This window comes from Parambassis ranga, chromosome 14, assembly GCF_900634625.1.
Source record: "Parambassis ranga chromosome 14, fParRan2.1, whole genome shotgun sequence".
Taxonomy (NCBI): domain Eukaryota; kingdom Metazoa; phylum Chordata; class Actinopteri; family Ambassidae; genus Parambassis; species Parambassis ranga.
In genome coordinates this window covers 18,275,116-18,402,713 of record NC_041034.1, presented here as the reverse complement: position 1 = coordinate 18,402,713, position 127,598 = coordinate 18,275,116, and the positions used below count along the sequence as shown (strand labels likewise).

General features: G+C 42.2%; 8 protein-coding genes across 11 annotated transcripts; 6 read left to right on the top strand and 2 right to left on the bottom strand.

Moving 5' to 3' along the window:
- The first annotated feature begins 24,368 nt into the window (after positions 1 to 24,368).
- On the top strand, positions 24,369 to 44,921 carry b3gat1b (beta-1,3-glucuronyltransferase 1 (glucuronosyltransferase P) b). Its single transcript, XM_028421359.1, has 8 exons — positions 24,369 to 24,572; positions 32,521 to 32,765; positions 38,693 to 38,791; positions 40,025 to 40,162; positions 40,381 to 40,892; positions 40,970 to 41,266; positions 41,485 to 41,590; positions 43,607 to 44,921. The coding sequence occupies exons 3-7, from the start codon at positions 38,773 to 38,775 to the stop codon at positions 41,569 to 41,571; spliced, it is 1,053 nt and encodes a 350-aa protein (XP_028277160.1). The 5' UTR covers positions 24,369 to 24,572; positions 32,521 to 32,765; positions 38,693 to 38,772; the 3' UTR covers positions 41,572 to 41,590; positions 43,607 to 44,921.
- A 166-nt stretch (positions 44,922 to 45,087) lies between these two features.
- LOC114446087 (beta-galactosidase-1-like protein 2) lies at positions 45,088 to 51,865 on the bottom strand. Its single transcript, XM_028421508.1, has 20 exons — positions 51,348 to 51,865; positions 50,963 to 51,241; positions 50,382 to 50,567; positions 50,241 to 50,309; positions 49,731 to 49,826; positions 49,317 to 49,425; positions 49,136 to 49,228; positions 48,955 to 49,036; positions 48,823 to 48,887; positions 48,657 to 48,741; positions 48,228 to 48,365; positions 47,979 to 48,059; positions 47,790 to 47,899; positions 47,562 to 47,708; positions 46,761 to 46,832; positions 46,576 to 46,654; positions 46,385 to 46,472; positions 46,193 to 46,304; positions 45,486 to 45,602; positions 45,088 to 45,229 (listed from the first exon to the last, which is right to left on the bottom strand). Exons 2-20 carry the CDS (start codon positions 51,052 to 51,054, stop codon positions 45,143 to 45,145), a joined length of 1,908 nt encoding a protein of 635 aa, XP_028277309.1. The 5' UTR covers positions 51,055 to 51,241; positions 51,348 to 51,865; the 3' UTR covers positions 45,088 to 45,142.
- On the top strand, positions 51,420 to 57,150 carry ei24 (EI24 autophagy associated transmembrane protein). Its single transcript, XM_028421510.1, has 11 exons — positions 51,420 to 51,550; positions 52,524 to 52,660; positions 52,992 to 53,137; positions 53,862 to 53,922; positions 54,487 to 54,553; positions 54,639 to 54,763; positions 54,954 to 55,073; positions 55,209 to 55,320; positions 55,397 to 55,508; positions 55,848 to 55,922; positions 56,015 to 57,150. The coding sequence occupies exons 2-11, from the start codon at positions 52,619 to 52,621 to the stop codon at positions 56,175 to 56,177; spliced, it is 1,023 nt and encodes a 340-aa protein (XP_028277311.1). The 5' UTR covers positions 51,420 to 51,550; positions 52,524 to 52,618; the 3' UTR covers positions 56,178 to 57,150.
- Positions 57,151 to 57,865: 715 nt separating this feature from the next.
- On the top strand, positions 57,866 to 63,669 carry stt3a (STT3 oligosaccharyltransferase complex catalytic subunit A). 3 transcript variants are annotated; one of them, XM_028421886.1, is made up of 19 exons: positions 57,909 to 57,929; positions 58,035 to 58,091; positions 58,651 to 58,771; positions 58,871 to 58,931; positions 59,022 to 59,143; positions 59,242 to 59,387; positions 59,625 to 59,715; positions 59,802 to 59,908; positions 59,991 to 60,155; positions 60,247 to 60,427; positions 60,628 to 60,783; positions 60,871 to 60,962; positions 61,068 to 61,223; positions 61,436 to 61,624; positions 61,700 to 61,816; positions 61,893 to 61,995; positions 62,083 to 62,271; positions 62,890 to 63,005; positions 63,284 to 63,669. In XM_028421886.1, the coding sequence occupies exons 3-19, from the start codon at positions 58,684 to 58,686 to the stop codon at positions 63,320 to 63,322; spliced, it is 2,118 nt and encodes a 705-aa protein (XP_028277687.1). In that variant the 5' UTR covers positions 57,909 to 57,929; positions 58,035 to 58,091; positions 58,651 to 58,683; the 3' UTR covers positions 63,323 to 63,669. The 3 variants fall into 3 exon arrangements, with proteins under 3 accessions (XP_028277685.1, XP_028277686.1, XP_028277687.1); XM_028421884.1 differs by lacking the exon at positions 58,035 to 58,091 and having other exon boundaries at positions 57,866 to 57,929; XM_028421885.1 differs by lacking the exon at positions 58,035 to 58,091 and having other exon boundaries at positions 57,871 to 57,929; positions 58,629 to 58,771.
- Positions 63,670 to 64,051: 382 nt separating this feature from the next.
- Positions 64,052 to 66,650, bottom strand: LOC114446200 (cytoskeleton-associated protein 2). Its single transcript, XM_028421684.1, has 7 exons — positions 66,540 to 66,650; positions 66,174 to 66,240; positions 65,351 to 66,069; positions 64,941 to 65,274; positions 64,801 to 64,861; positions 64,461 to 64,713; positions 64,052 to 64,350 (listed from the first exon to the last, which is right to left on the bottom strand). Exons 2-7 carry the CDS (start codon positions 66,216 to 66,218, stop codon positions 64,086 to 64,088), a joined length of 1,677 nt encoding a protein of 558 aa, XP_028277485.1. The 5' UTR covers positions 66,219 to 66,240; positions 66,540 to 66,650; the 3' UTR covers positions 64,052 to 64,085.
- A 768-nt stretch (positions 66,651 to 67,418) lies between these two features.
- LOC114446073 (52 kDa repressor of the inhibitor of the protein kinase-like) lies at positions 67,419 to 70,928 on the top strand. Its single transcript, XM_028421488.1, has 5 exons — positions 67,419 to 67,574; positions 68,084 to 68,201; positions 68,377 to 68,466; positions 68,681 to 68,717; positions 68,812 to 70,928. Exons 1-5 carry the CDS (start codon positions 67,489 to 67,491, stop codon positions 70,617 to 70,619), a joined length of 2,139 nt encoding a protein of 712 aa, XP_028277289.1. The 5' UTR covers positions 67,419 to 67,488; the 3' UTR covers positions 70,620 to 70,928.
- An 816-nt stretch (positions 70,929 to 71,744) lies between these two features.
- Positions 71,745 to 83,894, top strand: LOC114445871 (uncharacterized). Its single transcript, XM_028421164.1, has 11 exons — positions 71,745 to 72,096; positions 74,077 to 74,197; positions 74,492 to 74,596; positions 74,688 to 74,724; positions 74,883 to 76,678; positions 76,775 to 76,805; positions 77,527 to 79,292; positions 79,372 to 79,420; positions 79,511 to 81,309; positions 81,671 to 81,707; positions 81,800 to 83,894. Exons 1-11 carry the CDS (start codon positions 72,002 to 72,004, stop codon positions 83,314 to 83,316), a joined length of 7,353 nt encoding a protein of 2,450 aa, XP_028276965.1. The 5' UTR covers positions 71,745 to 72,001; the 3' UTR covers positions 83,317 to 83,894.
- A 6,018-nt stretch (positions 83,895 to 89,912) lies between these two features.
- On the top strand, positions 89,913 to 98,143 carry wnt11 (wingless-type MMTV integration site family, member 11). 2 transcript variants are annotated; one of them, XM_028421463.1, is made up of 6 exons: positions 89,913 to 90,175; positions 91,685 to 91,877; positions 93,429 to 93,673; positions 94,845 to 95,122; positions 95,205 to 95,497; positions 97,281 to 98,143. In XM_028421463.1, the coding sequence occupies exons 2-6, from the start codon at positions 91,795 to 91,797 to the stop codon at positions 97,453 to 97,455; spliced, it is 1,074 nt and encodes a 357-aa protein (XP_028277264.1). In that variant the 5' UTR covers positions 89,913 to 90,175; positions 91,685 to 91,794; the 3' UTR covers positions 97,456 to 98,143. The 2 variants fall into 2 exon arrangements, with proteins under 2 accessions (XP_028277264.1, XP_028277265.1); XM_028421464.1 differs by lacking the exon at positions 89,913 to 90,175 and adding an exon at positions 90,193 to 90,328.
- The last annotated feature ends 29,455 nt before the right edge of the window (positions 98,144 to 127,598 follow it).

Below are 127,598 nucleotides of genomic sequence, written 5' to 3'. Positions count from 1 at the left end.
CACACACCAGTACTGACAGATTGAAGACAGTGAGGTTCAACGATTCCCACACAGGCTGTGTGCTGGGGATGTGTGTGGTTCTTTCAGATTCATTAATCTACATTATTAAAATTAAAACTAAACAAAAACTACATTTGAAATAAATTAGACATATACGCAACAAGGTCAACACAACAAGGGGGATACATGCATGAGCAAATGCTGGGATGTCATAATGTGTTGTTTTTTTGGGGCTGTAAAAATGTACAACTGCATTTGGAGTAATGAGATGAGGACCTTGAATCTCACTTGAATATTTAAACTCAGCCTGGTCTGTCTGACTGGCTGCAGCAATATGGATCAGTGCAGTCCACAGGGTGTCGATCACCTGCCTTAGTTTCCTACACGAGCGCCTCCTCTTTTGGAAAGTTGTACTCAGTCCTCCCTCCTCTCGATCCTACATAATGCAGATTAAAAGTATTTTAAAAATCATAAACTGTGGTGGAGTTCTTCTGGCTCTGACATGCTGAGAACCAGGAAAAGTGCATATAGCTCCTTAGTGTTGTTGGCATGGATGCATACATTATCCTCTTTGATTACATTAGTGCTGTAAACTCATTGTAGTAGACATAGGACATACATTATTCACATGCTGGTCCACAGGGGGCAGACAGTGTTTGACACAACAACACAACCTGCACACATACCTCAACCTGCTGTTAAATTATTCAGGCTCATGTTCATCACAACTGTATTGTGGAATGAATGAAGATTCATTTGCTCCCGAGTTACAGAAAGTGCACATATTTTATTTGTACCAGGTCTGTGAGGGGGGCAATGTGTGGACATTTGTATTTCAGTCTAATGGAGCTGTTTGGAGCAAGTACTCTCTCTCTCTCTCTCTCTCTCTATCTATCTATCTATCTATCTATCTATCTATCTATCTATCTATCTATCTATCTATCTATCTATCTATCTATCTATCTATCTATCTATCTATCTATCTATCTATCTATCTATCTATCTATCTATCTATCCCATCATTGCTTTTGTGTGCTGCATGTTGTGACGCTGCATGGGGACTGCAGGTGTATCTAATAAATCTACTTTGTGTCTGAGTTGTCAGGAATTTTGTTATTTTCCACAGATGAATACATCGTACTCAGAGACAAGACATGTCAAGGCAGACTGAAGGCGAGTGGCACCTGTGACGAGTCACAGCCTCCAGAAGAGACTGGTTTTTGGAGACTGATTAAACCTTGAATTGATTCAGGTCCAGTTATCGTTCTTGTGCCTCCGACTTTGTAAAATAGTTTTTTCTTTGTTGTCGTACTTTCCAAAATTTTGAAAAGCTGCTTCTTTTCTAAAACACCATGTTTTGTTAATTGTGATTTTTAAGAAATGTATTGTGTTACAATATCAGTTTTGTGTGATTTGTTTTTTGGGTTTTTGTGTCTTATCTTGTGTCTTGTACCTCAGCTCCCCTAGGCTCCTGGTTTTCCACTATGGGAGGACAAGAGAGATGTTTAATTCTTCTCTTTCTATTCCATCCATTATCTAAACCACATCGTTCTGTATAGGCTGCTGAAGCTGATCGCAGCTATCAGTGGGTCAGAGGTGGGGTTTACCCTGGGCAGCTTGTGGCTTATTAAGAGTCATTCAAGTCTGTAGTATGTGGGAGGAACCTGGAGTACCCAGAGAAAACCTACACAACTGAAACATGTAACTAAGAGAGTACAAAGCAGAAGAACACAAAGCAACAATTGATGCTAAAGATGATAAACTAGTGACTTTTGCTCATGGACATGACAGCATCACTGGGGGGAATAACTTACATTTAGCTGATTACAAACCTGTTATTGCAAAACTGATTGGCTTCATGAATAAAAAGCTTAAATACATAAATAAATACCTGCCTGTGTCTGTCTCTGACTCCTGTCAGCAGCACTGAAACTTTAAATTACACATCCTAATGAAAGAAGAGAGAAATAATGAGGCTAAGACCACTGCACCCATCCACAGGAACTACAAACAGCGAAGAAGAAGCTACACAGTGTCAGTGACACAAACAGCAATCATAGGTTCCCAGCAGGAGGCACACGGGCCACGGGGCAAGAATCAGCTTCACATCTCAATTAATGCATCAAACCCAGCCCCTGCTGCTTGGCGGTGCTGTTACAAATCCCCATTCTTCTCTCCCCCCCCCCCCTCTCTCTGTGTTTTGGGACGACAAGCCCTGTGGTTGTAACCCCTGTGGTTACATGTTCTTTCTGTTCATCCAATTTCACCTGTGTGCTGCACCGCGTCAGTCACGCTGCCTGGGAAATGTCACTTGTTCTCACATCTCTCAAGATCATTGTATTTAATCATGTTTCCGGGGAAGGGTGAATTTAAAAATATGTAGAAATGCACTTGATGCATATGCAAATAGGCAGCTGTGGGAGTTAGGAGGCATGTGTCCATATGCAAATGTTTTTGGAGGGTTCATTTAATTGGGAAAAAATACAAAAACAGTATCTGCATCCATAAAATAAATATATATATTTTTTAAAAATATACAGCTGTGCATCAACAGCCTCGCCATGCAATCTGCATGACGTGCATCCCTCAAAGGCAGCTCACTCCATTGTACCTGAGGCTACAGGGGAGGTGGGGATGTAGAGGACAGGTACAAAAACATGGGGTCAAGATAGAAAATGTAAATCTATCTGTAGTTTAAGGATCTGCAGAGCACCCTTTAGAGACCTGCATGGTGTCAGAGTCTTGGTGGGAGCAAAAAGGCGTCTGCTTCCTCAGCTATTAAACCCTGCTGTGTGGCTGTAAGATGTAACAGCAGAGGCACTGATGACCATCATATAAATGTAGCACTGACCTATATAGCTATAAGTCTGGATTGATTTCAACATGCTGTCGTACTGCACTCACTGTTACGCTGCACCATCGAACATTAGTGGAAGTTAGGCAGAAAAGAAAATCACAGGCAGGCCCAAGAAATTTTAACAGCACAAAAATAATGAGTGGACTCATCAGAGTGGGAGTGAAGAATGACAGGCAAGCTGGAGAGAGAAAGAGGATGGGTCACAATCACCTTCTCTAAAAATCTCACAAAGCTGCATTCATAATCAGCCTTCATGTCATTTCAGGCTGCCGAAGCGTACTCTGTGTTTTACCAGTTATGAAGCAGTCAGTCTCAGTGAAATGTATAAGAAGAGCACAGTCCCAGTTTAATAATCATACATAAGTGAATCACTGCATGCAGTTAGAACTTGAATGATATTCTCTCTGTAAAAGCAGAACGAGCCCCCATCACACTGATCAAACAAGTAGGTTAGTTTAAATGTCAGTGAGAGAGCGGCCCGCCGCACACTGCCTCCAACACGAGAGGGTGAGGGTCACAGGAACTCCACGCCTGTTATACCGACAAATTAAACCCATCAGTTTCTGTCCTGGGGCAGCAGGCTGACATTTACACCAGCCTCTGTCCATCGTGTCACTGTATGGAAGATGTAAGTTAGATGTAAAATGTATTTGCATTTCAACCTAACATGGAGTCCTTTTTAATAAGGCTTCATGCATGCTAAAATGTGCTCATAAGCACAGGTACAATACTCGAAACTACTAAAAAAAATAAACTCAAATCTTTTTTTTTTTTAGTCCACATTTCTTTGCCTGGCTGTAGTCCATCATTATCCTATATAATGGTTAATTCAACAGATTAACAAGAGAGAAAATAACCACTCTAATGTAATGTGAGAGAAGTTGTGCGTCACTCAGCCTAATTTGTTAACTCTCTCAAGGGAGCGCTAGAAACATATGTTGATGTGCCTCGGTCTGCATTCACAATTGCTAATTAATCACCAAGACCCCACATATACATTAACACATATGTGTATGGGAATAAAAATGACTCATAATCATAGATGATGCTGTCAGCACTGAGGAAATGTGTCCTACAGCTGTGTAAATGAGCTGTCCGTTCTGTTCCAGCAGCTCCTTCTTGTTATGCGAGAACTTGAGAATTAACAAGAATTTCACACCCACACAGAGAGCTGCTTGTTGAATATGTAAAAGTTACACAATGGAGTAAGTTAAAGGTTGACAAAATGTGTATGTATTCTAAGACTGACGTGTGTATTTTTTGGATACTCATGAGAAAAAAAGAAGATTTGGAAACTGATGTATTCACTGATGGGCACACAGACAGTCTGAAAATATTTGTCTTTCAGAATCCATCTTGTAAATATTTCAGGTCATTGTGATTGCTTCTCTGGTGATTCTGCTGACGACTGGAGAGAGCAGACTGGCACAGAGGCAGCTCACAACAACTCACCTCAACACGCAAACCTGAACATATAAATGTGCTTGTAGTCCCAGGTGTCAGTGTCAAATCACATCACATGCCCTACTGTCTTGTTGCACACTGTCCGTGATAACAGCGGCAACAACAGGCCAAGTAATCCTGGCTGTGCCTACGTTTAAAAAAGTAGAATTCGAAGGTCTGAGTGGATGACGTGTGAGCTAATGAGCACACTGTGTTTCTGAGAATGAACCATCACACCAGTGGCTTCAAACTGGACTGAACGAGAAAATGTCTGAATCTACAACTACAGCTGTTATGTGTCAGGATGTTAGCCTCACTCAGAGCTGCTCTTTCTTCTCCTCATGTTTATTGGAAGAGTTAGAGCAATGTGTTAATGAGCCCATTGTGGTGTCTGATCATAGTTTACGTTTAGCTGATCATACCTTTACTTGAATGCTGTATATTCAAAGATGTTCTCTTATGTTACTATTATTATTTTAACTGTAATAAACAATTTTCATCCCTCCACCTTTACATGTCAGCAATAGTTAGAAGTCACTCTCATGCCGTCATCTGTTCAACAGTAGTAGAACTCTCACTCTGATTTATCATTACTATTCTGACATGTTGTCTTTCTACAGAGGTTTTGGACATCGTCTTCAGGCTTCCCCCTGCAGAAGAGGACAATAACTCCATGGACACTGATTTGGAAGAGGAGGTTGATGCTGTCAATTTTTCTTCTTCTTTCAGTGACCTGGAGTTCCAGGAAGAGGATGACTGGTCTGACGACCTGGCCAGAGAGGGCACCATGGACAGGCCTGAGATGGAGGAGGAGGACTGGTGGGATGACACGCGCCCTGCATATTCTGAGGGTGAATTATTCTTCCTCTGTTAGTGACCTGGAGTTCGAGGAAGAGAGGAGCCACCCTCCAAGCAATCATGGTTGGATCTTCCTGAGGACTCCTCGCCCTCCACGCCGTCCTCGCCCTTGGACCTGGATGATGAGACCACAGCGACTCTGACTGACGATGACTGAGGCTCTCATTGTACAGTGTTTGCTGTGGTCATTCAAGGCAAGGTAAGGCAGAGGTAAGTTAATGGTAAATGACAGCAGTCATTCTAACTGAATAGTTCACTTTGTTCCCTTTGGCTGAGTAAAGGTGAGTGATGCAACATACATATTTCATCATACTCACTATGTTTAAGTTTTAATCTCTCTCTCTCTCTCTCTCTTTCTGTTTCTGTATTTGTGCGCAGGCTCCATGGACTGATGCTGTCCAGTGAAAGACGTGTGTTCCTGGGACAAAGTCAGCAGAAGATGCAGAAACAGGAGCACGTCTGGACAGCATCAAACTTGTGCTGGCGTGTGGTGCAGTGGTTAGCACTGTGCCTCTTCCTGTGTGGAGTTTACATGCTCTCAGGTGGTCAGGTATTACTTAATTTACACTAAAACATCATCTGTAGACTGCATGAATAAGAAATACAAGTGAAGAAACAAGGTATAAACTCTTGCTGTAGACGGATAAAAGAGGAAGCTTGTGACAGGGTGGCAAGGCCACAGTTAAGATTAAGATTACAATGGGGAAATTGCATTATTGCAACAGCACAGATACAGAGTGCAAAAAAACAAGATAAAAAGTATATAAATTATAAAATAAACTACCAATAAAAAAATACAATAGAGTTAGATAAGAGTCGGATAGGTTTGCACATTATTGCACAGATGAGTGGAGGTAGAAGTGGTTTTTAAAACTCTACATAGTGCATCAAAAGAAACTAAATAAATAATGTTTTGTATAATGCACCTATCAGGAGTGTTCATAGTCTCACAAACCGAGGGTGCAGCAGTCTGTTACTGAAGCTGCTGTGCAGTGCTGACAGGGTGTCCTGCAGGGGGTGGGACTCATCGTCCAGCATGGATGTCAGTTTTGCCAGGACCCTCCTGTCACCCACCTCCCGCACTGAGTCCAGAGAGCAGCCCCGAGCAGAGTGTCCTGTCAAATACTACAGAAAACATTTTACAGCCTTTACAAACAAGTCTTTAGCTCTAAGTGTTTATTAAGCAACATGTTTTTTTAATCATCTGTTCATGAACACAGGGGCAGCCATGAGTGTCCTCCCTCACATGCCACCCAGCTGGCATTTCACCAGCTCTGCCAATAGAAGGAGGGTTATTAGCTCAATTTGTATCAGTTTGTAAAATCTCAGATCACAGACAAATCATGGACATCACACATGTACACATCCAATTATAATAATGCAGATATATTACAGTGCCATGAGTAGTTTGAGTTTAATGTGGAGCAACAGTGAGCTTTTTACCTTGTGCAGAATTTTCATAATGTCCAGAAAACGTCTTTCTGTAGCATTTAAAGCAGCAGGCATGATTCATGACTCATCCAGGACCAGGATAAATCATATTGACAGTGAGACAGTGCCACTGTCATGAGGGAAGGAGACTCACACACCTGTTGCACAGCTATTCTGTGTTGCAGGATGTGTTTTCAAGTTCCTCCAGAGCCTTGTGCTTCTGCCGTTTTGATGGTGTTATTTGTCACATGGGTGTGGCTGACAGTCAGATGGAGACGAATACATCATGTGAGGCTGCAGATAATGTGTTGCCCTTGGAGACATAGAGATATGAGAGATGCTGACAGCAAATAGGGGCTACCTGGCCTTAACCCTTCATGAGACCTAGAAGAAGTGCTCAGGTTTCAGGTCTCAGGTCTCATTTAGTGAAATAAAAGCAAACAATAACTTTTAAATAAAATTTACTTCAAAGTAAATCTATAGAATTCTTAAATGTCTAATGGAGCAAATCCTGAACAAATCCTGAACAGAAGATCTCAGAAACTCTACATCATGCGTCTGATCATTGCCACAGTATGTTATTATATGTTAAAACATAGAATCCTAATGTGCTAACACATGATATTATGTATATGTGTAAACGAGAGGTAAAAGAGTTACCTCTTATTGTCCTGAAGATGCACCTTAACCAACGACCAAAACAAGAAGAAAAAGAAATACCCAAAAGTGTGTAAAAGACAAAGATATAAATGTATTTTACACAGGCTTTTATTTTATTGTATTTTTGTTGTTAATTTAAGGAGTAACTTCCTGTCACCTGTGGCGGGGGTGTGGCCTGTACACAGTAAATTCCACAGCAAAAATGGCGCATTGAAAAATTCAGATCGGTTTGAAAGGAGGAGGAGACGTGGGCGGAGCTACTCAGAGTATTTCTGACTCTACTGGCATTAACTCTGGTAATTTACCTGCACTCCACTAGATTATATAACAAAATATGATTAATAACTTAACTGGACAATAATCCTACGGAAACAGTAGAGGGCAGCAATACGCTACGAAAGCGTCTAGTCTGTCTCAAACCAAAGAAGAAGAACTCTGGTAATTTCCACCAACTCTAGGTGGCGGACTCACTATTTGTGGTAAGTTTGCTCTATCTATTCATTTAAACTGTTGTTTAACAATTCAACTCATGTTAAAAGCGTGTTATAGCAACTGTATGTTGTAGCTTCACCTTGTTTAAGCTATTTTTGTATCTTAATATACCGAGTAGCGAAGTGCTAATTTGCTAGCTAGTCAGCTTCAATGTAATCCGCAAATGATGCTCATTAAGGTTAACACAGTAATATTTGACATTTTAACAAACCCAGTGGTTTAGTATAAATTCATAGTGTTGGTTTATCGTTTATTTTATCAGATTGATCTCAACTACTTAGTGTTAGGTTGGTAGTGAGCTAACCTTGATCAAAGCAACTTAGTGGTAATTGACATTGACAGTTGTATCAGCAAATAACGTGTCGTCGTGACACTAACTAGTCATTGCTCAGACCAGTTCGTTGCTTTTGCAACCACACACAGTTAAATTCAGTAACATTAGCAACAATTAATATGAATAATATGATTACTGATGGAGTCTGGTCTCTCCAACTAGCATGTGTGCAGGTGTCTGTGTACATGCATCAGGTGGGCTGTGCGCTGGGGGAGGGTGGTTGGGGAGTCTGGTGGTTACCCTATTCTAATCAAACCGGTTTATTTTTATTTTGTGAATCTCACTTTGAGCTAGCTATTATTGTTATAGACTTGAAAAAATATGAGATAATGCTAAGTGAACCATCAACTGCTGGAGAGTTTTAAGTGTGTCCGACTAAACCTTCTCATCCCTGTTGCACTGTAGTGTAGAATTACAAAAAATGATTCTCCAATACAAATGAAAGTAAGCGTTCCGTCTTAACAGTGACCTTGATTAGAAGCCAGTTTGTTGCAGACCTTGGAGTCAGTAAGTGATGTTATGTAAAAGAGGACACAATTAACATTATGTGGTGTATTTTTTTTAAATAAGAAAAGATATACATTTCTGTGGTTATAATGTGATGACATTCTCTGCAGGAACTATGCTGGTTAAAGCAAAACTTGGGGATGATTCAGAGCCAAGTTTAACAGAGTTTTTTTTGTTTCCTAGCTTTTGTGAAGTTTGGTGTTCCAGCTGTTACTGTTATTGTTATTGACAGTACAGGAACTGAGTTGGATTGTGTTTGAGGACATCATAAAGGATTCATCAACTGGAGTTCTGACCATCAAATGATACAGGTATGCTAAATTTGTTATTTAAATGATGTATGAGTTGGTTAGTTGTTGTAAAGTTAAATTATTTCTTAAAGAAATTATTTGTGTGGTCTGCAAATTGTAATACCTCCCCTTGATTTGTCCATATTGTTTAGACTCTGTCTCCACACCAGCCTCTCCTCAACAGTCACAGCCATCTTCCATTGATTCATCAGATTCACAGGATACAGTCATTTCAGAAAGCCCTTCCAGAAAACGGCAAAGACTGGATGCAGAAGCCAAGCAAGTAAGAGCTGAAAAATTAACACATACTATCTTGTGACACACTGAAATCTAAGTTGTCAAAAGTTTGAGCATTGTCATTTATTTGTGTAGTATATAGTATATGATACATACAGTTTTACTTGTTGTCTGATAGTCCTTTCTAACAGACACTGCTGCTTCAAGCACAATCATCTTCATTCTTTTTGTGTGTTTTGATTTAGTGGTTGTAGGCAAACTTTTAAATTATTATTATTAATAGTTTCAATATTTCCTAATCTAATGAATTGTTCTTAATTTTATATGTAGAATGTATTCTGGTGGTGAACGCATAATAAATGAGTACAACAGAACAAAGACCTTGGTGGATGAAAGCAGAAGAAAAATGGTGAACATATTGGCAGCTGACAGAAAATAATGTGTAATTTACTAAATGTTTTCATTTGCTTGTATGCATAATTTAAAATCTATATTTAGTTTTGGGGATGTGACTGCTGAATCTGTTCTCATTAATCTTGCAGTACGTCACCACCTAAACAGGTCAAAGAAATGTATGCCAGAGGAATCGTGGCCTTATTCTCCTACCTCAGTGACCCTTACTCTGAAAATGGCTATGTTAGTGTAATACTACTAGAACATGTGGGGACCGCTATTATCTGTTATAATACAGCAAATATACAAGGAACCAAATGTGTTCTTTTTCACATGGTATTAGTATTTACAGGTTTTTTGCCTTTGTATAGATTCAGCCCAAAGACTGTCAGAGGAGGAGATGTCAAGAGGACCAACTATGAGCCGAGAGTATGAATTTGTTCCTGAGACTTGTCTGAGTGTAGATGGATTGATGTCAGTAATGCAACATACAACTGATGAGGACACAATCAAGAAGAAAATGAGCCTGACTTTTGCCGATCGCCGCAACATTGTCCTCGACCCCCAACAATCAAGCAACGTACTGTCTGACTTTCCATGTTTTATAGACATGAAAGGCTTGGTAATTCTAAGACTTTTTAGAGTGACATATTTGGATTGACACATTCTGAATTGTTCAGTGTGAAATGCAGATAAGTAATCCTATTATCCCACTCCAGATTGAACAGAAAATTGTCCTGATGTTTGGAGAGAGTGTCTCTTACAAGCTACTGGATAGATGGCCGGCCACATTCAAGAAGCAGATCATCCAACGGTGCAGAAAACTCCACTAGTGAGCTTGAAGAACATTTGATGGCAGCCGATCCTCCAGAGGATTCCACTGAAGAGTTATATTGAGTTTATTTGATTTATCAATAAATTCAATTTCATTTCTTCAGCATTTGTATAATTTGACAACCAATTTTTTTAGTTATGAATATTATAAACAACTGTGTGTCTGTCTTACGTGCAGTGCACTTTTGCAATGTTGATTCACATTAATTGTGTTAACATCATTCTGTGTTCTTAAAGGTTGGGACGGTGACCTTTCTTCTGTTTTACTGTTACTCGACCTGACTGCTCAGGGCTGAAAGAGACCAGGAAAGGTGTCGGCATTGCAAGCACAGAGGCGTCTTGTTGTTTTTCAGAAGGTATGTGGTTGTTTCTAATGAGAAAATAATGTATTTATATCAAAGTAAGAGAGTATTATAATTTCACTACTTCTGGTGGAAACCGACATGTAAACAATTGCTTCTAGATGCAGTAATTGGCAGTAAGTAATAATCAAAATACATAGTGTCTCTTGTGTGTTGATGTTCCCAGACAGGAACAAGCATCCAACAGCACCTTGATGCCATTACAAAGAGCACGCAGCCCTCTCTCCTGGCTGTGGGTCAAAGAAAGAATGTCATCCAGCAGTTCTTCATCATCCTTGACAAGAACGCCATACCTTGCAGGTCAGCTTCTTCTCTCAGTGCTTTAGAGCAGTGGTCCCCAACCACCGGGCCGGGGACCGGTACCGGTCCGTGGGTCATTTGGTACCGGGCCGCACAGAAAGACTGAGCAAAAAATATATTATTCATTATCTGAGTCTGAAAGCTGTTTCATTTATAAATCGATCAGATTCATCCGCCTGTGCCTTTAAGCACCTGCCCAGACGCTTGTCTCGGTCACGGGATACGGAACCCCAAAATTAAGCCCACAAGCAGCAAAAATAAATAAAAAACAAACGTCTTTGGAGAGCTTCTTCAGAAAGGGGAAAAGACCTAATGAGGAGACAGAAGAAGAGGAGCCTACCCCTTCAAAGAAAAAGAAACCTTTTAAAAGACTATATCAGGAGTCCTATTTAAAATACGGATTTATTGCAACAGGTGATTCTCACACACCAAGTCCGCTCTGAGTGATGTGTGGCGACAGACTCGCAAATGAAACGAAGCCTTCAAAACTGCGAGACCGAGCACCCTGCATTAAAAGACAAGCCATGGAAGAAAACGTGAACAAGAACGACTGAAGCAATTAATGACGGCCAAAACAAAATTACGGAGTGGACTGGACATAAGAAACACACTTCGGGTGTCATGTCTCCCATTATCCCCAGATGGGACCGCCTCATTGCTGAGAAAGCTCAAAGGCTCCCACTAATTAAGCATAAGAGTAAGTTGTCTCTTTATGCACTTTGTTTTCTGTGCCGGTCCGTGAAAGTATTGTTTTACATGATACCGGTCCGTGGTGCAAAAAAGGTTGGGGACCGCTGCTTTAGATGAACTGTTTAACACACATTTTGTTTGCAACATCATACCACACCCTGCTCCACCACATGTACACATTCATCCAAACCACTGTATAATATTGATGTTGGCAAAGTCAAGGAAAGTCCTTGTTTTGCTGAAGTCAGGGCAAGGTTGCTTCATTAGTGCTGAACTTTCACCTCCATCATGTGGAAGTGTTTTGTTTGTCAGGTCAAGTTCACTAGTTCCAGTCTGCCAGCTGGGCATTTACGGTTCATGCATGGTTTGTTGCCTGGAAAAAAATCTTCTCCTTGTATGTGTTCATTCTTGTTCTGCAGTACATTCAGGCAGATATGTTGAGTGCTGAACAACTTGCTGGTAGAATACATGCTTTTGACTATGGTTACACACAGCAGCAAAATCGCCCCCCTAGAGTTAAGCTGTTTGATGGCAGTGATGATTTGGGATTAAATGCCACAGTCTTGGTGCTTATTGTGCAATATGCCTTTGCTAGTTGGAGATCTGGTCCAGCCAGATGATAAGCGCTGGCATCTTTTGCCTTTGTTCTTACAGATTGTCAACATCATATTTTCACCAGTGCTGTCAGAAGGCATGACCATTTACCTCAAACATTTGATCATTGATGATTAACATTCTGCACTCGTTATGAAGCCAAGCATCATTTCTTTAAGAGACAGCAGACAACATTACACATCATTAGAGTCGTATGGCAATGCACCGGAGTGTTTCAGCAAGGATAGATTAACTTTAGGCCCAGGAAAGATGGTGACACTGACTGAACTCAAGGAAGGACCAGATATTGCTTCTGAATTTGGTTCCGCTTTATGTACAAGTGTGTTTTCTGCTAAGTGGTAAAACATTAGGGCACAGAGTACTGCTGTGACTTAATTGTATGTTCTGAGGTTGCATTTGAGATGGCTATATTTTGTGAGATCAAGACTATTGTGAAGGATGACGATGTATTGCTGTATGGAAAAAGGATGGAAACGATGTATTCAGATCATCATTACTATGATTATAAAGTCAGACTACATCCTGTCAAAACTGTAAAGGTGATGGACTTGAAGGAACTCTTTTACTTTAAACCATTTGATGCTCAAATTAAGTTTCCTCTTTGTATATGTCCCTTACTGTCATTTTATTTACGAGATGATCTTACAGTTTTCATGATGTATTGTATTGTGTGAAAGATGATTTTTTTTTTTTTTTTCGTGTTTAGAATAGCAATGTTGAAAAATGGATATATGTTTTTTAACATCACAGTATAGTAAATTGTTAATTAATATTAGATGGAATCAGAGTTAAATTTGACTCTTTAAGCGAGGACAATAAGTAATTCATTAACAGAAACAGCTATGACGGGCAGAAATGTTTTGGATGCCAGCTGCTAGATGAGCAAAACCTCAGCTGCTGTAACGGTTTGCGAGCATGTTTCTATGGTTAAAAACCGACAGTGAGACGAGCACCAGAGAAGAGCTCTGATCAGGTCAGAGAAGTGATCCCAGGGCAGTATCCAGTGAGTTTGTTCCATTTCGGCCCTCTGCCTTTGGTTTGGGATGTGTGGTGTTTTCTGTGATGTGCTTTTGTGTGTGTTTTGAAGGAATAACTTGAATCGTATTTTGTATTAGGACAAACCTGCCCTTGTATTTGGGCTTATTATTTTGTATTCTGTCTACCCAGTATAGTCAGCAGGACATACAATGTTTCTCTGGAGACTTTCTTAAATGATTACGCTGGGTAAGCTCTTATTGTGGTATGTTTTTCATTGCTACTGTTATTACTGTATTTGTCACTTCTTTTTTATTTGACTGACTCTTCAGTGTGAAGTTCATGTCAGGACGACTATTGCTGTCATCGTGTGAATTAGTCGAGCTTATGATGAGTGCATAGACAGTGGAGCTTGTTTGATGAACTGTTTCTTTCACATAAAGGCTTGTGAATATGAATAGCTGACAGCATGGGGGCCGCATTTAAAAAAAGCTCAACAAAAACACTGTAGATTCATGCAAATTGTTGAGTCAAAGCATGTTATTGAAAGGACAATTATAGTGCAACAACAATTTCCACAAAGTCCAATAACAGAGTGGCAGGGCGATAATAATGCAAAGTAGTAGATGATAAAGATTTGTTTTTAGCAGAAAGCTGTATGCAGTAGGAGGAAAATGTCAGGTTGAGTTCTGGACCTGTTTTCACCATCAATAGCGGAGCCATTTAGAAAACAGCAGGGGTCGTCCTCCCCGTCAAAAATATGCTGCTCCTCAACAGCAAATTTCAAACCGAGAATCTGAGAGAAGTATCTGAGGTTTCTCTGCTCTTTTGTCAATGATGTGTTCCTTGTAAGTGCTCTTTTGACATAGAAGCTGATACAAAACAATGAGTACTACCTCTTCATGATGATGTGCTGTTTATAGGGACACACAAAGCTGTGTCACATTGTGATGTCTTTCTACTAAGTGTTCTGTGTTATGAAGGCAAAAAGAGGCAAAGGCCCTGCAGCTGTGCACTGTAATTTGTCATAGCCAAAGGCCCAGATGAAGGTGTTAACCTGGCTGATCTAATATATGTGCTGAGGATAGTAGCTGCGTGAGCTGTCAAAGCGTAATGATCACACCTCCCTTTTTGTTCGTATTCATAAATTATCCAGGCGTGGTGATTTATTGCAGGCTGCCACGGCAGAACCGAGTAAGCTGCAGCAACCTCTGTAACAAATGCTCAGCTGGCATTGCACGAAGTTACAGCACTCAATGGACAGTGTGAGGCGATGGCTCCACAGAGATGACTGATTACCTTCCTTTCATAGTTAAAGCGCTCATAATTATTATTATTGTGTGGACACGCAGACAGTGAAGTAAATGAAAGGAAAATATCGACATGGGCTGCTGTGTTACAAGCTGTTTGTTCCCTGCTCTCTGCAATCAAACAGATCCCCGTCCACAGCCTGTTGTAAGCAAGCATGTCAAACTAGACAGCAGTGTCAATTTAGACCAAGGAGAGGGTGGCACAGTGAGGGCTGGAAGGACTGTGGGGGTTCTCAGGAGGTTTCACCGAGGAGCAACGCTCGGTTAATTACTGCCATTATATGCCTAGTCTTCTCCCGAGATAAAAAGTCTTCTTGCTCGGCCTCTCGTTATTAAACACCAGGTTGTTTGTCTCCTAATGTTGTGGGAGGACATGCAAATAAAAAGCTGAGGGTCTGATTTAATTTGGTGCTTCTTCATTTCGGGCATGTGCATAACTTAAAACAGTTAGGGAGCAAGATTACCGCAGAATTTCTGTTCTTTGGAGATGAAGTGCAACCGCTTTTAAAGATCCTCTGCAAACACAAGTGCACAACTGACAAACACGCCGAGCTTCTTCTGAGAAATTACAGCAATTATATGAGATTATGATGAAGACAAATGTTCCTCGAATTTGTTACACAACACAGCGAGTGTGTTTCCATGCACAGAACATAATTATGTAAAAACTCCATCACCTCTGAGTTACCTGTGCACACGTAAACACAATCAGTATGATATAAACTGCAGACCTGCAAAACAATGAATGAAGTAAGTGAATTATGGACATGGTGTATGTGTTAATTTTAGCATCTTCAAACATGTACTATATGTATTTTTCACACAGGAGGAAGCTGATTATGGATGATGGGATATTCAGTCACATGTAGGCCTATGGTGCGTCATCATCTGACCACAGAACTCATATACCTCTGAAGGTCCACATTAGAAGCACAGAGGTGTGCATGGATGCTGTAACTTTGCTGTAGACTCATGATCATCACACATCACTCCTGTTTCCTTTTCACTCGTTGGGTTTTGTTTTCTCTTGCTGGCATTGAAAACACCTGGTCCAGGTTAGGTGTTAAAACACTCACTGCGCTGTTTAGCTATGAGCAGAGGTCGGCAGCAGATATGTGCACATTGTCTGTTGCCAAACCCTGGAAATATTAAACTCTTCTGAAGTTATTGGAGTGATGGCGAACTAGGAGTCTGAGGAGTAAAGTACCACAGTGACACGAACATCATGTGTGGTACATCATAGTACATTTTAATGGTATCAAAGAGTTGATGTCAATATGGGAGTAAGGACAGCCTAGTAAGTAAGTAAAGGTGAAAAATCGAATACATTGTGTGACTATTTCAGATAAGACTGTGCTGTATGGGCCTTCAAGAAGACTGGTACAATAAGGTTATACTTCAGGAGTCCAACACTAAAACTAGCAGCATTAGATGTGTTTAACCCTCATGCATTGTTCGCAAACACTACCCTAATGTGTTGTTCGGGGACAAAAACGTCCTCTAACTTTAACGGTTTTAAAAATATATTAGATAAATATTTTTTTGAAATTTTTTTGCATAGACCTTTTAATTAACTTCAGTTCTAATCAACAGTAGTGAAAAAATCATTTTCCCCCAGGATTTTAACCCTTTAATCACCAATTTTATAAGGGGTGGTGCTGAAAATTGAAAAAAAAAAAACACAAAATGGCTCATTTTTAATAGAAAAGGTGAATGTGGACTGGATTCTTTTGAACCTTTATTACAGTCTTGGTCATGTCAAACATCAGTAAAAAAATTGACTTGATTGCATTATTAGTTTTTGCACAGCACTGGATTTTCTTTTTTTCTCCCTAATGTGTTGTTCGGGGACAAAAACGTCCCCTAACTTTAACGGTTTTAAAAATATATTAGATAAATATATTTTTGAATTTTTTTTGCATAGACCTTTTCATTAACTTCAGTTCTAATCAACAGTAGTGAATAAATCATTTTCCCCCAGGATTTTAACCCTTTAATCACCAATTTTATAAGGGGTGGTGCTGAAGATTGAAAAAAAAACACACAAAATGGCTCATTTTTAATAGAAAAGGTGAATGTGGACTGGATTCTTTTGAACCTTTATTACAGTCTTGGTCATGTCAAACATCAGTAAAAAAATTGACTTGATTGCATTATTAGTTTTTGCACAGCACTGGATTTTCTTTTTTTCTCCCTAATGTGTTGTTCGGGGACAAAAACGTCCCCTAACTTTAACGGTTTTAAAAATATATTAGATAAATATTTTTTTTAAATTTTTTTGCATAGACCTTTTAATTAACTTCAGTTCTAATCAACAGTAGTGAAAAAATCATTTTCCCCCAGGATTTTAACCCTTTAATCACCAATTTTATAAGGGGTGGTGCTGAAAATTGAAAAAAAAACACACAAAATGGCTCATTTTTAATAGAAAAGGTGAATGTGGACTGGATTCTTTTGAACCTTTATTACAGTCTTGGTCATGTCAAACATCAGTAAAAAAATTGACTTTATTGCATTATTAGTTTTTGCACAGCACTGGATTTTCTTTTTTTCTCCCATTTTGTCCCATAGACTTACATTATAAACACACTTTTTTTGACTGCACAGCCATGGCACTACATAATCATGCATTCTTGATTGTTGGTGGTTTACCCTGTTGGTAGGAGGTAACATTTGTGATTTTTACAGTTAACAACTTAATTACCATATTAACCCTTTACCTGCAGGCCTGTGCTCATGTACTGTAGTTTCTGGCTTGTATATGGAGTTATAGGGAGTATTTTAGCACATAATTGTGTGTCTACACACTGTGTGTGTATGTTAGAGAGGAAGAGAGCCATTTGCACACTGATCTTGTTGTCTGTGAGTACACACAACCACAGAGTCTTCATAGTAAACAAAAACAAAGAAAGTGTTGCTATGCACGTGTGGCCCTTTGATGTCTACAGGTGCAGACTAAACAAAACAAAAAAGGCAAGTGGTCTTACATGTGACCTTGTGGTCATTTGATGGTGAGAAGAGCAGAAAGCAACATGAAGAGAGGATTCACTTGTGCACAATCTCTGGAAATGATTGTGCAGCCTGGCTCTATGAAGGGCCAGGCTGTGAAGCTGTGAAGGCTGCACAAGTAGATCCGTCACTTGTTCACAAGCGAATCCTTCATTCGTTCACAAGTGAATCCTTCACTCATGCACAGGTGAATCCTCTCTTCATGCTGCTTGCTGCTCTTGTCACCATTAAATGACCAGGAGGATGCATGCAAGTCCACTAGTGTTTTTGTTTTGCTTATTCTGAACCTCTCAGCATCAAAGGGCCCGGCACTTACTTTTAGGGCTGCAACAAATTTACTTTACTTTACTTTACTAAACTACTTTTAATACTAATTTTAGTAGGGGACTAAACTGTAGATTAGATTTGGTTAGTCAATGATTATTTATTATGTTATCAAGTTATCTATCTATGATGTCTATTTAGTAACATGCACATGTACGTATGGTCGTGTGGAGCGCAACACACCATGGAAAAGGGGCACTTAGACCTCACTTAGACTAATTCAGTGATCTCAACTGAGACACTAACCTAAAAGTAAAGTCACTCTACTGGAGGACGTGTTTTCCGAAAGCTAAAAAAAAAAAAAAAAAACAGCTATTTTACCCATCCACAACTTCAGACGCCAGAACTCCTGGATGTTTTCATTTTACATGCTTATGCATTGCCGTTGTACGTCTGAATTAGGTACACTTCACTTACTTAGTAACTTTATTTTCCTGACTTTCCTTCCCTGACAGTGTGCAAATGGCTCTCTTCCTCTCTAACATACACACACAGTGTGTAGACACACAATTATGTGCTAAAATACTCCCTATAACTCCATATACTTAAGCCAGAAACTACAGTACATGAGCACAGGCCTGCAGGTAAAGGGTTAATATGGTAATTAAGTTGTTAACTGTAAAAATCACAAATGTTACCTCCTACCAACAGGGTAAACCACCAACAATCAAGAATGCATGATTATTTAGTGCCATGGCTGTGCAGTCAAAAAAAGTGTGTTTATAATGTAAGTCTATGGGACAAAATGGGAGACAAAAAGAAAATCCAGTGCTGTGCAAAAACTAATAATGCAATAAAGTCAATTTTTTTACTGATGTTTGACATGACCAAGACTGTAATAAAGGTTCAAAAGAATCCAGTCCACATTCACCTTTTCTATTAAAAATGAGCCATTTTGTGTGTTTTTTTTTCAATTTTCAGCACCACCCCTTATAAAATTGGTGATTAAAGGGTTAAAATCCTGGGGGAAAATGATTTTTTCACTACTGTTGATTAGAACTGAAGTTAATTAAAAGGTCTATGCAAAAAAAATTCAAAAATATATTTATCTAATATATTTTTAAAACCGTTAAAGTTAGGGGACGTTTTTGTCCCCGAACAACACATTAGGGAGAAAAAAAGAAAATCCAGTGCTGTGCAAAAACTAATAATGCAATCAAGTCAATTTTTTTACTGATGTTTGACATGACCAAGACTGTAATAAAGGTTCAAAAGAATCCAGTCCACATTCACCTTTTCTATTAAAAATGAGCCATTTTGTGTTTTTTTTTTTCAATTTTCAGCACCACCCCTTATAAAATTGGTGATTAAAGGGTTAAAATCCTGGGGGAAAATGATTTTTTCACTACTGTTGATTAGAACTGAAGTTAATTAAAAGGTCTATGCAAAAAAATTTCAAAAGAATATTTATCTAATATATTTTTAAAACCGTTAAAGTTAGGGGACGTTTTTGTCCCCGAACAACACATTAGGGGGTAAAATTTGCCCACAGTGTACCGTTGACCTATGAAAAATTTTAAAATCATATTAACAAAATTTATGTAAAATTAAGCTTATTGAGGAAAAATGATTCAATTTGTCCACATATTGACAAAGTTATGGCCAAAATAAACAGAAAAATTTCTCTCAGAGGACAAAAATGTCCCGAACAACGCATGAGGGTTAATTAATGACTGTAAAGTCTCCACTGTCCACAGGAAGAACAGGAAACGTGTGTTGGCCTCAGACACAAAATAGTATCACTCTGCAGAAACTGCAGTCTTATGCTTTACTCAAATTAATTATTCAAAGGCAGATCCAGTAGATGCAGTTTGCTGGGTCACTTGTCTTTCAGCGCAGTAAAATCCAATTTAAAACCTACACTGCAGGAACAGCAGCAGCTTTATTAACTGAAAATTCATCATCATTTCCCAGGACAGTAGCAGCACACAATCACAGCTTTTATTGATTTTATTTGTTTACAGCATCTGTGCATTTTGGTGAAACAAAACACAATCAAAGTGAGGTTTATCACAGCTTTGCTACAGAGGTTCACATGTGTGGCCAGAAGCAGGGATGTTAGAGGGAAAGAAGAGAAACAACACAGCACATCAAGTATTTATGACCTTTGAATGAAAGAGCGGCAACTTTATATTAAATATTCTTTACATTCAGTCTTGTACACTTTACGTTTATAATTAAAAGTAGGAGTATTTGACTACCGAAAGATGACGTAAATGGAGTTTGAAGTGTTTGCAATAGAGAAAGTGCAGATAAGGATAGTGTACACATTACTAGTTGTGAGTATGTGGGTGTAAATGTGTGTATTTGCAGCAGTGTCGATTTATAACATGTGTTTTTAATGTGCTGGTGTTTTGTTTGTTGTGTTGTGTGTTTTCTGAAGTCGCATTGCAGTGAACTCTCACCCACTGTGAGACTAGCAACAACCCATTCAGCCAGGGTAACATATACAGATACAAAAACAAACATACTAAATGAGAGCAGAGACAGCATGGAGTTTGAAATCCGTGTCTGACACCACTTTCTAAGTGAAGTTGTTCATTCAAGGTGTAGTATATTTCTGACTGCTTAAACAAATCCTTTGAGTTTAGAGCAGCTCATTAAACATTAGAGCGTTGATCACAGCTGCATAATCCACCACTCAGTATGGAAAATACAAACATACCATAAGTGGGATCTTAAGTGTGTGTGTGGGCATAATTATGGTACGGAAAGTGGAAACCGGAGTTTGCTGAAAGAAACAATCAGTCAGGATCACATTAATACCAGGACGCCTTAAAAATATTACTGTTCCCACATGCTCCTGAGTCAGAGCGCTAACTGAGACACACACAGCTGCAGACATGAATGATTCCATTAAGGATACATATAAACATATATTGTGCCTGTATTTTATAAGACGTGAGAAGCACCATGCACAGTTATTATTAGGAAGGCTGAAACAAACACACATCTTCAATCTCAATTCATTTTGCAGACAATCCTGAGTGTAAATAAGGGACTAACAGTGATGTGTCGGTGATACCTGAAAGATGAGTTCTAATATGCTTTGTGCAAATCATCGAAAATTCCACTGCACTGATGATGCTAAAAAAAATAAATTACAAGTACGAAAGGAGAGCGATGAAACATTCATTGTCAGTGGGGGCTGTGTGGTGTTCTTACAGGAGCATAACACCACAACACATCAACACGGACAGTCGTCTTATCCCACTTGTTATTGCATACTAAACAAGGCCATTCGGTTCATCAATAATTCATACTACAAATTAAAATAACCTTGGGCCAGGCCTTGGCTAAAAACGATGAAAGTAGGAAAACGTCAGAATGTCAGCTTGATGGTGGTTACACTGCGGTGAACACGAGAGGCACATCTCCCTGATAATCCTTTCACTTTGATTCAGTTGCACACTTTCCATTTTTTACACCAGCAGTTTTTGAATGTGTGTGTGTGTGTGTGTGTGTGTGTGTGTAATTACCCATCCAATTTAGTTTCATCACTTTTTGTACAGCTCTGCTTTAAAGTTAAGCACCATTTTCACTGCAGAGGAGCATTCGGAGGGCCAATAAACGGCTTCAGAGAAAAGAGCCGTTTGACTTCCTGCTCGTTTGAATGAGAAAAAATAAAGAACACTTACCGAGAACAGGACGTACAGATTGCTGCAGGTAACTGCAAAATAGCTTGTGTAATTTTTTTTGGTGTTTCTTCATCAGCGCTGTATGACAGGGGCAGATATACCACTCTGTGTATGCATGAAGAGTATTTCAAAGTCACCCCTCAGTAAGTGGTGCACCTATAAGTTGAATCAGTTTCTTCTTCCACCGTTCATTTACCAGCACAAAGACTGGAGCAACGTCCCCAGAATACCAATGGAGCTGTGGAAGTGATTTGTTTGCTGGTTTGGGAAAGCCTCGCTCCGAGGCTCTTTGTGAAGGATGAATTAACAGACATTGTGAGCTGCCCATTGAGACACACAGACACACAAAACACACAGCCATTCAACTGGGCTGAGCCATTTTCTTTCTTTTTTTTTTTTTGCAACTTCCTTTGCCTTGTTCTCTCTCCTTCACAGCTCCTTCTCACCACCATTTCTACAGTCCGTGGAGGCTGTTGTCTGGTAACAGTTGCAGTGACAAGGTGGATGATATTTTTTCCCATAAGGGACTATAGCTTTGGCTATGCAATAACTTTATTGTACTTTAAATAACCCAGCAGCCAAACAATGCATATTGAACACTCAATCATCTCTGGAAAGCAATACTGCAGCTGACTGCTTCAATCACAGAGCCATCTGTAAGTGTCACGCCTTCGTCAGGCTCCCCCAGCTTTATCATATTTATCTCTCTCATTTTTTTGTGTTCCTAGTTTTCTGCAGGAAGAAGATTATTATGCAGGGCTTTGCCCTAAATATCGCCTCCACCCCTCTGGAGACCAACTTCCAGGAGATCTGGAAGTCTGTCAAAATGCTTTCAGGGTCCCCAGGCGCTTTGACCTACTTGTTCCTTTTGCAAAGCAAACCAGAGACATACAGAAGAAGAAATGTTCACAAAAGCAGCCAAACCTCTATGCAATGAAGCAAAATTCATGCTGCTAATAATGAGGCTAGCCTGCTGCAGATTACAGACTCTCTGACCTGAATTCTGCTCTGCCTTCTTTGAGATTCAAATGTTTTTAAAAACATGTGAAAAAAAAACAAAAAAAAAGGTGGAACAGTGTCAGGATCAGCAAAAAGATCACTATGAAGACACACAATGATAAAGACAAAAAAGAAAACTGGAGGGACTGCAGGTGGTGATAATCTTAGTCCAGATTTGTAGGCTCAGACTGAGTGTGTCCTGCTTGGCTCATTGTTTTGGATTACCTGAGACAGTGTGATATCGTTATGCTGTTTTATTCTGAGAAGTCTTTTCAGACTTCTCAATAAAAGGTGGCTTCTCGGACAGCGTATGTGATGCTGAACACGTGTCTGACGTGATGAGATAAGCATAACCTTTAATAACATTAAAAAAGCAAAATTGTTACATTTGCCAGTTTCTTAGCTACTATGGTTACAAGCAGCAGGCAGATTTTATATGCTTTTATTCACACGACCACAGGAGGGCGCATAGCTACATATAGGTGGTTATTTCAATCCCATAAAAATTGCAGAGACTTTTTACCATCTTAACTTACCGGTATATTTTTTTCCACCAGATGTATTTACTAATGAATAATACTTTATTAATTAATGAATAAGTATTGATTATATGTTTTGAGATTTGTACGCTCCACTGTACATAAAGCACTGCAGCTTCTTGTATGTCCTTTCCTCCACTAAAGTTTGAGTCACTTCCAGGAAAATAAGAGAGCCCGCTAACACGCAGCCTTTCTTACAAATCCCTGTGATTGGGGACAAACTTTAAAGGTCAAAATTGAAACGTTGAAAGGCCACAGCTGCTGTACCCTCTGGGCTCATTTTGATGAAGCTGGAAGAGACGGAGCATCTTGTTACAGGTGAGCTGCAGAAAGGGCCTGTATTATAAAGAATAAAACACGCTAGTCTTTACCCAGCATGCAGCAGAATAGCTCCACAGATGATTGATTCTGTCCCTGTGGTTATTTCACTGCATCTTCTCTGAGCTGAGGAGCATTTCTTACTTAGAACACCGGTCTTATTGCTGTTAATCAATAGAGTCGCCTGTACTGTGCACACTGAGTTCCAGCTCTTATAGGGAGGCACCTGCATTTTCATATTGTTTTCCAATTACTGAGATGTCACATGATGCTCAGCCACAATCCATTATTTAGTAAAGGTTAGCCTCAACTTCGGTGGATCACCTTCAGTAGCTTTCTTCTAAATGTCACCCCTTTCAAAAGGAGGAAAAGTAGCACTTAAAGGTTCCTAAGGGGCCATCTTTCACTGTCAAAAAATGTAAGGGCGTCCCACTAGTTTGGAAGGCAATTTTGTGCATGTTCACACCAGTGGATTTCTTTATTGCACACATTACATGCAGGCTTTAGGATTTTCAGTATCACAAAGAGTATTTTTCATCCTGGACGGCTGCCCATCCCTCTGTGGCACATGCCAGGAGCTGCTTGTCTCAGAGGATGGGGGCTGGTCCTGCCCTCAAAGCAGAGACTCCTCCAGTCCCATATAAATTCACTGACTGCATGCTGTCTTGTTCCAAGTCGTGTCTGCCTCTCTCTCGCTCACAAACACACACACACACACACACACACACCCTCCTCCTGGAATAAGACAAATAGCAGCATTAATAATGACAGCAGGAGAAGAGGAAGAAGAGGATTTGCTGCGAGGATAGCAAAAAGGTGAATACAAGGGATGAAAGAGAGACAGAGAGGGAAGAGCAGCGGGAGGAGAGTAGAACAGAGAGAGAGAGAGAGGGAGGGACGGTTTAAATAAGCTGCTCTCTCTTCTCCCACATCTCAGTCTGTGAGCAGCAGAGCAGTGTGTGAGATCTGGCGGCACGTTCCCGAGGTGTACACCTGTAACTCTGTTCATTCATTCACCCAGGGATGCAGCAATCATGTATGAATGGCAGCAGAAGGTTTGAGACGTGTCTTGACGAGATGATTTGAGCTGGGAGGCAGCAGAGGACACGGCGACATGCAGAGAAGTGGATGCTGAGCTGCTCCAGTCTGCAATTAAGGTCTGAAAGGGTTTTTTTTCCTTTGACATGTCAGTCTTTTAAAAGCATTGACAGGACATTGACAGACAGCACTGCTTTCTGATTGGGGTTTTTACGCTTTGTGTCTAATATTAGCAACTGAAGCAGAAACACAGATGAGTTGTATGTATGGCTCAACTACAGAGAACTTTCAAGTCATTTTCAGGAGAGCCAGAGAAGAAGAGAGCAGACGTGTACAGGGTCTGTTTCTTCCATAGTTGTTTTGTTGATGATGAAGTCTGTTGTGGTGCAAAGTGATAGATTTGTGTCATCTCGACTCTTGTTCAGCAGCACTGAATGTAAGTCTTTTAATTAGACTTTGGATGATCTTCAAGATCTTCTTTTTCTGGTATCTTGCTGCCAACTTGTCTGGAGCTAAATACTGACACTAATGAGGATGCAGTTTGAAATATAAGCATCACTTACCACCACAGGAAGGTTTAACACTTTTGCAGGGTTGAAAAAGATTTTTTTTTCACCATCAGTGTTGATTTAAAAATAAATTAATTCATTTAAATCCGTAAGAAATATGTTTTTATGTATCGTTTTAATATTAGTTCCTATGAATTAAGTCCAGTGACCTGAACATGTATTGTTAATATACTAGGAGCTTGTTTTGTTTGGTCTGGATAGAATATGGTTATTTCCAGATTGCTCCTTTAGCACCATCACAGTGTTCAGGTGTGTTAATTAAAACAGTTATTGTAACAACTTTGTTCATCCATCAGATATGTTCATCAGCTCCTGTTTGTATGAAGTGCTAATTAGAAAATGTTAATGTACTCAGAAAGTGGAAAAAAAAAGATCCACTAGCTTGAGTGTACGTTCACACTGCAGGCGGTTTATAAAGGGAGCTTTATGTGTCAAAGGAATGTAGGAGTGAATCTATGTCACATCTTCACAGATCTTTGTAGTGGTGTCTGAAAATGACACCTTCAGATTCATTTATTGGTGTGTTCATTAACAAATCGGCCTCCCTGAGGTATTTTGATCTGCTTGGAGACTCATCAGAGGCCTGCAGCTCTTAACACTTCGCATCAATTCCTGTGTAATCTACCTCGAATGCATCTCTGCAGAATTAAGAGCAGCTGAGAAGGAAAATCACAGCCTTTGAACCACTATTGCAGCTTGGTCTTTTTTACACATACTACACATACTCAGCTCCTGATGTACATTACAAAAAATGCCTTTGAGTCAGATTGTTTAAGGTTGTTTTTGCCTACTTGAAAGCTGGTTCAGATCAGAGGCGAATTCTCACTTGAAGCAGAGGGAATGCTGCATGAGCAGATCAATACACAGAGCGCCAAACCAGCACTATCATCCTACGAGGCAGGATGCTGACTCCTCTGAAGTTCCCAGTGAACTGCACTCTTTCATGCTGGATGTACAACAAGAGGTGTAGACGATAGGAACAGTATCATTGATGCTGCAGTGATGGTGGGAATGTTTGTGTAATGACACAAAAGAAGCAGGATCCAGGCTGTAATTTCTAATGAGATCATATTGTTCCATCAGGCAACGAACTCCACCTCCATGTGGAGATAAAAGAGGAAAGTGATATTATACATGAGAGACGTGAACTTGTATTTTTAACCTCAGGTTTTCTGCCACTTTGGTCTGGATAGAACGTCTTTGATGATCTCCAGGCTGCTCCTTCAGCACCACTTGGTTCATCCAAACACTTCCATCAGCTCTTCTTTGTATTTAGAGCTAATTGGTGAATGTTAATATGCTAAGCTGTTGGCTGGATTCACTGCTGAATTAAAACAATATAATGTCATACAGGAAGTCCATATGCAGAACCATGACCCTGTAGGTCTATCTGGAATACATGCATATTTATTCATACCAGTTTGTTTATGTCCTTCAGATTTATTTGATTGCATCTCACTGAACACATGTCCACATGCCCATTTTTTTGCCAGACAATGTGTGGACTGATCTCATACAGAGGAGTTAGTCAGGCTGAAGGTGCAGTGTCAGGCCTGGAAAAAAAAAGTGTAACTTGATGTACCATGATGTAAAAATAAGAGGATTCAAGGTCATGTTCAAGGCCATTCTGTTGCTAATGGATAAATAGATTCAACTTGTTGAGTTATTTTTCCACGAGTTCCTGACGTGCATGCATCACACAGACACACAGTCTGTTTAATGTATCTCCCGGCTAATTGTGTAGCTAGGCTCTACATGATTGACTGATTTTTTTTTTATTGTAAATACTCTTCTGCATGTTAGGCATCAATAATAAACATGTCCTCATGTGTCACACTTAAATTCTCCACCTGTTGTAGAAGCAAACGTTTCCAGGCTGGCTGTGACTCAGCTCCAGCACAGATATCGTACGTCCCACAGAGCTAATATTTCAAGTGAGACAAACCCCGGACTCCTGCCTGAATTTGAACAAATACTCTATAACAAACATGAATGAGGAGAGAGTTTTTCTTTCCACACAGTGTGACTGCATTGCACTTCTAACAGCTCAGAGGGTGCAAACGGGGAGAGATCTGAGAAAAACATTAGCCACCAGGCAGGAAAGCTGTGGAATCTTACTATATAAAAATACACCAGTTGAACATTAGCTATAATATTTGAGTACAACAGATGGCACATCAGTGTCTGTGCAGGATTTCAGCAGGATGTGATGAATCAATTGATTGGATTCTATAATGTACGACGCATAATTCCTAAGAAATGCTGAGTTGATCAGAGGATGTGTGGCCGCACACGTCCAGACAGCAAATTAATTACATTAAATCAACAACTCCAGCGACTGTGCATCTTCACACATCCTGATAAACATGGACACGATGTGGAGATTTGACACTGACATGTTTACCATCGCACTCTTCCACAACAAACGCTCACGCAGAGGAAGCTCCTCGTCTTCCTCCTCCAGTATCAGCGGGGGCCACTTTGACAGAAATAAAGCAGCAGTGTGTGCATCTTCACCTAAATGAGCCATTCTCATTAAGACCGGACTACTTAGTGCACTATTTTTAAAGTGTCCTCTTCCTCTGGGAACAAGAGTCTCAACAACTGAGAAACTAGTAAACAAGTTAATGTATGCGTGTTGTGTGTTTTGGCAATCAGGATGAGTGGCATGCAGTATACGGGTGTGTGTATATAATAGAAACTGCTGGGGATGTTATAAATGAGTCAAGGCTGCACTTCCTTCCTGATTGTATATGTGTCTGTGATTGTTTTGTATTTTTACTTGTATTGGGGGATAAAATTGCCTCTACAGGGGGGTGGGGGGGGTGCTCCATACTTTCAATCAGCGGTATGTGTAGTGAATGCTAATTTATGCGGTGCCTGATTCTTAGGGATTTCAAAAATGCTCTCACACATATACCTTTGGCTGTAAAGAGCTCAAGGACACTTGAGTTGAGTCACTGCGTACTTTTATATCTTATTGGGATCTGTAATCATTCAGAAAAGCCTGTTTTGATTTGTGAATATTCACACACTTCTTTAGATGTTAACAACATCTTCGTTTGTCTCTTCAGGGCATCTCCTCCATTAGCTGTGACTTCATACACAGACTTGTTGTTTCTCACTTTGATCATGAGAATAATTGGATTAAGCTAATTACATGGCCAGCAGAATATTACACTGGGTGTAGACACTGTGATTTTTGATGGAACTGATTGTCATTCGCCTCTGGCTGCTGATTTGAATTGTGTCAGAAGAATGCAACGGTTATGACTTGGACATATACGCATCTTAACATAATTATTACTTGATTATGGTCACATTTAGTAAATTGATCCTGTGATAAGACATGAATTTTGATGAATTTTGATTGCCGCCGGGGGGAAACAAGCACATAACCATTTACTCCTTAGACACGCTCCGTATGCAAAATAGCAAGAAAATGGGAATATTAACTGAAGCAACAGTTTGATCAAATTATTCTCAAACTGCAGCTGTACCAGCTGTAATAAGATTAAAGTGTACACAGCACCAAAACGTTCAATGAGAATAGGAGCAGAGAGTGTCGATGGGGATTTGGAGGCATATTGGTTCATATCAGGATGACTGAAAAGATAAAATTGCAACAAAACAATAATAAATGAATTTTGTTATTGTTAGACAGGACTCTCAAGCATGAAGATCATTGTGGCTCCTCATCTGCTTTTTTCAAAAGCCATTGGGCTGGACCAGTGTGTTTCCCTTCTTTAGTGCTCTACAAACCACAATGCATACATCCTTGTTTTATAAAGGCTGTGTATCAGAGGTTCCACATTATGCAGGGACAAAAGAATTTAATATATATAAAGGAATTCCTCAGCTCGGCTACATCACGTTTTTGTTGAGATGTGGCATGTACAAGTACAATTGTCATGTTTACAATGATGTACGTACACAATGCAAAGTAGTTTAATTTAATCAATCATGTGTTGGCTGATATACCAAAGATTTGCCTTGATTAAAGCCTGGAATTGACAGAGGTGTTACAGTCCAAATATTCTTGCCAAATGGATTTGAAGTATTTACTTTTTGCTTTTCTACATTTTTTTGGCATGTTGTCTGTTTCCAGTCGACAAACAGTCTGGTAGCTGGCAGCCCATCCCTGGATGAGGAAGCCTGCAGTAAGGTAGAATCACAGCAACATGTTTCCTTTTCTAAAAGACAAAAGTGAAAACCAAGCGCTGCCAAGACATGTAGTCCACGTTAATTAATCTGCTTGTAAGAAACAACACATCATTATTGTTCTCTCAAGTGATAAAAATAAGACTAAAAAACCTGTTAACACTGTATACAGAACCCAGCTGTTATCAGCTCCCATCAGCAGTAAGGAAACATGATGTATGCACTGTTATAATAGTTGTACGTCTTTTTAATCAACCAATAAGATCTTGGTAACAAATGCAAACAGTGCTGGAATGAGGAACAGTTTCTCTGTGTGAGCTGTGAAATGCACTGCTGGCACACATTAGCTGGTACTCATTAACACTTTCACTGAAATGTTAGACTTCACACCGTCTGTACTTGTAAACATCTTCACAGTAGACATTACATGCACCCACATATTAAATGATTAAACTCACCATACTTTTCTAAGTCTCCTTTAACGTCTTTCTCCTTCTCCGTGTTATGTATAGTAGCTTCTTTTGTCTTGTTTTATTTGCATATGAATTTATAAGCAAATACCAAATATTCACTTTTATATGTGTTGCTGATCCAGTCTGTAGTTTCCTGCCCACAAACGAGGGCATACTGGGAATATACTAATGCTAAAATAATGTAGCATGTGTCAGCGCCAGATCAGTTAAAGGTGTATAGCTTTAATAAACACCTTAATGTTACAGCCATCATGGTAACATCTCCAGGCAGTTATTTTACATTTACAAGACCAGGCTTCTGAACTAAATGAACTGGGAGGGAGTCACACCTGTGATTTTGCTGGTCATAAAAACTGATTGTTTCAGTCAGTTTCCTTTTACAACACTTTTACAACGATAGCTCCATGCAGAGTGGCAGAGTATTGGAGAAGTTGCCATGCCAATAGTAATCTAATTTTCATGCTACTGAAGTGTTTATATGGCCATACAGGCTGTGGGCATGTAGGTGCAGGTAAACACGTTCTGGTCCGGGGCACAACAGATGTTTTTATGATGCTTCTCAACTGAAGTAAGTAAGTAATGAAAATAAAGTGAAAAAGTGATGGTCTAATACACACATTGGCCTTTTGGTGCATGGTGTATGATTCATCCTCATCCACTCAGCTGGCAGATAATGTCGTTATTAGGGATGTCCCGATCCGATCACGTGATCGGAAATTGGAAACCATTACGTGATTTCAGACTCGATCGGAATCGGATGTTGCCTCCCGATCATTACTCAGATATATATTTATTAGGGCTCTCAAAGTTAATGCCTGTGCAGGGTGGCTCTGTGTCCTGTAGTGCGAGAGTTCCTGGGTTCGAGGTCTGTCACACACACACACAGAGGATCGGGACTCGGTATCGGCAGATACTCAAAATCAAATGACTCGGACTCTAGGGCAAAAAAAACCTGATCGGGACATCCCTAGTCCTCATCAAGGGGCCATAAAAAAGACATGTGACTGTGATTTGATGAGCATTTTAGTCATAGTGAGATTTGATCATTGTCCAGTTTGAAAAGGCATGTTTCTTTCTCTTGGTAATGTGGGTGCGTTCACACTGACATGTATGCCAACAGATGATTGGCATCATTCTCTACTCTACTGAAGCCAGTTTTCATCAACACTTGTTGTTGTACACCTGTGTAATCCTGGATGTGCTGCCACAACCTGACAGAAAATAACACTCACAGAATGCTGCAGTAAGAAGCTAGAAAGTTACACCAGGAGGACAGGAAATGACAGGAGTTCTGCTTCACAGTTCATGTTAATATTACCACGGCAATCTTCAGAAACTATTAATTGAATATGAGATGAATCATTTGCATTTTAATGGAACACCTTCTTTCTCTCTTCTTCTGTCTGTGACACCTTTGAAATTGTGTCACTGTCTCATTAATCACCATCTCTCAAGAAATGAATGGTGTTTGTAACCTTTATAGTTTTACATTTACTAATAGCAAGTGTGCCAAATAATGGCATTATGCATTATGGCTGCTTCCAGATTATTGACACAGTTCTCACAGTAAGAACACGGAGGAGTCGTTTTCTCTCTGCTGTGAGATGACAGGGCAGCTTGATGACAAGTGATCCATCAGTAACATGGCAGGTCTCTGGATCAGATGTTGAGATGAGAGCAGTTCATCTTCATCATACCTGTTTGCATTATTCAACATAATATGAGGCTCGTAATGCAGTCATGAAAGGCTGTCTATATACACCATCTTATCCATCTGTTCTACAATAACACATGCATGAATAAGCATCAACATACAGTGGTCATTTAATGTACTGCTGATATGACAAGTTAACAAAACAGACATTTTCTTGACTTAAGCAAATAATTATTATGTGATGTGTAATTCAATGCAAGTGATGGTGCCTTTTTAAAGGTCATTTGTACTAACAGGAGGCTGGGTCGGTATTTAATTACTGTCTGAAACAGGATGACAAAATGATGTCTTTGCATATAAATTTATAACACTTTACTGAACATGTATGAGAAATCACAGGCTAAAATCCATTTAGCATTCTTGTTCACTGGAGTTCTAGTTGAAAAGCTCTTGTAATTGGCACATCATTTATGGAAGAGCTAGTCACACTTGGGAGGTAGTCACCCCCATTGCTAACCACTCACACTCTGTAGCCTGGTCTGTATGTAGCCTAGCATATGCAGGTCAATGTGGATTTATTCTAGCAGCTTTGCAGCAGGTTATTGAAACCAGGAAAGAAATATTGTTCAGGAAACGAATGATTTCTTGCTACCTGACTGATTGAAATGACACTTCTGTGACTGACTGATTTACCTGGAATCATGAGCACTTGTCTGAAGCACCTGCTGTAACCAGCATTGTTACCAGTCACACATCAGCCCCCCTCCATCACCATCCTCCTTAGTTAGTGATATGGGCTGCTGCCTCCGCCTCTCCCTCTGAGCGGTTCTATTAGACTTTTCAAGTATAGCAGTCCATTCAGAATGCACTCCTTTCATATGCCTGTCAGGAAATGAAAGCAAAATGAATAGAAATGCCCTTACTGTCTGACTAGTGGGCCATGTGACTAGCTGTTTATGCCTCAGATAAACAGCCCCCATGTTATGCATGGCTTTCTCAATTTTTCAAATCCTGATTCATCCCCAAGCAAGAATTCCATTTGTGGGGCTGTGTGACATTTTTTATGTGATTTATTCTATTGTCCTGAGTCCTCCAGCCATGGGCGCCCCTCCACCCCGTCCCCTTGCTGTCAGCTTTGACAATCCTAGCCTTTGTTTTTGCAATGAGAAGCAGCATTCTTCCAGAGGGATGACCTCCTCTGTCTATACAGGGACTGGCACTGAGGACGCGACCCTACCCGAGGATTGGATAGCACCCACCGGATGCTGTGAACCAAATCCGCTTGTTGTCACCCCAACTCTCGCTGCTCGCATGTGCGCCAAACACATGCTCCGTGCCCAGCGAGAGAACTTGAGGGATCCCTCTGTTCAGCACAGCTGACACTCAGCACCACTATCAGCACCTCCATCATTAGCACAGCACCAGATTACACTCTGGGGATCATCATTCATCTCTGTAAGTACCCATCTCTTTATTTTCATTGCTATTATGGGCTTAATGTTGTATTATTATATGTTTTTCTATAAGGGGAGTATACATATCTTTCCTTTTTCCAAAAAATAGAATCCAAAGTTTCAGCAGCACTGTAAGGAGACAAAATATATGAAGCAAAAAACTTCTGAGAGACTTAAAATCCCAGAGCAGCACAGTATTAGAATTCCAACCCAGGCATACACCAAGGCACCGAGCTCAACTTTTACACCTCAGACCAGTTGAAAGGGATGAGTGCAAACATCAGAAACCAGAGGCAGTAATACTTGAGATTACCTGCAGCTGTCAGTCATATACAGACACCTGCACATCAGTGAGAGGATTTAAAGGATTAACATGAGATGTGTGTGCAGCACTAATGAAGTTAACTGAATTTATTTCCAATTAAAAATAATGTTTCTCTCGGTGACATGAATGCGCTGCACAGGGAGTTTAACATTTGTCATTGCTAACTCTGTCTGCCACCTGCCTGCAGGGAGAGCATGGAACTGCTTTGTAATGAGGATTTGCCCTGGATACAGTCTGACGTGTCAGACAGGGCTAACAAGGCTGGAGGTTCACTAAAAGAAGAAATAAAAAAATGGAGAGGTGTGGATATCCACACCGTTATCCAGATCCCATATCGTAAGCTTGCATTCTGCATGGTTACCCTTTAAATGGAGGCTCTTTCATCAGCCTCCCTTCAGTTTGTATAGCCTCTAGCAGCCCCTGCCATTTGACTGTCATTAGCACAAACAACATTAGTATGGATTTCCTTACTGAGACGGGATTTATGTCACTGAGAGGTTTGATACCAAGAGAGACTATTTATAGTTTTCACAAGCTGCGCCATACATTTTAAACATGTGCTAAGAAGCTTTCCATCTTTTTAAGCGCTGAGTGAGGCTCGCCTCCGTCTTCCACTGTCCTCCTTTTTGATCCACTCATCATTAGTGAGCGCTCATTAGGTTTGTGATGTAGACTTGAGTTTCCAGCAGCGCATTGTTGTTCCCTGCATTGATTGATTGTGTTTTCTAATATGCTTAATCCCACATTAACAGAATGACACCTTTAACCAAACAAGCAGGGATCAGTGCTGTGCAGCCAGATATCGACTACTAAATGTGCAAACGTGTGTCATTGAAGCAAATTAGTCCTCCTTTTGTGCTGATCAGTGTTTCGATGGGTGCCTCTTGAAGTGGTGACACAGTTTGCACACATGTGTATGCTTGATTTTGAGAAAACAAGACCTTATTAAGGGCTACTTAAAATGAATTCATTCAGCTTTAATTTACAAATGTGAATAATCTAATTTCAGAATGTCAAAATCAACATGAGCATTGTGGACGTAGGTGTCCCGGTGTGTGTGATTCGTCTACTCAGAGTCTACTCTTGGCATAGGCGACATAGACGGTCGCCTCGGGCGCCCCCTGCTGGAGGTGGCGCTGCTGCAGGTACTGTAGAGAGGAACCGGCGGGATTGATTTTGTCTCGAGCAGGAGAGGGTGGTCAAGGAAAAACCACCAGGCAAGGTGGCAAGAACAAAGTTCGTTTCGGCCCAGCCCAGTTCGTTTTCATACTTAAGGAGAAACTTAAGGAGAAACTGTGGAGAATTCATCATACGGCCCTCTGATGCGCACATGTTTTGACATTTAGCTGCTGTTGGATTTCATGGTTTTTCTCTCAAATATGTGTTTACCTGAGGGATGTTGAGAGCTGGGTGTGTACCTGCTCATAGCATGATAATAGATGATAAGGTCAGACTGTATTCTTTGACCTGATCTGAAATACCGATCGATCGTTAGTTACACGATAGTTGTCGGACCCGACAAGTTCTGCCCAGAGGATGCGTGGAGAACGAGTATGGAACAGCCTTAAAGGTAGGGTAGGAGATTTGATTCTGATGCACTTTTTGTTAAATTAGTGTAACGTCTCTTTACAATCCGATAGCAACTGATTAGTTTGGCAGTTTCGCTTTAAAACGAAGAATATGAATCATCTGTGGAAGCTATAAAACACTAAAAACATCAGCCAAACCTCCGGGTGGACCCTGCGCGTATAGTTGGCTGGTTGTCACTCTCTTCCTGCTCTGCGCACATCAGAGAGGTAAGTGCATGATGGCCGAAGTCACAGACTGGTTGGGAGGCGTGGCTTCGGGGTGAGCTCCGAGAGAAAGGGGCGTGTGTTTACTTTCAAAATCTGGCTGACTCTCACTGAGTTTTCAAAATCTCCTACCCTACCTTTAAGGCCTCAGCCTTTACATACTCTCTACAAAAATAGAAAAAACATGTTGTTGCATTCACTACGCCCACTCCAAAAATCCGAAGAATCACACATTTGTTTTCGGACCTGACCATTAAATAATTTCTGCCCAGAGGATGTGTGTCAAACCAGCGCTCCAAGAGCGGAGTGACACCAGTTTCTTCTGCAGTCACAGCGGGGGAGCAGAGTGCACAGAGAGGTGAGGAGTCAACAGCTGAGCTTCAAAATGTCATTTAAGATGTCAATACAGAGTCCAGCTGCTGACATGTTACAAGGTGGAGGGCTGGATTCTGCTTGTTCTGGTCTAGGCTGCTAAAACTGGTCCATCAGACCAGGAGAGGGAGGAGAGGCTGTGACTATATTTTTATGAATTTATTAGTAAAAGCTTTGTATTTTATTGTCTTCTTCATTTTTTCTCTCATAACTCTCATAGTCTAACTCTTATAAATATTAACAATTTCCCTCAGGGATTAAGCCTGTATCTGTTTATCGATTATATAAATCTAATAACTCAGGCCTTTTGTTAAACTGGTAATAAATAAAACAATAACTATATAACATAAAACCATATAAATAATCTCATTTTTTTCATTTTATCAGCGTGGTACCACAGTCACGCCTAAGGCACCGGCTCTGCATCTACCCCTTGCAGAGGCTGTTAACAAGTGGCAGCCCCCCTGTGTGTATTCATGTGTGTGGGCATGTGTCAAATGGAGGCAAAAAGTGAAAAGTAATCACTTTCTCTGCTGATAGGGGAAAAACAATTTAGTTAAAATGACCTCTGTTATGTCCTTCTTCCCTTGTGTCCTCAAAGTAGTGCTGCAATCAACATTCACACTATTTAACAGGCAGCAGCAAATCAGGTTTGCATAGTTTCTGAAATAAACACAGTTAAATATTTTTCACAGAGGTCATTGTGCATAGTACTCGGATAACAAAAGGAATAAAATCAGGTTTGACTTTATTTGTAAAAGAGACAGGCAAAAAAGATAGAGAGAGAGAGAATGGTTTGCCATGCAACATGCTGAGACGAACTGCAGTCACAATATGATGGATGTAACGTTTTAGGCCCCCTGACAGACAGAGGTGTGCTATTTTAATTACAAATACTTTTTTTCTCCATGAAATATTTCACAACAACAAAGGGACCAAGTCAGCTGGAGACTAAATGTATCAGTCACAGTTGAAATGTCTTGACTTTCCACCTGCCTCCTTTCTTTAGGATGTGTGATGATGAAAATGCAGCTTGTGTCTTGAAACAGGTGTTTTGTTATGCTGATAGAAAAGTTGCTTCGTTCTGCGACCTGTCGTGTTATATTATTTGAAAATCTGAGTGATATTTCCTAAAACCCTTGGTGCCATCTGCATGCAGACATGTGGACGTGGTAACAAAGTCACTGGCACCATGGGCAAAATCCTGTTTGTGATAAACTTGCATTAGTTTGGTTGGCTGGTGCTTGTGGTGATGTGGCATGTTGATATTGAATAGGACTGCTAGAGGCAGGGCCATAGGGTGCCTGTGTGTGATCCTGTTGGCTGTCAGCACCACACTCTGGGCTGTTGTCTTGGTGTCTGGTCCTGTCAAATGAGGGACTTGTCTCCCCGCCCATGGCTGTATATGTCATGATTCTGTGCTTTGTTGTTCTTGCTTTCTAGTTAAATCTTAGTTTTTGGTTATTTTTGTATTCTTGTATTATTGATGCTTTGGTTTTCGACCTTATTTGTGTTTTTCTTAGGCTGTTTTGTCATTTCCTGTTTTATTTTGAAAGCACGTTTTACAATCAGAAATTGTCTTAAAGCGCTTCACAGAGACCCAGAGCCTGAACCCCCTTAAGAGCCACAGTGTCAGGAAAAACTCCCTTTTAACAAGAAGAAACCTTGAGCAGGACCCGGCTCATTAGGAAGAATTTTCCTGCTGCCAGTTGGCCGGGTAGAGGAGGAGAAGAAGAGGGAGACAGGACAGAGAGGATGAAGGAGAGACAGAGAGAGGAACAAACATGCACAAACATGACAGGTTGCAAAATGGATAATATGATGATAAATGGTATAAAAAAATACATTCCCCATTGTCTATATTTTTACAACATAAGGCATGTAAACTAGAGCACTACAATTGTACTGGATCAAAACAAAAATATTTCACTGTATTACAAGGACTGCATTTTATACATAAATATAATTCTTTGTTAGCAATGATAGTGCTTTCAGATTTCAGTAAGCAGCATAAAGGTTGTAATGTGTAACACTTTGGGCAACTAGTGATTTTGATGCCTGTGTGACGGTCCAGGCTGTGGGCATCAAGTGAAGAGGAGAGGCTGAATGGGTGATAAATGTGGATGAAAAATAATCATTCCCACTTTTTACCCTGTGTGAGCAGTGAGCAGTATTCTTACTTTAGTTTACCGTTAATCAGCCTGTCATGGATGGTAAGACCTCTCGCTCCTTTGAGCATTCACACTGCTATACACAAACACGCAGTGACGCACGCTATCAGGACAGAGTGAGATCTCCCTCCTTCATTCCCTGTCCGTTCCGTTTGGAGACCCAGAGGTGAGCTGTCCCCCGCCCTTCCTCTCACAGCATCAGGGGCGCCTGCAGCTGCAGGGGGCGCTAATTTGCCAATTCTCCACACAGTGATCTATAATATACATAAAAAACCGCCGCTCAGATAATATTTTTTCCAACTGTTCGTGCCACCCCCTGTGTGATGCCACCCCGGGCGACCACCCGGACTGCCCGTGCCCAAAACCGCCACTGACTCTTCCACCTGTTCTTCAGATTCCAAGAGTCACAGAACTTGCTTCAACACACAGTGTCTAACACCATCCTTTGTCTTGCACGTTTATCCAATTTGTCGTAACTCTTTTGTGCAAGTGGAACAAAATTCACCCTTGTGCTGTGCACCAATTACCCGTCTCTGTATGTGGTTTGATCCTGATCCATGTTGCTTAATCAGAATCTCTGCATCATGTAGAAATGGTTGATTTTTTTTCCAGCTCATGTTTCATTTCAGTTTAGTCTTTGTACCAAAATGGGGTTAAAAAGCGGTGAGGAGGTAGAGTCACCCCTTTACATCCTGATGGGCATAGATAATAAGCTTGTATCAATGACATGCTGTTCAAACATGACCCTATTAAACAAATCCCGATGTGTTAATTAGCTAGCACAACCTTTGATCTCAGACTGGGGTTGATCTCCTTTTAATCAAGGATTAATTATGTCTAAAGACTTGTGATTAACCAGCAGAGGACCTGTCTCATTTAGAGAGAGGCCTAAAGGGAGGGTGGGGGTGGATTGCTGTATTGTTGGGATATCTGAAGGCTGCAGGAAACAGCTGACCACATACCCTCATATATGTACACACACGTGTACATGTCATATGTCTGCTATCAGCATTTCTTGTTGCAGTTATGTTTATTCAAGGTTGCAGGTCCAGCACAAATATCAGCTGATTCAGATGATAAAGAGCTGTAACAATGCTGAATGAGTCTCATCTTAAGCATTTGTCCTACTTATATAAGTCTGAAGTCGTCCAAACATAGACATATACATTGAGCACATAACAAGGAGTACAACTTTGACGTTTGTGGTATTCATATATAAAACTGAGGGCTGATTTTAGTTCTGTATGTGTCCTCTCTGTATCTGCAGTGATCAACAACTGCACTGCAACACCAGAGCAGAGCAGAGCACTCAGAGCAGAGCTTCATCGGCTGTGGGAATGGCCATGTATGTTAGCTGTAAACACAGGTAAGATAAGAGTGGAAGAGGACTGTCAACTATGTAATTAATTAACAACCCGGTCACCACTTAACCGTTGCTTCCTTCTTGTAACATGCTGTAAATTGTCATATAAAGCAATGGCTTAGAGGCATAGCTAATGTTGAGCCACTGTCCACAAATGAGGTAGATGGAGCTCCTTTTTCCTCTAAACAAGACACCTCTATCATGTGGTGTCGTCCCCGGTGGGAAAGGCAACAGGCAGTGGCTCCATTCAAAGATTTTTAATAAGACACTTCTGACCAGCACCGATGTAAACATGAGAGTTTCTATTTCCCAGCCACAACTTTATGTCTATGAATTCAGTGGAGGAGCATACATTATTTATGGATTTATTGGACATAAATGTTTTGTCCAAGTACCTGTTTTGTCCTTCTAGCGTGCTTCTCCATGGCAACAGTACACAAGACCTTTACAATTTAAATTATGATTACTCTGTATATTATAATGTAAATTTCAAAAACAGGTTTAGAAATAAAATGCTTATAAAAATACATTATGGCCTCTCTTGCAGTCCCTGGGGCAAATATTTGTATTCAAACGTATCACTGTAAAATCTACAGATGTTTTAGATGGACCTGTCCTTCCTTACATACTCTGAATCCATAACATCCATGTCTGTGACCAGTGTTTACAAGAGCCTGAACCCTTCTGCCTTTTCAATTCATTAGCTCAATTGTTCTGTGTAGTACAGCAGCCGGCTTTCAGTTAAGATAAAAAAGAAAGCTTGGAGCACTTTCTGACCTATATTCTGTTGTGCAGCAGCTCCAGCAGACTGAGGCTGCTTCTTTATAAATTGTCTTCTTCATTGTAGTTTGTGCCTTACAGCTTAATATTTAATGGAAAGGCCACCATGTATGGACATCAAAACATGTATTTCCTGACGGGCCATTCGATGCAGGGTCTCAGCGGGCCTGCTCATCCATTCACGAGCTATTGCTAAATATAACTCTAAAAGTGGTTTCCTTAAAGAATGGCTGGTTTGAATGGACTCTGGTGGAAGGCACTTTAAACCAAATTATGCGGCACTCAGAATCTGTATAATCATTTAATATACTAATAATTAAAATGCACCACAAAACATTTCAAAGATGAAGATAAAGCATTTATCTTGTTCAGTGAGATCAAATGGTCGTCACAGGGATGCCTCAGACACCTCATTTCACAGCTCCATGTTTTATACATGTGCAATATATCCTACAGGTAGTGACTCAGGTCTGACCCTGGAGATGCCGAAGAGACGAGACATCGTCGCCATTGTGTTGATCGTGTTGCCGTGGACACTGCTCATCACTGTTTGGCACCAGAACACCATCGCACCCCTGCTTGCTGCTCAAAAGGGTAAAAAAAATGAGTCACTGTTCTCAGCTTCATGTCAGCGAATGTATTTCAAATATATGCAGCAAATGTGTGATGTTTACAGTAAATGTGTGTCAGTGGCCTAAGGGAGGAATGTCACATGTTGAGATGCACAAAAGCATCCATTCTGTTTACTTCAAGTCAAAGAGAATCCACACTGTGACACTGAGACCCACTGTGATCATTTTCCCCCCGGCTAGATGACGGACAGGATGGTCGCTCCAACTCCAGAAACACCTTTGCTTTTAAGGACTCCTGCTCCCTACAAAAAAGGGAGATTGTGGAGGTGGTGCGCACTGAATATGTCTACAGCAGGCCTCCACCCTGGTCTGACATCCTGCCCACCATTCATGTCATCACCCCCACCTACAGCCGCCCAGTGCAGAAGGCAGAGCTGACCCGCCTAGCTAACACCCTGCTCCATGTGTCCAACCTGCACTGGATCCTTGTGGAGGACTCCCAGAGGAGGACCCCTCTGGTCAGCCGCCTATTGCAGGACACAGGGCTCAACTACACCCACCTCAATGTGGAGACACCTAGGAACTATAAGGTACGGGGGGACACAAGGGACCCCAGAATACCAAGGGGCACCATACAGAGGAACCTGGCTCTGCGGTGGCTAAGGGAGACCTTCAGTGTCAATAACAGCCAATCTGGGATTGTCTTCTTCGCAGATGATGACAACACATACAGTCTGGAGCTGTTTGAGGAGGTGAGGAGAATCGTCAGGGATTTATGGAAGTTAAAAAGCCCAACATGACTGATTTTATCTCTGTTTTCAACTGACAGATGCGTTCCACTAAAAAGGTGTCAGTGTGGCCTGTGGCCTTCGTGGGTGGGCTGCGGTATGAGTCCCCCAAAGTGAACTTCGTGGGCAAGGTGTACGGCTGGAAGACTGTATTCGACCCACACCGGCCCTTTGCCATCGACATGGCTGGGTTCGCAGTGAACCTGCACCTCATTCTGTCCAAACCTCAGGCTTACTTCAAGCTTCGAGGGGTGAAGGGAGGATATCAGGAAAGCAGCTTGTTAAAGGAGCTGGTCACTCTCAGCGACTTAGAGCCCAAAGCTGCTAACTGCACCAAGGTAAGAAAGACAGGAGGCCTTGTGCGTGTTTAAAATGTTCAATTAGCTGACATAAAGGAGATGAGTTAGAGATCATTCATCATCATAACAAACTGTCAGCTTACAGCTCTATGAGCTGACAGCTCCTTTAGCACACATTCTGCCTCTAGACAGTGGAGCAGGTAGCATATTGCACATAATGTCTATGTTCTGCTTGTGCCTTTCTTCTTAACCTGCAGGTATTAGTGTGGCACACACGGACGGAGAAGCCTGTGCTGGTAAATGAGGGCAAGAAAGGATTTACAGACTCCAATGTAGAGATATGACATACTTCATCTGACACAGGTAACAGCAGAGATTTAGAAATGCAAATGACTGCTTTCCCACACAGTGATTACTCAGGGGGATGGACCAAAGGGGAAGCTTCTCCGCTCTGATGTTCTTACATAAAGTAAATGTCTGGAACACAAACAGTAATTATCTCTATGGTAATAATAAAAATATTCAGCCTCAGTACAGCAAGTCTCTTAAGGAAATTTAAATGAATGTACACAATACTTATCTTGTAAATTCATGTACAAACATTGCTTATACCCAATGAATAAATAAATCAAAAATCATAATAATGCTGGTAATTCACATACATAAGGTTAAAGGGAAGAAAACACAATGCATAAGCTTGACCCATAATTGATCAAACCTGATCACACATTTCCTTTACCTTAATAAGAATGTGCTTATGTCCAAACCCCTGGAGGTTCTATCCAATCAGTTACTATGAGGAAGAGTTATGAATGTGGAGACAGCCTATAGTGACTGCACGCAGAGGCAAGTTGTAGTTCAGAAACGCTTCTCATTTTTAGTCTTAATAATAGCATCCTTATACACATATGTCTTCCACAACGATGAATAAATTGGCCAGTAGTTGCTTCCAATGATCCTCAGTAGCTCCTCCTTATGTGTTCCTACTATGTCATAAGGTTAATTGATCTGATTAGATAAAGATAGCTTGTGGTCAATCACCTGCCAAGTAGTCTTTTGAGAGGCCCGTCCTTTCCAAATCATTTCACAGGGTGACCTTCCAGATGGTTCTGTCTAACAAACCATCTGCCACTTCAGGTTTTCCTGCCATTCCTTCGTTATTGCTTCTCTGCTAGATTTATTTTTATATATATTTATTGAAGGATGTACTTTTCTTCACTGTTAAGCCCATGTTTCTGCTGTTTTCGGTCACTACAGCCCATAATATATGTTGATACTGGTCGAAGCTGCATCCTTCATATCTTCTCATACCTTTCGGATCCCAGCTTTTATAACTCCTCCTGCAGTCGATGATTCCAGGTTGAAAAACAAACAGATGTGGAACAGAGGGTAAAGGCTTAATTTACATTGAAGCATTCTACATAAAAGTCCTGCCACACACACGAATCAGAATACCAGAAACTTTTAGTGTTTCTTTTAGCAAAGTGAAGGTTTAGTAAACTTCCCAAGTCTCAAGAAGCCTTTTCACTAGAACATAATGTGAATCTTTGTGACACAACAAAGAGAGCGTGAAGGCCTCTTTGTCTGAAGGAGGTTTGTTTGTATGTCGTTGAGACTTAAATGTGTGAAAGATGGTTGTAATTCCTGACGGCTTTTCAGCTTTCAGATTGTACATGATGAGTTCCCTGACAAAACATCGTGTCAGTTCTCTCTTTTCATGTCAGCACCGAGTTGGATTGTTTGGTTGGATGTTGTAGCACAATCTAGACAACATTTCCTTAAAATCAAGAACAATTCACTTTAACTTGGGAATTGTGTTGCTGAGGTATTCTTCATTTGAGAAAAGGAACAGTTAATGATGGCCTGAGAGCCTCTATCCCGGTGTGTATGGCACTGATGGTAGCAGTTTAAAATTAAACTTTAAATTAAACATAAAAGCAACTTATTTATTATTTAATATAGGAAATATCTAGGATTACAAGCTGCTTACACCTGAGTCTATATATTGTTGAAATGCCTGTGTTTAATGTGGTTCATTGCATTATTTTGTGCACCTGTGCAATCATTATTGTGTGAAGTTGGAGATTCTCACCTCCTGACAGCTCCTCTCTCATCACATCAACACCCTCCCACAACAATTTTCACACATAATGAAGAGTAATGACGAACATGACTTATTAGACCAGAAACAGGTTATTTGAGGGCTGTGTACATTGTACAATATAATGCCACATCCATGCAAGCTAGCTGTGCGGTATATGTCACGTGTGGTAAATGTCAAGAAGTTTGAGAATCACAGGTTGGATGATGCCTGCAGAGCCTCTAGAAACATTGTTGTTCTTTTGTCATTTCTCATTAAGTGTTGACTTGTTGTTTCAGGGGAGGAAAATCTCTACTGGAGTTAAAGAACCTCAGCTGTCCTAAAAGAAACGGCCAAAAACATTACCACCGCACAGTAGCTGTTCCTCAACCACAGCGTAGAAATGGAGGCACACCTTTCCACCCCCAGGAGGCAAAGACAAAGCCGTGTGCAACCACAGATGATCAAAGCACAACTGCACAAAAACAAGACGGCCCGTTCTGCTCAGAGGACTGGGCCACATGAGGTGGAGCCACTTGAAAGGAGTTTGCATGCTGAGGTGTCCTCTGAGAGCTGAGACAAAGGATGTTATATGAATTAAACTGCAGGAAGGTACAGCAAGCAATAAAGAGCCCTCTCAGTGAGGACAGCACCAGCCAGCCATCCAATCAGCATTAAATAGTTCTTTTGTTCTGTGGCATGCTGGCTGTCGGGCACAGGGCTGCACAGAGGAATAAAAGGAGTCCTTGTTTGAAGTGAGTCAGCACTGACTGACAGATAGCACTGATGGGATCTGAGCCCTCCCCTCTTGTACTGTACACACTGAGCTATTTAGATGGCACCCTGAACACAGCACTAATTGGGAGTCCTGTAACTCCACAACACAAGCACTCAGAAACACGGAGCAGTGATTTATTACACTGTAACTAAGTCGTCCTTTCTAACAGTCATTTGCTGCTGTTTATTTCTGGATTCTGCAACAGGTCTGCTCAGAGTTAGGAGAGGACTCAGGAGTTTTGATGGTCTGCCCTCTTCACTGCTTCCTCATAAGCTTATTAAGTTTCACTTAGCAGTTATTTATTGTATCAGTTTGACTGCTGCCATTTGTTTGTGAGTTGTGAACTATTCTTGTAAAGAGTCGGTGGAATATGAACGCCATTGCTCCAAGAATTGGATTCAGATAGCTCTGTCACACATTCAAATTACTCACACCGTGGACGGATGGCTTGTAAGTGATGATTTCATACTGCGTTGACTTCATTTCATAGAGTCTGGCTTTGGAGAGTTTGGGCAGTTATCAAAGTGACAGGCACTGGAATCACTTAAGATGAGGGTCTGATGTTGCTACAGTGCTGCTTCTGTTCACATCACTTCTGTGTCAGCTGGTTTTTGTTTTGCAGGTCACATCATGCGACACCTTTTCTGGAATATTCAAACAGGCAATACAAATCTAACAATAGGTGTCGTGACTGCCATTACCATTCAGACATCATTTAACTGGGACTTCACGGGTACGAACACTGGCTTGATAATTATGCTCTATGTGTAAAAAAAAGTCATTGTAACTAAAGGTACTGTATGTAAATTTAAATACCATAAACTGTTGCCACACAAGCTGTTTCTCTTTGATTAATAGTAGTTATAGTAGCTACAGAACTGTGGAGTCCCACCACTTACACATAAAAAAGAACGGTCCACCAAAGAAAGTGGAACTTCACCTCTCTATATTGGATTGTGTATATTTTTATTAGACAATACCCATCATATAAACAACAATATCCCTGTATGTACATTATTAAACAGCAATGCAATTCTTATACACAAGTTGCCAGAGGTCACTGGATGTCTGCTGCCATGCCGAGATCAGGCGTGTCCTCAAACTGGATCTTGTAGTCTCCTTCCTGCTCCTCAAAGACAATGACCTAATGTATTTGAAGAAAAACATGAGGCAGGGAGGAGACTTGGTTCACACACTGTAAATGTAGATCCCCTGTGGCACTAAGCTTAGCTTAGCATCAAAACTGAGAATAGGAGGTAACCTAGGTTTTTATTAGTAATTGTATTTTATTAGCAGTTAGTGATGCAAAGCTAGGTCTAACTAATGGTAGTGTGTAGATCTCATCTGTGCAAGATGCATCACACTGTTCCTCGTACAAAGGTATGTGTGCAGTGCTCTACCTGGTTGATTCCACTATTGAGAAAGGGACCTGGGAGGTACAGAGTCTGCTGGGGGCCGATGGACCAGTATCGGCCCAGATTCAGCCCGTTGATAAACACAACACCTTTCTCCCATCCCTGTGGACCACAGAAACCTCAATGCACAATGACAAAACCATACTTATAAAATAGCAAGGTAAATAGGAAACAGGACCTGCAGATAAAAGTGGCATATTACACCATAATGTGAGTTTTCAACAAACACACAGAAATATTTTTAGTTTGCATAATTTTCCATCAGTCACTGATATCAGCTTGTTAAAATCTTGACAATGCTTCTATGCAAGTACCCCTTCCTAATCCCACTCGATATTTTAATAGGATTCAGATCTGGGATGTTTTGATAGGTCATTTCTTCCTATTCAGTCATTTATAAATGGATTTGCTAAACCCACCAGTGAAGGCCTTTTTCTAATATGCAGATCAAATGTGTCGAAACCGTTCCTGTCTGATTGTACACACATGCACTGTGCATGCAGCAACAGCTGTTACCTGCAGACCCCACAGTGAAATTTGGAGATTTATTTAAGACTTACAAACATCCACAACTTTTATTCTGAAGGCCTTGGAGAGGCCTTTAGATCTCTGCATGTTGACACCACACACTCCAATAACAAAGACATCGCAGGTGTCAAAGACGTGCACGGTTGAAAGAATATTTGACTCACTGGCAGCTTCACGAACGTGTCGCTGGGATAGCCGTACACAAACAGCCTCCCCATGCAAAATCCAGGGAAGCTGGGAGTTTCAGGCAGAGCTTTCCAAGGTGCCTGATAAAGACTGAGATAAAATAAACCTCAAACACACTATAACAGACAAAGGGAAGCAATATGAGGTTAGATTTAATAAAGTGTACAAACCTATCAATAAAGCTGGGCTTCATATCCAGGCTGTATATTGTAAAATCCCGCAGGGGGGTATTGTTTAATAAAATGTCCCCTACAAGTCCTGCAGGAACACAAATCAAAACTGCTTTATACACTACCCACTGGACGCTTGAGTGATTTAATAGCAGGCATAGCTATGAACTACACGTTTTTCTGTCCATCACCTTTATGTTGTTTGTCAAGGTCCCTTCCCTGGTGAACCCGTCCACAGTTCTCCACCAGTAAACTCAAGGTACGCCGTCCCTGCAGGGATCCGTCACTTTTATGCCTTTTCATATTTTCAACAGTACTTCAGCATCCATTACAGCCAATAAAGCATTTGCCTTGGTTGTTTTGCTTGATGTCATACCTCACCATCAGGAACCGCCAGCTCCAGGCTCTGCCGCTTGAAAAGGCCGATGTAGTCTCTGTCTACAAACACCTAGAGAGATCAGGACCATTGTCAAAGCTCTACTTTCTGAATGTGAAGGGCTCTGTAGACCTCATGTGCCATTCAATATGTCCTTGACTATGGAGTCAGCACAGACGCTGTGATTGGTCTGCAGTTACACGGCTCCGCACACAGTGAGTCACCGAGGTGAAGCAGGTTGTGGTACGGTCCCTGTGTCCTCCACACATGTCTCCTTGAACAAAAGTGTCACCTGTTGCTCCTGACTTCAAGCATTGAGCCTGGCAGCTCTGCGCCACAGGTATGGTAATGTACTTAACACTGTAGGAAAAACACTACATAAACGCATATAAAATGACTGACTATGTTTATATTATATTATAAGTTTATATTATTATTATTATTATTATTATTAGTCATCCTTCAGCCTGTGACACGTGGGCAGGCACTGCCAGAACCAGGAGGATCTCATGGGACACAGTTACCTGATCATTTTCAATGACAAGAACCCACCTGGTCAGCATACAACTTACATTTACACAGACTTTCACTGAAGACAAAACATGTGCTTATTACTGCTGGTAGGAAGTCAGGTTTCCCCCTATTCTGACTTTGGATCAGGAAAAGCTAACCCTCTCCCTGTAGCTCCAATTTTATATTACTATTGCATTAAGCGGCAGTGATGAGAGTGGTGATCATCTCCTTTAAACAGTTGCAGCAAGTACAGACGAATACATTTTTCCTATAGCGAATTTAACTCACCAGAGCACGGTCTCGGACATTGTCACCTGACTTGAGTAGTCCTCCGCTACTGATGGTTGTCTCATACAGAGTGTAGCCATAGGACTGGCCGTTCCTGTTGTTCACAGGTAGATTCTCCATGCTCACTGGTTTAACTGATTTAAATGGCTGCAAAGAAATTGTAATTCACACACTTAAAAAGTGCATTTGTTTTTACTGCAGGTACAGATAACTGTAGGTAAAACTTACTTCCTCAGTGAAGCTCAAAGCATCCCATAAAGACAGGTGCTGGTACATGATGGCTGGCTCATAAGTCTCCCTGTAACGCAGCACTGGCATGTCAGGGAGGGGGTCTCCTTCTGCACAGAGGTCAAAGCAGTCATCGAAGAGGTCAGTCACAGCCTGCGTTCATACTCGTTATTCTCATGTTTAACTTACTATTGTATCGAGACAGTAAATCCCTGAGAAGATGGTATTTTGGAGTGTATTCACCAGCTTCAGACAAGGGAGCATCATAATCTGCAGAGCAGCAGAGTGCAGGTTAACTGTCATGTGCTGCCACCTGCTGGAGGTTAAAGTCAAAGTTGCTCTGTAAAATTTGACATTCAAACTGAATCTTTGAGAATTTGCATCAAAGCCACCACAACCTTGTGTGTGAGACAAAGCACACAACACAGATCTACCAACCGTAGCTGGGGACTACAGCTCTGTAGGAAGGATCAGCGAGGGCTCCGCTCATGAAGCCGAATGTGGATCCTCCATGGAACATGTACAGGTTGACAGACATGCCTCTCCTCAGGATTTCCCTCACAGTAGAGACCATATCTGACAAAATGGATCAACAAGGAGTAATCATACTTACATTCCTTCCCTTTTTATATTTGACTATCTGCTGACCTGACCGACTCATTCAATGTTAGTACAAGCCTTATTTTCACATCAACATTTACATAGTTGGCACGTAGCAGACGCTCCTCATGCAAAAATATGCTGTGGAGTAACATACAATTTGTTTACTGCAGTTAAGAGTGAGTAGTGTGAAAGACAAGTGAACAACACAAGTACAGGTAATCAATAAGGCATCAATCTAGCTACGAGAAGAAGATCCTTCCTCACCCTCTGGAGGCAGCACATGATGGAGGTCCCCCCACACGTCGTACCAGCCGGTCCAGTAGTCCATCACCATGATGGGGCCATTAGGCTGAAAGCCAGTGCAGAAAAAGTCCTTTGTGTTACATTAACAGTCTCCTTCCTGCCCTCAGTGACAGACAGTGGCACTCACCTGGACAGCATTCAGATCCTGGATGTCTCTTGGATTTAGCTTCTGCAGCTTCACTGACCTAATGGCTACAAGACAGTAAGTCAGAAGGTAAGCTATACATGTGTGTGTGTGTGTATTAATGATACACTATACCTCCATCGACACCCCCTGGCTTTAATGTGTTGTGGTTGTCTGATGTGAGCAGGAGCTCGCTAATCCCTCTCGACTGTAGAGCCTTTCAAAATAAAACACAAAGGAAGAAGTAGAAAGCATTATATTAACTTGTTGAGCCCATGTGTTTTTATCTCCACACGTGGACCCAGCAAGGGCTTACCTCTTTAATGAAAGGCATGTAACTCTGATCCTTTGCAAAGGATCCGTACTCATTTTCCACCTGCACTGCAATGATGGGACCTCCTTTCTTGAACTAAAACACACACACACAAGCATTTTATCATAAATATGTGAAGTTAAACTTTAGCTATGAATAACACGTTCTCTAAATAAACAGGTACCTGCAGTGGAACCATTTTGGGTATAAGTTTGTCAAAAAAAGTGTTGACAGCCTGAGTGAAGGCTGGATGAGTGGTCCTAAGTCTCATGCTGCTGTCTTGTAGAAGCCAGCTGCAAAGAAGATGTTTAAGGGCACAGAGGTTCAAGAACAACAGAGCCACAGTCAGCCTAACATACTGGACACATCTTCAAACAATGGACAAGTCTTCCCTCACAGCAAGATGTGACTTTTTTATCCCTGATTGCATTTAACAAACAAGGGCGCTGTGTGGTTGAAATGAAGAGGTTTTTGAGCTGCAGATTAAATTCAGTTACACGCTCAATTTCATTTATTCAGGACAAGCTTCACAACCCTATTCCTACAAACACAGAAATATGCACAAATGCTGTCATATGCATAGAATATCAATTGCTACCTTGGCAGTCCTCCAAGATCCAGCTCGGAGGAGATGTAGGGCCCTGGACGTAAAATCACCCACAGCCCCAGTTCAGCTGCCAGGTTGATGTAGGCTCTGAAACCCAGACAGAGAAGACACAAACACAAAAGTTTCAGCTGCACATTTCTTTGTTTGAGGAGTGTGAAGAGCGCCTGGCAACAACAGCAGTCACATCCCTCCTCACTTATCACCCCTGTGTTGTTAATTGCTTGATAAGTTTGTTGTGGAGATGCCGCTGTTGTCAGGTGGGACGCTCTGTTTCTCCCTGAGCACTGGGAGTTAGGTGATGAGGAGAAGAGGTGATGATTCCCAAAAGGCCTTGGAGCAGGATAATGTTGTTAGAACAGCTATGGAGGTGGTGTTTGTAAAATCTTATTATGTTGAATATTTGGTTTAAATGACACATGATCCCCCTCACAAGCAACATGATGTATGATGATTGATCATGAGTTTTATATTCAATAAGTCAAATAAGACAAGACTTCTTACACTAGGTCCAGCTGAGTGTGGAAGCTGAAAACCCCCCTCTTGGGCTCGTGCAGACTCCACGGCACATGTCTGCAAGGATGCAGGACGCACTCAGTTACAACTGCATGGTGATGCAAACCACACCTGTAGCGGTGGTCTTACGTGGTAAGTGTATTGATGCCACAGGCCTTCATCTTCATCAGACGGTCCCTCCAGTACGCCCTGGGCACTCGAAAGTAGTGGATGGATCCCCCCAGGATGCAGAAGGGTTCCCCCTCTAATGTGAACTGGGACGTGTTGGCGCTCAGGCCCACCTTCCTGCTCATCCTCCGCCCCTTTGCTGGCATACTGGAAGAGGAGTATTGGTGTCACACACTCACTTAACATTGCACATAGGCTATTGTGCTACTTGTGCAACTGACCACATGACCTAATTGATAGGAATTTGCAAAGTCTTGAGTGGGGACTCAGAAGCACAAAAAACACATCAGATTTTAGAGGCAAGACACATTTATATGAACTTTTGAATATACACTTTTCAATGCCATCCATTATGTAGTTAAAGTCACTCTAGGTTATTACACAAACCATCTTACTGACTAGTGATCCTGCAGTGTATGTGTTGGGTTTTGTATGTGTTGACTGCATAGTGTGTCTCTATGATACAGACCTGTCTGACACTGCACTGCAGACTGCATTAGCCACACGTAGCACATAACTGAAACATAATTAACAGGACTTACCCGAGATACATGTACATAATAAAGCCAACGATGCACAGGCAGATAAGTGCATATTTCCTTTTGTGCACATTTCTTATCCTTAGGACGACCATCGGCGGTGTGTGAGATCCCCTCCAATGACACAGACAACTGTCCGCTGAAGTTCACAGCAGCATCTGAGTGTAAATGAACGCATGATGCTGGCCTGGACGACGCACCGCCTCGTGGGAGTGCCTCTGTGCACAGCCATGGAAACTGACTCACCTCATCAGCTGGGTTTGCCTGGGCGTGTTTCTTAAGCTTAAGTTAGAAATGCATGAAATAATAAAAAAAATAGTTTAAAAAACACATTATTTCAATGTGTGATTTCAATGTGTGATGCTAATGAAATTTACTGTCTATTTACCTTTTTAATGTACTAATAATGCTCAAGTCGGCTCTTGAGTTTTGAAGACTACACTTCCCATAATCCCTAGTAGTCGGAGCTTGCGCAATATGTTTTCTATGGCCCTAGCTGCTGGCAGTGTCTGGTGTTTGTGTTGTTGTCACATTAAAGGAGCGAAAGAAAGAATTTACGAAGTTTGTGTTACCCTGAGCCTGTCGCATGAGGTAAGGACGGCACTGTGGTTAACTGTGTGCTCCGTCGCTGACTTTTGTTGCTTGTTGAATCGTTGTCTGGACGAAAAACACAACAGTTATTTTAGTTGTTGAGCGTTAACAGTTAGCTAGCAACACAGACAGACAAGCTAGCACACCACCAAACAAACAACCGAAAGATTCTGAGCCCAGATGGGTCTTGCTGACCAGTCCACATAATAAGGGTCTGTATTTGGCAGATTCTGGAGACATTTCTGCAGGTCAGAGAGACCCAGCTACCCTGTGTGTGCTACATCGTCTGTTTGAGCTAACACACCGAGTCAGCTTGCTTACGCTGACTTACTCAAACAGTATCACCCAGAGACAGCAGCTGAATAAACGTTTCAGTTTCATTTGGACACAAATCTTGTTGAAGGTGCCATTGCTGCATTATAATGTTACCAAGAAATAATAACCGAGTTTGTTAATAGACAGTATCAGCATTCACTAAACAGTTAAAAGCTTTGTTTCCCACGCAGCTAGCTGAAGACAACATCCTGTTGGACACCATTGTTTTTCAGTGTTTACAAAGCTTTGGAGTAGTTTTGCTGTTTTCATACGTTCTAGCTCTAGATATTGTGTCCATAGGAAACCACTGAGTAACTGTAAAACCGATATAAAAAAGCAGTGCTTATTATACATCGGATTTCTTTTCATCAAATGTGAAGGATGGTTTTTATTCAATAGTTGCATCAAATGAAGCAGCACAAAATGGCTTCCAAATGGATACAACAGTGTGGGGCAATGCATGCAGTGACAGCTATTATTCTATAAGTAGAATAGTAAGGGTTTATGAAACATTATTTTTGTTGATGAGAATGTGAAGATCATGTAAACATGTCTTCTGCTTTTTACAGTAGATCTGCACGTAGCGGTTTGTGTACATTCCTAGAAAGTAATCCACCTGACTGCACCTGGCCTCATATGTTTCCTTGGTTTGTTTCAGGTTACTGGGTGAGCCCCTCACTGCCATGAGAGCGGACCACCAGGTCACCAGTCCCCCTTCCTTCTGCAGTTGATGGATCTGCGGCTGGTCCAGAGATGACAGACAGCGTCAGGGCCTTCCTCCGTAATGTTGCAACGGTCAGCAGACAGACACACACATGACCTATGACTTGAAGCACAAGCTAGTAGTGTATTGACAGTGAAACGGAAATTCAACAAATCAATGGACCCATTCAGTATTATTTTGAGACACATCCAAAGGCAAACTTAATTACACGGTTTGTGTAATTTAGTCAAATAATGTAATATTGTATTTAAAATAATGCCAATAATGCCAGATGTGGTATGTTACCTCATCGGTGGTGCTGGTACCTTCAATTAAGCAGTTACTAGAGACATTTAGCAAGAATTTTGAAATAAACACCTTTAATGTGTTTTCTCTCTCTTTTTAAAAAAATTGGCCCTCTAGGGGATCAAGGACTCCATATTGGGGATTGGAACAATCTCCAAGCTGGATGCCCGCATCCAGCAGAAAAGGGAGGAGCAGCGGAGGAGAAGGGCCAGTGGGGCCCTGGCACAGAGACGGGCACAGAGTGAAGAACGCAAACCGGACAAGTAAGCAAGATACGATATAATGGTTGCATAGTTAATGATTTTCTGATTTAGCCAGAGTCAGATAAGCACATGCATCATGTCTAATGTTTTCCTATTTCAAAACACACTGTATTTTTTTAAATGAAATTAAGAGTGTTGTGCACCATTTCTTGCTTTAAAAGTTCTTGAAGACATAAAGTTTGGGTAGATATTAATTAGGGATGTCCCGATCCGATCACGTGATCGGAAATCGGGCCCGAGTACGTGATTTCAGACTCGATCGGAATCGGATGTTGCCTCCCGATCAGGACTCGGATATATATTTATTAGGGCTCTCAAAGTTAACGCCTTCTGTGCAGGGTGGCTCTGTGTCCTGTAGTGTAGCGGTATGACAGTTGCTTTTGGTGCGAGAGGTGCGAGAGGTCCTGGGTTCGAGGTCTCGATGAGCTGCTGCGCGTCTGAAATCACCTAGTGTGGCGCTCTGGACACACACAGGTTTTGCTGCAACGAGTGTCTTGCTATTTGCCGCATTAAAGAGAATCTTGAAAGTATCGGATCGGGACTCGGTATCGGCAGATACTCAAAATCAAACGACTCGGACTCGGACTCGGACTCGGACTCGAGGGCAAAAAAACCTGATCGGGACATTCCGAATATTAATATAACACACACTCACACAGAGTGAAGACTTGTCTTGACATGTTTCACAGTGATGGTGATTGGCAGTATATCTCTTCTGTTTCAGTGAACCAAAAGTAGCCAGCAGGATTTTTCAGTGCTGTGCCTGGAATGGAGGAGTGTTCTGGGTAAGCTGTAAGCTAACTGTTATGGTAAAGGGCGGCTCCACAATAATACAGTAATACTGATATTGGATGGTGTGTTTTCCCTCACTTACCTTCCACCCTCTCTACAATTTTGAGAACGCTTCATCTATGAGTGTTGCCTTAAAGGTAGGGTAGGAGATTCTGAAAACTCAGTGAGAGTCCGCCAGATTTTGAAAGTAAACACACGCCCCTTCCTCTCGGAGCTCACCCCGAAGCCACGCCTCCCAACCAGTCTGTGACTTCGGCCATCATGCACGTACCTCTCTGGTGCGCGCAGAGCAGGAAGAGAGTGACAACCAGCCAATACTCCGCGCAGGTGGATTGGCTGATGTTTTAGCGTTTTATAGCTTCCACAGATGATTCATATTCTTCATTTTAATCGGTTGCTATCAGATTGTAAAGAGAAGTTACACTATTTCACAGAAAGGGCATCAGAATGAAATCTCCTACCCGACCTTTAATGACCTCTGTCCCTAATCCATTGACTGAACTATAATTTAAAAAAACCTCAAGGTAACTAAAAAGCACTTTGTTCTCTCTCTGCAGCTCAGCCTGTTTCTCTTCTACCGGGTGTTTATTCCACTGCTACAGACTCTTACAGCAAAAATAATCGGTATGTATTCGTTAGTAAACCTGGGGCAGGTTCTCTGGCATGTCGTGGCAGCCAGTCAGACAACATGGCTGTTTTTCTGCCTCAGGTGACCCCTCCCTACATGGCAGTGTGTGGTCCTGGTTAGAGTTCATCCTGACTTCCGTCTTCAGCGCCCTCTGGGTTCTCCCCCTGTTCGTCCTCAGCAAGATAGTAAATGCCATCTGGTTCCAGGTTAGATCTCACTGTACAGTAAAATCAGAAAGTTCCTGTCTTCTTAAAGATATGAATAACTTTCTTAGAGATAAGCAACAGGATGTTCAGGTTATTTCCTGTCATCTTATATGACCAAACTAAAGGAAAGGGAAATGTTCTTAAAGTCTGTGCTGCAGTTTAGCTGTAGTGTTTTCTTTTTCGGTTGCAGGATATAGCTGACCTAGCCTTTGAAGTGTCTGGCTGTAAAGCTCAGCCATTCCCCAGCGTCAGTAAGATCATCGCAGACATGCTCTTTAACCTCCTGCTCCAGGCACTCTTCCTCATTCAGGTACATTATTTCACAATGAGACCTTTTAATTCTTTAAAACCTGCTCCCCATCTCTGTTTCTCAGCACGTTCTTCTGCAATAAACAACTTGCTCTGAATGTATCCCTGCTCTTTGTGTATGTTTTTGGTCCTCCAGGGTATGATCGTTAGTCTCTTCCCCATCGATGCCATTGGACAAATGGTTAGCCTCCTCCACATGTCTTTGCTCTACTCCCTGTACTGCTTCGAGTATCGCTGGTTTAACCATGGTGAGATACTCTGGGCCGCATACACAACAAATCACCTGAAGTGGGCTTGAAACTCAGACTGATCTTTTGTTTTAAGGCATTGAGATGCACCAGCGACTGTCCAACATTGAGAGGAACTGGCCCTACTACTTTGGCTTTGGCTTACCCATGGCTCTGCTAACCGCCCTGCCCTCCTCCTACATCATCAGGTTGAGCCTGCTCATTATTTTTTAATTGAAGTATGATTCTGTTTGTTTGTGTGGTCCACGCCACACATTAAAGGAAACTGAATAACTTAAATTATAGTCAGATCAAGCTATTTTAACTGTATATCCATGGACACTAGGAATCTACCATACCATGTATTTTATACAGTTTAATTGAGAGAGAGAGTGAAGGGTTTCTTCCCTTCAAATGTGCTTTATATTCTATAAAACTGGAGTTATAATGAACTTTAAAAAGGAGGAGGACCCATCTGGAAAATGGATCTCGTATTCTGTGTGAGCTGCTTTTCCTATATCATTTTTTTGTGTGTTTTTTTCTACCAGTGGCTGCTTGTTCTCCATCCTCTTCCCTCTGTTCATCATCAGCGCTAACGAGGCAAAGACACCAACAAAGCTGTAGTGAGTGTCCGTAAAAGACAATTATTAAAAATAATAAGTAATAATAATTTGATTCACTGCACCCCCTGCTGATCATTCTTCTGCTCTTCTAGCCATTTCCAGCTTCGTCTCTTCTCTCTGGTTGTGCTGATCAGCAACAAACTTTTTCACAAAACTGTCCACCTGCAGTCCTCCCTGACGTCGTCCGTCTCATCTGAGAGGCTGTCCTCACCCCACACCTCCCCGACCCGCCAGAGACTGTCGCCCACCCAGTGATGGTGACTCCTCCAGGGGGATTTTCTTTTTTTATGAAGATGAGATGTGGTTTAGGACAAAGGGTTTACATGTTTGAGTCAAACCCTTTGGTTATTCATGTGCTGCGCCCACCAGACACATTTTCAGTGTGACACAAAAATCGACTGCCCTGTGCCTCACACTCAAAACACATATACTGAGCTCTCAACTTCTTTTTTCTTTTCTGACCTTTTTATTTTTTTATTTTTGTATAATGTGCCATTTAGGTGACCCTCCTTAAATATATTACAGCACAAGAGATCATGTAGTTTTAATATGTTGAGGCAAACCTGTGACTAAAGAAGGAGTTTAAGACTTTGAAGGGGCTTGTTTGCATTCAGAAGCAAAGCACAGTCATCTTTTACATACAGTATATGTTTTTTGATGTTGCAAGTCACATTCTTTCCTCACAGATTGAATGTTTTCTTGCACATAGATTTGTTTCTCTTGTCAGTTCTGGGATCCTCTCTGTTCACAGAACAACCTGTATAGTTATAAAGGGAGGTTTTTGTTTTAATAGATTCTGACACACAGCTTTGTTTTCAGTGGAAATTACATGTCAGATCAGGAGCTGCTACAGAAAGGACTGGTGATCTTTTGTCATGGAAACCAAATATCGGGCACTTGTGTGTTGAAAAAAAACTGTTGCTTGGTGTCTCATCCCAAATTAACGTCTCCCTTCACTGTCTAATGTTGCAACTCACAAGGTGACACCAGCATAGGAAAAGCTACCTAAGCCCTTTCAGTCTGTGTGGAATAGTATTTGATAGGTGAGAAGACACTGCCAAACTGCTGCATCTATGTTTTGTTTATTTCACTTCGACCACTACATGGCTAAGCTCTGTAACAAAGGGAGGAGTTGCATAAATAGCGCCTTCACATCTTAACAAACGGGTGATCAGCCTCAACTTGCTTGCTCTAGTACCCCCCCACCCCCCACCCCCCACCGGTGGGCTGATGCAGATATAACTGATCCCCAAAGATCATCGGCTGTTTGTGTTTGTTTCATGTACATAATGTTAATACCTCCTGAATGTTCAGTCAGACGCCCACCACCACGCACTGGCACCCAACCTTTCTCTCACTCATCAGAGCTCGTGGCTGTGCAGAGGGGCCATGATTTTAAAACAGTGCAATTATTGTAAGGAGAGCTTAGTGTTTGTGCAGGCTGATGTTTGTGAGTGAGGTTTTGTAAAAGTAATACGTCTAATTTCAATAAAATTGGTCAGTATTCAATATTTGATCTGTGTTTTTCCTGCATGAGATTTCAAACAAGCAGTGGTAAAAAAAATAAATAAAAAGGTACAGGACACAAAACCTTGATTAATTTTATTCACATACCCAACTATTACTGTAGAATTAAGATATATCTGTTTATAGAATAAAAAAAGATGTGTTCAAAAGTTGGCAATCTGCAATACACCGAGACATTCTTTCAGATTTCGATTGAGGTTGATTTTTTTTTCAAGCGGTAACAGTGATGAAAAAACTAAACTATTTTAGACCAACAGGGGGCGACAGATTTCCTTTCCTCACTAAGGACACGTCACTACATCGCAGCAGCAAGGTATGGAACAAAATTTGAGTGACAGCCAATGAACCAATTAGAGTCGAGTGAGATTAACGTTGTGCGACGCTCCACCAATAAACACACAGCATGCAGTGGTTGGGGCGGGGCTAGTGAACGTTGAAGGTTGTGTGTGAAAAGTGAATGAGTTAACAGGAGAGGAGCGGGTGAGTGTCACTGAACATTATATATTAAAACTCTTTGCTTATTCAGAACTACATGTTTTAGGCTGATGTCTTGCTGTAGTATGTGAAGGGGCTGTGTGTGTTTAGGAAATTGTTCACAGAAGAGGCGGTTGACTGGTGTTTTCATGAAACAGCGCCTAGCAGGTTAGCCTAGCTAGCTACTACTCACATACATTTGTCTGGAGGGAAGCAGCATCAGTACTAGCCAGACTGATGTTGACTGACAATGAGAACTGTGCATGCATGGAAATGAATGTGCATGTAATGCTTGTTATTTGGTAACGAGTATTAGCTGCTTTTTTATTTCGCAGCTCTGCAATGTTGCGGAGGTTGGCTAACTGTCATCACTGCTCAGATGTTGGTGCTACTGTAAAAGTTACCATTTGAATGAGCTCTGTATAATAGTGGCTTTTAGTAAAGTTCTCGTTATTACTTTTAAATTCAAAATCTGACAAACACGAGTAGTAATCAATGCACAGGGATTCCCGTGGAACTGCTTCCTGGTTACTGACGCCACATCTTTATGCGTGGCCTTATCTGGTTGGGCTGGACGTAGAAGTTGACTATTAACAGTCTGGTTTTGTTTCTGACTGCTCAAAATTTGATAAGAATGTATTTTGTAGGATTGTTTTAAATAAATCACGTCACGTGTTCAGTGTTTTTTTTGTCCTTGTCTTACAGTGTTTTGTACGACTTTTTTTAGGTAGTACGGTGAGCTGTCCCTAACCTCGCCAAAATGACCAAGCTGGGCTTCCTGCGTTTGTCCTATGAGAAACAGGACACGTTGCTGAAGCTCCTTATCCTGTCTATGGCCGCTATTCTCTGTGAGTTCTGAATAATAATAATAATAATGATAAACAGCTTTGTATGCTTAAGTGTCAGACGTGTACCTTGACCCATGTGATTTTCTTTCTCCCCATCAGCGTTCTCCACCAGACTGTTTTCCGTGTTGAGGTTTGAAAGTGTCATCCATGAGTTTGATCCGTAAGTGCTTCATCTGTTAAGTAATCTGTAAATGAAATGGATTTTCCTTCTTGAACTCATGTCTCACATTCACCTCCATCTTACCTTCAGGTACTTCAACTACCGTACCACCCGCTTCCTGGCAGAAGAGGGATTTTATAAGTTTCATAACTGGTTTGATGACAGGGCTTGGTATCCTCTGGGTAGGATCATTGGTGGCACCATTTATCCAGGTAGGACTGAAACATGAGCTGTTGCACTGTTTCACAGTCAATTGTAATCTGAATGTAGAACAGCATCAGTTAATACATTGTTTTGTTTCTTTCCCCAGGGTTGATGATCACGTCTGCCGTCCTGTACCACGTCCTACATTTTTTCCACATCACCATTGACATCCGTAATGTCTGTGTCTTCCTGGCTCCCTTGTTCTCCTCCTTCACTGCCATCGTCACCTACCACTTTACCAAGGAGCTGAAGGTAAAGACAAGAAACATACACAGACTGTATAACCTTATTGGCCTGCCAATAGTTTCATTGGAAGGAGTCATGTTTGTTCTATTTAATGCTTCCTTAATCTTGTGCACAAGTACATTTACCCTGTAGTGCTGTTAAGATGTAGTGCTGTACGAGAGCTGTTTTGAATTTAATAGCATCAATAATTGCAGCAACCCGGAATGACCACATATAGCACTGACTAGCATTTCACCTGTTTAGGATGCAGGTGCTGGGCTCCTGGCGGCCGCCATGATTGCAGTGGTGCCTGGTTATATTTCCCGTTCTGTTGCTGGCTCCTATGATAATGAAGGTAATACAGCTGCTGTGACTAGTTTAATTGCTTGACAAAAAATGTGACCCGAAATATTAATGAGGTCTCTGCGCTGTCCTGCCCAGGTATTGCCATCTTCTGCATGCTGCTGACCTATTACATGTGGATCAAAGCTGTGAAAACGGGCTCCGTGTACTGGTCCTCCATGTGTGCACTGGCCTATTTCTACATGGTGAGGAGATCTGAGAATCTGCACATCGTATTGAGTATATTTAGAGTTTACAGAGGACATGACAAGGTCTTTGTGTATTTAGGTTTCCTCATGGGGTGGCTATGTGTTCCTGATCAATCTCATCCCCCTCCACGTCCTGGTGCTGATGCTCACAGGCAGATTCTCTCACCGCATATATGTGGCTTACTGCACAGTGTATTGCCTGGGCACCATCCTGTCCATGCAGATCTCATTTGTTGGTTTCCAGGTAACGGGACCGTTTCACATCACACAAAGATTTTAAAAAAGTGAGAAAAGCCTTCTGACCTGCCACCCTGTCTTTCCTTTCTCACACACAGCCGGTGCAGTCATCGGAGCACATGGCAGCCTTTGGTGTCTTTGGCCTGTGTCAGATCCATGCCTTTGTGGACTACCTTCGCAGCAAACTCAATGCCCAGCAGTTTGAGGTGCTGTTCAAGAGCGTCATCTCTCTGGTGGGATTCATCCTGCTGTCTGTGGGCGCTGTTCTCATGCTGACAGGTAAGGGGACAGAAATTCCTGAAACTGCAATTTGTGTCATACAGTTTCTGTGATCGATGGTATAACACAGAAATTGTAAGCTTCAGTACAATTGGTGATAATACAATACAAGAATAAGAAATTGAATGCTTTGATTTAAAATTGGATTGTCACCCAGCTCTTCTTTGGACCATGGCTAACCTCAGGTTTCTGTCTCTCAGGTAAAATCTCTCCATGGACTGGCCGTTTCTACTCCCTCCTGGACCCCTCCTATGCCAAGAACAACATCCCTATCATTGCCTCTGTCTCTGAGCACCAGCCTACAACCTGGTCCTCATACTACTTTGACCTTCAGCTGCTGGTCTTTATGTTCCCAGGTAAGTGCGCACCAAGTAGAAAAAAATGTGCAAGGTGATTTCCTAGGTCCTAAGTTGCAGCTAAGAGTTGCCTTTCCTTCCTTACAGTCGGTCTGTACTACTGTTTCAACAACCTGTCGGATGCCAGGATCTTCATCATAATGTATGGTGTAACCAGCATGTACTTCTCAGCTGTCATGGTATGTCCTGTATCACTTTTTTTTTTACATGTAAATGCACTGAATGTTATTTCAGCCTTTTTAGTGATCACCTGGTTATTCAGTGCCTGTTTCTGGCCTCCTCAGGTGCGTTTAATGTTGGTGCTGGCTCCAGTCATGTGTATCCTGTCAGGCATTGGGGTATCCCAGGTGCTAACCACTTACATGAAAAATTTGGATGTCAGTCGGCCAGACAAGAAGAGCAAGAAGCAACAAGACTCCACCTACCCCATCAAAAATGAGGTAGGCGTGTGCTGTTTAACCTGTTAGAGAGTGGTGACAGTCTGACATTTAGTTTATCATGCCTGTAATGTCACAGCAGTTAAGATTTATTTGCTCCAGTGACTTCCGAATTAGTACGTTGTGCATTTTCTGCATCTTTAAATTTTTCGTGAACACAGCTTCACACAGAAAGTAAAAATGTGATGACTGCATGGTCTTGCTTGTGTAACCAGGTTGCCAGTGGGATGATTCTGGTCATGGCTTTCTTCCTCATCACATACACCTTCCACTCCACCTGGGTGACCAGCGAAGCCTACTCCTCCCCCTCTATTGTCCTGTCAGCCCGCGGAGGGGACGGCAGCCGGATCATCTTTGATGACTTCAGAGAGGCCTACTACTGGCTCCGCCACAACACTCCTGAGGTCAGTCACCCCTGACTAAACTGTAGCTGCCATTATAAGTCCTGCATTAGACTGAAGACTGTTTTGTGCTTCCAGGATGCCAAAGTGATGTCTTGGTGGGATTATGGCTATCAGATAACTGCCATGGCTAATCGAACAATTCTAGTGGACAACAACACTTGGAACAACACACACATCTCCCGAGTTGGACAGGTGAGCTGGGTCACCCTTATCGTTACTGTCTGTTCAAAGTGCTGCTCCGTTGACTGAACTTTTGTTTGCTCTGCAGGCCATGGCATCCACAGAGGAGAGGGCCTATGAGATTATGAGGGAGCTGGATGTGAGTTATGTTCTGGTAATCTTTGGAGGACTGACGGGTTATTCCTCAGATGGTGCGTGTCCAGCTGTCAAACAGGAATTCTAGATTTCTTTTTGTAGTTTAAATAGAATTTTAATGAACACCTCTATCTCTTTGACAGACATCAATAAATTTCTGTGGATGGTCCGTATTGGAGGAAGCACAGACACAGGCAAACACATCAAAGAGCATGACTACTACACTCCCACCGGAGAGTTCAGAGTGGACCGCGAGGGCTCGCCTGTCCTGCTCAACTGCCTCATGTACAAGATGTGCTACTACCGCTTTGGACAGGTCTACACAGAGGCCAGTGAGTATCTCTACAGCCCACTGACTGATCCGTTTGTTACTGTAGATAAGCTATTGTTACCATGTAGTCTGAGGTGTGTTGAGAATGTAAACATTTTTAGAGGAGCAGTTTCATTTACAGTCACTGCAACAGATCCATTTCAGTGAGGTGCAACAATAGATTCATATATGAATTGCATTTCTTTCATTAGAGTCACTTTTCTTAATGCTGCGTAACAGCAGAAATCAGCAATCAGCTTAGAGAGTGCACATCTCAAGCCATGGGAAAGAAGTGTTCTAAACCCATAAGCAACAAAGGACAAACAAATACATCCTGCTCCATTTTTGGAAATAGTTTTACTGCTTGTCCATGATAGAATACTGCCAGTAGTTTGTTTTTGATGACTTCAATCAGCTTAAAGTTAGTTGACTAATGTTTTACAATTAATAATACATTAATAATAATATTAATGTAAAAGACATGACATAAATATATTATATAATACAGTATTAAAATAACAGAACTGTTAAATACAACATTGTAATGACACATCTCTCAGAGAAGCCAAAACCTGCTGAGACCAGCATGCTTGTTCCTTCCATTTTTTTCTTGCTGAACTTGTGATGCTGTTCTCTGCAGAGCGCCCGCCTGGTTATGACAGAGTGAGGAATGCTGAGATTGGGAACAAAGACTTTGAACTGGACGTGTTGGAGGAGGCCTACACAACAGAGCACTGGCTGGTTAGGATATACAAGGTAACTGGTCATTTCCTGTAAGGGTAGTGTAACCCCAAATGTGTTTGCTTATCATGGTGAAAGCATTGGCAAAGAATTAGTTATTTCACAACAGAATTCTCAAATGTGTTACTTTTATATTAGTAAATCTGGGAGTCTTTAGAATTGATAAGTAATATTTTGCCTTTTTTGTTCTATACAAGTGTTTGTCAATTGTGCAACTAAAAGCTAACTATTCAAAAAGGCAACGCACCTCTGCTGTGATTCAACACCCTTTCATCAAATTTTTAATTTTTCAGGTGAAAGATCTGGACAACCGAGGTCTTTCAAGGACATAAAATCTTCAGATGGCAGTGAAAACAGCCTTTGAGCGCACAGCACTGAACGCCTTCCCCTGTGATCTGCAGATGAGTGGGTGGGAAAAATACTTTTTATACTTTTTTGTTTGGGGGAAGAAAATTGCATCAAAGAGATTTTTGTTTGTGGATGATTTTTTTTTTCATTTTTTTATTTTGTTATAATGAAATGTCTCATCTGGGATCAGAGGGAGGTGGTGTTGAAACGTCCAGTCTGATGTCAGGCAGCGTAATTTACCAAGAAGTGGCCAAAAAGGAAGCAGTGTTCTTTGTGAGCGCTTTGGATTTTTACAATGTGGTCAATAAAGTGGGGTCAAATGTAATAGAAATGGTTCAGTGTCTTTTTTCCCCCCCTTCCTAAAGTCTACAGTATGAAATGATCTTGTCGGAACAACTGCTGACAGTTTGGAACGTGAACTTAAATACCAGTAGCTGTTTACCTCAGGTCCTGCTGAACCTTTGTGTTCGCCATTTTCCTAATTTTGTTTTTACTATGTGGGTAAGAGGCTGCAACATAAGCTCAAAATGTGTTCAGTATAGTTTAGGTAAGTCAAATAAAAGCACAGCTGTTTCAGATATAAAGCATTTTTATTGTATTGTGCAAGTAGTGATATAAGTTAACTTGTTTTAAAAAGAAAGGACATAAAATAAATTTAAGATAATTCTTAGATTAGTAAAACCATTGTCAAAGAAGCAGTAATAAATGTCCATTAGTTTTTTTTTAAGCTCAAATATACATCACTCCTCACTGCGTGTGCTGGTCGAGCACATCTTCCAGAAGAGCAGTGTTTTTTCTGACGACGTAGGCGTTGGGATCGTCGTCCAAATTTACCAGCTCTGCCAGTGACGACACACAGGGGTCGTGATCAGTGAGCATTGCTGGCAGGCGGGAGGATTTGCGCTGGATGCGGCAGGAACGGCGCACTGGCGTGAGAAACTTGATGTCTTTGATGTTGCTCTTTTTTCTGGACGCACTTCTGCAGGCTTCGCCTTCAATTGTTTTCTTCACACTACAGAGTTCAAGAGGAAAAAGATGAATGGAAGAAATGCTTAACGATTCATGGTTCAGTAGTAGAAGAGTTAAACTTATAGATGGATATTATTGCAAACCCAGGCTCACCTCTGCAGGTATGGAGTGGTCTTCACACTGTATTTTATTACAGAGGCTTCCTCCATTTGCGGTGTCGTCTCTATCACATCATCATCATCATCATCACTTTCTACTTCCTCAGTCTCCTCTTTCTGGCCATCACTTTCCTCTGCTTCATCCTCCACTTGCTCACTAGCATTCTTCAGCTCCTCTCTTTTACATTCATCCACTGGTTTCCTGCTCTCCATTTCAGCATTACATTCATCTGTCCCCTGTGTGGATTCTTCAAGAGAGAAAGATGACAAATCATTATAAATACAAGAATCTATACAAACTGTAAACATTTTAGAGGAGCAACAAACTAGCTTACCATCACTGCATCTAGATGGTGTTTCTAAGGCCTCCAAGACATTGCAGAGGTTCACAACAATCTGAAAATGAAAATAAAAAGCAGCTGTTTAATCTAATCCAGCTAAAACATCAGCAGAAACCCTGTGTCTGTGTCCTTACATCCTCAACACTGTCCTGTGGGTCAAAAGCCAGATCAGCATCAGAACTTTCATGCAGGTCCAAGGAGGTGTTCATCATCACTGGAGCGGGGCTGTGTTCTGCGTCTGCTGCTCCCTGGGTGTCTGCACAGAGTGCAGCAGCTGCTGAGTCTGGCTTCTGTGCTTCCAGACTGGGCTCAGGTTCACACTGTGCAGGAGGCTGAGCTTCAACAGTAGATGGGGGTTGGAGGTTAGCTTTAGGTTTTGCAGAGACCTTGGAGGTTTTTGAGGGTGCTGCCATGGCTGGTCTTTTTAGACTCTTGCCCTTGGATGCCAGCCAATCTGCCAGTTTTGCTCTGCACAGAAAACATTTTCAACATTGAAGCTATGCAGGAACAAAGAAAGTGTCACATGTATGTACAATAACGTTACCTTCTTTCTTCTGCACTCTCCATGGTCAGCCTGTACTGGCTGAGGGTGCTTGACACAGGAGCCTTGTTGATCTTCTTGTCTGTCATTGAGGTCTTTGGCTTTGAGCTTAGCTTAGTAGGAGCCACAGTCATTTTCGTGGAGCGGGTGGCCGTCAGTGTGGCAGGGATGGTTCTGGTAGGAGGATGACTGCTAGCTGGGGCCTTGGGCACCTGAACAGGTCTACTGGGAACAGACTTGGACCTTGTCTTCTCATGTTTTGTTTTGTCATGCTCTACAGATTTGGACCTACTTTTAGCCACATTTCCAACCCTCTGGCTCTCTGGTTTAGGAGCTGATGGTTTTGGATTTGTTGCCATTCCAGCAGCACTTGACTTCCAAATTGACCCAATTTTTGACTGGACCACCTTGCCTTTGTACATACCTGGAGCACATTTTAATGATGCTACAGACGCTGGTGGCTTCGGAGCTTCCACCACCATTTTTTTGTGCTTTACAATCTGTTCAGTGAGGAAGGCCTGGCTGTGCGTGTGCTGTTGTCTGACAGCAGTAGCAGGTCTTTTCCCATCTCTGAGCACTGACCTAACACTCTGCAGAGGCTCACCAGATGTCGGCCTGGTGCCAGCCTGTTTAGCCTTGGCTTTGAGAGGTGCAGCAGATGTCTTGTCTTTTTTGATGGGGAACTTGCTTCCAAGCGCAGGCTGAGTGTTCTCTTTGTTTCCCTGTCAGGATTACAACAAAACAACTATTAGGCTGGACGGAGGCAGAGGAGGATTTGATTTAACATTCTACATAAATAATTATTGTCATATGGATTTGAACTTACTTTCTTATTGGTGTGGTTCCGTCTTGAAACAGCCAAGTTATCCATGATGTCTAATTAGAGGAGATTTCTGCAAGGTAAACAAATCAGTTTTTAATAAATGGATACCATCAAACCTATACCTGCACATACATTTCGCTTTACGTTAAGGCAAAATACATTACATCACATATAATACACTATATAAACACTCGTTTGTCTTGCTTTACATAATTTACGGTTACGTAGTCTGGCGTTAACGGCGTACTAATAACTGTTTGCAAACGTACATAAAATAAATAATCATGACTAAGAAGACGTTACGTGTACAGATCATTAAGGCTTGTTTAGCTCCAGTTAGGTTGACTGTAAAGAATAGAGTGAACTTACCCTGCTGTGTTTGCTAGTTGTAAATCAAACGGAGAGAGATGATCCCGAGCAGCTCGACTTGGGAGCAAAACACGCCGCTTTACTTCTGGAGAAAACTTTTCCGAATTTGACTTGGCGCTTCAACGTTACCATTGGTCTCGCTAGTATCGCGAGAAAAAGCAGCCAATAGAATCCTTTCAAACTCAGAGCGAGACTTGAGGAAGACAAGATTTTCACTGCATGTTTGAATGTTTGAACACAAATAGAATTCCTGTCATACTGGTTCATGCACACGCCCAACACACCCTCAGTCAAAACACATCACATCTGCAGTGTATTGCTGTATAATTGTATTTATTCATTTACTGTGGAGCTACGCATGAAACAGCTTCTACTGTTGACTGAAGATCCTAAGTTGTATTCTTTAGTTCAGTGGGTCACTACTCTCAGCATGTTTGCATTTGTTGATAATAAATTATGCTGTTAAAACAAATATAATAGTCAATGACTGTGCGTGTGTGTGGTTTACATATAAACTTGTTACAACATGATCCTCATACCACAAACAAACACACGGGAATATGCCACGGCATGTTTTCAAGACTTTGAATGAACCGCTGAGGATCATGGGATTGAAACGAAATGCGCGCCAAGTGTCACAAAACTGGACCAAGAAGCCGCCAGTGCGCCTTCAAAATAAGATCATACTCATAAACTAAAACCATAATAAAAGTGGGACAAGAGTAAAGGGTTAGGGAAAATAACACACAAAGAATGTTTATGTAAACACAATAATAAAACAATAAACTGAAACTACGGTAAGGTTTTTATTGTTATCAAACCAAACGCATTGAAGGTGGTTTATTTTGAAGGCCGGAAGTCACTTTGCTGTTCCGTAGCTTGGTAGCTAGTGTTAGCCGTTAGCCCTTGCTAACCTCAAAATAATCGCTGGTTTGGGATATAAACTAAAATGCAAAATCACTGCGCTGTGCCGAACTGTCCCAGTGGCAAATCTGGATCTGAACCACTCTTCCGGTTTCCGCTTGATCCAGAAAGGTAACTAATGCTTGCACCAAGGCCAAAGCGGCCAGGAACCTCCAACTAGCAGCAGTGACAGCAGCGCTCAACTTGCAGATGGAAATACAACGATCAGGAGCTCATTTTGTCTGAATCCATGTGTTGTATTAGCAGCAACTGTGTATATTTACACATACATACCCCATAACACGCATTTTAATAAAAATGCAGTCGTACGTTTGTGAAGTTTAGTTTCATTAGTTTGTTTGTTTGTATATTTTACAGAGATTCTGTTGAACCACAACTCAAAAAACTGTCTGATTAAGTTAGTAATTTTTTATTCATTATTACGTTTGTAAGTTTCAACTTATTTCAGTGACCATTGTGAGTTTTCCTTTCTTTGACAGGAGTTAAAACGTGTATGTCTGTGTGTTTACCAGCATTGCATTTTTACATCTGGTTACTTGATACACTCTACAATATTTAGAGTTAAAGCTGAATGTTCTCTTTATTTCTAAACTCTTTGTCCATTTGGTTTCTCCTCTAAGGTCCAAGAAGTGGGTTGAAAAATGCCAAAGAGAAGACCTCACAGATAAACCAGCAGAGCAGCTGTACAGATACTACAGACTGTGTGGAAAACATTTTGAACAATCCTTCATTGATGGCGTAAGTAAACATTCTAGTTACATGACCAAAGAAACACTATTACAGAATATGCTTCTGTGTTCAAGTGCTGCTGTCAGTTGTTATATAAATGTATATTGTGCACACTGTGTTGCATAGTGGTAAGAGTCATACGGCATCAATATCTTTCTTTGTTTTTTGGTACCTTTGGTTACAGGTTGCTCAGAGTGCAGTTTTGAAGGACGATGCTGTTCCATCAGTTTTTGACGTTCCTCAAAATAAGCAGGGGAAACGTGGAAAAGAGACGGTGGGTGTAAGCAACCAGACTTCACACATTTTTGAGAAATACCAAGCGATTAATGTCACTTATATCTTTGTAGTTGTTGGTCCATAGCAAACTACAAAATAACATGGTAGTAATTACACTAGGTAGTGCTGTTAATGAAAATAATAACCTAGAAAAAGTCATTTGTGTAGTAATAGTTTTGTAACTTGTGTGTAATTTATCTGTTTTTTTGCAGACTAAAGACACTGAAACAGAGACAAAGGGGAAGAAAAGTAAGTAGCAATATCAAGACACGATTATGACTTGACGGTGGAACAGGCAGAGTTGTCACAAGATAAAAGTGTTATTGTTGTTTCCTCCTTTCAGAAATCAAAAAGTCTCAAGCAGACACGACTAAAGAAGATGTCCCAACAGTCCCAGAGGAAGATGAATACAAAGAGTATCTCAAGTCATTATTTGAAGTTCTTCTTCTGCTTGGAGAGCAAAGCATTCCACCTCTGGGACCTGCTGATCACAAAGAGTGGTCCAGCAACATTCAGGCATTACTAGGTTATCGAACCAAATGTGGAGACGAAGTGCTAAAAAAGAGGTATGATGAGAGTAAGGAGTACTGCTCCTCAGAGCAGCTCAATCAGTTGATGGAGGTGTGTGAGAAGTTCATCCGCATCAAATTAGTGGAGGAAGTTAAACAGAATGGGTTTTTCTCTTTACTCACTGACGATCTGGTGAAGATCTCCGGAGACTGGTACCTCCCCGTCTTTGTCCGGTATGTGGACCAGTCTAACCACCAACAGGAGAAGTTTGTGGGATTCTTAAGCTTTGAAGGAGATGGAGATGCTCTGGCAGAGAATCTTCTGTCTGAAATGACAGATCAGTGGGGGCTGGATATGGAACGGTGTAGAGGTCAAGCCCACTCCTGTACCGGGACACATTTTTGCCAAGTTAAAGCGTTCGCTGCCAAACTGAGTGAGAAGTATCCAAGAGCAGTGCCCACACTGAGAGCGACTCGCAACCTGAATGTGTCCCTGGCCGCTGGCATGCCTCTGTCGGCCGTTCAGCTTGTCATGTCAACCTTTAAGAAGATTGAGTCGTTCTTCAGTCGGTCCACTTTACTGCAGTTGGAGCTGGAGCACGCCATCTCAATTTTCTTTGCAGACAAAGAGGAGAAAGCTAATGAGCTGAAGGAGGTCTGTCTAACAAGCTGGACGGCTCGCCATGATGTGTTTGAGGTGGCAGGGGAAATCTTAGAGGCGTTGCTGCTCTGTGTGGACAGTGTGCATGACAATGAGGACATGAGGTGGGAGGATGATATCACCCACAATGCACTGGAGATTTCTAAAGCTCTTGCTGATTTTGAGTTTATCATGGCGTTGGTTGTGCTGAAACACATGATGACGCTGACCCGGGCCTTTGGAAAAAACATACAAGGGAGCACAACAGATGTTTACTTTGCTGCAGCCAGTTTAAAAGCCGTGTTGCACTCCCTGAAAGAAGTATCTGACAACATCGATGTGTATCACGAGTTCTGGTTCGATGAGGCAGCTAACTTAGCTGCTGCCATGGAGGTCCCAGTGAAAGTTCCTCGGTCTTTCTTGAGGAAGCATCAGGCAGAACCTGAAACTGTTCAACCCGTGAGTTACTATAAGAATCACCTGTCTGTTCCTGTGGTAAACCACATCATCAGGGAGCTGAATGAGCTCTTCTCTGAGGACCACCTGAAGGTCCTGAGATGTCTGTCACTGGTACCAACCGTCATAGAGCAGAACAAGTCCACAGAACCAGAGGAGGACTGCATGCTAGTGTTTACCACCGACATCCCTAACGCAGGAACCCTCTCTGCAGAGCTGCACTGCTGGTGGGTGAAATGGAGCAAAAAGGGCAAAGATGAGACTTTGCCCTCCAGCCTCTGTGAAACACTGCAGCTGCCTGATGTGAAGTTCTTCCCAAACATGCTGGCGGTCCTGAGGCTGATCAGCATCCTGCCGACCTTGGTGTTGGAGGACAGCGGTGATGTGGCGCATAAGCGCTTTAGGATGTACATGGAGAACATGCCCAACAAGTTCAAATCAAAAAGCCTCGCTCTGTTGAACATCAACTATGATGTTGCTTTTGATCTGGATTGGATGGTGGAGTCCTACATGAAGACATACCCACAGAGGCCGGAGGAGTCTTAGGAGTGAGCCTCTGTACAGATGGTAGATTTATTGTTTTCACACTGAAGTAGCAAAGATCCTCACATTATGCAACAACTTATTACTGGACGTCCCAGCGTTACATTCCTCTGTTCCACTTAGTTGCTGTGATGTTAAAATGTTTATACTTTTGTTTTTTTAGTGTCCATGTTACCTTCTTTAAAGTCAACAGATAAAGACATTTAAAAGAGAATAATGTGGATCAGCTGTATATTCTCAGACTGTGTCAATAAAGAGGTAGAATGTGTGTTTTCTTCAATTATCTGATACTTTGCAAAGGACAAAAAAAATCGAGACCTATGATTGGTATTGATCCATCTTTGTTTTGTTTTTTATCCAGAGCTTATCAATTGTTCTGACTTTGTGTTGAGGTTTGTTGTTTTGTATTGTATATATAGTTGTTTTCTTCAATTTTTGACAATAAAGTTATGAAATGATTCAGCTGTTTTCTTTAGGTGCCTAGATGGACATTTTTAATAAACATTTACATCAGTTCCAGCGTGTGCGCAAGATGGCTGTATGCCCAGGTATACATGTTTTACACTATTAATATAAATATGTAATTTATATTATTATACACACTCAGCCAGCACTGTGCTGTAGGTTTCAGTCAGTGTAATCCTAATTTTCTGACAAAACACTTATTTGGTGGCAAAAGCATCATTAAAACTGTTTAATTAGAACCTACACTTGATAAAAAACACAGATGGGATGGATCATACAAGATCAGAAGGACTGATTGATCTAGAGTTGCATGTATCACAGCATTACAGTAACAGAAATCAACACAACACACGTCCAAATCAAAGAGTACGTCAAAACAAGAGAAGTAGCGTAGTCCTGTTTATAATCCACAGTCCTGTATTTGTCAATTAAATACAAATATGTGTGTTTATCCTAACATGATTGTTCCTGTATGTACACAAACAATATAAAACACCCCCTCTTTCGGTAGAATAAAGGCAATCCGCGTCTTTTTCTTTATGAGCGCTGGGCCCGGTTGCTCTGGAACAGGATGTGAATGATCTTGACAGTGCAGCTCTTTGGGCAGGCCCGGCGGTGCCATCCTGCCCTCTGCTGGGGAACACTCTGTACTGCACGGTCTAGTTCCTGGTTGATGGGATAACACGCTTTCGGCGACTCTTAGCTCAGCACGCAACATCAACTTTTGAAAGCATGGAAGTTCTTTTTTCGCTAAGGAAACACTGAGTGAAAACAGCACTGAAACCGAACTGTGTGGGCTGCAGGTTTTGCCTGAGGCATGACTCTGTAGACTCCTGCAGATTTGCTCACAGTAGGCTTGCCAGCTTGCAACCGCCAGCTAAAGCTAGCTAACTTGCTTGCTAGCTACATTGCAGTCCAAGATGACTGACTGCTGCGCCGCAGCGAACTGTGATAACCAGCAACCGGAATCCAAAAACACCACTCCACTTTTCAGCTTTCCTTTGGATCCGGAGCGGTAAGACTTGCGCTAATTTCATTGAGACGTGGGTTGGAAATGAGCCACCGAGCATGCAGAATGAATGTGTTAGCTGCACACTGTTAGCATTGACGTTAGCTTAACATCATGTTGGCTAATAGTGACACAACTCTGTCGAAAATGGCGCAGACTTATGTTACTCTTGAAAGAAAAGTCCGTGTGAAATAGACTCCGTTCCCTCATTCAGGCTCGGTGAACCACGCTGATGTGTGATTGTGTAGTCAGTTTAACTGTTTGTTCAGCCATTTGACACGAGAAGAGAAAACAGAGTTTAAAACTTTTTTTATGCTGTAATTTAAATCGCCATCGGTGAACGACACCAACCGTCCCAGCGGGGCTGTAATGGTAGCAGGACTGAGGAGAGCGCAGCAAAGTGAACAGGAGTGCTTAAATCAAGTGGTTGTTGTGCCACGCATCTCATTGTGCACATGTAACGTATTATTTTTATATTTAGGGCTTTTTGGCTAGTCATGACCCCCCAGAATATTGAAAACCTCCCACACTCATAATTGCTCTGTTTTCACAGTCATGGATTATTGTGCAAAAATAATACAGTAGATTGAAATTTAATGATTCCAGAGCAAAGACTTACAGATGGATGTAGACATGTTTCATGTCCATCCTTGCAATGAGCATTCCTCTTTTCTACTTGGAACCCATCCAGTGTTGTGTGTTAAATTTAGGGAAGTAAAGCTGATTTCCTTGTGGACAAATCTCTCGTAAGGACACTGCAGTGAAAGGATTGCACAGACAGACAGGAGTGTGAAAGATGTGATGAAGGCAGACATTTCATATCAAAATCCTCAGTCAGTAATGAGTTGCACCTTATAGTGCCAACCCTAAAATAGGGTTGTGTTGCAAAGTGTACCACTGGGTGTGCCAAGTCCTTGTAATTGTTGCAGAGACCTCTTTTAGCATCACAGCACCATGAATGTGCAATAAGCAGGGCCACAACAAACAAATGTATGAGATCTTGTTTCTGCTAAGTGCATGTGCTGTGGTTTATACCTGGGTAATAAGTAAAAAAACTAGTTGCAGTTTACTAGTTTCTCGCCTGCTGTAGAAAATGATTGTGGTTGAGTTAGTGTTATAAAATGGTTCTGTTGTAGCTGGATTGCCAGTAAAACATCATCCTGTGTATTATCAGAGTGGAACAGTCATAACCCTCCGCACTACATTATTGTTATTCAGATCACATCTGGAATTACAAAGATTTATGACATTTTAAAGATTCAAGATTCAAAGCATTTATTGTCATATGCACAGTATAGAAATGGGTTTCCTTGTACAATGAAATTCTTACTGTGCTGCTCACACTGAATGCCATAAAAAATTGCAAAAATGCAATTTCCCCATTGTGGGACTAATAAAGGTTTCTTAATCTTAATCTTAAAGGTTTAAGAAGTCAAAATAGAATCGTTTGCAAAAGAGCAATTTGAAGAGCAAACAGATGCAAATAAGTACACAAAAAATAAACAATGGAAGTAAATGAAGCTATATACATGTAAATGTGCATAGATGTGCATGTGTGCTACATCAGCTGTTGTGCAAATTGAGCAGAGAATCATAGTGCAAAAACTGTCAGGAGGTAAACAACTGTACATGATATTAAGGTGCATAAAGAAATAAACAGATAAACATTATTGCAGTTACTGTTACTGCATGTAAACATGTCAGTATGTAAACAGTCAGTGTGTATGTGCGGGGTACAGTCCATTGTTACAGACTTTAAAGAATTTTTTGTAATGTTATTCAATGTAAAACAGAGACATCTGAATAAATTATACATGGATCTATCATTTTTTTCAATGAGATCATCAATATTCATAAGATGTTAATTCACTCATTTGTGTTTGTTGTCTTTTTCATAAGTGCAAATGCAGATTTGGGAATATTATTATTATTATGATTATTATTATCATCGTCCAACAGTTTTATTTGTCTTTCTGTGTCCCTCAGCTGCAAACAATGGCTGAACAACTGTCATCGTCAAGATTTGGCCTCCGAACCTGCTGAACAGTTGCATGAGCAGTACAGACTATGTGCAAAGCACTTTGAGCCCTCCATGATCTCTCAGCAGGTAGGACGCAAATGTGTCGCACATTGCTCTTCTTTCATGATAAAATAATTGTGGTTACTTTTGTTAGTGACAAAATACCATATTGTTGTTTTATTTTCAGATCTGCCCTAATTGCAGTCGATAAACTCTGACATTTCTAAGCTACAGGAAAAGAAACTGTATATTTATATAATAGTTTGTAACCACACTGTTGAAATACAGTATTAGAAAATAAAATGTTTGCCTGGATGCCCTTAAACAAGTACTCTACATGCAAGTATTGAGTTTTTATGGGAAGAAACTGTTGTTTTTCAGAGCACCTCCAGTTGTGTCTTAAACGAAGATGCTGTTCCAACAATATTTGACTTCACGCCTGTGAATAAGCAGCCGACATCCAGCAGGAAACGAGCTGGAGACCCTGTATGTGTTTCAGTTAGTGTGTAAAGTCTCTTTTTATAAAAACATTAAAGCAAAATGTTAATCTGTGAGTGTCTCTGTTCCTTCTCTCTAGTCGGAAGAGGAAGCCACTGCAGTGAAGAAAACAAAAGGTAAAGTAACTGGATTGATTTTAACTTTAAAATCCCCTTGTTGTTTAGTCCATGTTAAAGTATACAGTATAAGCTCTTTGTGCAAAACTGGGATAACTTAGCAGTTTTTTAAAAACCACAACCTCAGCCTTTCATGAGTACCCTATCTCTCTCTTCAGAGGATGCAGCAGCAGAAGTCGCAGAGGAGATGCAGGAAGCGTCTGGAGAGAACAGTGCGATGGCTGAATTACAAAAAGAAAACCAAACCCAAGAGGATGTAGCCAGCTCCAAAGCAAAAGAGACTCTAAAAGTCTATTTTAAGGAAATCCTAGCTCTGACGGGATTCAGCATCAATGGCGCAAACATCAATGCTGATGAGCCAATTGGTGCAAGAGGCCAGCAGGCCCTTAATCGTATCTGCATGGAAAAAATTGACAAGAAGGAAATCCTGCAGTTCAGTGAAGACCTCATGCGAGAGGAGATCCAAAACAGCCTCAGACTGGCACGGTTCTTCTCCATCCTGCTTCAGGATGTGACAAACATTGAGGGAAAGGAGCAGATCCCTGTTTTCATCAGGTCTGTCACAGTAGCTGGGTTTCCTCAAAAGCACCTGATTGGGTTCTTACCCTGTGACATGGATACAGAGGGCCTGTTTTACATGCTGCTGTCTGAGCTGAGAAATAAGTGGGGCCTGAGGATGGAGCATTGCAGAGGACTCACATATCTGGTTACAGGGAATATGTGTCAAAAAATGCGAGATCTTACCTGCAGGATTCTGCAGGAGTTTCCACAAGTAGTTCTGTCACCAAGTGACCCATATGCCTTTAACATATGGATCATCCGCTGCATGCCTGTGCCCTCCATCCAAAAGGTTGCAGACACTGTGGAGGAGGTGGCCACATTACTCAGGAGAACACCAGAGCTGTGCAAACGATTGGAAGGAAAGATCCAGATGACATATGGGCACGTAAAGGGGGAGGTGGAAAGGATCAAGGCAGCTGTCAGTGGAAACTGGGAACATGGCACTGATGCCTTCCAGACCATGGTTGACATTCTGGAGCCATTCCTGAACTGCATCAATGAGATCATTTCAAAGGTAGACGAAGATACTGCTGAACAAATGGCCAAGCTCAAGCCAATTTTGAAGAATTTCAATTTCATTATAACACTTGTTGTTCTGAAGAACACCCTCTGTTGTGTGAGCATTCTCAACTCAAGTCTCAGGGGAATAATTAGCATCAGCAGCACCTTGCAGTACACAATCTCCAATGCCTTAAAGCTGGTAAGCAAATACCAACAGGAGCTCCCAATATTCCACAGGAAGTGGTATTCAGACGCTGTAGGCCGGGCAAAGAAGCTGGGAGTGGAGGCCACCAAACCAGAGCTGGATCAAGGATACCCTGCTGAGACGCCACTAGAGGACTTCTACAGAGAAACTCTGAGCCGGCCCATCTTGCAGTATCTTGTTGCAGAGGTGAAGAGAGTGTTCAGCACAGAGATGGTGAGAATCCTCCGATGGCTTTCTTTAGTGCCGTCTTACATGGCCGACCACAATTTCAGCATCCGCAGGGATAAAGTAGCAGACGCCAACTTAAACAACCTCGCGCGGCCTGACACTTTTTATGAGGAGCTCGGCTGTTGGGAAGTGAAGTGGAGGCATGCAAGCAAGCGCCGAATCCTACCAACCACAGTGTTCGCTACTCTGAAGATCCCAGACATCGGGTTTTATCCCAATGTGCAGAGCTTGCTGAGAGTGTTGGGCACTGTTCCTTGTGTAAACGCAGAGGCAGATGTGTACGGCCAATACCATATGGTTTTGGAGCGCTGCCACTCTTACCTAAGAGCTACACCAGAGGACCAAAGACGGTGCAGCATGGCCTATGTCTACGTCAATCAGGATGTGCACTTTAACGTTGAACTAATGGTGGACTCGTACGTCCAGAAGCATCCCGACATCCTGAAGTTGCTGCAAATGGTTAGTATTTTTTCATTAGCTAAATACCAGCGACATTTCACAGCTTACTGTTCATCCTGTAATTACATCATTTGTTTGGCTATTTGTCTGTTACAGAGTGATGACACAAAAGAGAAGCCAACACAAGGTGAGATGATTCATTATACATCTTATTCACTAGTAGTTACTTACTGTTTCAACATGCTGCACTTGTGATTAATCCACACAGCTACTGACAAATAATGTAAAATATATAGTGCTGTATATTGAACCACTCAACCTTAAAAATGTCCAAAACGACACTGTTTATGATAGTATGTAAAGAGCATACACAGAATGACTCCCCCATGGTCTTTGAAAATATCATATATGCTGGTATGATCCACAGATAAATACAATAAAATGTAAGTCTATAATTATTACATTATAATACTATTAAAAATCTACAAATACTCAACTCCTCGTTGCAGCCGAGATATGAGTGACTCACCAATATGACTAGGTGTCACATGAGGGGAAACAACAGGGAAGACTTGGCTGATCTGCAGGGCTTTTGCAGCTGTAAAATGCTTGGTTAATAGGAAACATGTTGTACATATTGTTTCTTTTGTACGATTTATGGCTTTATAACTATGTAATGCAGCACAAAATACATTTCTGCCTCCACTCAGCTTCTAGCCCTGAATGTGTTCCCACAGGTCTTTAAATCTGACTAGAAACTGCTTGGGATTCAGTGGGTTGAAAAAGAAAGATAAAGTTGTAGACACATAAATCAATATCGTGTATAAAGGACACAAATTTTAGACTCCTCAGTGCAAAATATAGACTAATGTCAACTCATCATAGACCATTCTCACCTTTCATTCCAGTGGCAACGCATGGAAACTACGCTGAAAAGGACACTGAAGAAGAATTACAGCTCATAAACCTAGAGATGGATGCTGACAGGCTGGTGGAGCTGAAGTGTGCAGAGACTGACAGAGAGGCTCTTAAATCTGCTTTGCAGGCAGCAGTGACAGCGGCATACAGCCGGCCAAGCAGCCTCCACAGTGACGCTGCTGCACAGGATGGAGAGCTCGAGTATGTGACCAAGTCTGAGATGAAAGAAGTTCTCACTGTATGTGAGAATGCTGTCAGGGAGGGAATCCTCATGGAAGTAGGAAGTTCATTCTTCTCCTTATTCATCGACCGTGTTGTGAAAATGGGGGAGAAAGACTACCTTCCACTCTTCCTCAGGTTTGTGGACAGTTTCGATGTCATGCGGTTAGAACTGATGGGATTCCTTGAAGCAGATCTTGATTGTGATGACATGGTACAACGTCTTCAGGAAATCGTTACAGTTGAGTGGCACCTTGATCTGAACAACTGCAGAGGTCAGGCATACTTGGGCTCTGGTGATGTTTCTTACAAGCTCAAAGCTTTTGCCTGCAAAGTTCAGGAGAAACATCCTCTTGCTATAAGCACACACTGCTCTTCCTACTCTTTTAACACATGGTGGTCAAAATCCATCCCTGTGCCTGCCATTAAAAGAGCTCTGGATACATTTGAAGAGGTGATGATGTTTTTTGGCAGCACTGTGGCTCTAGAAAAACAGCTGGACCATGTGATAGCCTATGGTCTTAGAGAGAGCTATGAAAAGGTCCAGGAGTTGCAAGGGAAGTTCTGTACACTTTGGCACGAGAAGCACGATTCTCATGAAGTGTTTGTGCAGATGCTGGAGCCACTTGTTGAATGTCTGGAGAAAGTCAAAAACAACCCACAAAGATGGAAGTCCTCTGTGTCTGAACAAGCTGGAGCTCTTCTCCGCAAAGTCATGGAGTTTGATTTCCTCATGGCAATGGTGGTCTTGAAGAATGCATCCTCTTTTACCAGAGAGCTGAGTGCTGGTTTACAGAAGGATCAGTTCAGTGCTGCATCCCAGCTTTGCCAAATCAGTGGTATAGTGGCCACTCTAAACAGAGTGAAAACAAACATGAAGGTGTTTCACCAGAACTGGTTTGATGAGGCCTGTGCCATCGCTCAGAGTCTAAGAGTGCAGATCGAAGTGCCGGAAAACTCTTTGCCAAGGGATGGGATGATAAAGCCTGTGGGGTTTTACAAAGACAGCCTAAGTGTTCCACTAGTAGACAACCTCATCAATGCTGTGAAGGATCATTTTTCAGAAGACCATAAAGAAGCTCTGAACTTCCTGTCTTTGGTCCCCTGCTCAGTTACAGGGAGTTACATGTTTGAGAGCTTGAAGTCAAAGCCCCCTCTCTACAGCAGTGATCTCCCTGATGCTGACAACTTCTTCACTGAGCTATGCTGTTGGAGAGTAACATGGAAGACCAAGGTGGCATCTGTGACCATCCCAAGTTCCATATTTCACACTCTGCGCCTGCCGCTCATGCAGTACTTCGGGAACATCAATGTGCTGCTGAGGATCATGTCTGTGCTACCCAGCACAGAACTGGAGGACTGTGGTGTTGTAATGCGCCACAAGAAGTTCCAAGACTTCCTTAGAAACACAAACCCCAAAGACAGGTGCCCATGTTTAGCCATGCTGCAAGTGGGCACAGACTTCAGCAGGGACCTGGACCGCATGGTGACCCAGTGTTTGAAGTTTACTCCGCAAGCCCTGGAGGGAATCTGCCTGGTATGTGCTTCTGTTCTTTAATAAATATGACTGTGAATTTTCTGTATTCTACTAATCATAAACATGGGCATTGTTACAGGACAAAGAATCCAAGAGTTTCATCAGGAACACTGAAAATAATATGGAAGGTATGGTTAAGTGCTCCTGTTTTCTGTCCATTTTTGGTTTGTGTAATGTTTATGATAACCACTCTCTTTTTTTTGTCTTGGTGTATTTAGTTGATGCTATCAAAGAGGAAGAAGAGGAACCCAAAATTCAGCCATCTCCTGAAAAGATGGAAGACCAAGATATGAAACCAGCAGACAAGAACGGACTCACAGGCGATAATTGTCTAAGTCTGGCAACGGTTTTCAGACTGGCTGCCTTACTGGGGAAAAAGAATAGCTCCCTCTGTGACCTCTCAGAAGAAGACCGAGAGTACTTCTTACAGGAGCTCAGCATGTGCCACTGGTTCGGAAGCGAGAGCAAAGGCACACCTTCTGTAGATGATGATGAAATGTTGAAACTTGTTATAAATGGAATCAGAGATGTCATACTGAAAGAAATTCACGAATCTCCATTCTTCTCACTCATCACAGACAAACCTGTTAAAGTTGCTGACAAGACCCACCTACCTGTTTTTGTCAGGTATGTTGGAGAATCCGCTCCAAAAGTAGAGCTTGTGGGTTTCTTACCATTTAATGAAAACAGTCATGTTGATAGACAAGCGAGCAGCCTTGCAAGGATCCTCACTGAAGACTGGGGCTTGCCTATGTCTCAGTGCAGAGGCCAAGCTTTCATGCACTTGGGATCAGGTTATCAAAGCCTGAAGAAAATGTCTCTGGATTTCCTCAAAAGCTATCCACTCTGTGTCGTGACACCCAGTGAGTCCTGTGGCCTTGCCCATTGGCTGGCAGGAAGTGTGCCTTGCCCTTCAGTAGCAAAAATGCTGGATATCACAGAAGACTTGCTGCTGTTCTTTGATGAGTCTCCATGTCTGGAGGGGCAATTAGCTCAGGCCGTTGATGGGCTTTTGAACATGCCGAGAGAGGCCCTAGAGGAAATTCCAGAAACATGTTGCTCTAGGTGGAAAAAGAGAGAAGACTTTTTTGACATACTCGCTGACACATTAGAGGGCATCCTTAGCTGCCTAGATGCTGTTAGCTCTAGTGCCACAGGTGCCAAATCCATGCATGCACAGGTTCTCTCTACTGCTCTGAGAAATATGGATTTCATCATCACCCTTATGATCCTGAAGAATGCTTGTGCTCCTCTTCGTAACTGTAGCACTGTCTTCCGCTGTGGAAACCCTGCTGACATCCTCTGTGAAGTGGACAAAATCCCCACCATCGTAGAGACTCTAAACAAAATGTTAGAAAATGTGAGCACTGTGCACTCCACTTGGTTTGAGCAGGCATTCCAGCTAGCAACCAAGGTTGCTCCTGAACAAGTGTGCTTCTCAGAGGAAGCCAACAGCTATGAATCTCCTGAGATATATTATAGAGAAAAGCTTAGTATCCCTCTCCTGCAAAGTCTCATTGATGAAATGAAGTACAGCTTCTCAGACAGCCACCTAAAGGCGCTGTCCATCCTGTCTTTGCTGCCCTCCTGTAATCCACAACCCATACTGCCAGAGTCCACAGACAAGCCTTTCAGCCTCTACCTTACAGATTTCCCAGAGCCTGAAGCCGCCGAGCAGGAAATCAACACCTGGGCTGCCATCTGGACAGAGAAATACCAGGATGTAGCTCCACCAACATCTATCGCTGAAACACTTGTTCACCCAGAGTCCAAGACTCATCCAGCTGTCACCCTACTACTTAAGCTGGTAGCTGTTCTGCCCAGTGTCAGTATGGAGTGTGACCTGATGAAAACCACTCTGAATTCAATGAGGGATCTGTTTAAGAACACTGTATGCAAAGGCAGCAGGGTGGATCAGGTGATGCTCCGCTCTCATGTCGCTACGCTGGAGAGGCTGCCTGAGGTCATTGAGAAGTGTATGGAGGTGGCCCCAGAGAGCAGTCCATGTCTGTCCCAGGTAAATTTATTATTTGACTGCTTTTGGATCATACTAGAGCTGAAACTATGGTGTTAATTTCATTTTCCAAGTACATTTTCTGATTTTACTGAATGGTTTTTTATGATTATAAACTGTATTGTCTCCAGGTTTTAGTTTGTTAATCACACAAAACATCACCTTTGGCATTCGCTGTGTTTGTTGACATTTTATTGCCCAAATGGCTCAGCTTGTAATACATGTGAAGTAGTACTTTATTGATCGCAAGGTGGAGGAATTATGTTAGAATTCATGAAGTAATGAGTAGTTGTAGTTTTAATGTTTAATCGTGATCTTGTATAAGACCCCCCTAGTTAAGTGAATATTTTGTACTACATTTTAGGTGATGGGAACTCTAAAAGGACTAAAGCTAATCGAAGGTAAGTGTATTCCTGGAAGCTTTAGCAATGTTTTTGTGTTTATAAGAACTGGGATGGAGCGTTAATTTGAATTTTTAAATATTTCAAATCAGGGGACCCTGAGGCAATACCAGCAGAATCGATGGGTGAAGCAGAGAAACCTGCTGATGGAGAAGTGAAGTCATCCGATGAAGTGGTACTGGACGTTGTTCCAGGACCGAGAACAGCGGTGTCTTTTTATGACCCACAGCTACGTGAACAAATCATCAAGGAACTCTGGGACTCTCAATTCTTCACAGTTATAACTGAACAAGCGGTTGAAATTGATGGTGAGCTTTATGTCCCACTGTGCATCAGGTACTTAAACAAAGAGGACATCCAGTGCGAGGAGACTCTGGCTTTCCTTCCGTTCTGTGAAGATCCAGGTGTCCTTGCAGATGCTATTGAAACTGCCCTTTCTCAGAAGTGGGGGCTCAACATGGAGTTTTGCAGAGGACAGGCTTTGCTGAGTGTTGGTGAAGTAGGAGCGCAGATGAGGACAGTGAGTTTAGCTATAGCTAAGAAATACCCACATGCTGTTAGAACTGTCAGCTCTGCTCTGTCGCTCAGTGTCTGGCTGGCTAAATCTTCTTCTGTTGAAGAAGCAGCTGATGGAGCAGTTCTCATAGGTAAAATATTACACTGGCTCACAGAGGACGAACAACGCCAAAACAAACTGGAAGACATGATCGCTCACGTGTTCAAGCGGGATGAAGGAAAGGGCAATGAGCTGAGGGACAGACTAATAAAAAACTGGGAGAAGAGTCATGACACACATGAGGTGATGGTAGAGATTTTAGAAGCAGTCATGCTCTGTTTGAATGAGCTGAAAGTGGAGGGAAGTGCTTCAAACCAGCAGCAAGCAGCGCACTTCTTTGATTCGATCAGAAACTTTGAGTTCATCCTGTTAACAGTGGTGCAGAAGAATGTCCTGAGTGTAACTAAAAAGCTGAGTCAGTCTCTTCAGGGCAAACCCTTGGATATGCTGCTGGCTGTGAATATATTGCCTGATCTCAAAGCCTCTCTCAGTAACTTGAAGAGTGATATTGATACTCATCATAAGGCCTGGTTTGATGAAGCGGTTGCCCTGGCTTCTAGACTCCATGTCTCAATGTTGCACTCTGCACTTCTAGAGCCTCTGAGCGAGTTTTACAAAGAATCAGTGAGCATGAAGGTCGTAGAGCACTCGATTGCAGAAATCGACGACCTCTTCACAGAAAAGGTATTGGATACACTAAGGTGTCTGGAGATTGTGCCTTACGCAATGTCCAAAGTAGAAACCAGCATTCTTAGTGGTCTTGTGTTCCGCCTATACAAGGAGGACTTGCCAGATCAGGCCTCCCTTCACTCTGAGATGAAGCAGTGGAAGGAGAAATGGTTGGATCCTCTGGCAGGCTATCTTCCAACTACTGTGCTAGATACGCTTAAAACGTCTCAGATAAGAAGTTTTAGTAACATTGAAACGCTCCTCAGACTTCAGGTCATCTTGCCGTTTTCCAGGAGGGAGAGCAACTTCAGGCAGGGACAAAGAAGCTTACCAGACTTTGTTCAGCAGGAAAAGAGATCCCTTTCAGAGCTACACCCTCTGTAAGAGCTGCAGGTCTTCCGTCACAGCTAGCAGATTTGAGCAGTGTGTTTGTGATGTCACCTCCACTATACTGAAACACTTATTGAGGTCCCCAGTTCTGAACTCGACAGTTCTCTGTACATTACTGATCTAACTTCTCTGACATTTCCTTTGGTTGTTATCCTGCAAACCCTATCTTATGCTATGTTTTTTATTCTGTAGTTTGTACAGTTGTACTGCCCAATGGGACCAATGTCTTGGCAAAAAAAGATAGCAATGCTCCACTGACGGTTATCAATGCTTGTGTGCCTTGATGCAAAACTAGCAAGTCATCCCATGAATCATAATATTACAGATATTTGAAAATGTCCCATTGGCGTTTTAGACAACTCTATTTTTGTCATTACTAGAAATGACTATGTCTAATTATGAAACGGCACCCTTACCTTTCCTGGGCACAAATATCTTCTGATGATTTCCCTTGTTTTCCTGTCTCTTTGCAGGAATGACTTTGCTGTAAACGTATCTTTGAAAGAATGTTTCCTTAATAGGAAAACCTTCATATATATTTGTCAAAAAAGTAATAAAATGCTCCAAAAAGATGCGTTTCCCTCTCTCGCTTTGTACAGTGGGCTGCACTTTCCAAAAAACCACACAAGAGGGTGCTGTGAGGCTGTAGCTAAATATGAGGGGAGGATACCTGAGGGTTTTAGGACTAAGTGGAATTTCTTAATGCTGATTCATGACACTCGGAGTGATGTTAACAGTAACTACTATAGGAAAAATAAATAATCTGCATTGCCACAGAGAACGTGAAGTGTATGGAGCTAGTTACACATAGTAGCTGTGATAAAGCCATACGTCAATACATTCTCCATTCATTGTACATGTATTCAATACAGACAGCCTGTGTTAATGATTGCTGCATCTTGTGGGGTCATGTTGATTTTTAAATGTGCACATTTCACTCTGATCAACAGGGATGTGGGTTAGTAAGGTCACACAACCACTAAATTATCTGCACATACCAAGTAAATATTTATTTTACAATAGCTATTTGTCCGCAAGGGAAAAGCATGAGGCCACTGCAATGCAGGGTATGTGAGACAGACAGGTTTGGCTGATATTTGCCAATGATGCAAATCAATGCTTTTGGGCTCCATTGTTGCCATTGTGGTTTGGTTAATATGTAATTTCTGAGAACAAGAGCATTCTGTGGGTCCAGTGTTGGACATTGTTGGCCTTTCTCGTCAATGATTTGCTCTGAATTCCAGTCTGGAGGCAAAACCTTTACAGGCTAGATGCCAATAATGCAGCTTCTGTGTGCTGATGAGGGGGCACTGCTGTCATTTATGACTAACACATTTGTTGTTGCCTTTGGATCTTTGCTCTTAGTTAATTCCATTAGGCTAAATAACCCTGTAACAAACCATACTGACATAATGTGGCAGGTTAAAAAAAGATTAAACAAGGAAATTTGTTTTGGACATTAAACCTTCTGTCCACATCTTTTAACACTGATAACCCCACTGTGCACTTTTTAAAGGGACATGTTCTCTTCCTGTGAGCTGTAACGGCAGATGCCTCTCTGACAAAGCCCTGATTGTCGGTGCTCAGCTTAGTGTGAAAGGAGCATCTCCGCATCCCCTCTCAGCTGCTGAGCAAACGGATCTGTCTCCGCTCGCAGGCCTCACTGTAGAGCCACACAGCAGCACACATCCCAGCCAGGAGCGGCCTCCTCACAGCAAGCTGTCTTTTATTTATTTACACTTTAGATGTACAAGTGGACTTCGTTACAGTTTGAATCTCAGGTGCCGGCCTGTGTGTTTGAGCGTGAAGAATACATCCTCCATCTCAAAGCAAAACAAGGTATTGCCATAATTGACCCGTGCCCCAAGTTTCCTGCTGGAAGTCAAGGTTCTGTACTGATGTAAGACCCGTGGCACTCTGTAATCATGTCCATACACAGCCAGGATTGAGGGGAGGACAGAGGGCTTAAGTGGATTTTATTTCAAGGTTCCCTTTCAGGGAAAATTGGCAGCACTGGCCTGAATACAGATCCCCCTCGTACTATGAGCAAAACGTTTGGTTTGAATTATTGAGATGTCAACTTGTAGATTGTCCTCTTAAAGAACACTTCATTTTTACTTGTAAAACTTTAGGATTAGGTCTAATATGTGAAGGATTGTCTGGGTGCTGTTTGGCAGCACTGAGGTGCAGAGGAAAGTATCTGATCACAAAGCAGTGAAGAGTATTTGTAATATGATTGCTCATAATTTTTAGTTGAAATGATGCTTAAAACATAGTCCAGCTCCCTGTTTGAACCTTTAGTGTGTATTTGAAATATTTTCACAAAGCAATGAACATGCAGCCTGGAATTTCCTGTGCTGTCATAATCCTTACAGAGGTAGGGATGCTCTCTGGCCTCCACCAGCCACTCTCTAAAAGGCCATGTTCATAAGTATCAGATGTATCTGCACAGTTTATCTGTTGTACAGTACGGAGGCCTGCAGGCCAGGCCCGGTGTCGGACCTTGTGTCGCTCTTTGGCTTCATGTTTACCAGGAGGTGCGAGCAGAGAGAGCGTCTGCAAATGAGGGGAGTGTCCCAGACTGCTGAAGTCATCCCTCCACCCACATGCTTCACCTCAACCCCCTCTGCCCTCAACACCTTTTGCTCCTCTTCAGCAACACCTCTTCAGAGGCACTGACATGGCGTCATATGCTGTGATAAAGGACCTGTGAGAGACAGAACCACCGCCCTTGACGCTGGAAGAAATGTTTCATTTTAAGGTTAAATTAGCCCCAAAATGAAAAAAAAAATCCACATATGTTAATTTTTAGATGATGTATAGCTTTGGTTTAATTCATGACCGGCTGAGCAGCAAGGAGTCGGGCTGCAATGGTGATGTCAGGAGACAAATCCTGCAGCTGCTCCTTAGACAGTAAATAACAGAACAAATCCCAGGACATGTTGATGAATTATAGACACATCTTCTAATATGCAGCTGTAAGTGTGGCTTTACATTCACATATAACTCACTTGGGTGACAAGAAGCCAGCAGAAATTCCACTTTTTCTAAAACATCACAATCTCCTATAATTTCCTTAGGTGACAGTAGTTTGTGTTTTCACAGCAGAGAGTCTGAATTTACCCTTTAGCTCCTTTTCATGCCATGAATGGACTCATTTATCTCAGATTTATGGAGCTCTGGTGATATGAGAGGACTGCAATGTACTTAATTGGTTGTGTTACTGGAATCCACTCCTCTCTTGGCTGGTTAACCCGTGGCTGGTTAAGACTGGCAGATCCTGTGCCCCTTAGTTTAAACCAGAGCTGCCATGGTGATTTGGCTTTTCGGGAAGGATCGTGCATGCAGTGCTGGTGCATCTGCCACGAGGCTGCATGAACACACAGCTCCTGGAGGACCACATGACGTGTTCAAAAGTGCCACCCATCTGTCACTTGAAAGGGCTCCGTCCTCAAAGCACAATAGAGACAGAGGCTGTAAACAAATGGTATACAAAAGATATGGGTCCAGGCTTGTCCTGCGGGGCGCAGATTGGACGACGCTTGTTGTTTCTGTGGCAGAACCCCACTGTGAGCTCTGGCAGTTTTCACAGGAGGGAACACCAGAGGGTGATGGGATTTTCACCTGGCTAATGTGAAGCTGTCAGTCCCTCTGCACGTCTAATCTGACCCAGTGAGGATACATCATGTTCTTGTTATGAGCCAATAATCAACTGGCAGCAGAGTTTGGTTGGGGATGAGAAAGAAATGAAAACTAACCGTTACTGGTACAGTTCACTGGCTGTTTCCATTTAAAGATTCCCTTTTATGTTGTATCTTTATTGCATTTATGATGGCTGTTAATCAAAATCCTGCTTTTAATTTTGATTGGGAAATTATCTATGGTCAAAAGGCTTCAGCTGATAATAGAGAACAGGCAGGCGTGAGCGTACCTCATCAGAGAAATCAACCTCTAGTCATTTATCATAGTGGTTTGCATGTTATTGTCATTTTACCAAACACGGACCGAATGAAAGGGACCAGATTTCAAAAATAAAAGCATGACGGTGAGCTTGTTAAGATTTTTTTTTTGTTCATTTTTGTAATGAAGGTTTTGCATTAAACTGTTTATTGGTGGCTTTTAAAAAACAGCAAAAGGATTTTTACATTAACATTAAACTTAGAAACAGACACATTTCCACTGCGGCGCTGTTTAGTTTTGCAGCCCTGAGGAAGCATGGGAGCATTTTCCAAGGGCATAATGGTAACTCTGCACCCATTCAGGCCCTGATCCTCCTGGGTGAAAGTTGAGTGTCCTTCTCCCCCTCCCTCCCCCCCCAGAGAGCCTCCTGATTCTGATATTGGCTTGATCCTCTTGAGATTTTTGAGGACAATGGCCCAGCGCTGGGAGACTTGTCCCTCAGCAAACATTAACACTGTATTCAGCCTGAGCTCCGGCCTCCATTCACTCTATATGAACGATTTTAAACTGAGGCAACATAATAAGCAGTGTGACATCCAGGTTTGCACATGGCTCATAAATTACAGTCTTTATTAACGTGCATGTACATGATATATTTCCTCTGTTTTTAATGATATCCCATAATCTAAAGGATTTATCTGCTTCACTTGTTGACTCCGTTTTCAAATCTTTAAACTCGAGCTATGGCCACATCTGGATTAAACAACAGTGTGTTATAAATATTGGAACCTTGGAGCTGTAATTATTTCATCGACATTGTGTAGCTTGTTCACCGGTAATCCCACCATGTCTAAAACTGATTATAGTGACAGTTCAAAAATACAATGTATCTGTAACACTATCTGTGTAAAGCTGGTTTTGATCTGAGTCATGGATTATCCATCATAACTCAGCTCTGATTCTGCTGTTATATGACATGAGTTATTTCATTATCTTGAACTCCAGTGGCTCTGTTATATCCCCCCTCAGAAGGTGTCCTCCCCCCTTCTGTGTTGCTTGGAAGGCGAGATGTGAAGATCAAGGGGCTGCGTGTTGATCCTAGCTCAGGAATGGAGAGCCTGTGTGTAAAAAGTCTGTCTGTAGACGAGCCCGGTGCTGCTGGAAGCTCCACAACTCCCACACACACACACACACACACACACACACACACTTCCAGCCTGTGCCCAGTCACAGTTGACTGCCATGTAAAACACATTGAGTCTCTCTGGACGCAGGATTACAGCTCGGCGAACTGTAAATAAGATACATACACGCAGAGGTATCATACACAAAACAGATTTGGTCACAGGGACCAGGGTGCTCCCAGAGGAAGAGTTTGTCGTGGTCTGCATGACAACACCTGGCCTGCTGTTCCCCTGTGGAGCACGAGGCCAGCCGTGTTAGCTATACCAGTCGCAAGGTCAAGATCTGGACAACAGCTCAGTATTGGATTTTGTCTGGAGGTGCAGCAGATTCTCAGGAAAACTATACATTACTTTCTCACAGCTGGCTCCGCGGAGTATCACTTACACTGTGGTTAATATTTAAGGAAATCAGCCAGTGCAGGAAAAGTGTGTAACTTTAGGAAGCTTTTATTTGACTTTTTAAAAGTATTTGTGTGTGTGTGTGTGTGGACTACAGTGGTATCATGTCACACTGTATTTAGGAGTATATATTGTAACTATTATATGGCATCTACGCTAATAAATAAAAGATGTTTTTAGAGTTTCAGTGCACACAGAGCACCGTTCACCTTTCAGACTCTTTCAGAAGTAATGTTTCATTTCAGGCTGTGACTCTGACATTTCCTGTACACATTATTCCAAGATACATTTTTTTTTTATGAAGCAAATTTGCTCACAGATGAAAGAAAGAGCTGGCAGGGGGGTTACCCCACAATATTTTATGTTCCGCTTATAGAGAGCGCACAAAAAAAAAAAAAAAAAGCTGCAAGTGTGCGTGTGAACATAGATTATAAACGGATTATGATGAAAAGCATGAGATTTTCACTAATTATAATGGAATGATTCAATTAGTGGACTTTTTCCACATGGCTGTATGTGAAATTAACAAATAATTTCCTGTTTGATGTCAGTGTTTGGAACAATAACAACTCTTTGGGACAACAGTGTTTGAACTTTTATTATTTTTTTAATTATTTTATTTCAAAATTAAAATACAGAAAATGCTGTGGTGTTAAATGTATTAATTATTTTGTACTTTTAATAATAATTTTGTTATTTAGTACTTTTTTAATAACAATTTCCCAACCTAACTTATACTAATTCGTTCCTTAAAATCTAAATAACAGATTTATGGACCTGGAGACATGATGCTTTGTGCTACATGGACTTTTATGTGAGTATGATAATGATAGCAGAGAAACTATAAAAATGCCATTAAAGTAAGGTCAGTGTGTGTCCAATTCATCATCACAGACACACTGTAAGTCAGTCCTGCTCCCTGTGGGGGTATTACAGGACTGTGCCGGAGTGATTTCAGGAGGATCGCAGTGGTTGCTGCTCGGGTCCCGGTGCAGCCTGATTTCTTATGCTAATGCAGGTCTGACATCAGCAGTGAGATCAAAGCAGGGCAGGGGTACTTTAGAGCTGAGTCTGCCCCCATTCAGGCTCACTCACTCTCCTCCTCTCTCTCTGTCCCTCACACACACACACACACACTCACAGACTGACCGACCGCTCTGATACACACACCATGCGTACCTGTCCGGAGCTACTCTACCAACCCGTGCTGGATTTTACCAACGCGTCTGGCTGATACTGACACAGAGGGCTCTTTGGACGGATTTTTCGACCTGCTTTGACTTTTTTTGATTTGATTTGCCTTTTTTTTAAAAAATTGGTTTCTCCTTGTCTGGGTTTATTGGACGGAGGAAGCTGAGCGCCGCGCCAAGGTGAGAGGAGGCTGCAGGCGGAGTGCGTAAAAGTTTCGGATTATTCCGAGAAGAGAGAGTTGGCTGCTTTGTACGTAGAGATTTGTGCAGAAAAATCTGGAAGGAATCTTAACCAAAAATAGTTTAATACACGGTGTACAGTAGAAGTAACGGGTAAGTCACATTATTCATGTTGCGTCCGCAGATTTCATACTTGGAACTTGCTCTTGGAAACTTTTGGAAACAGACTCCCTGAGCTCGCAGTGAGCTCTGCTTATTAGAGATGACCGCCTGACTTTCTTTGTTTAGCTCCACCAATTATAACTCACTTATCCTTGATTAATAATCACGTTACCTCGATTATCTCGGCTTCATGAGGCACACGCACATCAGTAGGTAGTGTGTGTGTGTGTGTGTGTGTGTGTGTGTGGTTATCAGCCTTTATCTTCTAGGTGGAAACAGGAGCTGCCACTTACACACCGCTTTGACCAGATGTAAATGTGTAAGCAGTGAATCCGTAATTCTTTGTTTTTAATGGATAATATGTTAATTCCATTTTTATGTATCCGCCAGGTCGGACTGCAGTTGCGCGCAGTAGTCCCGGTTTCACTGGCCTCGTTTGACTAATTAACATCAGTGATTTTTCACAGTTTCGAGCGCGTCTCGACCAATCAGTGACGCGCACCGGAGCTGCGGCTTCAAACGGGGCCATTATCTGCTACCTGCAGTGTTAACGCGCTCTCTTAAAGCTGCCTTCAAAGAGGCCCCATATCAGATAATGTTTCTGATCGCTGCCTTGATCTGAGCTGCTGTAATGTCAGCCTCACTGGACATTCTTTACATTTCTCAGAGGATTATCACACCAAACTGTATAACAGAAATAATGTATCTGTACAAATACGCGGCGCAAAAATGGAAAGGGCCTCCGAGTGTGTGTGTGTGTGTGTGCGCGCCCCAGAGTTAGGCAGAAGTTTGTGTGATTGAGCTTAAAAAAAAAAATCCACACAGCCTTCAAACTCGGGCTAACAATGTGATCCAAGACAAAGACACCGTCTATTATATAAATGCATTTGGATAAAGAAGCAGCACAAAGTAGAATAAACAACCAGTCTGATGTTTGATGAGAGCATGCAGGAGAGTGATTTGTCCTGCTTTGGTTTGAGTGTGTTGGCCTGTTGGTTTTCCTAACTGTGCCTGGACTCTTCAACAAAGTGAACAATCTACAACTAACATCCCTTTCTTGGCTAAATTTGATATTTAATGTGTGTGGGGACTAAAATCCACATTTACATTTGTAATTTCAGTAATTTCATTGTTACAGTACATTTTACAATCACCACAGATTCTAAATGATCATTTGTTTAAATATTTAAAGTGATCTCAGCTGATATTTACACACACACACACACACACACACACACACACACACACACACACAGAGACTGATAATGAAAGAACACTCCAAACATGAACTCTTGGCCCCGTGTGACACGGCTAAGTCATCAGTGTTATTTCTCTGATTTATTGCAGCATTTAAAGAGGAGGCTGTGCCATGAGAGTTGACCTTTGAGTCTGAGCCAAGACACCCAACAGTCCCTTTTGTATTTGTGTCCTGTGTGAAGTGGAGGACCGGTCCAACCATGAGGAGCAGCTCTCATGTCCTGCCTCTCGGTGTGCTCACGGCTCTGCTGCTGTCTCAGGTCTGCTCTGGCATCAAATGGCTGTAAGTATTCTCAGGAGTGTCTCTGTCCTCAGCTCATGTGCCACCTTCACACTGCTTTGCCTTCCAACAATGTCAAAACTCATGACGTCACATATACAGGATACGGTGTGGCCCTTTGCGGTGTGTTTTTTTTTTCGGAGCTGAGGGTCCATGGCAGCTTTGAAATGGGCCCCAGCATTCCTCAAGTTGCTCTTGATGAAGGGAGAGACTGTGTGTGCTGTACATGTGTGTCTGATGAGAGGACAGTAGATTAGCTGGCGGCCCTTCAGATTATGAATGGAAACCTGCATTGTTTTATTGATTTTAATGCACATTGCAGTTGTTAGGGCGCAGATTGAATTTATCTCCTACAGAAAATAAAATCAGGGTGACGAGGCGTCTTGGTGGTGCACACAGCGCCGCTGATGTCACTGCTTTCTCTGTGTAGTCTAGCTAGGCCTCAAATCATAAAAATAGTGAACCATAGATGGCGGCTGGGACACAATTGTTGCTTTTATGGTAAACACAAACAATAATTTTCACAATAATTTTGGAAAGTCCCAGGTTGCTGTTTTTTGGATTTGTTTACATTTCAGTTGAATGTTTGGAGGCTGTGTATGTATCAGTTTTTGTCTCTCTGATCACTGTGAAAATCCCAAAATATCTGTGTGTTGTTATCGTGCTGAGAGCCTGTGGCTCTCACAGTGGGAACACCTAAGCAGATGTGCCCATGAGAGCCTGGATGGCATGTGCTAAATCTAAGTGAGAAGTCGTACAGTCTTGATAATGCGCTGCGGTGCAATGCAAAACAGATGCAGCTGTAAACACCTGTGAGTGCCGGGTTCGCTACGAGCTCTGTGGACTCACAGCTTATCATTGGGCACAGAGTGGCTGGCCCCCACTAATGCAAAACAGGCCAAGGTGCAGGCGGCGCTGCCTGGTTCTCACGAACTCTCAGCAGAGTGCGGCACACAGAAAGCAGAGATCAGAGGGAACCTGCTCCGCCTGTGGTTTCTCTATTAACTTAACCCCCAATAAGTTAAAATTGTTTAAATCAAATGTGTGCACTCTTTAATAGTCTGTAAACAGATGATTCATGTCAAACGGAGGCCACAGAGGACAATGCTTCCTGTGGTGGAAAATTCAAATGCGGCGGGATGTACGCAGTTTTTCATCTGACTGTAGGTCTGAATTTACTGGGCCTTTTATATTTTTTGGCATATCTTGAGGCCTCTTCTGTGCTTTAACAAAAGAAAGCTCTTTGCCAAGAACGTGTCACTTGTATTTTATGAATCTGCAGCTGACTCTCCTTTGGGATTTTCACTGTGATAAGATGGTTCTCTGCTGTGATGCACGCCAAAATATTCCCCTGCCTGCAGCATTATCTGTTTCGATTTTTCAATTGTTTGTGTGTCACAGACCTGAAATGTAGAAAGCCAACTGACTAACACACAGAATAAAAATCATAGTGTGTCCATTAGGTGACAGTTTCAATCATAAAAAACATGTGATTAAGCAATCTTTTGTCTCTGTCAGCACCACCTTTGACTCTTGTGTTTGTGCCCCTGGCAGAGCTCTGTCACACGTTCCTGCTTCTTTACACATCAACCAGACCCAGCACTGTAAGCTGATGCCAGGCATGGTGTCCTCCCAGGCTCAGCTGTGCCGCAGCAACCTGGAGCTCATGCAGACCATTATCCAAGCTGCCCGTGAGGTCAAGAAAACATGCCAGAAGACCTTTTCTGATATGCGCTGGAACTGCTCCTCCATCGACATCCCTGTTGATACCCCGAAGTATCGTCCAGACCTCGACCGAGGTATGGTTCTAAATAGTCTGGCACGGCTGTGCGGATGCTGTTGTTTCCAAATCAACGTTTTTTTTTAACCCACAGGAGATGTTTATAGTCATGCTTGACATTCAAAGCACATCCAAAACCAAAGTCATTTAATGTTACGTTTATTGTATTTGAGTTTACGGCAATACAGTGTTTGAATGAAATGAAGGAACTAAAGTCCTTTTCAAAAACGATTTCCGGTCTCAAGACGACACACTGCCTCATTTTCCAACTTTTCACTGCCAGCTAGCATTTATCCTTTAGGACCCCTCACCAGGGACGTGTACTCAGACCCCCCCCCCTCCCACCCTCACCCTTACAACACAGCTTATGTACATCAGCCTGATGTAATAATTGGTTTGTTATAATCCACAGCATTCTCAGCCTGCACGCTTGTCTGCGCTGCTGGTTTTAATGCCAAAAACGACCTTGAATCAGGGTTGGTTGCTGGGTGCTGTAGAGAAGGGGAGACATGGCTGCCATTTGCTAAATGAACAGTCTGCACTGAACAGGAAATGGCTCGTCTCTGTCCGGGGATGGCTTTGATCTAACCAGCCCACGGTCATACATGATTTCTTCCTTTACTTGCAATTGCTCCCTGGCCTTTAACATATGGGCTTTTTGTGTGCGCACATCACCGCCAATTACATCAGCGCTCACTCTGCATTAGAGCACGGGCGCTGATGTTTGATGGATACATTTTGGGCACTCATTTTCTTTCATTTTTTTTAACAGACAGAAGAAAAGCAGAGAGAGGAGCTGATTGTGCAACAGAAGTGGGCTGCAAAGTTTCCATAAATGTTTTTCTTTAAAAAAAAAAAAAAAAAAATCAATGTGATCATTTTTCATTGTTGTTTTTCATTGTTGAAATCACAATTCACTATGCTCACATTTAAAAGCAGGAAAATGTTCTGCGTGCGACATAAACAACTAATTATGAACGAATTCAACTCAGCATTGTTCAAATAAATATTCTTTACTGTACGGATGAAACAAGGAGTTTCTTGTAACTTCTCTTCTAACTTGAACTTTCTTATTTGTTTGTCATTTTTTTGGTTAAATAAATCGAATCATCTGATAATATACTTTGAATGTTTGTGCCTCCTTTGTACCTACAGTGTTTAATGAGTCTGTCTCTGTCTGTTTCCATCAGGAACAAGAGAGGCTGCATTCGTCTACGCGCTGTCTGCAGCCACCATCAGCCACACCATTGCGCAGGCGTGCACCTCGGGGGATTTGCGGCTGTGCTCGTGTGGCCCTATTCCTGCAGAGATACCAGAGCCCGGCTATCGATGGGGAGGCTGCGGCGACAACCTCCACTACGGTCTGATCATGGGCTCCAAGTTCTCTGACGCTCCCATGAAGATGAAGCGCGCAGGTTCCCATGCCAACAAACTGATGCACCTTCACAACAGTGAAGTCGGGAGACAGGTACGCAGCATGGATGGACCTGTCTTTGACAAAAAGGAGAACCAGTTTCACTGTTAATCTTCATCATCCTCTATCCTCACAGGTGCTGAGAGAAGCGCTGGTGATGAAGTGTAAATGCCACGGTGTGTCTGGATCCTGCTCCATAAGGACCTGCTGGAGAGGCCTGCAAGATCTGAGGGAGATTGCCATGGATCTGAAGACCAAGTACCTGTCTGCCACTAAAGTGGTTCACCGGCCCATGGGCACACGCAAGCAGCTGGTACCCAAAGACATCGACATCCGGCCGGTGAGGGAGAACGAGCTGGTCTACCTGCAGAGCTCCCCGGACTTCTGCGCCAAGAACGATAAACAGGGCTCAGCTGGGACACAGGGCAGGTGAGGTCACACACATGTATGGTAGCAATGAGAGCCCTCTGCTGTTAGAGTTATTAGCATGACTCAGATCAGCACCAGACCCACGCAGCTGACAAAGAGGAAATGACCAATACTGCAGGCCTGCTCATCCAGGATGTTGACTCGAGTGAAGTGGTGTCCACCCTGGTGGCACCATTTACTTTACACACCAGCTGACAAGCAGTGGCCCCTGAGAGGCCTTTGTCTGCGGGTTGTCTGAGCATGTGGCTGCAGTCCTTGTCCTGCTATCTGAAGCTATTACTAGTGCGGTTATTCTTAGGACTGAGTGCACTCGAGCTGATATTGATTTGAGAGGGACACACAAACAGAGGAATAGTTAATGGTCCCCCAGAGATAAAGGTTTACTTTCAGTGCTTCAGCAGAGAGATGTTAGCAGACAGCTCATATGTGTGAGGTTGACTCTTGCTGGGATCTGTCTAAACAATTAGAGAGTATCTCGTGAACTTATTGCATGTTGCAGGTCGTATCACAGGCTGCTTCCTTTGAGAGAGAGGCTGTCAGAACAGAACATAAACACACCACTGAATGTCACACATCATATGATTCAGATCATGTTACCCTCGGCCTCATGCCACTCCACAGATAAGCCGCCGAGTACATGCTTCCTGTCATGGACGCTCGCTGTGCATCCCTCACAGCCTGATAACAGAGCAGCCACGCTGCGTGAAACCTCTGCCAAGTCACGCGGCGCTCGCACTGCTGTCGTCATTTCATGAACGTGAGGCGCTGATGCTGATGCATTCATAATGCGTGGGTATTGATTATTCCCACATGTGTGCAGACACATGTGTGTGTGTCACACTCATGCCACTTTACATTAATAGAGTTTCTCGGTGCTGTGTGGAGCAGTAGTGCTCTGTCGGTTTTTTTTCTGACTAATGAAAGAATCTGGGGCAGGAAAAGTGGATTTAACAACAGTCCTATAATAGCTAAAGTGTGATCACTGGTGTGAAAGCGCGCCATGTCCCTGGGAAGGCCTGTACTTTAGCCTTAAATGAAATTACCGTCTTTGCTTAAACTGGAAGCTGTGGCCGACAGAATGTGCAGTGCTGTCCTGTTGCTCCTAAAGTGATATAATGAGATCTTGCCTTTGACAAAACATAACTGTGTGGGGGTTTCTGTGTGTTTGCCAGCTCCCACTGATGTAATAAACCTGTCTTACATTCTCAATGACTCTTGTGCCTCCTCCTCTCCTCCTCCTCCTCCTCCTCCTCCTGCAGCCTTCAGTTTGGCGGCTCTCTCTCACCCTCCTGGTCATTAACACTCTGCCATCATAAAACAAAGCAATTATGTGGAGAGGGTGAGCTAAATAGAGGGAGGGCAGCCCTGTGTATTCAGTGTGATTTATGGCAGGGGTTATTCTCTGCTCATTCAGGATGCCCCGGGCTTCTGAAATGAGAGGCTCCAAAAGCATCCACTGCCCCAAAGACGAGCAAACAAAAAGAAAAATGCAAGAAAAAACGTTTGGGAGAAGGAGCGTACAAAAGGTTAAAGCACAGCAGTCGGTCAAGCCATTTTAGAGGACAATTTAGACTCTTAACAGGCTGCCAGATTGTGTGAAATGTTTTAGAATGAAGCTGTAAAGTTAATTGTCCCGGGCATGGGAGCACACCGGAAATATGTTTGCTTTCATAGCTGGTTGTTAAAATCCAAAAATCTGCCTCCCTTTTCTGTACTTAAGGAAAATCTATTATTGTAAAACTAAAATAAATTCAACTTAAATCTTGTGTTATTTTTCTTCCAGGCAGTGCAACAAAACGTCGTCCGGCAGTGACAGCTGTGACCTGATGTGCTGCGGCCGCGGCTACAACCCGTACACAGAGAAGCTGGTGGAGCGCTGCCACTGCAAATACCACTGGTGCTGCTACGTAACCTGCAAGAAGTGCGAGCGGATCGTGGAGAGATACGTCTGCAAATGAGTCCCTGCCTGAAGACCTCGTTAATACCGAGCCGGCCGAGGCTACAGATTAACCAAAGCACTACAATACCAAGAAGGCTTACCTTTGTTTCAAGCTTTAGCATGCGTATCTCAACGAGAAGTGGTCTACTCTTGTGTCAGTATCATCTTTGTATCAATTCTCCAACACAAAAAGCTTGTAAGCTTTTTTTTGTTTTTTTTTTGCTTCACAAACCTGGACATGCAGAGAGTGGCAGCAGTGACAGTCAGTTCATGTGAAGACCGCCGTCCTTCTGGGTATTTTCTCTTTCCTGTTACTGAATATAAATCCTCCCCAACAGGGATACTGAAAGTCTATTTTACTATATCTCTAATAAAAAGAAATAATATTGGATTTTATGCTGGAGGAGAGGGGTTGTCATCTCTCCTGACTAGACAAAGACTTACGTTTGGCTTCATTCCACGGACATGGAAGGGTTCTCATGGATCCACACTTCATTTTTTAATAGGTACTATTTTCCTCTTCAGAAACGAGCAGCAGAGGAAAGTGGGAACACAAAGGGAACTTTTCAATCATGGATTTGTTGTGGTTGATGTTTTGGACTCTCACCATGTGTCCTGTGTGGATTTGTGTGACATGCCTGCGTCCCCTGTGGATTGAGAGAAGACATTTAAGGACTTTGTGAAATTTCTTTTTTTTTTGTCTGACATGCAGGCAGTTCAAAATATATTCTATTTTTCAGAGCATATGAGCTGAACTCATGGATTTTGTAAACCACTTTTGTGTGGATGTACATACTGTTATTTTGTATACTGAAATAAAGAAAGAAGTATTTATAAAATAATGAAACCACCTCCATCTTTACATGAATATTGTATCCTTTTCTCCCTTCTGTGACCAACTCCAACAGAAATTCTTTTTTAAAACATTTAGAGTAATTTATTTCAAATCTAAGTGTTATAAAATAGCAGTTAACCACAACTTATAGCTCACTGTGGTTGTAAATCAGCTGGGCACACTCAGTAATGAGTTGCAGGGTTCAGCTCTCTGAATTACCCAAACCCTGGGAAAGTGTTTGTTTGGACATTCCACCTCCAAACAAAGGCATTTTTGTCACTCCTACCACGGCTCAAACACTCATCTGCCAGAGAGCAGACCTCCAATAGACAAACATCAAACTTAACAAAAGACTAATCTGATTTATTTCAGACATAAAGCCAGGCTGTGGACCGTTGGCAGGGACGCTGTGCAGAGTGGACATATTACCCTCTGACCAGCCTTGTAAAGTGGTTCTCATGATTCTACACTGACAGAAATAGCTGTGGAGGATGTAGAGCCCATGCTGTGTGCTCACATGATACATTACAGCACAGGCGTGCGCACTCACTGGAGCTGTAACGCTTCTTGACCCGAGCCTGCCAAAACAGCCCCACATACTGTGGAAAAACATGGCCGAGGGGCGTGTTGTCACCAGTCATTTAGATCTGAGTGGCCATTTTATGATGCTGGACTTACTTCACAGATGTCCTTTTCATTGAATTTCTTTTCTGGCTACAGACATAAGTTAAGAAGAGTTGATTAGCTGCATCTATTTCAGGTAATGAGGAGAAATGTGACTCCAGATCCGAAGCCAGGACCCTGGATACACTAACCTCTTTAATGTTCTAACAGAGATGCATGGTAACAATGCTGCTGTAGTGCAATACCTGAACAGAAAACTCTCAGAAGCCTCAGAAAGACTCAATCAGTGGCTGTTGCTGTGTAGCAGCAGGCTGGAAGCAGGCAGAGCGGACAGGCAGCGCTCGGTGGTCTTCTGGTTTGGTTTCTGTGAGCAGGTGAGCGGGGGTCTGCTCTGTCCGCACACAGGTCTGTCCGTCGACAGCCTCAAGGACCCTGCAGTCACTGACATCTCTCAGCCTGGCAGACAAGAGAGAATAGATCATGAGTCAACCCAGTCCTGTGAAGCTGACTGAGGACTCGTGTGCTGTCCTTAGACCACAGTGAAGGCAGCTCAGAGGACCGTTACCATTCAGCACATTCCCCAGAACTGCTGTTGTACTTGTGTAAATGTGTAAATGAAGTTTACTAACCCTTCTCCTGGAATTTGTCACACACTGTAGCTATATTAAATTATCACAACTGAAACCCAATTTCATCACGCGTCGAGATTAGATAGGCCCTAAATCTGACACACTCTTTAGTGTGGAAATGCTGGACCATCTGAGCAACCATTGTTATCATTAAGCCGTGCAGCTATTTCACTGCCCTTCCACTAACCCTGCTGAAATACTTCAACCTAATAAAACATCTCAGGCCATCATGTCCTACTACAACGTCCTGAACCTGTTGTTATTAATTTGCTCCACATCATTTCATTTTCTTTAACACAAAGTTGTGGTGAAACAGAGGCCAGACTGTGTGAGTGCCCCCCCCCCTCTTTGGCCAGTATCAGGTGAAAAAAAACTTTAGAGCAGCCCTCATTGGGCTGTTAAAGACTTTTATGCCCAAAACAAAAGTAAAGACAAAAAACGGAACTTATCGCGGCAGCAGCTTATGTTTCTTTTCTCTCTCTCTGTCTTTGTCAGAGTATCTAAATATCTCTCTGTGGTTGGTGTGACCCCTCGCTCTGTGGGAATTGCCTGGTAATAGAGAAGGAAAAGAGGACTTTAATGGAGAGCAGTGAAAATATCAGGGGTTAATGTCAAACCGGACAATATAATGCCAATTGCCTTTGTGCAGCAGGCAGTCTAGATAACTAGCTGTGAATGAGGGAGACAAAGAATTTGGCTGGAGCGGTAAAGGCTTTCAGATGTACTGACCCGTACTGTAAATGGACTTTTGTGGACCCCACCCCCACCATCACCCTCCAGCCTTTAAATAGGAACTCAGCAGTATGTGCTGCTAAAGGCCAGTTCGTGTGTGTGTGTGTGTGTGTGTGTGTCCTCAGGCATATTGCTGGGAGATAGCAGATCATGCAAAGCATGCACCTTTCTAGATAAAGACAAGCCGGTGGATGGCCGAGGAACAGACAGTGACACCCACAGTCTGTGCTGTTTAGTCAGAAGCTAATTTGCCCAAAGAGTCTTTACGTGTATTGAAAAAGATCTGTTAAAGGAGCAGGTCAACTGCCTTTGCCTTTCATCACCCTGTATAGTTTAGATGAGCTGATATCCTCATCTAAAAAAGTTTAAAGCTTATCCTGCATCATCCTTTGATTTAATGCATCTTGTTTTTATGTAATACGAGTTGGAGTTTATTTTACTTTTCATTTGCTCCATGTGCCTTTTGTGTTTGGCTTCATTGTCTTAGTGAATACATGGACAGTGTAGGCTTTTACTGAGGGAAGAAAGTTCTTCATTTTAAAATACATCCTGCATAAAACAAAACCCGGATCCGACGTCTCAAACATCAATAAGAATTTTTTTTATGAATTTTTTTTTTTTAATTTGGAATTTAAAATTGGGAGAATTCCTTTTAATGTAGCAGGACTTTATTTGTTGTCTTGGCAGAGAAGAGCTACAGCACAACGATCAGGATGACCAAGGTGAATATTTAAAATGTTGCACATTCAAGTTTTAAAACTAAACTAAGCAACAACAGAATCATTCTATAATTTATTGAATGTTCTTTTCATAAGAGTAGAAGCACCTCAGTTTATATATAACGACATGCCACACTGTTTAGCATTTCAACAAATTTGTAGGTGTCTTCAGAAATAAAATATATAAACCTGACATTAAAGTGCATCAACAGACACATTTATACTTTTATAATCTTAACATAAAGATCATGAATCAGTGCTTATCCTGATGGCAACCTACTCAGATGAAAGGAGCGGCGAAGAGACAGAGAGTGAGACCCAATTAATATGAATAAAAGAAAGAGCGAGCTAAGTATGCTGGGAAAAGTAAACACCGCTCCACGTAATCACAGTAAATCTGTCCAGGGGGGCCAACGGAGCAGGCTGTGCCCTCAGTGGAGGAGTCAACAAACTCAGAGAACATTACTGAGAGGGGTTAAAAAGGGGAGCGGCGCAGCTTTATTCACATGAAGATCAGTGAAACGCCGCCATGTTTGCCCGGTGTCTGGCTCAGCTAAACCATGTCAATGTCATCTCATAATTCAAGGAGAGAATTCAGGAGTTCTTCAGCCTCAGTTTCAGAGGTTTGGTGTGTGATGAGGATGAGGTTATTTTAGCCACTGCTGACACGAGACCTCCCACTTTTTAAAAAAGACTGATGATGAAAAACATTCACCTAGCCAGCAGCATTAAGATCAACTGTGATGATCTGATAAAGGAGCAGCCCATCCCCCCTGAACACTGACCACAGATCAGTTAAGCCCCTTGCCTTTGCCTTGTATGTCATCACCCTGCATGGAGATTTTAGATCAGGAGGTAATATCCTGATCTAACAGGCAGCTGCCTGATGTCATGTAAACACTGCTCTGATGGTATATCAAGAAAAACATGGGATCAAAGAGGATATGTTCCGAAAGAATGAGTTTTATTAGAATGAAGTATTATTATTTGTACGGGTGTCCAGGAAACCGTGCAGTCCATTTCATTTTTCTCTTAATCGTTTTAGAAGTCCGTTTGTGTTGAAATATTTTTATGAGCTGACGCGTTGATTTGTAGGCACGTTATTAAATAAGACACAGACACTTGGAGCGAACAATAAGCTCCCCACTCTGCACACTTTTGTTGATCTTCATTAAAAAGGCAGCAGCTTGTGCAGTTCCTTTGTGTCCCTGTTCAGTATTTTAAAATAAATGAACAAGTGGATATTGTTGAGAAAGAACTTTTGTTTGTCATTTATATTGATAAATTGAAAACAGATGTGGGTCCTGTTTATCTCTAACAAAGTTTCCCTCCTCATTGTGACTGTGGCTCAAAGGTTAAAAATCATTCTTCTTTTGAGGTTTTCATTTGTGCGTCAGTGAATCCAGGAGGCTACTGATCAGCGCTGTATTTTGTTAACCCGGGCTAAACATCGGAGCAAGCTCAGGCCCAAGTGTGAAAACTGCACGTCCGCTTCCCTCCACAGCTATAGTTGTTGAGTGGCTGAACCATACACACACATATGAGCTCAGCGCACGGCTCAAATCCTCCCTGATCTGCTTAAATGATGCTGTTCTCTCGAATGAATGTCTGAGGCACACAAATCTGATGTTTCTGCTCTTGCTGCAACTCAAGCGCATCACAGTGAATCAATCTTCAGCCTCTCGCAAATCTTTCAGCTTGAGCTCTCATTCAAAGGACTATTTTTTTTCAAATATATAAAGAATAGATGTGATGAGGGAATCCACTTCATACACACACATATGTATTTCAGTCTCTCCCTTTTTGTGTAACGCACGGGTCATTTTGAGTGGTAGCCAGATTACCCCCCTCACTTTAATTGCTTCCATATTCTCCCAGTCTGAATGAGGTAATACCATTTATTTGGCAAAAGACTGAGTGAGGAGGGCAGCCAGCAGAGCCATTATGTGTGATTAGCACTGTTTGCAGCACTGACTTGATTTGTGAATTGTATGATTGGTGACACGCCTTGTGGGAAAAGAGCAATTCTTTTTTTTTTTCTCCCCCCAACTTAAGAATACCAAACTGCAAAGTGTGTGCCACCATCAATCATCAATAACCTGCTACTGAAAGTGAGACAGGTGTTGAAGTATTTGTAGCTCCGCCAGTTTTGAAAGGCCAAATGAGCACAGACATATTTTGGCAGATATTTTATTGTATTTTTTTTTTTTACTTTGACACCATTTAAACCCTGATGCTTAAGGAAGTCAGATATGTTCAAATTGAATTAATCATCACTGTAAATCCCACTGTATTGCCTACAAAAAGGGCGGATTATAGTCTTAGTTTCTTTGAATTCTATTGTGCTTACAATGCGTCTACATTTATACTAAATACGTCACCGAACACTTTATCCTCAGTCAGCTCAGGATTTTCTCCATGTAGGTGGAGCTCTGAGGAATGATGACGGTGCAGAAATGTGTCTGCATTTGCTGTCTCACCTACAGACCTCAGCCACAGGCCTCAGGACCACTATATCATACCTGCAGCCTGAACCCGGCCTGATTTACTGGCCTCTTTCAGGCCTGGAAGAGACTCAACCCTCGGCTGAGCTGTTAAATCTACCCAGCAATGTAGCCAAGAAGGGAGGAACCACTGCTGCTGTCTCACCTCCTCCACTTCCACACACACCCGGTTTGTACCTCGTTTCATCCACACATACACACCAATCATGAGCCACACAAAGCTCCTCACAGCCGTCTGTGTGGCCCTGTTTGGACCTGGTGATCCAATGACAACAACATGGCTAAAAATACAGGTGTGAACACATTCAAGATGTGCAGAGACGCACAATCACACAAAGCACATTTGGAGGTCGCTACGGACACGTAGGACAACCGCACAGCAGACACAGAACTCAGACTAAACTGCATTATTCAATCACTGTATTATTGTGTGGAACATTTCTCTCGCTGTGATTGACTGAAAGGATTAGTCAGCTCAGACATCTGATGAGTGCTGGACAAAAACATGCCACCATTCCCCACTTATTTGGTGCTGCAGCCTCAGACTTTTTCCATTTATTTTTGCTGGTTTCCATGCCAACTTCTAACATAGCTCTGTTCTCTCGACAATGCATTTGTCACTCTGTAGCAGCAAATCATACAGACGAGGGGAATTATAATTGTGCCTTCAAAATGTTCCACCATCCACACCCCGGAGATTGTGTGTAATCTGTGAGGAACTAACAAGATTTGAAAATGTGTATTTTAAGCAATTATAGCACCAGTTATTTTCTAGAAAAGTCAATATATATTGAACAGAAAGACGTCAATTTCTACTGAATAAAAACAAACTCTATGGACATATTGGCCACTATAAGACATTATGTGACGTTTTCACTAACAGACCTTCCCTTCATGACACAGATGCTTGCCCTTAAATTTCGTTTTTGAACTTCTACTCACATTTGGATTTGGCATTTAAACTACAGGTTAATGTAGGCATCGAAAGGGTAAGGGTTAGATAAAACACACTAATTCATAACATTAGATAGATTTTACAAGGAAAACTGATCTGCGGTGCCATCGCATTGAGTCCTTGCCCCCATAGACACGTAGCGATCTGGCCAGAGGAATATACATCAGACAGGCTGCTTTGCAGCTCACGTCACAGCAACCCTCCTTTAGATACTGTATATTCAGAGACTTTATCATCTCTTTAGAAATGTGCTGTTTAGTCCACTCTGATGAGAATATATCCACATGCAGGCTGCAGTGACTGTGGACCACTCTTGTGTGCATGCAGTGAGTAAATGAAGTCAGGCCTAACTCTGTTTGAAGAGGAATAACTGGAAGGCCATTACAAGGAGCAAGCAGGTGTGAAGGGTTAAAGCAATTAGCGCACATCTCTGTCACATCCTGCTGCGGAGCACATTTCAGATGTTCTACCAGAGAGACCCTCTCACTGCTCAATTCCCCTGCTGCCCCGCTCTTGGCCCTGCTGCTGGCCGCACATTTCCAAACTCTTTTCTAAATAGTCAAGTCCTAATATTTACTTCTCGCTTTCAAGCCCAGGCAAGGGCGGGAGCTGGGTGCAGGAGAGTGGAGGTGGCAGGAACTGATGCCCTCATTAATTCTACAGAGGAAAACAAACATTTGTCCTTTCAGGGCCTAGTGTGACTTTGTGGAGGGGCTCAGCTGTGGACTGACAGGTCCTGTTTGTATTCCGAAGCTGTGTGTGTGCATGTGTGTGTGTTAACCAACAAAAGAAGTGAATGTAGCTAATTTTGAGAGAAGTTACAGAGACAATATGAGGCAAAATATACTGTGCTATTGCATATGTATTCACACACACCTTTATGATCCCCTTATTTTTTGAGACCTGCAGCTCTGCTTTAACTGTACCTTTTAATATTTATACCTGATTTTTACTTGCTCCATGTGTGTATCAGTAAGCTGTAATCTCTGTTTTTATTGCTAAGACAGTGCTCTCTCTCTCTCTGCCGTGTAGAAGGAGGAGGTTGTGATTTCTGATTAGCACTGTCTCTCAGCAGAGGTTTGTGTATGATTGTCCAGCTTGTCATAAATGTTTGTCATGTATTGTGTCTATTATTACAGGATCCCCTCCCTCCTCCCATTAGAACGTTTAACTTTGGCAAATTGAGATGAAGACACATGACAGATTGTTTCCTCTTGTTTACCATTTCCTCGGTCTTTCTCTCTCCTCTGCAGTAGATATAGATCGTTGCCAGCAACTTTGGATAACAGTGCATTCCTACACGAATCTGTTCCCTGAAGAATCTGCATCACAATCTTCGCTCCACGGTGTGCCACAGTTCACAGCTGTGTGGTTCTGCAGCCGTTATCATAGATTCCAAAGACAGACACTTGGCTTGTCACAAAATAGCTTTGATGACAGGTTTTAATGTCACGACAAACACTGGAACCAGCAGCTCTCTGTGCCAGGAGAAACCACATTTATACATGTAAATTCTGTACGGCAACCATGGGCTAATTTGTTTTTTATGAAACAGATGAACTGCTTTACTTTATGAGTAAAAAGAATCCACTGAATGACAGGATAAAAGGTATTTTGCCTTTAAAATGCCATGTCTGTAAAGGCGTCCACGTGGAGAACTGTCCATGTGTTACGTGATGTGGGACACGAAGAAAGCATCTCATTTTTCATTATTATCCACACCTTATAATTAACCATTAAGAGTACAAGGACACACAGATGGTGTTAAACTCCTGGCGAGGAATCATTCCAAATTCTGTAGAATCCTGTGCTGTCTCTGCCAGCTGTGATTGGGATGAAAAAGCAACGAACTCCAGCTGCAGGCTTTTCTAGTTTACGGCCACGCCTCAGGAATAATTATTAACATGGACCAGGCTGTAACTAGCTATGCTTTGTTGCAAAGACTCTATAAAGTGTCCAGCCTTTAAGAAACATCATTTTCTGTTAGTGACTCTCACAATAATACAATAAATGACGTGTCTTCAGAGCAGACTGAGGCATAGCCCAAATGTCTGCTGTCTGCATCGCTCTGTGGACATGGAAACAACTGTCAAGGTAGAGCAGCCCTCAGTGCTTAAGTACTTCTGACAGAAAGGACACAGAGCACTTCATGGTGATGGACGGCACAGAGATCCTCACACTTCTCTCAAGCCTGCCAGCTGGGGATTAGCACTACAGCCTCGGCCGCTGGCCCCAAATCCCCTTTTAAAATCCTCCGCTAACCTCTGCGTTTCCCCATCACCGTCCACCAAAAATGCCCGACCCTCCACCCTCCCCCACCACCCGCAACCCAGACCCGACATCGGCCTCCAGCATTCCTGGCTGCGTCACATGGCCCTCGAGCTCAGCCCGTGGAGCCCAGGCCAAGAGATTGGAGTACCAGCACAGTGCCAACATTCCAGCCTGGCGGGCGTTTTGTTGGAGGGATTTCCTGTGGCCTTTTCATGCCAGCATGGTACAATTACCGCTGCTCAACAATCACTGGCTGTGACAGGTGGACGCAGCGCCAGGGGTGAGGCACCAATCTGACTCTGCTGTGGAGGTGCCACTTTGAGCTGAGTGCTCCTCGGGAGGCCATCTACTACGCTCTGTGCTGAGAGAATAAGAGTCAGAGAGACTGTAAAGGTGGAATGTTGCCTTCAGGGGCCTTTGTTTGCTTTTTCAACAGAGGTCACTGCTTCTTATCAATTTGATTGTCTGAAGTCGTGCTGCACTTCGACCACACAAGGGCCATATTACCTTTAAATTAGATCATGTTTTGCACAGATTAAATCAACCTAGCTCCTCAACTAGGTGCAGCTGTGTGTCCGGCTTTATTTTGGCAGGGGTACATGAGGAGGCTTTGATGAGGACCGTGGAATGAATCTCTGAATCATTCATCCTTGCAATATTTCATAGATATGCCTTTGGTCTATCAGCCTGACTTAGGCAGACTTTTAATCGGTGTATTTATGTTCTTAACCTTGACAGTGTTTTGAGCTTGGGATGGCGTGAGAGGTGATTCAAAGAATGGAAACTGTTAAAAGTTTGCATTGTGCATGTGTTATTTCGAGCTCTCTGTCACACACATGTGCACACACTTTCAATGGGCTGGTTTCTATTGAGGTGAAGGTCAGACCACATATGCCACTTAAACGGCTTTAATAGAGGCTGATTAACAGAGGACAAATGGAGGACTGGAGATCATTTGGAATGCCTGAGAAAGGCTTCAAACCCTGCCCTCCATTCATGCGTGCTTTCTCAGCTCTCCATTATGTCGTCGGCTTCAATCTGAACATAGAGTAAAGTTTTTATTCATTCTGAATCTTCATTCTTTACTTTTTCAGCTGTTGCTGTGTCAGTATGCATTTATTACAATTTGTAAAATTAGATTCAAACATCTGCGCCTGAAACCTTGGCAGAGGAAATCATTCTTCCTTAACTGCGAGTCAGTGAGTTTTTTTGCCGAAGGTAAATAGATTCCAAGAAGAAGAAGGTTGGAAATCTTCTTTGGGCCATAATTCTGGAAAGTGCAAAGACCTCAATTGCTCTCAGACTTTGTCCTTCTCTCTGCCAAACAAGACCAGGGTTACTGAGGTACTTTGGTTGTGGCAGCACTGGGACAAGAGAAGCTAATTATTTGCAATGACACTTTTAGTTGTCAGCTAAACTGTTGGTTGGAGGGTGCAGCGGAAGGAATTATCTGTCTGCGTCGCCGCCAGTCACAGGAAAGAGATGTTTGGGCCTTGAAGCTGAGAGGGGCACATGAGATGGTCCCCACATGAAAGACCCTGTCTGACTCTTTGCTTTAATCAGTGCTGGCCGTGGCTGGGAGGAACCATTTCATGTTTGCACATTGGGAATCTCAAGCTGCATCTCTGTTTGTTTCCTTCTTTTGTTTTGATAGATGATAGTCGGTTTGCTTACAGCTGCTTTTAGTTCTGCATGCTCCTCATATCTGACATGGTGGACTCACAGAGACCGGGACAAGCTGGCAGGATGACAGACCATGGGTTGATTTTCTGTTATTGGTCTGGCACTAATCCTTTTCATTGGCCGTATCAGGTTATAAAGACATTCCGCATGAGCTGTCCTGTTCTTGTTTACATTATGTGTTTGTCTGTGAGCTCCAGTCCTGCTGCCACAATCTATTACCACCTTCAGAGCTGCAGCTGCTGCCGATAAAAGCTCAATGAGACAGAAAACACCTCAGTCCTACATGGAGTAATCAACATAGCTACTTCCTCCCTCTCCACATGCCTGAGCAATGTGCAGCCATCGCCAGCATGTTTGATTTATGAGCACCTATGCACCGGTCTCCCTGCCTGACACTGTACACAAGGTCACTTAATCGACTAAGGTGTAAAACTCAACGGTGCTCTGTGGACCATGGAGAAACAAGAGAATGAGTGTTTTTCTTTTTCACCATCTTCCCTCTCCCCACACTGTTTTCCTTTTTCTTTCTCTGAACGCTCTACTGACCTTGCACTTTCCTTGTTTCCCTCAGCACTGGGTAGCAGCAGCTGGGCTGGCAGCCCTGGCCTCTGACTTGCCTCCATGGGGCCGCGATCATTTCCTGTGCGCCCCTCTGCCCTTTCTCTAACTGACAGTGGCTTTAATCCCTCCGGCTGCACTGTGCCTACCGCCAACAGCACACAACACATTACATTTCAAATGGAAATGATTCCCTGATGAGCACCATTCTTTGCTTTCTTTTCCACGAAAATGAGATATTACAAGTGATATAATGAACAAATAAATAACAGTAATACATTAAATATTATTCTAATATAATAAGACAGCAAAACAGTAGTACTCTCAAACTAATAATTTAGTATACAGCTAGGCTACATCCGCCCAAAACTGTTACAAATTAAACATTAAAATGCTGCTTATGTGAGATCACATCAGTAATTATTAAACTGATTTGAGCCCTTTTCAAATTTTAAATATGTATAGATATAGAATATACAAATATTTGGAAAAAAATTGCTTTTGGAAAAAATACAAATTCATAATAAAAGTATAGGTAAGAGGAAATAGACATACATCAGTATGTTGATGTGTACACATGACACATGCAGACAGAACACGAATCATTAAATGTGTAAACATTACAACATCACAACATTAAAATAAAAAAAAAAAAACGTATTTTCCAAGATAAGATTCCAAAGTTGGCATTTTCACCAGATTTGTCTGCACAGACATAAGTTCAGCTTTTTATTATGAGCTGGAATATGATCATTTAAGCTTATTCAACATAATCACATGATAAACAACCATGAGGATTTATAACAAAAAGCTATTTCTTTCATGCTGCTTTTACCCTATAATATTAAAACAAGTAACAAATTGAGATGTTGTTACTGACAGTAATCTGAGCGTCCTTGTGGTTACTTGGTTCCCCACATGCTCATGGAAATAACTCTACACTTCTGGGAACCTAGACCATTGGTGGATACCAGAAGCTGCAGCGACAAACGCATGTACGCAGAGTGGATGTGTGAAACATATCTCTGTGTGTGTGTGTGAGGTGTTTAAAATTCTTATGTCTTTATAAGAATCAAAATGACAAAGATCCACTGAGATGGATTACCCAGGCTTTCATGCGTAGGTCCGCGTAACCTGCCTTAGATTTCATGATGTACTGATGTGCTGCTCTGATGCCAAACTGCCCCGATGTTCCTCATTGCAGTACGATTTTTTGTCTTACTTTTAAACTAAATCGTCCATTAAACTGTGGAGCACAAGAATCCTCAAAGCAGCATACTGTGGAAGAAAAATAGTTCCCTTTCATCACCTCTGAAAAGCCTGCTTCAAACATACTCCACATATGAAGCCGCTGCACACTCTGCTCTGGGATGAAGCAGAAAAAACTTGTGTCTGGTCTTCCTCATTCGGTACATAAACTTAACAGGGTTCAGAGAGAGCATGTTTTTTTGTTTGTTAAAAAAATAACTGACAAACTGTTGCCTGGTCTTTCTATATGGTGCCAGTTATCCAGCTGATATTCATATACGTACTTATGAAGTGCTAGAACATCCATCCATCCTTAAAGTCTAAATCCAAAACAAAGTGAATGAAGTTGTCACAGAGATCTTGTTGTGTTGGTTGTGTGGATACACTCACAACATCACCGCACTGAGTAACATGCAAGAGAACATTCCACCTTGAAAGTGCTGTGAAATGTTTCGATGGTGGAGAAAAGAAGAGACAGACAAGAAAGACAGAAAACGGAGCCTACCAGGAGAAACTGATAAATAAACAACACAGATCCACAAGACTCAGCTGTCCAAGACCAGATTACAGGCCCTGATGCTCACTGTAAACCAGCTCAATTTTTGGAAGGACTTTAAAAGTTACAAATCCAACCATCCCATGGTCAGTTGAGCGGTGGCTGGATGAAGAGCTCTTCATTTACAGGCTGCAATTAACTTGTCAATGAACCATACATGCAACATCGATGGAATGTTAATGCAGCAGATTCACGTTGTTTATCCTGTGTAGTTTGTCTGAATGCTGCCACTTGCCATGGTCATTTTTTTAATTCACTTTTGTAAACAAATGAGAAAAAGAAGCAGCTAACTGCAGCAGCAGGCACAGATGAACACACTCAGCAGAACATGGAGCTTCTGCAACATGGAGGGAAGAAGCTTCACATTTCTAACAGGCGTATCTACCTTTAAAGGTTACATCACCTTTAAATGAATGCTTCATGTGCCTTCATGCTCTGCTGTGACTAACATTTTGTGTGGATGTTGAATTTTTCACAGAAATTCACAAAACCAGACGGTGAGAATCTGCAGATGGTTGTAGAGACCGAGCTCTTTTCACAACCCAGTCCAGCTCAGCGCAGAAAGCACTGAGCAGAATGTGTTCCACTGAGGGTTATCAATCACTGTCACCTGAGCTGAATCACATCCTGACGCAGCTGCTCTGCTCCACATTCTGCTGTACGCATCTGCTCTTTTTCACTGCACACTATCATGAATATTTTCAAAATCACATTAATATAATAGGCTATAGAGCGGCTAATTAGCGCCGGAGGTTTAAAGGTTATTGCGTCACACTCCTTTGGACCGTGCCTGGCTTTACACACTAACTGTGAAGTCATGAGTTCTTATTCCCAGAGTTAAGGCGAGCGGAGGGAAACTTTCCTCCTGCAGCAGATGAATGTGAGGACGGCATTTTAATGTCAAACTCTGTACATACATCACTCTGTACAGCTCAAACATCCAACTAACAATAAGCAGAACACATTTTTGAACAGAGGCGGATTTGGAATGATTTTTAGAAAAGATTTCATAAGAAAATCTTTATATAAAAATGAGCCTGAACACTGAACTTTATCTGAGGTGATTACTGAAAATCACAAGATTATCATAAGATTAGGAATTAAGCATATGCATGAACAAGAAGTGGAACAAGGATACGTTGTATGTAGTGCGTCTGGGTGCTGACTGGTGCTTTGTGTTAATGTGTTTCTGTGCACTCTTGGGCCGGATTCTATAATTACACTTCCCCCAAATGGAAACTGACCTGAATAATGAGAAGTGGATGTTGAGACACCCCTCACCGACAGACAACCATTCAAAAAGATGTGTTTGTTTGCTTGAAAAAGGCAACAATGAAAATTCGGTCATCAGCTCACATAAACACTATTAGCAGCCTCTGATAGCAGCCACAGCTGTATACAGAGCCCCAGTCACAGCTTTGATGTCTTTTTTGCTGCCGTAAACATTTATACTTCAATTAAAACCATATTTCATTTCTCACACAAGCTGTTTATGAGTCATTATACACTCCAGGCATGCAATCTTTTGAATCTCACCCTCTATTTGTAATGACAGCTAGACACAGCAGAGAAGAAAGATGGATCAAATATTTACTCTGTCCATTGTTCTCTTGGTGGCCTCTCTTTTTCACATGCTGAGGTATCCAACAGAAGTAAACAGATTCATCTGAACAATCATTAACAAATGAGATTTGGCAGGTTCTATGGCTATTTTCCCTGCGTTCTGTCATAATAAGGCATAGAGTGCTGTCAGTCAGGAAGAAGTTTCCATGAAAGTGATACAGAGGAGGATATTATTGCAGAGCTGATTTAAACATCCAGGGATCAGAGCGAGATTGATCTCAGCACAAGAATGATTATTACAACTTAGGCTGGTAAATCAACCCCCCCAATCCAACCCCCCCTTCAGGTTTTTAAATCACTTCCAACAGGTGGAAGTGCTAATTACAAGCTTATGACAAGTTGTCTCTCAAACTATGCAGCTGATAAAGCCAGACCTTTGGTATGCAGCTGTAAACACCCATACTTTTTATCACCGTAGCAACAGAAACAAACAAACAAACCCTAACTTTGAAATGATGCCTCAGACAGAGAGTAATCACACGCTCTGACACGCTCTGACACAGCACGATCACAAATCTTTCTACCTGTGAGAAATGATTTGATTTTTAACGGCAGGAAGACGAAATAACAGACAGGATACACAGCAGAGATTTGTTTTACAGCTCTGATTGCACATCTAGCATGTTATTTATATTATGTGATTTCCCTCTCTGTAACCTGCAGGCTGTTTTTATTGAAAAAAAAAATAGAATATACAGTGGCCAAAAAAAAATCTTTTGTCACTTCAACATATTTTACAGTATTCTTTTTTAAGTATTAAATAAATTATTAAATAAATTATTAAATAAATTATTAAATTAAATAATATAATAATAAAAACCTGTAAACTGCATTGATTGGACTTTATGAAAAAAAAAAATCACTGTTTCATTCCTGTGGACTGGAAGTTCCGGTGTAATACAATGCAGAAGACAAATTATTAATGATGATCACCGAGGAAGAACAGTGACCACAATGTCTCTGAGTATCATTCATGTTCTGCACTTTAATAAACTCTGTGAGCAGCCTAATAAATCTCCAACTCTCACCTTAATCTCCCCTTTGCTCCACTAACAAAGAGCATGAGGAGAAAGCAGCCGCAGGGTGTTTAGTTTCTCCTGAAAACCCAAACTGGAGCATTGATGAGGACCTGAGATGTAGCTCTCACTGGGGAACAAAGAGATTTTATTGGAGTCTGTCCCTGCAGGGAGTTTTTTTGGCCTTTAAGGAGGCTGAGCTGTCTGAACTGTCCCTGTTGCTCCCTGTTGTGGTGGGATTACAGGGTGAAGGCCCATCTGCCCAAATGGAGCGAGCTGTGGAGGTCAGGCAGGTCTGTGATGGAGGCCCCCAGCCCCCCACCGCATTCCTCTGCAGCACAGCGGTGATTCTTTAAGCGCTAATGCTGTCAGTGAAAGATGGGTGTGATCTCATACCTGAAGTTATGTATTTGAGGGACTTTCGAAGGTTCAAAACCTTCATCCTGTGTGTGAAAAATGAACATTAGCTGCCTGTATATGCCTTGCTTGGGAAAAGTACACGGTTCACAGGAGGTGACGCGTTCTTACAGTTACTACAGTGCTTTCTTTGTAATATATACAGAGGGAAATGTGTTGTTAGCATGAGCAGTAATAACCACAGCTGAGGACATTTTTTCACTTTCGTTGACACCATAATATCCTTTAGACCTGCGTGTTAAAGCCTTTTCATGACTTTCCATCTGTTAGATCGCTTATTAGCAGAGAACTGTTGGGCCTTGTGAGCCAGAACACACAGAACTGACATTTAGGGATGATTTGTTTAGCTTGCTGTGATCAGAGGAAAGGGTCACATGCCTTCACTCCCAAACAGAGATACACAGAAACTCTTAGCATCTGCCACAGGACTGAATCCAGCAGGTGTTTAACTACACCGGACAGAAAGCTCAAACATTTCAGTGATCTGTAATCTGCTATTGTTCTTCCTCTGAGTGTGTTTTTTTCTTCTTCTTCATCTCCTTCTTTTCCTGAACACAATCCAAAACTGTAAGCTTGCAGATCTGGCAAGTCAAAATCCAGCCAATCCAACTTGGACCCAGGCTTTGTGTCTGTGTATCTAAGCTACGGCTCAGCTCAGCTATCTGTACCAGATTACATCGATCCCTCTGTGTTTGTCCTCTCCTTCCTCTCCTTTATTTCTTCCTCTGTCTCCCTCTCTAATGTGCTATAAGGTGTAGTCAGAGGCTGGGAAAACAGAGAAGGAGGAGTTGCTGGCCAAGAGGGACCAGTAGAATTTAGCTTTCATGAAGTGTGGGAATTTTTACAAAGGCCTTTACTGCTCCCCTGTGAAGGCAACACACAGATACTAGCAAACCAGTATAAACTCAAATCATAAAATCCAACACGGTTACGTATGAGTGACTGTTTTCCCATCATCAGTTCCACTTGTTTGCTCGGCACGCACCGTGCTGGACGTTCCTCTCGGTGTCAAAGTGTGCCTCTTCCCCTGGAGTTGCTGTGACTTGATGCTGCTGATAGGCGAGGCAGGAGGTCCATGTGCTGTTGTGTTGCATTGCGTGCTATCCAGTGTCCCGGTGGGGGGAACTGCTGCCATCAGCCTTCAGAGTCACGGCCCCCGAGGCTCAGTGTGGGGCTCAACTGCGCACAGATAGAAGCACGCCGTGTTCTCCCAGCACATTTACAGGTCCTAATTGTACGCTCCAAATGATGCATCATAAATCACATGACAGGGAGCATGTCAGTCAGTCCATGATAGAGGAGCCTGTCAGAGATTGTAAGTAATGTCAGGGGACTCCAGCCTGACTGGCATCGTTTGCCTGTGAACATCTGTGTAATTGTGGAATGTGTGCTCTTTTTTCTCTGTTTATGTTTCACTGCAATACAGCATTATATTTTCATCATGTTGTTGCCATGTTGCCGCAGTGTTGATGGAAAAATAGGTGTTTTTTTCATGTGAATTAAAAAGCTGGCTGAACACAGAGCAAGAGCATGCATACCTCTGTCAAGATTCAAACTAATAATATATCAGAATCTGTTTACATTTTTTTTAAATCTGCATCCGGATCCGGCATCGAAATGATGTGATACATTTGGCAGGAGTTCTTGTGTAACTACGCAAAAATGTCCAAGATAAAAAAAAAAAACTGCAGACATGCTAGCAGCTTCAGAGGGCTGTGCTCAAGCAAGTATCATCAAAGAAGCCTGAAAATAACGTTACACTAATGGAATGAAATGGCACATACTTCCTGTGGTGGACCCTGTAGTTAGTCCTTTATGAGTAGCTACCAGCTAGCTTTACAATAAAAAGGATGTATGTGAATAGCTGCCAAATCTTGTGAAAGTCTTCTGCTGAGTCCAGTACCGGTAATTAAATTTATCCCTGATCAGTGTGTCTGAAAAATACTATTTTGGTACCAGAATGGTCTGAAGATCTGTGGCTTCTGGCAAATGGGTGTAAAACATAGTTTTGGTGAGTGTAAGGTCACAGAATCAGTCAGAATCTGGGATCCTGTTCATTTCTCCCATTGAAAACATCAGACAGTGGATCCACCATTAGCTAAAGGGACAGGCCCATGTGACTCAGAGACAGCTGGTGACAGCTCAGTGAACGTCCCATTCTCTTACCATGTTTAACATGTTATCAAGTGGAGTAGCATCTTAATTGTTGCCAATAGTGACTAAGTCCAGAGGCCGATAGAAATGTGAGTAGCTGCCAATATAAAGACGTTATCACAGTACATTCTGGAGCAGTACAAAGCCTCATCACACACACCTTAGATCTGACCTTCCACCGCATTTACTTGTACATCTTAAATAAGAAAATGTGTCAGCAAAAAATGCTGCACATTTGTAGGGAGACACTTGTGTTAGATTCCAGTCAATCCATCACCAACAGAAGCCAAAAAACAATCTAATTTCTCAGAAACATGATTCAGTGACTGTTTAAAATTAAAGCTGCACCTACTTCTTTTGTTTTGAAAAGTTGAAATCAGTCTGAATTGCCTCTTCTCACTGATACACTTTGCTGCAGGGGACAGTACATGTTACACAGTAAAAATGTGTTTGTTGATTCTGGTGTCAGTCCTTAGTGTTGACTTTACAAAGAGCCAAATGATTCACCTCCTCAAGGTTGTTAAGAAAAGACAAGCTTGACTTCCCTCCATGTGCAACCACCTAATATCACTTCATCACATTGTGCTATTTCCCCTCCTGGTTGTCAGAAATCTGGCATGTTCAGCTGCTCTCTCTCTCTCCTCTGTAATGATCACGTGTGTCAGGTCCTCAGCGGAGCGGAGTTCTGAGGATCTTGAATGAGAGACTGGACATGCTGTGTGAGGGGGTCTGCTGAAGACCTTTGGCCACTGCATGGCTTTGGTTTCAGGTCAGACTGTGGACACATGCTGCCAGGAGCTGTATGGACCTATGGACCCTCCTCTAGAGACATGAGGTCAGGGGGCAGCTGGCCTCCTGACATCCCTCCTTGACCTCTGGAGCACCTCTAGTCTTTTTCTTTGTAGCTTGGCTATCAGGGCCACGTGACCGAGCAGAGCTGCATATGTCACATTTAGCAAAAGATAGATAGATGACACAGAGGCTTCTTCTATGGTTTGTAACTTGGTGACCCTCAGCAGGGTTGGCCTGGCTTAGGCTGACTCTTTCTTTTGAAGCCTCAGGGGACCTGGCAGTAAGTTAGGCTTTATTGTAGGGAAATGGATGGGTCAGGTACCTGCTGTGGCCTGTCGTTAGCCCCAAGACATCTTATCAGCTTAGGCTCAATCTGCGCTCTCAGCCGCTCCTGTCTGCCTCTGTGCCCCCATGCTGCAACCAAACGTCCCCTGCTGTTGGTGGGCAGAGTCCAGCAGCATCTTCACAATGGATCCAAAGGGAGAGAGCTGCATGGGATTAGTCCCATTCAGAAGTTGTTTGTAAGCTCTCAATAAAACATGAATCCCTTAAGTGTTATTCATCCCAGCACTTATTACGGCTTTACAGGAAACAGATTAACTACAGTAATTGAGGCTTTGATTTGATGTTCTGTGAAAGTGGGCAAGGCATAGCTGCTTTTCATTGTGTGCTTTGAAGATGACTTATATGGAGACACATTGAAATGTGTAACGTATTGTTGAAAACAGATACACTCACTCACTCACGCACAAGGAACAGTCACAAAAGCAAACACAGACCTGCTGACAAGCACGCACCGTTCCCAGCTGAAGTCTGATTTTCTAAACATGTTTATCTCGGGCTAAAAATCAACTTACAAAACAAAAAGTGTTAAAACAGGACAGAAATATAAACATGTGGGAAAATAATGACAAAATGAAGACATGATGAAGACAACAGAAACACAACCAAAAGCATCATGTAGGATGATGTGATCACACTGAATTGACTTATTTTTCGAGTGGTGTTGATGGACTCTATTGTCCTACAAGAGATAGAGAGGATACTCACAGCTGGGAAGCATTTCCACAAACTGTGGACAAAGTGAGCCCCAGAAGAAAAAAGAAAAAGAGAAATGGGATTATATTTTGCAGTGTGCTTTCTCCCTGCAGGGTTTTCTGACCGTTTTATAGCAGGCAGAATGACATTAAACAACAGTATCACGTGTGAAAAATAACAGATTACCAAACGCGTTTTGCAATTTACGGACATGTTTATCAGATTTTTCTCAGAACTTTCCAGTGCTGGAATGTCATCATAAAAAATAATAATATCTTTTTGTTAAATCGTTAAACCACGACCTGGATGATCTGAGTGGTATGTCTAAAAAATAACGACTTAGTCGAAAGTCCATATTTTATGTCATGTAGGAGCCAACAGTAGGAACAGTGTGTTGATTTCTTTTTTCATCAGCACCTTAGTTGCTCTTTTCAGTGTTAGGACACTCGGTCACTGCTGGAGTTCCACCCAAAATGGCTGCCAGCACATGGTGAACATGTAGTGTTTCTGTGCTCTCACACAAATCACGTGTCCCTTACATCTTCTTTTTGAAGAAGGCACGACTAATAACAATTAACAGCATCCTCAGAACTGATGCGTGCTCTTTGTATCGTAGGAGGGCCGGGCATCGCATATCAAAACATTTTTCTAACACTTTAGTCTTTGTAGACATTTAACAGCTCCAAAATTCCCATTTGGTGTCAATGTTCAGCTCGTTCCCTCAGAACAAAGGCTAGTAAATCTCTTTATGCGTCCTGGTTCATTTGGTCTGGCTAAACATCTCACACGCTCATCGTTACACAGTGTGCCAGGCTGCGACCTTCATCTGGACCAGCGGACCTGCAGTGCTGCTCAAACCAAAAAGGAAGGGAACGGATTCTTTCTCAGCAGTTGTTCCTGTTTACTCTGAGAGGTTTGTCTGGTTTCCATTTTTCCATTTTCCATGCGCCTCTGTAAGAGCTTTAATTTGCAGATAATACTGAGATGCTTTTCTCTGACAAACCTAATAACTGAGTAAACACAGCCTGTCAGAGTGACTGCTGCTGGCTAATAGCCACCAGAGCCGAGAGCTACTGTGTTTTTGTCTGCTCATCATCCTTTCCTCACAGCTATTCATCTGAGCGGCCAAGCTGCTGAAATGTACCAGACTATGTGCGAAAGAAAAGAGCGAATTCTGCAGAAATCAATCAGGGCCTGAATATAATGGAAATAAGACATAAAAGAATCATAAAGACAAAAAGTCCTGCTTTGTTTTCGCAGTGACTCATGAGTCTTTTCACTTACAGCCAGTTGCCGTCATTTCAAAGAAGCATCTTCTAAGAAGCCTTTATTACAATTTGAGGAATGATGATCCATGAATGAAATCTGTAACTCAGCCACACAGGACGAAAACACTTCCAGAACCTTGTACCCATTTACCAGCAATTAAGCTGCCAGCTCTGCTCACAACGAAGAATGCATGCACGAGCTGTCAGCAGGCTGATGGATAGCTGTTTAAACGACATCGTCCATAATTAGCGTCATCCAGCCCACAAAGGGGAATCGCTAGGAAACACTTCACACTCATTCTAAACCCAATAATCTCATTTGGTTATAGTTTGCATCTTATAAACAGCTGTCAATCAATTGTGCAACAAAGGGGATTTGGGGTAGCGTGCTGTAAACATTTTCAGCTCATCTCACACTGAAAATAAACCAGAAAACAGCCCCGATGTTTGATTTCGCAGGAATGTGCACATCATTCAGGCTAATTTGTGGTTCAGCCTGCTTCAAACAATCAATCACTTCCCATCAATGTCTGAGTGTTCTCACCTCCAGTGGTGGGAATCCATAATCCATGTAAGAGGTCTGTTAAGCAAGACATCAGGACTCTGACACGCTGTCACTCTTTTTTTCAAGAAAGACTGTTTTTGGCAGATCCTTCATCCAAATTAGGACTGACTAGTCTAATCATTTTTATAATTTACATGCTGCTGGAAGTCCTATAGTCTCATTCCATCTGGCCTTTCATTTGAATCAAAGCACCACTAATTCCTCACTGAATGAGAAAGGTCAGCCCATCCATACATTCATGTATTTTATGGATGCCATCCTGTACCTGCATTCACAGCCGTTGGTATTTTCTGTACTCCACTTGATTTAGTTGCATTCCCAGAACTCTGAAATAATTTGGGTGCATACACACTCATGGCCAAAAGCTACAAACAAATGGACCCGAAAATTATCCCTAAAATAGCCGAAGGCAATGAAACAGCTCCCAGAGCTTTAGAAGAGGACAGTGCATGAATCCAGCTCTACTTCGGATGAATTCTAAATCTAAGGACGCTGTTTGACTCGACAAACCTTAAATTAAACTATCAGCCAGAGCGATGATACAAGGATGACATTGTGCAGGTGTTTCATCTTCTCTCCTCCTGAGTATGAATCATCTCACCACACACACACATGCAACCAGACGTATGACTGAGCCATGCGGCTAAATGCTCCCACTGTGCTGCTGCTGAAAGACTAAAATACAAGTTAACTCTTTCTCCTCTGACCACAGGTGAGCCACAGGCCTTTCTGCCTGCTGTAGAAAAGGCCTCTCTTATGCTTATAAAAATCATCTTTCTCCATCACTAATTCTGTGGAATGATGCGCACCTTCAGGCTAAATGGAAAGAATGATTTGTTTATTTGCCTGCTAGCAGTGGATGTGCAGCAGAAAGCCCTGTCACAGCTCAGAGGTTATTGAAATGGAGGTCAGAGATTCAAAATATACTGACCTCATATTTGACTTGTGCTGACCATAAGCAGGCATACAAATCAAGGCCCGAACTAAGTCAACAGACGGATATGTGGGTTTATTTGTGTCTTACTGTGCCATGCACCTCTCCTTCTTCATGGACGTACAGTCTGTAAACCTTCTCTAAGAGATGATCGACAGACAGAATGATCTGCATGGTGGTGAAGTGCTACCTGAACTTAGATATGTGTCTCTGGCCCCTGGGTGCCCTGAGGGCGTCTCTGCTCTTTGATGTCCACGCCTTCTGTTTGCCTTGGTGGGTGGGAAACACAAAACCAGAGCGGACCCAGGAGTGGTTTGGAGCAACAACACTAAGACGCTGTTAGTGTTCAGATTTCATGGGCGCTTTGTAGCAGTTATTTTTTGAGGCATGCCTTTAAAATTACTGGATTTCGTGCGATGGTACAGCACGCCACAAATTTCTGCCAAAATTTAGAACAAGTGCTTCTTTTATTAATATATATTCACTTTTGCATGGAGTGGCCGGATATATTTAACTATGAGAGGTGTGTTCAGTTATAGATTCAATATTTAATTTAAAGCTGAAGTTTTGAAGTCTGAAAATATTTTGAAATGTGGTCATTTTTTCACAGTCAGAATTTAATCCAGGCAAAAAAACAAAACAAAAACACATGTAAAGGAAAATGAGGGACTCAAATAACATGTCCTTCATTTTGAGTCCTTCTCTGATTAAACAGGAATCTTTCATAAACAGTAGTTCACTGCACTGATATCCTTATGATTCAGATTTCTGACAGTTCACCTCTGCCCACAAACTCTGCCTGTTTTTCTGGTTAAAATCTGTCTGTCAGTCGATGGTTATTTATGGCGCCGCTGACCTGCGTGCTGGATAATTAATAATAGTCTGATTCATCCTTGTCCAAACGTACATGGGTTGCTGTGAAGTAGGACACAGCACGGCTCAGGCCAGAAAATCTCCTGTGATTTAAAGCTCCCTGACTCAGCCTGCAGGGCCGCGTGGACGCAGGCAGCCGAGCTCCTCCTGGAATAATTAGACAGTCCAGGCTCGACCCATGTCTGACATGGTTCTGTTGTATTTGTGTTGATGGAAAGGATGAAGGCACAGTTAGTGACAAATTGTTTAGCCCCCTGTGAAAATGTCATTATTTTAAAAACATTTCCAAAATGCTGTTTAATAGAGGAAAAACATTTTAAACTGATTTTTTTTTTCACACAAACTAAAATCTACCAGGTCCTATAAGAACTAGTGCTGTATTCAGAGCCTTGTTGGCCTTGTTGGGTCACATGTGAGCCAGAGCTGGTACTCCTGTGAACCCTAATCAATTTTAGGTTTTCCTCCTTTCTTTGTTTCATGACGATGAGGAGCTTCTTGTGAAATCGTGAAATCTCGTGAAATACGAAGAGGAACTAAGGAGACAGAATTTATCACATCCTGAAAATGCTCACTCTCCCCTCCTTACCCAGAAGTCCCTGTCTGCCTAAACGATGGCAGGTCTGGTCTATCTCAGCTGCTCCTGCAGGTCATATCCGGATGTGACCTCCTCTCTTTCCTGCTGCTGGTTCCCCAAAAACGCCCTGTCAGGTGATACCTCCTTCTGCTGCAGTGCAAGTGGAGAACAGCTTCAGAGGGACCATATTAAAAAAAAAAAGCAGGGACGCTAAGAGTGGAAAATGTCTGCCCCTGAGGACGGCTACAGAGCCGTTTTTACAGAATGTAAAAGTGTCGCTCCCTATAAGCATTGTTTTTTACAAGGGTACTCTTATGTATGTCAGGTATTGGGTCCAATAACGCTGCAGCTTGCTCTTGATTCTTGTTGGAGTTCATAGGAATCCGGGCAATATCATTTTACAGATGCAACAAATTCAGAAGGAACAGAAAATAATAAAACAAGTATCATAAAATAATCAGTAAGATGCTTTCAGAAACAAACAGGGAGCCAGTACAAACAGCAAAGATGTGACTATAGAGGTCTGGATTTGATCATTCAGTGTTTTGCTTCAGGCAGGTACCAGGATTACTGGAATGATTGAGGTGTGATGTAATGAAAGTATGAAACATTTACTGTGATATAAAATGATTGCACAAGCCTGGTGGTGCTGTGCTGCTGAAAATGCGATCGCATTTTGTGTACTTCCAGCGTGGGCTGGGGCAGCTGGCATTAAAGTCACAGGGTTCAGAATACACTGTGGGAGGAAATCCCCACACAAATACAATAAGACAGTTCAAGGCCTGGGAGCAGAGACTTTCCTGTCAGAAACCCACTTGTCAAATAATAAACTAATACCACCATAGGAACCGATATTTTTCAATAAATAAGGGCCACAATTTATCACAAAAATCAGAGCTCCCACCATCTCATATTTTGAAATTAATATCTTTATAACGTCCCTAAACTGACTGCAGCTCCAAACACGCATATGGTACCAATAGCCATCTCTCTGCCGGGTCCAAGTACAATCTGAGTTGGCTGCATTTCTAAGTGAGCAGGGAAAAGTCCAGAAATGTTCCTAAAATATTCAGAAGGTTTCCAACACATTCTGCATTCATGATACTTTAAAATTACAGTGTGAATGCTGACCCAGCCTGAGATTCAGATGAGGTAGACATTTCTTGAATTGTTTGATACAATTGAAAATGTGGGTGGCGAGTCAGAGGTCTGGAACCAGGCAAATGCTGACCAGAAACTCGGAGACGTTTATCTGTGACTTCTGCAGCTTCAACATTTTCACTGAAGGCAATAAATACACATAAAAAAGAGGGTTTGTACACTACCCACACAACGTGAGATTACAGCAGCCTGTGTCACTGTTAATGCTGATGAATAATTGGCAACAAATAATCTCCCCAGATTTTGATATCTTCCATCTTTACTGACATTTTATGGAAAGGAGTTGCACATGTTGATAAGAGAAAGTGCAGTTCTGTGAATAATGCAGCATAAAAGCATCACTTTTTATTCACTCTCTTACACACACACATAAAACATAGCAGCACCTGACAGCAGACACTCAAGCATAGCCAGATAGTGAGCCAATCCGGAGCAATTAGTTACAATGGAGCATTTTTTCTCAGGATCCAAAAGTGGAGCTAAAGGAGATTGACTGTCATATATTTACCCTGGAACATTCATCAAATTAACTTTATGAGGGAATAATATATGTCTAAGCTTTCTGGTTACACTGCCCCCAAGTGTTCAAGACATCAATTATTATTAAAGTGTGTTTTGCTTAATTTCCCTCTAGTGGCCGGTCAGTGTGAGTTCACTTTCAGACAGCTGATAAACTGGATATTCTCTTTGGAACTATTCATGCACAAAAATGTTTTTTTTTTTCCTCACATGCACTCTTTAAACTAAACACACTGCTAATCTCCACATGCAGCAGAGACACTGAACAGGCCATTGTGAGGGCTAAATACAAGGCAGCACCATGGAAGTGTAATGAAGTAGACAGAAATTGGCTGTGAAAATCTGGAACAGGAAGAAGACTATAAAACATGCTGCCAATGGATGACCTGGTGAAAAGGCATTCACGTTTTATAGTCTTTGACGCTCAGTCAGGAGGCCGTTGTTTGTCTGTGAGGGAAAAGTTACATTCATTATAATAAGAAGTTAAAAACCACTGCTTCTGCTTACAGATGAGACGTCAGCCTCTCATAGAAAGGAAATAGGAATGTGACTCCTGATAACATGCCAAACTCTCTCTGATTGGAATAAGTTCAGAAGTAAGGCTGCTTTTGGATGAATAGGCCCGTTTTGACATGCACTTCTTTCTGCTATTAACATCTGAACGTGTGGCCTTCATGTCTGAGTGAGAACTGTGGACAGCAGTCTTATTAGGTCGGACACAGTAACATTTACAGATCACTACTTTCAACACGGCACAGGTCTGAACTACATGCAGTCGCATTAACGGATAGACACGTATCGGAGGACCTGTGCAGGCTACACACACTGTGTGCATCCAGGAGCAGAGGCAACATGAGGACAGGGCTCTACAGGCAAAACATGATCAGAAGCAGGAACGACACAGGACTACCTCTAATCTATAATACATCCGGAGGAAAGATGCCACATCAGACAAACTTAACTTACAATATTAGACATGGCTGCATTATTTCAGGATAATTTGGTCTTCTGGGGCAGAGCTGTAGGCAGGGAGGTACCCAGCATCAGCAGCAAAAGCATGGCAGGTGATTGGATGAGCCATGTGTCAATCATGGGCTTAAGCCAACCAATAAACCAATTGTTGTAACTATATACTGTGGACTATTATTTCCCTACAGGGAGGTGATTGGTCCATACAACTGCTCTTTGAAACCTGGCAAGAAGAATTGTTGTGTGTGTGAGCCTGTGATCTCACACATCTCGTGAGAAGACACAAAAACCTAGTGCATCCTCACTCGAACGTACCCAGAGAGGACACCTCCCTCCGTCAGTGCCTTTCATGTCGGGGCAGCAAATAGAGCTGCAGGTTTATTTACTGGGAGGTTTTACTTGTCGCACTGAAGTTCCTGTTTAGAAAGCCATTGGCGTGAGGAGCTTCTGTAGTCTGCGGCCGATTCTCAGCATTGACAGAGCGATGCGTGCTGTAGGTTTGGGTTTGATCCCCTCCTCTAGCTGCAGCCCTGTGCCAGCTGTCACTGGAATGACCTCTAATTATCACTGAGCTCCAGGCTTTAATGTCTCTGTGAGTGGGTGTGTGTTTATGTGTGTTTCAGCTCTTTCTTCATAACTGAGTAAATAGCCTCTGGCATTTGTGATCAAGGAACACATGCTATTGGCTGTGTGTGGGAATGCATGTGTGTGTATACATTATTTGTGAGGCACATAAAAGCTGCAGGCTGCTTTATTGGTGTATAAAGCAGGAGGGCAAGTAGGTGCAACATGTTCCCACCTGTAACTATGCTTTAATTAAAATGTATGTATAAGTGGACACACACACACACACACACACACGGCCACACATGCTTCAGCAGTAAAGACAGCCCCTTCACACTCAAGGGTCCTTCTCAGATCTCATTACACTGTATTACAGCTGAGCCCACCGAGCGTTCCCACAGTGGAAAATCCTGCTGTTCTCAACTTAAGGCTGAAAACCTGTTAATTCCACCTCCCCCATCTTACGCTTATACAATCTCCCATTCCTCATGTTCATAAAAGCAGCGAGAGTTGGTGAGATATCAGCTGCATGGATGGTGTTCCTCTGCTATATGAGCAATAAAGGAGGGGTGCCCGGGCCTGCGGGGCCTCCTCTCACTGCTCACAGCAGGAGCAGCTCAGCTCATAATGTTGAGAAATCATTTTAAGAAGGGAAAAGTATTTCTCTGAATATAAAATCTCACAGGATGTGTGAACTCCATCCCAGCCCAGCAGCACTAAATCAAGACAGAGGAGGCTTCATTAATTTGCTTTTTTGTTTTTCTCCGTGTGTCAGCGCTGGTATTTTTAGAGCAAATGTGGAGCCGTTCCTTCAGCAGCTGTGACCCACCTGGGATGAACGTGTACGTGTGTGTTTGTATGAGGGGTGAATGCTGTTATTAGTTCATGGTCACCTTCCCGGCTTAGCAGCCAGGGACGGCTGGGTGGGGTGTGAAAGTGAGCCAGGCCACACACACACCTCACGGCGCGCTGCAGTGTTTACATCCCACGGTTTCATCCTCAGTTGTATGGATTACAGTCAGAGGCACAGGAAGAGCCCAGCCTGGGAGAGCAGGCAGATATATTGCCAGTATGGCACCACCTGGGAGAGCTAAAGAGCTCAGATAGCTGATCCTCCTCACGCTGATACTGATGTATGATCTGATACTGTGTGTTTTTTGTTTTTTAATGGTTTGACACTGGAGGTGCACAAGGCCAAAAAATCTTCAAGACAGTGTGTGAGGAACCCTGACCTGCTGCACAGAGGGGTCTGGGATGGGGAGGCCCACAACTCTGCGTCTACAAAAATAATAATAACATGCTTCTATGTAGCTCCCTCTGTGTCCAAATCCCAGCCTGCTGCGATCACAGGGGCAAGAGCGAATTCCTGTCTGGAGATGCCAGAAGCTGTTAGTCTGAGAGGCGCTGCTGCATTCAGACAACAGAGGAGGGGTCCAGCTTGAAGGCATTTACCTGAAGGGGAAGCATCACTGAGACATACATGGAGCTGAATCGCACTGCTCTAATACATCATAACAACCTCCTGCACTGTCTCACTTCTTGGTTTTGATTCATCATTCTCTCCACACCTTACCTTCATTTGTTTTTTCTTTTGACTGTCTTTACGTCTTCTTTTTTCCTTTCACATTTCCTCCTTCTCTTGCCTGTGCATATTATTTTCTTTCCTCCTTTCTGTCATCACATTTTTTGACCTTTTACACTTTTCCCAACATGCTTTACTTCCCCCTGGTTTCTCCTTTCTTTCCCTCCTCCCATCCCTGTCCTTCCCTCTTGCTCTCTTCCCCTTCTTCCACATCAGACAGCTGAACCCACACTGTGTCTTTGTACCTGTCTGACACAGTGACAGGCAGACCCTGACAGAGCTGCACACTGAGCTCCATGTGTACATCATGACAGCTCTTAAAGGCCGCTGCCTCTGCAGTGACAGGCTGCTGAGTGCTGTGGTTGATGGGACACAGTTAAAGTTACAGCGGCAGATGGAAAAGCATTACAGAGAGGCCTTCGGAGCTACTTCACATGCCCCCCGTCTATGACTATGCAGCAGCATATATATGGAGAGGTATTAAAAGCAAAGGGGTCACATACATCTTCTGCTCAAAGACATCCTGGGCTACCAGGAAGGAGAGCCTCAGAGTTTTCCCACATTGTGAATTTTGAACTTTCCATGCTGGCTCACTCCCTGTCCTTCTTCATTTGTCTTTGGCTTTTGTTTTTTCCTCCTCAGCACAGTATTTGACACCTCTGAGCTGCCACTGACATTTGATTTATTTCCATTAGGTGCAAAAAGGCAGTTCCACCTTGAAAGATGTGCTGCACTAGGAGGGAGTGGGGGGGTAGCGTGGTGTTACACCATAGGCCTTTGCGGTTTTGCATTGTTGTCC

What these genes read in the sequence shown, in the direction of transcription:
- stt3a (XM_028421884.1), top strand. Translation starts at nt 58,684, where the DNA reads ATGACCAAGCTGGGCTTCCTGCGTTTGTCCTATGAGAAACAGGACACG. An exon ending in CGCTGTTCTCATGCTGACAG is followed by an intron (nt 60,428 to 60,627) that starts GTAAGGGGACAG and finishes TCTGTCTCTCAG; the next exon opens with GTAAAATCTCTCCATGGACT. An exon ending in GACGGGTTATTCCTCAGATG is followed by an intron (nt 61,996 to 62,082) that starts GTGCGTGTCCAG and finishes TCTCTTTGACAG; the next exon opens with ACATCAATAAATTTCTGTGG.
- ei24 (XM_028421510.1), top strand. Translation starts at nt 52,619, where the DNA reads ATGACAGACAGCGTCAGGGCCTTCCTCCGTAATGTTGCAACG. An exon ending in GAAGAACGCAAACCGGACAA is followed by an intron (nt 53,138 to 53,861) that starts GTAAGCAAGATA and finishes CTTCTGTTTCAG; the next exon opens with TGAACCAAAAGTAGCCAGCA. An exon ending in TAAATGCCATCTGGTTCCAG is followed by an intron (nt 54,764 to 54,953) that starts GTTAGATCTCAC and finishes TTTCGGTTGCAG; the next exon opens with GATATAGCTGACCTAGCCTT.
- LOC114446073 (XM_028421488.1), top strand. Translation starts at nt 67,489, where the DNA reads ATGCAAAATCACTGCGCTGTGCCGAACTGTCCCAGTGGCAAATCTGGA. An exon ending in AACAATCCTTCATTGATGGC is followed by an intron (nt 68,202 to 68,376) that starts GTAAGTAAACAT and finishes CTTTGGTTACAG; the next exon opens with GTTGCTCAGAGTGCAGTTTT. An exon ending in GGAAACGTGGAAAAGAGACG is followed by an intron (nt 68,467 to 68,680) that starts GTGGGTGTAAGC and finishes GTTTTTTTGCAG; the next exon opens with ACTAAAGACACTGAAACAGA.
- LOC114446200 (XM_028421684.1), bottom strand. Translation starts at nt 66,218, where the DNA reads ATGGATAACTTGGCTGTTTCAAGACGGAACCACACCAATAAGAAA. An exon ending in GGAACCACACCAATAAGAAA is followed by an intron (nt 66,070 to 66,173) that starts GTAAGTTCAAAT and finishes TAATCCTGACAG; the next exon opens with GGAAACAAAGAGAACACTCA. An exon ending in ACCACTCCATACCTGCAGAG is followed by an intron (nt 64,351 to 64,460) that starts GTGAGCCTGGGT and finishes TGAACTCTGTAG; the next exon opens with TGTGAAGAAAACAATTGAAG.
- wnt11 (XM_028421463.1), top strand. Translation starts at nt 91,795, where the DNA reads ATGAGGAGCAGCTCTCATGTCCTGCCTCTCGGTGTGCTCACGGCTCTG. An exon ending in TCGTCCAGACCTCGACCGAG is followed by an intron (nt 93,674 to 94,844) that starts GTATGGTTCTAA and finishes TGTTTCCATCAG; the next exon opens with GAACAAGAGAGGCTGCATTC. An exon ending in TCAGCTGGGACACAGGGCAG is followed by an intron (nt 95,498 to 97,280) that starts GTGAGGTCACAC and finishes TTTTTCTTCCAG; the next exon opens with GCAGTGCAACAAAACGTCGT.
- LOC114446087 (XM_028421508.1), bottom strand. Translation starts at nt 51,054, where the DNA reads ATGGTCGTCCTAAGGATAAGAAATGTGCACAAAAGGAAATATGCACTT. An exon ending in GATCTTGGAGGACTGCCAAG is followed by an intron (nt 49,426 to 49,730) that starts GTAGCAATTGAT and finishes TCTTCTTTGCAG; the next exon opens with CTGGCTTCTACAAGACAGCA. An exon ending in CCTTGACAAACAACATAAAG is followed by an intron (nt 46,473 to 46,575) that starts GTGATGGACAGA and finishes GTGTTCCTGCAG; the next exon opens with GACTTGTAGGGGACATTTTA.
- b3gat1b (XM_028421359.1), top strand. An exon ending in GTCTGGAGCTGTTTGAGGAG is followed by an intron (nt 40,893 to 40,969) that starts GTGAGGAGAATC and finishes TTCAACTGACAG; the next exon opens with ATGCGTTCCACTAAAAAGGT. An exon ending in AAGCTGCTAACTGCACCAAG is followed by an intron (nt 41,267 to 41,484) that starts GTAAGAAAGACA and finishes CTTAACCTGCAG; the next exon opens with GTATTAGTGTGGCACACACG.
- LOC114445871 (XM_028421164.1), top strand. Translation starts at nt 72,002, where the DNA reads ATGACTGACTGCTGCGCCGCAGCGAACTGTGATAACCAGCAACCGGAA. An exon ending in TTTCCTTTGGATCCGGAGCG is followed by an intron (nt 72,097 to 74,076) that starts GTAAGACTTGCG and finishes TGTGTCCCTCAG; the next exon opens with CTGCAAACAATGGCTGAACA. An exon ending in TCCTGAAGTTGCTGCAAATG is followed by an intron (nt 76,679 to 76,774) that starts GTTAGTATTTTT and finishes TGTCTGTTACAG; the next exon opens with AGTGATGACACAAAAGAGAA.